The sequence below is a fragment of the Cinclus cinclus genome, chromosome 5 (genome assembly GCF_963662255.1).
Source record: "Cinclus cinclus chromosome 5, bCinCin1.1, whole genome shotgun sequence".
Lineage (NCBI taxonomy): Eukaryota > Metazoa > Chordata > Aves > Passeriformes > Cinclidae > Cinclus > Cinclus cinclus.
Window position 1 is genome coordinate 48897710 of NC_085050.1, and position 144179 is coordinate 49041888.

The window sequence follows — 144179 nt, forward strand, 5'->3', positions numbered from 1 at the left end:
ATGGGTTTCGTCAGGGGACAAAAAAGAACAGAAATCAGAGCTTCAGTCAATAGTCTGGTTCTTGATCTAAGGCTGCCTTTTATGTGCCTATTCTGTGGTAATCACCTAGAACTTTAATGTAACATAGACTTTACAAACCTAAAATATAATTTATGTTTTTTTTATCTAGGATGATCCACAGGAATGAAATTGATGGCTGACACCATTATTTTTGATATCCATGAAATACCTTAACTGAAAGAAGTGAAAAGGGAGATTTTGTACCCACTGAGCTGATGGAGCTCTCACTGAGAAATGTGAAATTATGTAAATGTGGACTTTAAGAGCATCAGAGGAACTTTCTTCTATTATGCACACAAAATTATGAACAAAAGGTCACTCAGTGGTTAGCTAAGCTTCACAGCAAACAGCTTACTTAAGAACCACGCATGGGAATAATAAAAACTTGACATAAGTTATCAACAGCTACAGTAGTGATATAAATTTGTGACTTGTAGAACTATGGGTAAGCTGATTTAAACAGAAATAAGCTGCTGTGTTTCCTAGACTCAGATAGGAAATAGCAGCACAACCTGGACAAACCATGCTTGCTCTAAAAAGATTATTTCTTTTTCAGGTCAAACTCAGGCATAAACATAGCACACATTTAATTAAGATATCTGTCTTTCTCCATATTTAGTCAGTTATAACCAGAGCTTTAAATGATGTCTAATTTTCTTTATTTTTAATCACATTTTTCTGATGAGCAACACATACAGTTTCAGACCCATGCATATTGAAATGTTTTTTTATTAACCATTTGTTCACAAGATGAGTTAGAAGGACAGTGAAATTCCACTAATTCTAGTTACAAAATCTAGGAAACTAGAATGACAAAAAAAAAAAAAAAAAATCCCAGCAGTTCAAAGTTCATGAAAAAAAATTATATTCTTCACATAGTTATAGATTCCTAGAGCATAGCTTTGCCTTTTATTAATATTCATTATTAACATAAACCACATAATTGTTCACTGCTCATGTCCATCATTATGCAGTACGAAAATATCAGTGGGTATAGTGGGTATTAATTTCCAGGGAAATTCCTCAAGAAATTTAAAATTAATATTAACATGACATGCGAACTTCACATCTACCCACAGGCATTTGTGATCACTTAGGCTAGTTTCCATTTTGCAAAGAAACTTCCTTTGCACTGCAGTATATCACACTTTTGGTTCAGAGGCTTCACTCCCAGGATAGAGGTCTAGAATCACCACTTTTTTTTTTTTTTTTAAGGATTCAAAGATTGTGTTCTTATAATTGTAGATTTTGTGTGTGTCTAAAGATGCAAACACAGTATCTAGTTAAGTGTTCTGAAATCACTAGTTCTCATTACTTTCAAGCACAGTCTAGTGCTGGTAGCATATTGACCTTTACAAGTGCCTTGAAATCACAGAATTTCACTGTATTTAAATTGCTACTAAAAATGCATTACATTTGCAAGAAATCCCAGACTTCATGCTGAAGAGTAAAAATAACATGATCTCTAACAGAGAGATGTTGCCCTTAAGAGTGCACTGTATAGCACAATACTGGAGCATATTGTGGGATTTATTCATCCAAGTGATTAAGCACAAGTGTATTTGAGCCAAATGTACAATATATAAAAAAACTAGCAAGTCTAATGGTTAGAAAGCTCTAAGCTGTAGCTTCACTAAAAAAGGTAAATTCATCTCTGCTAAACAGATTACTCTGGTAACCCACCCAAAGAGGAAAAGAAATATGCTTATGTTCTTAACCTAACCAACACATTTAAAAATATTTTTAGTAAACATATAGCGGATAAATTTTCCAAATCACATCATACAGTCTTTCTATACTTTCACATAAGATGGTTGGAGCTTTTTTCTTCAAAGTCATGGTCTTTTTGCCACAGCAATAACAACCAGATATACAGCATTATGACATTAGGAAGATGAAAAGACAAAAGGCAAGTTCACTTGCACCGCTGGTTGTCATGTCTTCCAAGTCAGTCTGCAGCATAATATGCATACTAGTAGCACCTTTACCCAATGAGAGTTAAATCTGATGGAGTTTACTGATAATTTTATTCATACCCTAATTCATAAAGTAGATTAAGTATTTAAGTACATAATATAATATTTCATTAATATAACAATGAACTACCTCAATAAAATAAATTAACCAGAGTATTTCTCAGCCCTGTAACTGCACTCATCTGAATAACTCCTTTGCCAGTTAACACACATTTCCAAAAGCTTCCCAACTAGAAAAGCTTAAACACGAGAATAACAGATTTATTGCTCTTATCAAAGCCCCAGCAGGTAGGCAGGATGCAGAAACAGGAATCAGATCAGAAATCTTTAAGCCTTATTGCTACCACTGTAGTCTGTCAATGAGTAGAGTGCCTTTCTTGCTTGCTCTCCTCTGAAGAGTCTCCTGCCTTTCACCAGCACTTTTTAGCATCATACATATCCTATGAGCTCTGCCCCCTAACCTGAAGTAATTTGCAGTTAGCTGACAGACTGCAATCAGCCCCTGTTTTTGGAATGGCTGGATTTTTACCAATACTGTACCTTCCAGTAAGTAAAAACTTGTTTTAAGCTAGTTTCAAGCTAGTTTCCCGCTAGACAATACATTATCGCCAAACATATAAAGTGATTTAACACAGGAAATACCAGCATGCAGAGGCAGCTCCCTTGCACTATCTGCATGCACAACTGTCAGTTTGCTGACAGTTTGTGGAAATGACACTTGAGAGCATTGAGCTGGTTACATTTGCTTTGATTTTTCCAAATTGCAATCATATCTTCAATACAGTGAAACTTTACCCACTGCATACAAATCTGGATTTCCCCTTGGGATTGGATCGACACCTACACTTTAATGAACACTTTCACTAAGCCTAAACTAATTTTTGTTTGGGCAATATGCTTAAAAGTTACAAGACCAAATCCCTGGAAATTCACACCAGCAGCCTGTCTGTAATTCCAGCAGCTGAAGTACTGATTATTCAGTGATCATGCACACAATCCAGAAAAGTTTGCAAATTGGTTTCATTGGCACTGATATACCAATACCCAGGTTCCGGCCATCCTTCTTATAATACACATATACAGTGCTTTATCATAGAGAATTGACCACAGGTTTTTTAATACTGTCATAAGGGACATTAAGAGGTCATTTCTGGACCTTGTTTCAGGCATAGTATAAACCATGCTTTGATCATTCTTGATAGCTACTTGCTTAACTTATTTTCAGTGTTCTTCAATAACAGACCAGAGTCTCCCAACAAGATATTTAAACATTTCAATTATTTTTTTCAGGAGAATGTCACCAAAAACTACTACTAATCCATCTTCCTGAAATTCAAGTCCATTACTACTTCTCCCACTCACCCCAGAGATTGTTATACTGGTTCTAGAGCAGGCTTGCAGATCATTATACCACCACCCCTGGAACTGCCTTCATCAGGTTAAAGATCTCAGTCCAGTCAGCCTGTCTCATCCTCCTAACCTCAAAGATGCTCAGCGCTTTTCTCTGCAACCAGTTCAGACCCAATTACCTTTATGTTGGGACAACTAGCTGGATAGATGAGGGGAGAGCAGTGAATGTTGTCTACCTGAAGTTCCACAAAGGCTTTTCACACTATTTCCCATTATATCTTCATAGGCAAGCTCAAAATCTGTAGGCTGGAAAAAGTAGGCAATGAGGAGGATTGAGAACTGGCTGAATAGCAGGGCTCAGGGTTTTAATCAGCATAACAATCTAGTTGAAGGCCAGTAACTAGTGATGTCCCCCCAAGAGTTGATACTGGATCTGGTATTGCTTAGATTATACATCAACTTGAATGAAGGGATAAGAGTGCCTCCTCTGCAAATCTGCTGGGGATACAAAGCTGAGAGAAGAGGCCAACACCCCAGAGAGCTGCACAGACTTTCAGAAGGATCTCATGCACTGGAGGGATGAGCCGAGTAGAACCCTTTGAAACTCTGCAAAGGCAGGTTCAGGGTCCTGCTCCTGGGAAGGAAGAACCTGGTGCACCAGTACCAGGTGGGGGAAAACCTGCTGGAAAACAGCTCTGCTGAGAAGGCCCTGGAGGACAACAAGCTGCCCATGAGCCAGCACTAACCTTGTGGCCACAAAGGCTGATGGTTTCCTGATGTGCATTAGGAAGAGCCTTGCCAACAGATTAAGAGAGGTGATCCTGTCCCTCTGTTTAACCCTGGTGAAGCCACATCTGGATTGCTTTGTCCAGGTCTGGGGTCCTCAGTACAGAGATACCTGGAGCTCCTAGGGCAAGACCCACAGAGAGCTACAAAGAGGTAAAAGGAACTGGAGCACCTCACTTATGGAGAAAGACTGAGGGATCTTGGGCTGTTCAGCCTCACAAAAAAACAGTTGAGAGGGAGTATCATAAATTTCTGTGTATTTGTGTTGGGGGTTGGTTTTTCCTTTTCTGTCTGTGTAATTTTTCCCATTGTCATGCTAAAATACCTGCTGACTAGACACCTAGCGTTGACTGGAGGGGAGGGGGGGGTGAAGAGGGAAACCCCAGGATATCCAAAAACCCAGAAGAGGAGACAGAAGGCACTGACTCGCCCCACTTTTGTCCACGGAGTTGGAGGAGGACGATGCTGGCCTATGTCCCATCTCTACCATCCCAGCGTCGGGAGCCATCTTCACTGCTGTTGGATCCTGCCCTGCTGCCTTCTCACTGTAACCTGCCACCATCCAGCACTCTGCTGAGCACCAGGACCAACATCGTGAGCGGAGGGGTCTCTCTCCATCTCTCTCTCTGTGGGACAGCTCTGCCATCACCCCCAGCCCTCCTGCAGCTCTGCAGGACCCGCCCGCCCCCAGCACCGGGAACTGCAGCTCAGGGAAAAGGTGCCTGCAGCCAAAAAACACTGGGACTGAGTTACTGTTCTGTTTATTGTTCATTTCATAAGTGTTGTTGGGGTTTTTTTTTTTGTCTTGTTAGATATACTAGTAAAGAACTGTTATTCCTACCCCCATATCTTTGCCTGAGAGCTCCCTGAATTCCAAAATTACAATAATTTGTGAGGAGGGAGGATTACACTCTCCATTTCAAAGGGAGGCGTCTGCCTTTCTTAGCAAATACCTGTCTTTCAAACCAGGACAATTTGGAAAGAAGATGCCAAGATCAGGAAGCCAGGTGGTTCTTTTCCTTGGTGGTGCCAAGCAATAGGACAAAAGGCAATGGGCAGAAACCAGTGCACAGAAAGTTCACTTGAGTACGAGGAATAGCTTTTTTATTGTGAGGGTGACTGAACACTGAACAAATTGCTGAGGGAGGTTGTAGAGTCTCCTTCCCTGGAGATATTGAAAAGCCATCTGGATGCAATCCTAAGCAACATGCTCTAGGGAACCCTGCTTGAGTAGGGAGGTTGGAATAAATGATCTCCAGTGGCTCTTTCTAACCTTCCTGTTCTGTGAAGGCTTTCCTCAAATTATAATATTAAAAATGAGACATAGCGTTTCAGCTGAAAGCTTACAATGGCAAGAGGGGACAAAAACAAATGTTGTCCTTCCTGTTACAGTTCTGTTCAAATCTTTATCAATAAAGTAACACAGCTAAGTCATGATTCTCTTGTGACTTAGCATTGGCTCTTTCTCCACAGAACCTCTGCTTACTCCGTTGCTTTTCATCCATATTATGCAAGCAATTACTACCCCCAAATAATCATTCAACCTGCCTAAATTTCACCCTTTATTTTTCAGATCACTTAATTTCTAATTTACCAAAATCATTTTGAATTCATTTTGAATTCTGATCCCACCCTCAAACAATTGCAGCTCACCCCAATTTGCTTCATTAAAGCCTTTAATAAAACAGCCAAGTTATTAATGAAATCCTCAAACAGAATCAAGCTCCAAATAGACTTGTTTGGTATCCATCACATTACCTTTTGTTTTCAGCACAAATAACTCCTCTGTGCTACAACTGGCCAACAGGTTGAGAGCCTACCTTACAATATTTTCACCTAAACAACACGTCTTAAATTCATTACGAAAGTGTTTCATAAGACTGTTTTAAAAGCTTTTCTGAATCCAGGATACAGAGGAATTTATTGCTTTGCCACTATCCACATATATTTTGCCCTGTTATAGAAGAGGGCTAGATGTAGTTAGATATAATTTGATCTTGATGTATTTCTGGCTGCTCTTCATCCCCTATTCCCTAGATATTTCCAAACTGTACATTAATTTGTTACAGAATTTTGCCAAAGATTAAAAAGTCTAAAAGATGCCCTACCTCTTTCATCAACACCTCACTATTGTGAAAGATAAGTGAGCACTGTCCTTTTCCTCTTTTTTTTACTACCACTCTCCACAAATTCTAGAGGTACTTCTTGAACAACTGAATAAATCACTATGGTCAAGGACAGACTCAAATGACATGGGAAAAATCCAAGGCTTACTTTCATACTCATATGGAAACGCCACCCCTTTTTCAGGGGTATTAACTGCACTGGCTAGCAGTATGCAATTGTCCCATTGAGTAACAATAGACACAAAAGAGTTAAAAAGTCAACCCTCTCCGCATCCATCCTTAGAGGCACAAGACCAACGCTGTGTATTACATCCCAGAATTTTGCTCTCTTGAACTGAAGGCAGAACAATTCCTTTCAACCAGCAAAATGGAGGAAGAAATCCTTCAAGCTTTCAGACCAGATTGATCACTCAAGAGACAGAACTAACTTGGGTAAATGTCCAAACTCGAGGCTGCTTTCTGAATTGATGCTTTTGAGGTTTGCTCATACCAATCATTAGTCACTACCATTTATTAGCTCGCAGATAAACTGGAATACATCCTGGGAAAGAGAGAAAAATATTCTCCCAGGACCTTGGTTATTGATTTTATTTATTAACTAAACTTAAGCTGAGGCAAAATTAATACCATTCTACATGAGCAGCAGAAACTTGGAGGAGACTGTGTGAAAGCCGGCCTCTCCCAAATCTGTACACCTCTGAAGAGGTCAGCTTCTATCCTAGGCCTCACAAACTCAGGACCATAAAGATGAGTGAGCATTAAACACCAGCAGACAGAAGTGAGGCACGAACCAGGTTGTTTGAAGGCATACCAAAGGACTCCACCAGCACAGCCCTCAGAAGTGACCCCTGCCACACTGATTCTTAGACCCTAAGCAAACAGGCATGCACAAAAAGACATTGAATTTCTCATGTCTGACAGATGGGAAGTTTGGAGCTGACTAAACACATGCCCAAACTTATATCCTTAGCCCAGATAGCACTTCATTGACCCCTGGCTGAATGAAATGCCAGAAGAGTATCATCTGAATGTGACCCCTTAATGTAGTCCATGTGTGAAAACCTTAAGAAACAGTTCTCTTTCCAGTGGAGGCCAGGAAACAAATGAAAAACGTTCACTGAAGTCAAGGAATTTACATTGGCATAAATCTGACACACAGAAAAATTAGGGATCCAAACTCTATCCTCCAAACTGAGGCCAAAAGGATCCCAGGGAAAGATCTTCTACAGTAGTTTCCATATCCATAGCCACGCTATTCTGCTCAGAAACATAAAGTAGCTAGTGCCATATTCTGTAACACTAAAGAATACAAAATATTGTCCTGAAATAAGAAAGATTCCTTTGAACAATTTCTTCTTTTTAATGTAGCCAAGTTAATTAAGTTTACCGAAAAGGCCTAGGGGCATGAAGTACTGATATTGTATTGAAATTCAATAGGAAACTGGCACTAAATCTTATTTCAAAAATCCTAGCATCAACTAATTATTTGTAAAGAGTGGCTCTTCAGAAACATTTACTTCTCTAAATAGATATTCCAAATATCTGTAATCCTTGCCTAAACAAATTTGTATTTCCTTCAGCACAAACATATTTTTACACCAATATTTATAGATTGCACCACTGTGATTCATTAACAAATAAAGCCCTTTTTCTATACATACAAATGACTTAAAGAATATTAAAATAAATGTTACCTTCCTTGTTGGTTATGGAAGGGCATATTTTTATTGACATCTTTATTTTGCAAAAATGCTCCAAGAGATGTATTTGGCAAATAATATTGCTCTTGCAGATCTCACTGCTTCAGAAACATGACTTCTCTGAGGAAACATTAGATCTTGTAACAGAAATATCTTTAAATCTTTTAGATAGCCAGTCCACAGGGAAAGGTTTAAGAAAGGATCAAAGCTTGTCCTTTCAGCTTGAATTATTCCATTACAGCTGAATGTGACATAATTACAAAGATGTTGGATGTGGAATCTCATCAGGATTATCTGACACTCATCTTTGTTGAAAAAGTCTCCCCAGCTGTTGCTCTGATAGCACAAATGTGACAGGAGTGCAGAACACAAAAGTAGTTGCAAGTGACTGCTGCTTTGGGGCTGGTTTAGGCTCCATGCATCACACTGTGACTTTTCAGCCACCTCAGATATTGAGGCTGTTTAGAACTGCCTTGCAGGTGAGAGGGAATACCAAGTATGTTATTGAATTTTTAAATAAGAACATTTGTTTGAAGCAGCCTACAGACCAATATGGGCTCTATGCTCTGTAGCTGACAGATGCAAGGAATTAATCTTCTTTCTTATGCAAGGTCAACATAACTCAGTGAGTAGCAGCTCACTGCTCATTCCTTCCCCCCCCCCTCCCCCCTTTAAAAAGCTTTCTATATTGTCTAAGCTTGTTTTCACTGAGATCAAAACACAGCACTGCTTACAACATGTAAGATAAAGCACATTCTTTTTACAGTCTACATTTCTTTCTGCATTTGATGCATTCTAAACCAGTATATATAACCTCAAATAGGAAGGAGCACATTTCCTATAGTGCTACTATATTTGTATGTATGTATATTTTTTTTTTTATTCTGTGGAAGGAGCTCAGTTGTAAACTATAACTTCAAATCTTGAATAATTACCCATTCCAGAGGATTTGGTAGCTGTAAAAATACTTTTCTTTCCTTCCTTGTCATGGATTACATTTCCTTCATACATTATTAATGAAGTTAAACTACTAGTAACATGCCAAATGTGCTGCATAGGAGATTTGTGCCTAATCCAGCACAAAACAGGCCCAGTCACATAATGATAGAAAAAAAAGAACAAATGTCAACAGTTTCACACTGGGACTAGATTAAGAGGACCATACTTACTGATTCCTTACACAGGGATTATCTCACTTTTAGTGCTATGAGAAGACAAACCACACTTCTCCTATATTATTAGCACAAAACTGCACCTCAGAAAGAAAGGGTCCCCAAACTGGCTTGGGGAATTTCTCTTGACAGAGAAATTGTCATTTATTCAACATCACAAACTCTTTTGGATAACAGATGTAAAAACAAGATGTTAATAGTAATATATATATGAAATGTCCTCCTTCTGCTTTAGATCTAAGCCCAACTTTCAATGGAATTTGTGCGTAAACCTTAATATCACTTAAAATTAGACTCCAACTGAATCCCAGTTAAATTGAAAAGCTGGTTTCTGTGGTCTTTACCTTCTTACCATGGAAAACTTTCTTTGGCTTAGGATCCAGATGTCAACAGCTAACATGTATTAGCCTGGTAAGTAAAGTGCTCACTGAAGGCAACAAAACTATACCAAACTCTTAAGCATTTACAGGAACAGGCATTTGGCACAACATTGTCTGACAAATAAGCAGTAATAAAGTCAAAACAGAACTAGAATTTGTAGGGTTTAATCTCCTATCTAAAAGGTATATTCACCAAACTGCTTAGGGCCCGGGCAAATGTTTACTGAAATAACATAGGTATGGTTTTGCAAGTTGAAGAATATTGCTCTAAGATGCTTACTGCTGTATCAGGAACACTGAAGCCATGACATAGACTACAGAGCCAGTGAAAAATTGCTTGGTCATTTCTGATTTGTTAAAAATGTTCAAGGAGTAGCTGCCCCAGCAGACTGGGCAAGATCAGGTGTCATCAGTCTACACCACTCTTCACTTTATGCTGGATCGGGTATCGTCTGTGCTACTGCAGCTGGCAGCAACAGGGCTTGGGCTGGTAGCAACAGCACAGCTTGTGCTGCGCCTGGCTCAACACAGCACAACTGAGCACACACACTGATCCAGCCCTAATTAGTATTAGCAGAGATCTGGCAGGAAGGACTGTTAAATCACACACTAAATCTGCAGCTTCAAGTTGCTCTTTTGCAGGTAAACAGGCATTAAAGAGTTCTGTCTTCCAGCTTTAGCCCAACCCAGCCAGAGCTACCTGTCTCTGGAAGTTACCTTTGTCATACATGTTGTGTGTGTTTTACAATTCCAGGCACTTCAGAAACCTAGACAGGAAGTTACAAATGGCTCCGTAACAGCACAAGGGCAAGTTATTCCAAACAAAGTCATGCTTTAAGCCAGTTTCAACAGCACTTGTGGATAGATATCCTGTAATTGACCTACCATCCAGTCTGTTTGGGGTCCCACGAAATGCGCTGGAATATACAGAGCAAATAAAAGAAAATGAGAATTTATTCCACACATTGTATATTCATTCTGAGCACCCTTTCCCACAAACAGGGGGAAATCAAAAAAGCAAAAAGAAACTAGAAGGTAATCTTGTGTAAGCTCCAAAACATTAGTAAGTCCAAATAATTATATAGTCACTAGCATATGAAAACTCATTTGCTCATTAAAAGCCTGGGCTTATACTCTCTTACTGAGACCATGAATCACTGCAGTCATGAGAACTCATTCCCTTAGTTTCTTAGGGCTTTCCCCTAAAACCCATGAAGAAAACAGAATATTGTGTCCACCATACAATCGTCCTGCATTTCTTCTGCACACAACACAACTCCCATGTCAGAAACAGAGTGGGAAATGTTAAAGGCAGAAGAGGAAGAAAATAACCAAAGTATGTTCAGGAGAGACGACTGGGATGTATCAATCTCTTTTTTTATAAAGAAATAATCCACTGACTGCTAGAAAGTGCCGCAGACACTATCTCTATGGAGCCCCTCCACTCCATGCTAGGCTTAACATTTGTTCCTCTCATAGCTCTCCAGACCATGTAACTCCGTGGAGCTGCTCTGGTGGAGCTTTCTGCAAATACCCCGTGAAATGCAGTTTCTCACTGCAGAAGGGGGCCCTTGAGGAAAATGCTAGTCAGCATCAAATTCTTTCCACAGTCTATGGACATTTATTAATTCAGCCCTTTTTCTCCCTAGTCCAAGGCCTTGGGTTTTCCTAAGCTCTGTTTGGATCCCACAGACAGCAAAAAAAATGATGTTTCTGAAGAGACTGAATATGAGGACTAGGGAATATCCTAGCAAAAAGGTTTCTGTCTTTGTAAATCTCATTGAGCTACATGTGTGTTCTAAATAGGACATTGAGAAATAAAATTTAAGTTCAAGTTAATATAACTTTTCTGGCACACTTTCAGTTACTAAAATATTAATTTTTGACCCCATGAAATGTGTCAAGTATGAACTGTTGGGCTTCAAAGCAATATAATAACACCACGAATTGCATGTTCAGCTTCAGTAAATACTAATTCATAATTACAGCCTACGCTTTATCCAGTTTCAAAGTAGTTACCAAGTCAGAAGACAGTCATTACATTTCATTCGGTGAGAATAGTGCATTCCAAATGAGGTGTCTTTAAAGACAAGAAACAAGACAACTTGCACTGACAACATTTATTCTTTGTACTTTGCAAAGCTCTCCTGATTCATCATCTATTCATCTGCTGCAGCCATGTTACTGCCCTACATCTGTTTGCATCTTAAATCACAGCCCTACTGCAAACTCTCACCAGTGATGTGCCCTTGGTAAAGTACAAGTACCATTCCAAAACAGTCTACTGGAAGGAGATCCAGGAACTACTGAAACCTTAGAGTATAAAAATTCCACAATTCTGTTTTCTGTCTTAATTGCTATTTCCCTAACTCTGGTTATTTCTTTTAATCTGTTACATTTAATATTTTGTTTATTTGTTTAAGGCACTTCAGATCAGAAAGGTCCAAGAGCAGTGCCTTTTTTAATGCAGAGGGACAGTTTCTAGTATTACTCCATTCTGGAGGGGAACAACTGAAGTTCAGAATACTAGCCTTATTCATACCTTTTTTTTGAATCCTGTCTTTCTCCCCCATATACTTAGGCCTGTCCCAAGCATCATGCAAAAATCTTGTAAGCAAACACCTGTCAGTCATCAGGAGCATGTCAATCACAAGCTGCAGCAAAGGAAGAAATTTATGAGTAAAACAGTTTTTATCTGCCAATAAGGAAAAAACTTAGATGAATCTTTGCTGGAATAGGACGAGGTTGACAACAGATGTACTGAACAACATCATCTAAGCTTTGGAGGCTGGTAGAATCTCACTGTCATTCAGTTTTTAGGCCTTTAATCATTATTTTTGGCACATGTAGAGAGGTTTTTGGTAATTCAAACACTAAAATATACATATACGTATGTACCTAGTGATATGCAAAGATATTTCCCCAAGAAGAACAATAGAGAGCCCACGATCCTAAACCAGAGTACTTAATATTATCAGCACATAAGGGGTTTCTGAAGATACAGCCTGTACTTTTATGTCACAGAGTTACAATGCCTTGGCCCAACAGCTTTCCTGAAGAATTATCTCACTGTGCTTGAACTTGTCTTAAGTTACTCCAGAAGAGAGAAAACTGTCTCATTTTAACCAGTTCAGTCCATACCCCTGAGATACAAACAACAACAAACAACAGATACAAACAACAGAAGCAATCTCCACATTTTTCCCAAACACAACAAGCAAGACCACATGTGCCAGTAGACCAAAACAGGGAATATTTTTTTCCTTGAAAGACTGCTAACAGTTCCATGATAGAGAGGAAAAAGCCCCACGAGTCTCACAGAATAGATTTCATAATGCTCCAGGTAATATTTCCATATCAAAAAAAGCCAGAAAGCTTGCAAAATTGGAGCCCTGCAACAAAAGAACATCTACTTGTTGAGTTATGGTTTATGCTATACACAGTAAAATAAATGAAGCCAATTAATGTTTTACAAGTGTGATGTTAGTATTCTGTAAAGGATATTTCTCCATTAGCAAACCCTGATGCTTAAAATGGATTCAGTGGGACTAATATATTGGTCCAGTACGTGTTAATCAATAATATAAATGAATAACCAATGAAAAACTGCCACTAGTATGCCAAAGGGGAAATCATCCAAGAATGAAATTGGTGCAATAATACAAGTGCATTGCATCCTTCAACAAATACTTGTAAAGCATACTGGATAGAGACTGATTCCCAGTACAAAACTATATGCTCCTTTAGATTACCTCAAAATACTTAGTTTTAAAAGTAAGTTTTTATAGGATAGATTTTTTTTTCTAATTGTAAGCATTGATATGTTCAATTCAAAGATGCACATATGCTGCATTTGTGCACTGGATATTTTGTTTAAATTTTGTATTTTTTTTTCCACACACACACACATTTAATTATTCTTGCAGACAGCTTTTTGCCAGTGCTCTGAACCCTAGAGGAAAGTCCCTGGAGATTTACATGAAAAAAGCTGGCATTCCCTCTTATTTGCCTATTGAACACACGCACAGTGACAGATTGTTTGGATGGGCAAAGCCTGTCCTGTTTTAACATCTGAAACATCTGTCCAAGATCCTCAGACAGTCTGCATGCATGTACAAAGCTCTGACTTTGCTCAGGTTTATAATACTAGTTTTACAGTACTTACAGCTCTGCCCACAGCTCCTGCAAAGAGCTGAACTTGCCGATTTTTGCTACTAAAAATTCCCTCTCAGGTGCAAACTACTAATCTCCCAAATTCATTTGGCTTTCATTTGTTTGAGACTTTTGGCAAAAACTCACAGAACACCTGGTATAAATTTTTATATTTAAAATTAAACCAGACACAAAATGTATATATGAAATTCTTGAAGTTATTGGAATTACTTCCTTTGATGACAGAGGAATTAAATCTTTCATTTCCCAACAGGGAAAATGAACTAACAACTTCTAGGATAATTTTTGTCCTTTGTATAAAACCTTTTCCCACCAACACCAATCAACCGCTGTTTCTTCTGGTCAGTTCCATCTCCACAACCTCTCATCCAGCAATACTAAAAAAAGTGGCTACCATAAAGCTGGCAGCAGGAATTTTGACTCAATATTGGCAATACTGATGCTGAATATTTAGATTATTATCAAAAGACAGGTCAAAAATGCCTAAGATGTCTAGAAAAAATTTACATCTTTCAAGGGATGTGTATATCAATATTTGAAACTTTTATCTTTGATGAAGCCTCAATGGCTACTTTTTGCCAACACTGGGACAATAAAATCCACATTTAGTAAATTTGATCTTTTAAAACTTTACACAGCTGAGATGCAGCTTGTGAGAAAGGGGACTGGTGGTACACAAAGCCCCAAAGGCAGCCTCAAGTTCAAGGCTGCTAACCTTCTCATGAGGGACTAATACCCTTCAAAGCAGCACTGTAGTTTTGCAAGTACTGATAGGCAGTGCTATCTCAGCACCACAATACCGTATCACCACTCAACTCAACCAGTGTTCAAACCTCAGATGATCTTTTCAGAGAAGTTGTGCCTTTACTGTTCATTCAGCAACTAGCATGACCCCTCTACACAGGGGATCTGAAGGCTCCTCTACCTTATAGTAACACACTTCTTTTTAAATCTTATATTCCGTTGGATCAAATAGGTGTGATAGATCACCTAAAAATCAGGAAGCAAATAATAAAAGACAAAACAATAGAAACCAATTAACACCTTATGCATCTGAACTAGGTATACCAAGGAGTTGATAGAAAGGCCTTCCACTCTAATTCTCTTTTATATTATTTCCCACTCATCCTCAACACATGAAATTAGATGGCAAAATCCCCACTGGAGAGAGTTTCTCTAAGATGTCTTTTAATTGTGCCTCCTCAGAGGAAAAACAGTTGAAGCATCAGCAGTTCTGTATCACCTTCACATTTTCTCTCCTTTATCCCTGGGCTAGTCCCATGCACAGTAGTTCACACCTAGCTTCATATGGACTCAGAGTCCACTTCTGGCAGCCAGGAGTTCCCAGCACATTGAAATGTTACAGCCTACTCACTTCTACTCAGGAAAGGTGCTTACACTGAACAGGAAAGCAGAAGCCTTTTCAGGCAGCAGAAGTGGCATCCTGGTGACCTTCTGTCAACAGAGGAGTCTTTCAGCCTTGAGTTAAGCCAACATTACAGCTACTTCACACTACCAGGTAACTGAGCTGAAGACCTGCCTGCCTATCTTGTGTGAAGTCTGGGGGGGGGGGGGGGGGGCGAAGAAAAGAAAAAAAGGAAAAAACAAAGGAACAATAACTATAAATAGGAGGCCTTTGACAGGCATCACAAACAGAGTATGTTTTGTCAGTAACGCCATGTAAATCTCGCAATAGATATGATATGTTGACAGATGTAATAATGTGCAACAGGAGCACAAGTGTGTCTAGCCCTCCCACAGGTATCCAGCAAGCTTTTCATACTCAGATCTGCAGTGACTGGACACACGTGGCAGGTGCAGGAGGTTTTAAGATTGCTCCCACATCCCTACTGCTCACAGTGGTTTGCTGGCTTTTATTCAGGCATTTAGCAGACTCTGTGAGCCCTTCTAGGCTTGGAATTGATAGCTGCCAGACTGCATACAAGAAGATGCTCATTAGAATTGATACTAAGAGAACATGACAACTCCATGGTTTATAAATTCTGTTCTTTCCCCATCTCTGGATTTAGGAACAAAATTTAAAGTATTAAAAAAAAATAAAATTGGTTATTACGGCTTCAAAATAAAACATACTGTAACACACTCACAGGAGACTTGAAATGTTGAATAAAATTCTCCACGTCAGTAAGAGACATTAAAGCATTATAGAGGCTGAAAAAGTGTATTATATTTGATACTACCTTCCAATTCAACTCAAGGTTTAGGATGATTTTTTTCAAAAACAGCACTACAGAGAACTGCCCCCATTCCCATCAAAGGTGATTGTTATAGCTCCCATGTCAACAGCTATTTTATTAAAAATTGACTTGTGACAAAGTATGCAATAAAGAGTCTCAGTACATTAAACAACAAAAAACAGTTAGAATATCCTAATCTATATACACCTGCAAGACTCATACTTATCAATCTGCTACTAAACTTGCAGATGATATCCAAATAAACACACTATTTCTAGCCAGCTGTTTTAATTTTTAATAAAATCCCTCTACATTCAAGAAATTTCAACCTATTCTTAAACAAATAGGCATTGGTTACTTTCTTCAGATATTAGATTCAGATTTAATGTTAATTTTGGAGGTAAAAAATAATATTTCAGTTGAACTGACATTCTTAGCTACTCACATGGCATTATGAAACAGAGCCCAGTAGTGGTGGCTTTTCAATATCCATTATACCAATATTCTGCAAAATTCCTGTTCCTTCTAGTAGAAAACATGCATAGTCTCATTTCAGCTTTTTAGCAAATCATTGACTCCAATTCAAGTTATTTTGCTCAACCACATACTGTATCTCAAAAAACTGCAGTAGTAAATTGAATTAGTGTCAATTCTGGCCTTCCATAAAAATTCAAAGACTTCAGTGGCTTAGGCCTATTCAGAAATATTTTCAGATGTTTTTAAAAAATATATCATAATGTCATGGTTTGCAGAATGATTTCCTGCACTTATGTAGAAATACCTAAATAAGTGATAAGAAATTATCAGTTTGTATCCTTCAGAAAATTAAACAATTCACAGTTAGAATAAAGCAGTCTTCCCAGCACCTCCAGGACAGCTGGTCTGTAGTACCCCATTATTCACCATTTGAACCTACAACAGATAAATAACAGACCATGAATTCAAACACCTGAACAATCCAACCTCTACCTTTCTTGGGACCCCCTTATAAATATGATTCACATTCTGGATTTTTAGCAGAGTAAGTTAGACATAATGTTACCACCACCAGCACCATGCTTCCATTTTTACAAATTAACATGACTTCATTTATGTTAATTGATAAATGAAGCCCATCCGTTATTTGAGAAACACTTCATGCTTTCTATACTTGAATCTATGTGCATCTCTGGATAGATATTTTTCTGAAATGACCAACCACACATACTTTCTTCAAAAAGCACTCGCATATCTAACTGCAGTCTTGCTGTCAGGTTTCTCCAAACAATTCCACCCCTCAAAAAAAAAAAAAAAAAAAAAAAAAAACCCACAGGGGAAAACAGGTGTGAAATCACTCATCAGCTAAATAGTCAACAAAGATTATTTACATCTGAAACCTATTAAACTGGTAAATAAAGGATAAGGAAATCCAAGATTTAAGCAGACAAAAATCTCCTAAAATGTGCGTGTAAGAGATAACTAAATATAAAAATGTTAGCCTTTAAAAAAATGGACTTTTTTGAATGAACTTGATACAATAAATATTACAAGGTCAATAATATTTTTATTGTTAAAAAGGGAGAAAAAATTAACAAGAGACTTTTTTTAGATGCAGGGGTTTTATATTCAGAATATACACCACCTATTAAGAGTCATCAATTTCCTCCCTCCTTTCTACTCACATACTTACCTCCCACAGACAGGTAGGTAACACCTTCAGCCACTGCTTATTTGTTTTGCTGGGAGAAGTAGCAATATAACCAACTCTCCTTAAAATTTCTCCCTAATCTGGTAAGTGATTATCCACCAACAAGAATGATGGCAATGTCCATCTCTTCAGTGGATTATATTATCACTACAATAATTTACACTGCTAAATTTATGTGTGGTTCAACTCTACTTCACTTAAATATTCAACTAATGAGAGTTTTCCCCTTGATATTCCTTGCTGTAACAGCAGCCTTTCCAGATCACAGGAAATCTCTGCAACCACTATTTGACTCTACAGTAGCCTTAATGATTAAGGGTTTTAAACCACCAATATCATCCCAACTTCCCAGCTAAAGAGAAGTGAAAATAAAACGAAATTTGGACATGAATTGATCCCTCATATCTCCCCCCCTGCAAAGTCCCCCACAGCACACACACATTGAACTTAACTTTGCACAGAAAAATAAGGTTCATAAAATGACACTTGTTAATTAAGTCGGTAGTAAGAGCATCTGTCAGAAAATAGATACAGAACATCCCACCACAGCCAGAAACATTTGTGCCTATATTTAGTGCAATGTCTGTGTCACACTCTGTGGTGGTACAACCACAGCCACCCTGCCTTGGTCACACTGTAATTCTCTGAGCTACTTAAGACACTGATTTCGTGACACTCCTTGAGGATGCAGTCCAATGAGATTATTTAGCTGATTCAGTCACATTACTGAGTTAATGCTCAGAGATCTGTGGCAAGTAACATGCTCTCCATTCTATATTATTTACAGCAACAAAGGGGAAGCATTTCAACATCTTTTCTGCAAAAAATATTGTCCACATTATAGAGAAAACAGATTATCCCTCAGAAACAGGACATCTAGCAACTGCTTGAAGTCAAATTTGAAAAGAAAAAAAACTTTTGCTGCTCTATATGACAGAATTTCAGTCACTACAAGACATCCAAGCAACATAGAACTGACCCCTAAAAGCCAACATGACACTCTGAAAATGATGCATTGCTGTTTCTTATGTCAAGGGAGTGCACATCAGCAGCTGGCTGATGCAGGAATTGGACACACATCCTTTTGTTGGAATACAACCTCCCTACAGGCCTTGCCTTCATTCCAGCCTGTCAGGAGAATTTCTTCCACTGCACCCAAACATATTGCAAGTGTTTCGCCTGTTTGATGAAACAGCAACACTTGTTTCCTCACAGAGTGCAAGATGCAGACCCAGGGAATCTTCTTTGTACATCAAGCATTCATATGTGAAAATGTAATTTAAGGCAACTACTTAAATAACACGCAAAGCTGCAAGACTCTCTGTTAATAAACGTGGTTCATAAAAAGCTGACCTAACCTTATAGGACATTTTCTACTTCAAATTATGTAGAATCAAGATTCCATGTAGAATTTTTTTCATAAATTTAGTTTGATATGTTTAAAATACATAGTTTATGACAGCTCTATTATGTGAATGAAAAAAGCACTTAAAAGTGTTGTTGAATATTGGAATGTAAATCTCAGAGCTCCTTATCTTATGAAGTAAGTCTTTTTGTGTGCATAAAACACAGTTCAAGTATTTCCTAGAAAATGGATGACAAATCCAGGTGTAATCTTCAGACAAAGTTATTTCAGATGCCTAATGCCTGTAAAATTATAGCTGTGCCTGGTCCTAAATTTGATGTCCTTTCAATAGATCCATTATAAAAACAGTTTTCAGGGTCTTATAATTCAATAACAAAAATTTTATTCAGGATACATCTTGGAAGAATGTTTGGACCAGAATATACAAGCAAGTGCCCACATATAGAGGAGAGTGCATTTTCCCCTGGCCATAGGGTCCAGACTCTCTCCCTAAAAAGATGGTATTTCCATTTGCAAAGTTCATATCATTCACATACATGGGACCAGTTTCAAGAGGATAGGAAACAATCTGTATTTCTACCTACCTGCCCTGTAAATCTGCACTGGGCAACTGATGAACAAAAGCCCTTGCTTCCTGCAGTAAAGTGAAAGGCATGTAGAAACCCAAACAGTATTTTAACATGCTTAAAAGAGTAAAAATTAAAATGCGCTCTTAAACCTAAAAAAAAAAAAAAAAAAAAAACCCAAAGCCTGTTTCTAAGAGACATTTTCCTGATATGTAATACTACTTTAAAGTTAAAATAAGAACCACTCAGCTACTGTACTAAATTCCCCAAATTACTATTTTTTTAAATTTGATCTAGAAAAAAAATAAGAGGACAGGCCACCCTGTTGAGGCCTTCCTGCTGGGCTTGGGCAAAGGAATAACGTAAATTGAGAAGACGGATCTGATCCTAAAAACTCTTTTCAACAACATGAGACTCTGGCAAGAGCAAAGGGAGAGGCTGGCTGGTTATTTTAGCCAATGCACATGTGCCTGCAGCTCACAGCTGCTGAATTAGGCAGTGGGAGCAAAAAGACACATGGGCAGGCATCTTTAAGCAGAAAAAGATACAAGCAGCCACGTTTGGACTCATATTTCAAATGCACCAGTGTCCAGCACCTCTCCAATCCAGCATCATAGCAACAGGCACCACATTGCTTTCATTGTGCCCAGCCACAAATTAAACAACAGATAAGTGTTTACCCACTCCACAGTATGGCACCCTAAGAGACTGCCAACTAGATTAGGATTAGGGTTTCACTGGCTCTGAAAGTCTAGGAGGAAGAGAAACAGCTGTGGTTGAGAAGAGCATGGGTATCCAAAACCAGTCATCCTCATTGCTGCTCTATTGTATGTTTTAAGCACAGTGAAAAGCCACCTTCCAGAGATTAGACCCGTGGCATAGCAGAGAGTAGGCTAATCTTTCCCACACTCCACCATTCAGGATTTACAACATAACTGAAGAGATAAAATGCATGCAGGCGTGACCAAAAAATCCACAAAGAAAAGAAATAGCAGGGATAATTATAATAACCCACATGTAATCTGACTATAGGAACAACTCAAGTAACAACCAAATCATATAAAAATCTGCAGGAGACCAGGAGGAGAAGGAAGGGCTCAGCTCAACTATTTGGTGTTGTCCAACATGCCAGTTTCAAGTGCCCTTTACAGACATCCATCTTTCCTTTTACAATGCCCCATTTCTGTTGTTTTTGTGGTTCTGAAGAGGAGCAGGGCATCTGCCAAGAAGATTCCTGCTCATTGCTGTGTGCCAAATACAAGTCATAAACACAATTATCTTTTTCCACTGTTTCTGAAGCTGTAATCTAAACAGCAAGAGTTCCCCCAACTATAATGCACCTCAACCCTCACCTCAAAAACAACCATATATGACATGAGTTCTCTGTCCTCCTGTCTCTGCCAGGAGGCTTCCATGACCTCAGATGTACTTGGGACATTGCCGGGTGGCTCGTCTCCTACCCTTTTATTTGTAGCTAGCAAAGGTATTTTAATAGAATGTACAGACTCTTTACTATTCACAGATGGCATTTAGAACCCTGCCTTGATGAGCTGTGTATCAACAGCTAGGCACTGACTCACCAAAGAGCTCCTAGCTTTTTCAGAAATCAGCATGTTGTCACAGAAGGAAAAAAAAAAATAAGAATCTCCAATTGAAATGGCAATTCTAAATTTTGCTGTTCAGAACTAGAGGCAAATCCAAGCCAAAACAGTGACTGAACTGCCTACAGTCAAGTCAAGTAATGACACAGCCCCAGATTTTGCTATATTAAGTTGTTTGGCTGGGTTTTGAGGGCTTTGTTTGGGGTTCTTTTGGGAGTTGGGGTGTGTGTTAATTTTTAGTAATATAATCAAAATTCCTCTTTTACAATTGAGAACCATTTAAAACCTAGTTGGCAGTCAAGATTCCTTTCATTTCAGTAGATAGCTGTCCAGGTTCTGCTTTCTCTCTTCCTCTCCCAAGTCCTTTTCATCATCACATTATTATGCTGTATCAATTAACATAAATAATGCCACAGCAACTAAGTCTCCAGTAATTTATCATACATCTCACTAATGAGAAAATTAAGATAAGCTGACATATTTTGCTAAGAACAAATTTAAGATATCATCTCAGTTGTTTTATACACTTAAATGTATGTTTTACATGAAAAAGTCTATCCCAGTGCTGTACAAGTGTACTGCACCAGACCCATATGCCTACAGGACCTGTAGGCATTGTGTACTGCATCTAATCAAGCATGAATAAAGGCTTCTGTGCCTGAAAGTATGTTTTATCTTCCCCATCCCAACTCAGACATCTGACTGGCAGGAAAGGCACATTTATTATATATTGCATATAATCAATTCTAATGAGCAGCTTATTGCTTCTTCCTACTTTTCTTTAACAGCTGCATTTTTGGGGTGTGAAGTTCCTTCTTTAATTGAAAAATGCTTCTCTGTTGCAAAAACAACAGTCTATAGATCTCTACATTTCTTGAAGTATCCTCTGCACCTTCCCCATTAACTGATCACGATCAATCAGTACGCAATTTACAATTTTTTTAAAAGACAAGCATGGATACTTCACTTCTACACTGTAGCATCTGAATAAAGCACGGGGACATACTGAATCTGTGGAGTCTTATATTCCATGAATCTTCAGAAATGTAAGTAAAGTCATGACAGACCATGCTCAAAGACCACACAACCTGAACATGGATTTATCCTGTGTGTGATTAAATACAGCAGAACTTATAAAAGCAGCAACCTGAAATTACAAGGAAATGAGATCAAAGAAAACATGGAAGTACAGAAAAGTATTAGTAAGTCACAAAGAGCAAGGGGTTCAAATAGAATAAGCACCAGCAACTAACCACAGAAATATAGTACCCTGAGAGGAATCCTTGCATCACCTTCATGTTAAAAACCAAGCCTGAACACAAACACACACCCCCCCCACCAAAGATAGCCTAGGAAGAGCTCTATAAAAACAAACTATTCAGGTTCACTCCACTTTGAGCAGCAAAACAAGTGGTGTTATTCTGAAATTTCATGTTGTATTTGAAAATAAAAAAAAATATTTTCTTCTGGGTAAAGGACTGTGAACCATTTGTTTTCAAGTTTCAAATTATGAACATCTGCAGAAAGAAATAGCCTTAAAAATTACTATGGACAAAGATGCTCAGGACAGAAAACATGATAGCCTCACTGATCAAGAAGAGCCTTAAGATGTTCTGTGACAGGAAGCACAGAAGTCCAAATATCAAGATTATCCAAAGCTCACAATTCCATGCAAATTCCAGCAAAGTTTGAGTATTCTTGAAACTTTCATCTTTATCCAAAAGCAACAGTTTAGTAGAAGGTGTTTTTGATATAGTCAGTATATATTCCCCTAACATGTTAAGATACATATACACAGATGTACAGAACACCAAAAATGAAACTATTTTGGGCTAAATACAGAGGTAACAAGAGCTTAAAATCTGTAGTTAGGCCAAATTCTGTTTTTATTTGTAGTATATTCTATGAGAAAAAAATCAAAATTCAAACCCAGAAACATTTTTCAAGTAAGATTACAATTTTTTTAAAAAAATATTCCCAGTGTTCTTGGCTGCAGAATTTCTCCTGGCCAGAAGACAGATAAAAAACAAATCAGAAAAGTCAATTATAAATATGCCTGCTATGATAACAGATTGAGGGGACTGCAGTCTTTTATTGGGAATTACCTAGAGTAGCATGCATCCTCATTTTGCTTTTCACTTGAGTACCTCCACTTGCTTGTGCTGCAAACCCTTTTTTTTCATTCAGCAATCTTAACACATTTTAAGCAGATGTATTGTCAAATGTATTATATGTCAATCTGTTTATCATTAAAATGAAAAATCAATATGTCCAATTCAAGCGTAAACAGGAGTTGAATGTTCAAGCTGTCATTGAAGATGACATATAATTATTGAATATGATTTGTACTTGGCAAATTATCCTTTCCTGAAAAGGACAACAGACAGTAGCAAGGAGCTTTTCACAGCAAGTCAGTATAGTACCATTTATGGCCAGGGAATTAATTTTATGAATGCAGAAAGATACCTATGCAGCCAAAAGAAGAAATGAGAAAACAATCACTGTTAAATTTAATCATTATGTATGTTTAGTGGATGAGAGAACATGTAGCTTTATGTTACTGGGCTGAGTCCAGACTTTTATTCAAAACAGGAATACTGAAAATAATAACTTTAAAAAGTCCTATGAGGTTTCAGTTCCGGACCATTAATTTTTCAGTCAAATCAAACTATCATTTAATTGAATCCTGATGCTAAAACTTGGATTCTACATGAAAAATTTGAAACTAAAGCACATAGAATGATTTGTTATGTTGAGCTATTCAGTCCAACATGTCTAGAAATAAAAAGATGAACTCAAAATAGCATTAGTCTACTTTCTGTGATGACATAGAACTAATAAAAAAAGGAAACTAAACTTTGTCCTAGCCAAGAAACTAAGTCCTTAACTACCATTACTTTCTAGCAGATGCTTAATTAAAAAAAAAAGGAAATTGTAAAATGACAGAAGATACTCATCAGGAATACAATATCCATTGGTATGTTACTTGGGACACCCCCCTCAAAAAGAAAAAAAATTCAACATTTCACAGGCAACTAGCAATTTTAGGAATCCTCTTTGAGCCTGTACAAAAAGCTTACATTTTAGGAGTAGTAGAACAATTTCTAAACTATTTCTAAAGGAAAACTATCTCTAAAACAATGTTCAATCAAATATTTAAACACTACAGAGAAGGAGAAAGGGGCCACTTCACTGTCATACTTTTTAATTTGATACGAAGAGAGAATTTCAATTCAGAAAAGGAAAGAAGAGTTCTTCCTCTGGTATTGAATTGCAATTTAAAGAAACATTCAAATCTGGCCTTTCCAGGATACTTAAATTAACATTTTTGTTCCTTCTTGACTCTCATAATTCTTAATCTCTTCCACTACTGAGTCACTAGTTAGCACCAGCTGCATAACGAAAGAAAAAAGGCACTCCACGTCATTCAGCTAACCAGCTGTGAACTTTTTCAGACAGACAAGAACATGCTGAAAGTATATGGCAGCCTTCAGCTGGGGAACTGAAAGTATCCTGAATCTGCTAAACAGTTGACAGCTTCTATTTGCACGTGAACCGAAGCATCTCAGTCTTAAAATAGCCTTAGTACACCAGAAACCATCTAGGATTTCAAACAACATTGAAGTCAGTATGCTGCCAGGTCATGAACATTAACAGAAATCCAAAATCCCATGTATTCCTCCTAATAGCAATCCTATGGACAAGGACAAAAGGTAAGTGTATGTCAGGGAGGAGGGGTGAAGAGGGAGGCGGGGGGAAAAAAACACTTTAAATCACTTGTGTTCTTGACTAGTTACAGGGTTCACAGCTGAAGACTACCAAAAAATATAGTATTTCTATTTTGCAGATAGGAGAAAACATTAGACTATTATTTCAATACTTTCCCATGTAAGGATCAGCTAGGTCAAACTAAAAGTAGTATTGTTATCATAATGAGATGATCAGGAAGAGTAAGTTCCATAACCCTTTCACTCCACAATGTCTTTATTTCATTGACACCGACAAGAATGCCAAGCATTTAGCACATCTACAGATTGTACCAGATATATCAGAAGTTAAACACCTAAGCACTAATTTTGACATGAATTTTGACATTTCAAAATCTACTTTTACTACATTTTTCTCCCTCACCTCAGGTTGGAAATTTTACGAAACTGAAGGGTACGTTCTAACATCTTGCAAGTACATTTAACAAACCCTCAAAGATGCAGCAGCCTCCTGATACTCAACTGACATTCCAGCATAGACACAAAAAAAAGTATTGTCCATCAGTGTGTGTTGAATTAGTACAGCCAGTTTCTTCCATTCAGCAAAAGCACACAAACATGCTTTAATCTCAAAAAAAACATTTTTACATAATTGAAACAAAATCTTTTGTATAATGTAACAGTTCAATGATACAGAAATCCAAGGTTTGCTAATAATCTTTTAAATACTAACTTGCTAATATTAAGTTCCCTAATACATTAAAATTCAGCTTTACTTTTTCAAAAAATAGTGTCTCTCATGTTACTGCTAAAACTGGGACAGTCTAACCTTTAATAAGGGAACAGTGAAGAATTTGATGTATTTAAGATAGTAATAAAATAAGAAAGATAAAGCTAACTTTTTCTGTTACTTGCTTATAAAACTAGGGCACAATTCTCTTGTGTACACATTTACACATATTCAATATATTAACACTATTAAGTCAGAAATGTAGCAAGCTGAACACACTCAGTACAGTATCAAAGAAGCTGATAACAAAGCTGGGAAGGAGGAGGAAAGAAAAGGAGACTTAATTTGCCTTCCTTTCATAGGAGGAAAAAAACCCCACAAGACCAACAAGTTGTACCAATGAGCAGACATCCAAACACTTCCAGTTGCCACATTCCCCTTGAAATCTTATGCCAGATAAAGAGATAAGGAAAGGATAGCCCAAACCAGGAAACACAGTTTCTCAGATATACAGAGAAATTGCCAAATCTAGGACCATAGGAAAGTGTGAGACTATATAAAAAACCAGAAGTTTTATGCTTAGATGAAGTATTTGCTAGTAAGTCCACAGGCTTTTATCAACCACATCAACCACAGTTAAAATCCTCTTGACCGTAGGTCAGCCTAGTCCACTCCTTAAGCATGTGTGCACTTCTTAACTCCCATTCTGTTATATTAGCCAGTCAGAAAACAGTCAGCATTCCACCAGCAAGGATAAGCTGGTTCCCTCCAGTTTGTACAATACAGTTTCTAGAAGACATAAACTAACTTGACCCCCCAAACAATGAAGCTACCCAAGATACAGAGAATTTAGGCTAAAACATCAGCTCTCTGGATTTAAGTTATTCACAGCGTACCTTCTCAGCTTGAGCTACTTAGCTTTAAAGACTTTTTCTGGATATGAACCCAAACCTCAGTTCTGCTCATTATCAGGAATTATTTAGAAGTCTGAGTAACTAAACGTTACCTCAGTGTAAGAGAAAAATTTCTAGCAAACATCAAATCCGCCAAAAGACCCAGGAGTATCAAATTATTCTGGTAAATATATATACACACCTACACTAACCTTCAGGATAGGAAAGGGAAAGGCAAGTGGTGTGGAAGGAAAGTGGATGGAATTGCTGACACCAACTCTCCCTCCACAATTAATCCTTGGGATGGAGTAAAAATTCTCTAAATCTTCAGCCTCCCAAGACAAAGAGGCCTTCAACCTCAGCAAAAATAGTCCTCACAGACCTGGTATTTAAAGTGCTGACACCTGTTAGCAGTTATGGAAATGGTGCTGTTGATTGCTACTCTATGCTTTCCTTGCACTGCCAGTCCTAAGACCAATATTTTTGGTTGCCTGTAACAATGCTAAATTTTAACTGGGAAGGCAGCAGTTTTCTATGTGGAGGCATCATTCTAGGAAAAAAGTCAGCCTTTAATAAGCCTGTAGCCTATAAAAGAATAGAAAGACAAAATTTTTTTCTCTCCTAAAAATTTAGATGTTAAAACAAAGTCTTTCAGTAATATGTAGCATATGGGGCAAGGTAAGGCTCTGCATTAGAGTGAGTTTTCTGAATTGCTAGGAAAATATATAAGGCTGAATTCTAATCCTTGTATAAATTGTGTGTAAACATTTCCAGAATGGAAACATGGAGTAAATGTGAGGACCAAAAATCTGGAAAGCTGATGTAGGAGAGGGAGACCAGAGAAACAAGCAAAACGTCTCACAAAACTGGGTCCTCTGGCAAAATGATGGAAGATCACGATCAACTCTGTAGTTCATCCTTCCAAGTACAATAAAAAGCACCCTTCAGGAATGCTTGAATTATGTGAAGACGCCTTCATTTTGATCATATTCTTTTTTATCATATCACCTGCTAATAGAGGATTACTTATTGCTTGTTCCACAGCTCAGCAGGCGTGACAAACAGCCCAAAAAGTGAAACGTGGTGTGTTTCATCGTGCTTCTGCAGGTTAGGAAAACCCACTGACAGGTTTTCTAAAGAAACAGGCTGTCATTTGACACCGTCTGAGTAGCCGCAGCCTCCACCGCGTGTGAACTGGCACTGACTGGTCCTTCCAGGTACCAGGAAGGGACGGGGCTTGGCAGGCAGTGAGGCTGCTGCCCAGCATGCCCATTTCTGTGCCCGTTGTGAGACTTCAGCCTGCCCAGGCAGTACAAGAGCCCTTACCTGCTTGTTCACAGCAAAACTTCTGCCATAGCAGCAGCTGCAACTCCTGCTTAAGTATCTGGAAATCTTTTTCTCTCGCCCCCCTGTCTGAGAAGTGCCAAGAAGAAGCCCAGCTGTTCAGCACTTCTCTGCTGATCTCTTTGGAAAAGCTTAGAGAAGCAACAAGTGGGCTGCTTTCCTTTTCTTCGGAGAAGAGGAGCCTTCGTAACTGGGAGGGGAAAAAAAAGAAAAGAAAATGAGCTTGCCTTTTCACTGGTCCCTTGCCCTGTGTGAACTCAAAAATCTGAAAATCTTCACGCTCACTGTATTTTGAGCCTTTCTCTGCCATCTTGCAGCTCTCAGAGCTACAGAGGAATTGTCTCTGCCTATCATTCACAGGGCTACGTATGAGACAAAGCCCATATTTCAGGCTTCTCATCTTTTTGCAGAGGAGTGCAGTCTGCTCCTGAGCACACTCAAAAGAGATCTTATCGTGCCTTTTAAAAAGATTTTTCTCCCAAACCAAGCAAAGGGGGTGTGGTCAATGTCATCTATATTCTTGCCATGTTTTATAGCTCAAACATCAGATCGTTCATGCTGTAATGCAGTTTATAAAGTGTATTTGGAGGGAATGAAAACAAAGAAAAAAATTTGGTGGGTTTGTTTTTTTACTGCTTGCAGATCAAAAGGCTTACATGCCATGCTTTCACCACAAAGCAAATGTTTGTGCTAAGTAAACTCCCAACAATTGAGATTATAATGAAAGCACTAACAGCAATTTTTGTTGACCTACAGCTCACTTATAATCACAGGTATATTCAGTAGCTTTTAAAATCTGAGAAGACAGAAATAACTTCCAGGCTGCTCTTATAATGCAGTGTTTTCTGAGCCTCCCTGCTTTAATTTGGGCTTTTCTTTCATGGGAAGGTAATTGCCACAAAGTTTTCATGGCCCCTTGTGTTCCCAGTGCTCTAAGGCAAAAAGAAAAATCAATTAAAGACAAATAGGCTGTGTGAAAATGTTTGAAATGTTTCCCTGTCCAGAAATCAGGAGGGAAAACAATAACCAAAATGTGCTGTAGCTACTCAGTAGTAGGCAGAGACAGATAAATCAGCTGCAGAAAGATCTCCTTCAGTCTCCACCAGTCTGCTACCAATTTAAAAGATCTCTTTCTTTTCTCCCTAAAGTTTACATGGGGAATACATTATTTTAAATAGTATGGTGCTAAACAGAGAAAGGCAGCACGACTCTTATCCCCAGAAACAGTGGCATGAGTAAACCCTGCCTAGGATGATAAAAGCTTGCAAAGTAAGGCCCTTAGAGAGCAGACGGGGAAAAAAAACCCTGAAATAAGCAGGTGTGTAAAGAGTTCAGTCCTGAGATCAATGGCTGTAAATATCACAAGCAACTCCACAAACATGTGCTCCATGAGGGTTCATGGAGCATCTCTAGTTAGAGTCAAAGGTGAAGGGATGACCCAGCTGAATGGAGAACTGGTTTATGTGGCATGCTTTCCTCGGGAGATTATCAACACCACAAGCACCTGGGAAGAAGACTGCCTGTCGCTGCACCAAGCTGTCTCTGTGTTCAGTGGGGTGGTTCAATACTGCCAGAACCAGCAGACTCCTGGTAAACAAGATTGCTGAAAGCAGAAAAATGTGGGGGAGAAACCTGCCAGCAAGCTCTTCTCTTCTGCTTTCTTGTCTGCTGGAGTGATTTGAATACACTCATTCCCAAAATCAAAATTTTCCCCAAAATTAATACTAAGAGCATTTTCCCTTTTCTTATCAAGTTTGGCCTCAAAGTGAGTGTTTCTTCTACCTGTGGAATAATAAGACACTCCTACAGTGTACCTATAAACTTATTTTTTACCTTAGATGTTGGGCTTTGTGGGGTTTTTTTAACCCGGCAATATTTCCAACTCTATTCTTTATTTTATTATGCTCACATTCTCCTTCCAAACACTTTTTGGTAAGCTGTCCAAACGTGCCTAAAAATATGGCTTCTCATGATTGCCACAATGTCATCAAGAGGCTTTTTACCTAACCTGGCACATCAAGCTAAACATAAATTTGAATAACAGATCACCTCATAAATTCCATCAGAACAAACATTTTTCTGAAATTTTCAATATCTTTATCATTTCAATATCTTCTCTGATGGAAGAGGTCAGCATAGCTCCACATAAAATCTGGGAAAAGGAAAATAAAAACAAAGTAGGGAAGCAGCCCTCATCTGGTGAAGAAAACTTAGCACTGCGTCTCCAAGTGAAATACTTTTTAAATGTAGTGTCTAATAAGGAGCCAGCACTTGGACACAGTGTATTACAGTGAGTAAGAGAGCTTGGCCACACTCCCAGATAGAGAGCAACCCACCGGGTGCTGCCACCTTTGCCCTTCCTCAAGCGATTTTCCCAAATGCCACTTAATACTTTAACCTTGCTAAAGCACGGGGACTCACCAAAGCCTGGGCCCCAGCCTGACCAGCCATTCTGACCACCCAGAAGCCTCCCTGGGTTGGAGGGAGTGCTGCTGAGGGGCTGGCACAGGGGCAGCAAGTCCTTCCCGGCGGGTCGGGGGCGTCAGGCCTGGATCCTCCACTCACAACAACAGGGCTTCCCAGGCTGTCCCAATTAAACAGCTGGGCTGCTGCTAAGCTCTCTTGCTTTCAGCCAGCTCCTCAGGCACTGAAGCCTGTCTTGACTCTGGCCACATCCCATCACCTCATGCCATAGAGGAAGGCAGTGACTGGTATCCCTTCCAACACAAGAGTGAGGCCTCCCTATGCTGGGTGGGATTTTGACATCCTTATCCTCACCACACTGCCAGCAGGGATGGGGGGTTGTGATCCCCTGCATTCCTGGGTGAGTTTGTATATGTGCTAGCCATGGGTGGGGAGGCACAGCAGTGGCAGCCCAGGGCCTGTCACAGCCAGTTCCAGCCATCTCCAAAGGCCAGGTAGTGCAGCAACCCTGACACCTACCAAAACCTGTATATCCCAAAAACTCACATCAGAACTTCAAAGCACACACAACACCCCTTCCCAGATATTCTTACCCAAAAAAACCCCATCATTCAGGACAGAAGATGCACTCCGAGGCTTTCCATGGTAAGGGGGGTTGAGAGGGACAATTGCAGTGGGGGACTGAGGGTGTGGGAGACCCACACCAGGGCAGGGACAGCCCAGAGAAGGCAGAAAGGAGACAAAAAGGTTTGCTGTAAGGAATGATGTGAGATCAGACACAGACAGTATTTTCAGTGCACATCTACCTTTTCAGCCATGTGTAGCTCAACAAAGATAGCAGGACCCAGGAATGGATCGATTGCACATCATCACACTGAATGATCATGAAATCATGTGTGAGAGGAAAGAAAAGTCCAAGTAATGCACATTTACTTCATCTGCTTCAATAATCTTCATCACAACTGTGTTGTGCCCAGAGGAGGAAAGAGTACTGTTCTGTAACAAAACCACAATAATACAGATAATTTAGGGTCATTCTGGCATCCTTTCTCCCCCTTCTCCTTCAGAAATACTCAAAGGCTACAGCCAGAGATCACACATTTCAAGTGGAGCATTTTGCAGTTTGAGAGATGGACTGGCAGCAACAAAGGCAAGTGAGACACAGGAGAAGCAGTCACTTGATGAACATTGACAGAAGCTCCCTGAAGAGGGTGAGCACAAACACCGCCAGTGCTCTTGGCATGAGGAATGGGTCCCTCTGTGCTATGACAGACAGGAGGTGTGACACCTTGTCTGCTTTCCAGATGAAAGTGGCAGGGAGACCATGACACTCCAACACTAGCAGCGCAGTTGTAGTGTAGTACCTGTTTTTTGAAAAATGTGACATCCTCTTCAGCCTACACCTGCAGCACTTACCAGAAGGTCTAATTTTACCAAGTATGGATGAAAATAAATTAAGTAACTACACAGAGATCCTGGGTTTCCATAAGCTTTGGAAAAGGTTTTCAAAGCAACATAGAGAGAGTCATGTCAAAAAAAAATCCAAGTGGCACCTCTTCTAGGGTTTGTGTACTAAACTCCCAAATCTTTCAAATTTGAGTCCAGCTGCTGTAAGATAGCAAAGGGTGGTTTCATTCATTCCCTTTGCTACAACATGACACTGCTGAGAAGGAAGTTAAATGGCAGTATTGCAAAGTGTCAGGCATGTAGGGAGAAGACAGATGTGTTAAGTACACTGTACTGGATGCAGGATGTGAGCAAGCTATGAACTGAATATTTCTGTCACAAACTACTGAAGCCATACAATAGGGCTTGAAAATGAATGCTAGACTGTCTAATTTCTACTGATGGGTGGTGCCATCCTATGAGCCAGAATTTTGAGGAGCTGAGGCTCAACAGAGAGTATGAGACTCAAGTATAATTATATAGTCCTGTTTGCCATATCCAAGCAGGTGACCCACTGGAAATGGGAAAGGGGGGGCAGACACAGCAAACAAGAACGTCATCAGATTTACTTGATGGGCAGATGTGATCTGGTTGGGACTGGCATTTGCTTGAAAAGGACAATGCCCCTTCAAAGCTAACAGGAGTACAAAATGCTAAACAGCAGTCTGCTGGGCTTTCACAGCCTGTGTCCGGCCACTGCTGTGAGGTGGGCAGAATTAGACACCAAGAAAGCGGCTAATCCCAGCCCTCAGCTTTTTGGTACTTCTGATACTAAAATAAAGAACAGCCACAGGGACAGAGGGGCGGGGGGAGGGGGGGGCGGGGAGAAAATGATGTATATAAAAGATGTGTTTTGCTTTATCCTACAGAAACAGCGGCCAGAGTAGAAAGAAGGAATGTGCATGTGTGTGTACACCATGTGGGACAAAGGCAGTGTATTTCTTTCAACCAAAAGCATGCTGTCATCTGTCAGCATTGTACACCAATTTACAAGCAACACCAAACACTATTTGCCTCACAGTACCTTCAACAATATGTTTTTCGTGTTGATTTCCTCATCTGAATTTTCTTTTTTGCTCCCCTGCTCAGAGTGTATACATCCAGTTTTGATGACACTGTAACAGCTGGCTGCAGCCAAGTCTCAGGCTTGCATGTCTGGCCAAGTGTAACACACGCATATGCGGACACACACACAGATACACACACACACCCCTTGTCTTGACCTCTCTCCCCTTCTTCTCTGAGATCTGCTGCATTTGAAGTGTTTTCTTTAGCAACTTCCTTCCCAGGCTCGCCTCCCTGGCCCAGGGAGGGCTGCTCCCCAGACCTGCTTTGGGTCTGGGCAAAAGAAAGGGGGCTTCGGGGGTGCGCGCAGCTTTGGTAGCCGGAGGAAGCGAGGTTTCACTCCGCTGGCACCTCCACAGCGCCCCGCAGCTGCTCCGCGCCCGCGGGCTCCCTGGATCGCTGCGCCGGTGGACCGGGAGTTCGGGCCTGCGGGAAGCAGAGGCTGATGCGGGAGGGGATGGGGTCATCTGGGTGCAGGACTTTTGCGACAGCGGTGGCAGCAGGAGACACGAAACGTTTCTGAGGGGTAAAAAAAGTTCGGATAACTAAACTCCGGTGCTGTCAAATATCCCAACCCCCGCCCCGCCACCCGCCGCTCTTCTCCGCCCCCCCCCCCTTCCCCCCCTTTTTTTTCTTTTTTTTTTTCTTTTTTTTCTTTTTTATTATTTTTAAGGCAGTTGATGTGGTAATTAAGAATTTGGTGAGAGCGCGGTCAGGTCACCTCGTTTCTCAGATCAGAGCCCCATCAGAAATTCTTTCAAGTGTCCTTCTGCGTCGCCAAAGATGACAACAGCAAATCAATAAGTGCTTGAAATGAAAGGGGTTGCTGGCTAGCCCCCGAGGCTACAGATTTTCGCACCGCTGGTCTTTTTTTTTTTCTTTCTTTCTTTTTTTATTTTTTTCCCCCTGAACTTCTCCCATTCCATTGCACTGCCTTTCCTAGGAAGACCTATCCCTAGTTTCATGACGAAGGTAAGTGCCGTGCTAGCATCTTTTTGGCGGGACGGGCCTCGCCGTCTCTGATTGTTCTTCCCTGCTTACAGCAGACTGTCGCTGCTGGGAAGATGCGAGCCGGGAGCGGCTCCGGCTGGGAGCATCCGCGCCCGCCCGAGAAGCGGCGACCGCAGGCTCGGAGCACAGAGGCAGATTTTGAGCTTCTTCTTCTTTTTACTTCATAATTTAAAAAATAAATAAATAAAATAGAAAGAGATAAAGAAAGAGAGAGAGGAAAAAAATATATTTTAAAAGAAGAAATTATAGAAGAGGGGTAAGGGATCAAAGCAAAGGAAAATAAATATGGGAAACACTGCTTATATTACCCTGTGTTAACAGAGGTTGCTTCATTCCGGTTCACACCGTCATCCCTAACTCTAATGTGCCCCGATTTAACAATCTTCCTAACGAACGGCATCCTCGGGACGTATTAATTAGGCAATTCATTAGTAAGTCAATACAGGCATTTATATTTTCTTTCAGATCAAGTGGTTAAGCGCTAATTTCGAAATGATTATAAAACACTGGAATTCGCGAGGCGTAATAATTTTAATTTATATGCAAATCAATGGGTCCATTTGAAATGCTTAATTTTTTAACAATTACTGTATTGTAGCATCGGAACGAACAGTTTGAATGAGCAATTTGAAACCAGATCTGGACAGGAAGAAAATATTCGAGCAGTTCAACAAATCAATAATGTTTGAGTGTGTTAAACATGGCCAGCTATAGGTATTTACATACTCGTTTGCTGACAGATAAGAAGCTCAGAGAGGTGGGAGGAGAGGTTGGGGGGAGACGGGAGGATTTGCTTGCGAGGGCTGAGATCATAATCCGGGAATGAAGAAAGTAAATGCTCGTGAATTGCCCCATCGCGCACTTCGGAGGATAACTCCCTTTTTCGCCGGTTCCCCAGCACTGGCCGCCTCCGCCAGACGATGAGGGTTGCCCGAAACACGGCTGGGCGCTGCGCTCAGTCACCGTTACATACGCTTTGGGGTTTTTTATATTGGTTAGTTGGTTTGGGTTTTTTGGGGTTTTTTGTTGTTGTTGTTTTTTGGGATGGAGGCCTTTTTTTGTTTCCCCCCCCCCCAACCCCCCCTTTCCTTTCTTCCTTCCTGGGTAGCGGAGAAGATGATCGGGCTCTTCTTTGCCTCACCCGGCAATATGTGGCCCGGGATCACCCAGGATCACCCAGGAAAAGCCCCACGGCACCCGCCGCAGTCGGGAGCACGGCTGGTGCGCCAGGTGTCTGCAAACGGAGACTCACGATAGGTTTTAAAAAAACAGCTTTTCCATCTGTTGGAGCGATAAATAACTCCGACCCTCTTCCCAAGCGGTTCGGAAAGCCGGCTTGCCTGCCGGGAGCCGGGACGGAGGGCTCTCCGTGTGTCTCTTCGCACCCCAGCCGGGCCGGGGCAGCTGGAAGCCCCCACGCCGCTGCCGCCTCACCCCGCCTAGGAATGGCTACGGAGCCTTCTCGGGGGTTCTAAAGCTCTTGTCACTGCGCTGGGGAAAGGGAGGAGATAGACTATAAATACAGCCGTCGCGCCCTTTGCTCGCCCTGAAATCTAGTATAACATTTATTGCTTTGACAGAAGGGGAAAAAAAATTGAAATCCTCGTATTAAGTCGGCTCCATAGTTTCCAGACACCCTGGAACCCCTTTTCCACGGCAGCATGTCTAATGTATTCCCTGGTGATTCTAAGCATTAATTAGTTGTTTAATAGGAGTATGACTAAAAATGTAAAAGAAGGATTAGGAGCGTGAAACGTATGTCCAGCTCCTTCCACACACTCGAGGAGGGAATGAAAATCATCCAGTATCTTATGTTTCTCCAGAAGCCATTTGCATTTCCCACCAGCTGCTCTCTTTAGCCTCTCCGGGGCGGACGAAGACTGCTGCCACCCGGAGCGGAGGCGGTCGATGAACGGCGAGCGGTCCCGCTCCGCGGCCGCGCTGCCAAGGCGGGCGTTCCAGCCTTCCCTGCCCAACACACGACGGGGCTGGAGGTGAGGAGAAGATGCACACCGGGGCAAGCAGTTTGCTTCTCCCGGGTAAACAAAAGTGAGGGGTGGGGGCTGGGAGTCCCTCTCTCTCCCACTCTTCGGATGCGCGGAGAAACCGGATTTCACCTGGCTGAGCGCTCCCAGGGGTAGAAACGCAGGTAGCCAGGGACGCAATTAACTAATCTATTTCTCCCTAGATTTTCCCACACTACTTCATTTCTTTCGAGAGAAAGTCACCCCCTCCGCTTGGCCCGGCGACCGCTGCGGCGTCGCAATCAAAGGGCTTTTCTGAGCACGCCGTGGAGCGGTAATGCTGCCGGCTGCGGCTGAGCTGACTTAACGACCCAGGGAAAACTTGGCCTCTTCCAAGAGTCCTCTTTTCCCTCCAGCAATAACTGCCTAGCCCCCTGCCCACGGTTATCAACAACTAAAATTCACTCCAGGCTGAAAAAACTTTAAAAATAGACACAAAGAGATCAGGTGTAGCCTCCGAGTTATTAAAGCGCCTATTTTATTTTCGCGTGTTTCCTCTATAAACAAAGCCGCAGAAATGCTGCGAGAAAAAGCGATCGCTTTAGTTTGATCTGAATAGAAAAATCCGACTTCGATATTTTCTTAAACACGGAAAACGCCGCAGAATCGAAAATATTTTTTTCCCTGGAGGCGGCTCGGTGTCCTTTAGGGAAAAGGGAGAGAGAGCAGCGTTTTCTCGCTATCGTGCATAAATGATGCAGGGCGAGTAACAGAGAGGAGCAGTAGGATTTCGGCTATCCCGGCGCAGCGCTACCGATACAGGCACGAACAAGAACACCCGGCATTAAAAAAAAATAAAGAAAAAGAAAAAGAAAAGAAAAAAAAAACCCAACAAAGATATATTGAAGAAGTAAGAAAAAAAATCGGGGGAAAAAAAGAAAAAGTAAGTGGGTTAAAACAGGAAACCGAGACCTCTCCCAACAGATTGCCGATCCCTCTTCACACCTGGTGCAAGGACAGCCACCGGCCCGGCCCGGGAAACTTCAGTCGCAGTTCCTTGCGCCCCCCTCCCCAGCCGGGCGGAGCAGGGCGCGCCCTGCGCGGGCGCGGAGAGGCCACGGCCGTCCTCGCTCACCTCGGTTTTCCTCTGGCTACCTAGCCCGCCGCCGCGCCGCCTCCGCCGACTTTTGTCCTTCCTCTTGCCCCCTGCCCCCTCCGCGGACGGGGGCTGCCGCGGCCGCTGCTGCGCCCGTGCCCGCGGAGAACCGCGGAGCCACCCGCCCCGGCCCGGCCCCGGCCCCGCAGCGGCGAGGAGCGCTCGGAGGAGCCTGTGTGACGTCAGGAGCCGGGGAGGCGGGCGGGGCGGGGCGGGGGCGCGGGAGGGCCGGGGAAGGAGGGAGCCGGCGGTGGCTCCGTGGCCCCGTAGCCAGCGCAGGAGCCCGGTGCGGCCCCGCCGCCCCCGCCAGCCACAGGCACCAGCAGCGAGAGCAGCGGGGCGAGCAGCGCAACCGGCCCCGGTGAGTGCGGGAGGCTCGAGGGGTATCGGCGGGACGGGCGCGGGGCTGACAAGCCGGCAGGTCCAAGTTCTGCGCGCGCAGGGACGGGCAGCGGGACTGCGGGCCGGCTGGGCAGTGTCCTGTGGGCTCGGATTGCTGATGTCCTCACGGGCGGCTGCGCCCCGTCCCCCACGGCTGTCAGCGACGGAAACAGCCCTGCCCCCGTGCCGTTTGCCCGCCGTGCTGGTCCCACTTCCCCGGCGGGGCGGGCGCCGAGGAACCGGCCGCGGAGGCAGAGCCTTCCTGCCGCGGAGACGCGGACCTGGGAGGGGGGCGGCAGCGGTGCCGGCACGGGCTCGGGCCGCCCAAAAACGGTGCGGGCGGGTCTGCTGAGCCGGCTGCGGGGTCTGCGGCTGGGACCCACCAGCACCGCCAGCGAGAGAACGGCGGGCCACGGCTGCCCCGCAGGCACCGCGGACGGGTAGGCCCCGCACGGAACCCCCTTTCGTTTGAGAGCCCCTGGCGGAAAGCCTCTCGCCCAAATCACGGAGCGTAGCATTTCGGGCGGTGAGATCCTCGCTAGGCGACTCCAGTTTTTCGGGGATGGTTGACTTTTTTTTTTTTTTTTTTTTTTTTTTTTTTCCTAAAGAACAGGGATAGATACCTAAAAGGGAAAGGAAAAAAAAAAATCCCGCGCGACTCCGCTTTCCTGTCCGCGCCCTGCAGTTGTTCCGAGCAGGGCCCGGCCGTGGAGAAAGGCAAGGTGGCGCGGCTGGTGCGTTTGCTGGGGCTGTGGGCGCGCGGAGGTGCGGAGGTATTTAAATCTGAGTACTCAGAGAAAGGGAAGTGGAAAAGCAAGTGGAGTTGCTTTCGTTTGAGTCGCCGCGCCGGAGACAATAGGAAAACGCTCCCCTTGGCCCCGTGCTCCGATGTGCCTTGCAACAAAAATTAAGAGAATACGGAGAGGAGAAAGGGAAGGAGCAATACGAGCGAGGAAGGAATAGTCACAATCCGCCCGAGAAAGGCGCCTTTCTCCGAAGAGACCGGCCTCTCAGTAGAGAGGAAAAACTTCCCCTCGGTGCGTATGCGTGGGGGGAGCCGTGCGTCTCCACTCGTGAGATAAATCACCCATAAAGGCAGACCGAGGGGGAGGGAATTTGTCATGCAGGACTAATCTTGACGGAGACCGATCCCAAAATAAGGACTATCTACGAAGAATTAAAGTTCTCTTAATTGCCTTCCCGGTTAATTTAGGCACTGTTCGTGTGCTAGGCCTGGCTACTGGAGGGATCAGAGTTCCTCCCTGCCGTCGTTCATCTGGGAATATAAATCGCCATGTCACGACCACGACGTGACCACAAGAAATCCCGATAACCACACCTTCCCGTCCCCTTTCCTTGTTTGCTTTTTTTTTTAATTATTTTTTTAAATTTTATTTTATTTTCCACACATTCCTCTCCTTTTTTCCACGGCCTTATCCTGCCTGCCCAGCGGAGGGTGGCAGGGCCGGGGCCTCGGGGCCCTTTTCGGTGGGTGCTGCGTCCGGCGCTGCTCATCCCAGACATGCCACGGCTCCAGGCTGCCGGATTTCTAAGCACCAGCTAATAATGTGCCCGGGTCCAGACATTAAAAAAGAAGCGAAGAAGAAGAAGAAAGATTACCGAAATGATGGTGACATGCAAATTTCCCCCGAAATTATCATAAGTAAACATTTGAAGCCTGGACTAATAAAATCCCATCTGTGTTACTTCATATCGAGTTAGTAGAGAGCTGTGATAATGAATTTTGTAATATATCACGAACAGACATCTCAATCAGGCACTAATCCTGTGATTTTACTGCCCGACCTCTCAGATAGAGACGCGGCGGTGGCGGCCGGAGAGCGCGGAGACGCAGTCGCGCAACTTCCGCCGCGGTGGGGAAGCGACTGCTGGTCCCCACTGCCCTACGGTACCCCTGCCATCTGGGCCGGCCTGTCCCGCGACTGAGCACAGCGACGAGGTTAGGGGACTCTCCTACACGTCCCCAAATAATAATAGAAATGCAGTCAGGCCGGAGGGTTCGACAGGCTAGGAAACAGCCACGGGTGTTTGCGCCTGTCCTGTGGTGTGACTTAGGTGGGACACGAGGCTGAGGCAAGGAGAGGGGACACTGCGCGTATGACTGGAGAAAGGTGCGGGATCCAGCCCGCGTCGTTGCGACGTAGCTCCAGGGGTGGCTGCGTTTCGGGTTCTTGCACGTATTTTTCAAACCCAAAATAATTGTTTTAAAACTCCGATGCCTTCATCTTTTGCAGATAACGGGTAATGGAGTCCAACTGCCGCAAACTTGTCTCCGCCTGTGTTCAGCTAGGTAAGAGACACTACCGCCCGCCGGGCCGGAGGCACAGCGGTCCCGCTGCTGTGCAGAGCGGTGCGCGGGGGTGCAGCCAGGCGGGCCGGCCCCGGGGAAGCGGCGCCACTTCCGCGAAGGGCTGCGCAGCGTCGGGCGGTGACCACCTACCACCCACCCTGTTACCTCTCCTCTTCCCCCCCGCCGGCCCCGTGTCCCCGTCCTCAGGCGTGCAGCCCGGCGCCGTCCAGTCTTTATTCCGAAGGCGGACATCTTCGGAAATAAAGGGGGAGATGAGCGAGGGGCTCAGCGGTCCCTCCGCGCCACTCCGCGGGTGCGCGGCAGCGGCGGCCGCGCCGGGTCGGGTCGGGTCGGGTCGGGTCGGGCCTGCCTGCGCGGCACCAGGGCGCCCTCTGCTGCCCGCCGGCGGAGCGCTGAGCGCCGCTTGCGCCGGGAGGTGCGCGGCCGCGGGAGGGGGAAGCGAAAGGGGAAAGGGGGTGAGCGCATCCCCACGGCCGCGGCCGCGCGCCAGCTCCCGCCACCATCGCGTGTCCCCAAAAAAAGCATCGCTGACAGCGAGCCGTTTAGACACACGCAGCGTCGCTCTCGTATTTATTTTTATTTTCTATTTTTTGACACCGCCCCCTCGCCCGTAAACGAGCCTCCAGCCCTCTCCTGCCCCCAGAGGTAGGCACCCCCACAGCGCCCCGGCTGCAGGACAGCGAGCTCCTGTCTTTCTTCCCCTGCCCTTTTCAGGGGGTCTGACAGGTGAGCCCGGGGGGTGATAAACAGCAATGCAAATATATTACAAAGAAGAAAACAAGCACTCTGTATTTCGAGAGACTGTTTAATCCAAGACAAACGTAATTTTGTTTAAATAAAATACATTAACCTGAATTAATAATACAGGAAACTAGAGTGAATTAATAATGCACGTATTCCTGGTCTCGTGGTTAAACACTTCCTTCTAAGAATACTGTATTAACCCTGTTTGGCCAAACAGCTCGCTATTTCTCAAATAAGACCCAATGATTTTAGGGAGAGGCCACGTCCCCTTCTCGAGTCCACCCGCCCCCAGGGACTTTAAACAGGATTTGCTAGTTGCACATCAAAACCCCTAGAAGAAGAAACGCTTAGGCTAAAGGAAGGTTAGCGAGCAAAATCCCGGGTAATTCCAAACGCCGAAGTATTACAAACCGATAATTTTTAATCCCGGAAACATACACGATATTAAATTGTGCACAAATAGGCTTTACCAGAGTCTGGCACTTTTTCTCTCGGCCAGTAATAAGTGTTAAATAATATGGAAAGGAAGGGTGACATTGCTTTATATATGGTTTGCAAATAAGAAAGGCCTTTTTAGCCTCCCCTGCCTTTTCTTCCCGATGAACAGGTGGTCTTAATCAAATCCCTTAGCACGATCTAATGGGAAAGTGGGGACCTTTCTGATATAATAAATTTATGAGACCTTCCAAGCCAGCTTTATTCGACTAAGTATTTATAAAAGTAATATCCACATATGCTCCCTGACACGGTAACTTTAACTTCCTCTGCCGAGAAACAAATGGTTATTTTCTTAACCATCAATTATGAACCTGGATTATTGTAGTACACGCAAAATTTCCTGCCTTGTTACCGTACCAGCCGGTCTGTTTTTTACTCGCCGGGCTGCAAGGGAAATTGCTATCTAAACACCTTTAATTCCATTAATTAAAACGTACTTCCGAGTCCAAGAAGCAACGCGGTGTTACCTGACCATTAAAACGTTCCCATTTACGGGGAAGGGAAGCGCGACGACCTCGGATACAGATATATCCCTGCAGATAAGGCAATATATCCCTGCAGAAGTGGGGATGAGCCCTGTGTGCTGCCTCAGTCCCTGCCTCTGTGAGATGGATAACAGCAAGCAAGCAAGTCCCGAGACGCCCTGAGCTGCTCGGGCGACTTGCTTTAAATCGTAGAAATCACGGGTGTTTTCTCGTGGTATCGGAGGGGTTTGTGGAGTCTTGGCTTTGATTTGCTTAAAACCGCGCGGTACTCGTTGATTTTTGTCTTACCTGACCGTAAGGGCGTCATGTTTTTGAGATTTAGCTTGCAAAATGTCTGATCCTTGGGGCCGGCTGGGGGGAAGGGAGGCAGGGAAGGAAGCAGGGGTGATTGGGGATCCCCCTCTGTCACATTTCAGATTTGGAAATTGCGAGGGTGGTGAAGTGATTTCGCGAGATCGGCACCGTCGGTGGCCACGAGGAGAATTTTCGCTAACTAGAACCACTGGCAGTAATAGCAAAACATGCGACTGTTTTGCCAAATCGATGTTTCCGCAAAAGGAAAGGAGGAAACGAAATTCAGTAGGAGACCCTCCAAAACGACACGGCATACCGTGTTCCCGTGGGGAATGGGGCGCCGAGGGGGAGGGTTATTCCTGAAGAAACGAGTCCGTGGCCGTGCCGAGGAAAGGAAAATGGGAAAATATGAAAAAATTATTGCAGCCTAGTGTGTCAAACGCAGGCCGGGGTGTGTCAGGTTTCTTCAGAAAGACGGGAAAATTGCTGCTGGGTGAGCAGTCCCACAAAATTAAGAAAACTTCAGCACATGCTTCGGCAGACCAACGGCACTTGGAAATGGTTGTCAGTGGTGGGTTTGTTTGAATAATTTTTATGCAGGGCGAAAGGATGCTTAAGTTATTTGTGTGTACGCGTATATATATATATAATCTATACAATTTGTTAAGTTTGTGAATTCTACTTAAGGAATCTTTCCCTGTAATCGATAATCTAGGTATTGCTGAAACAGCAGCTTCCAGCATAAAATGTTGAAATTACATTCCGTTTTATATCACCATCCAGCATTCCAAATTGATTGTTTCAACTCTATCGCCAAAAAAGAAAAAAAAAAAAAACAACTCTTCTGAATATTCGTAACTGAACATTCTTTTCAAAAACAAAAAGTAAAAAACCTAACGCTGATTCAGCTTTCCATTCAGACCGGCTGAAGACACTGCAGTGTGCAAAGCAAAGGTCGCTGGTGCCTTTTTTGAGCCCCGGGACGAGGTGGGCGCGCAGCCTCTGCCCATGCGGGAGGGAGCGAGCGCGGGGGGGCCGAGGCGGAGCCGGAGCCGGAGCGTCGCTGCCGCCTCTGGGCCGCCAGGCAGAGCCGAGCGGCACCCTCTCCTCCACGTAGCGTGGCCAAATTTTTCCCCGGAATTGTGACCTGAGTCGTGGAGCCGGGATGTTCCCCTATCCAGGGGGCAAGGGCTCCGCTGGTGCGCCCCATCCCGCACCCCCCGCCAAGCGTAAATTAGAAGTTATTTATTGCGCTTCGCTTATAGAATTTTCCCCCTCCGCGGTAGCCGTCTGAGAATAATATATGCAGCAGTTGTTAGCCTCACTCCAGGGAAAACTAAATGTATAACGAAAGCTTATTCGTGAGTAGGAATATACTAACGGAACAATCTGATGCCTTCTTAATCCTATGTAAAAAGCTCTGTAGTCTTCCTAATATTGACTGAATGGGTAATTAATGGCTCTTCATCGAGGAGAATAGCCGGTAATCCGAGATAGGCGAAAGACAACAAGCCAAAGGTAAAAGACAACAGGACTAGTTGGAGGCTCTACATAAGAACCAATTTATCCATTTAGGGGAGTATTACGCCTAGAAACAAAGATCTCGTGAGGAGATAAAGGAAAAGTGGGAAAATAAATACCCGCAGTAGGTCTGGCCACCCTCCGGTGTCCCCAGCAGAACCGCTCAGCTCCCTGCCCTGCTCTAGGCCTTCCCGTCTCCCACACCGGACAGGCACTGGGCATCCCGGGTGACCTCAAAATACAGCGTGGACAAACAAACAAACAAACAAAAAAAAACCAAAAAGAGAGACATACGCACAAGAAAATAAAAGAAGGGAAAAAAAACAACCGAACGAACCGGGAAAAAGACACACCAAAACTCCTATGAAATTAAAAAGGTGAAGTGGAGCGGGGACCATCCCCGATTCCCCATTTTTCGCAGGCAACGGATGTCCCCAGTCCACCGAGGTGCATCCCCGATGGGTCCTGCAGCTCAGGGCAAAAAGGGAATAGAGCAATTCCCAAAATAGTTTTGGGGTTTTCTTTGATGATGACAGCCACAGGCAGAGGCGCGGACAGTCGGTACACGAGTGAGATGGCGGGGACGGGGACGGCTTCATGGCCAGGACCCGAACCCGAGAGCCGGTGGGACCTTCCACCAGGAAAAAAAAATTAAAACACTTGACATTTTAATTGAAACCTTTGCCGCTAATATATTACCTGGGTGACTACAATTAGGTTGTTTTTCGGTTGTCTGACAGCTTTTAAAATATTATTTCACTTGGGAAATAAAAGATTCATCTCAGATTATAGGTGGGTATTTTTGGATTTACGTGATTTATGGTCACCATGACAACTAATGCTGTGTGGTAGCTCCCCTTCTGCCCGGGGTGGGGGAGTTTTAATCAAAGGCACATAAGGAAATGCCGACAGCCTCTCCCTTTGGGCTGCCGGGGCCCGGGCCAGTGTTGTGCGCTCCTTTTCGGTGCGCGGGTACGGCTGGAAGGTCTGTCCGGCCTGTGCCTGGGGGACGCGGGGCTGGAGCCAGGGAAGATGTGAGGGCGGTGCGGTGGCCGGGCCCTGCTCCTCCTCTCCCCCTTCCCGGGAGGAGCGCGTCGAGAACGGCCTGTCCCCGTGAAATGTCCCCAGACAGCGAGGATGCGGCCGGTGGGCACCGGCGAACACCGGCGCTCGCCCTACAAGGGCATAAAGCGCCTAACAAGCACTCTGCGCCCCGCTCGCGGGAGGGATTTCTCGTTTCGTGTCGCAGCGGAAGAAGCCAGCATTGCCTCAAAATGACTGAAAATAAATGAATGTAAAGAAAAAAAAAAAAAGAAAAAAAAAAAGAGATGACGGGTGTCATCCAAGACAGGGATGCCCTGCCACGTCTGAAAAAAAATAAACGGAGGAAGAAGATACCTCTGTATCGTCACCTCTGGCTCCCCCTCCTCAGGGCATTTCACACTTGTTTTCTCCTCGAGGTGGGGCAGGAGAGGGGCAGCGCCCCCTCCCAAGGGCCCCTCGCTGAGAGGCCGAGGGCGCGCCCGCTTGGCCGAGGCTGGGGCAGCCCCCTGCCCGCGGTCTTGGCACGGCCCCGCCGTGGGTAAGAGCCGGGGGCGGTTCTCGGTGCGGGACCACAGAGGTAGCGAGAGGTTAAGAAGAAACTGGGATATGACTAGTAAACAAATTGTGCAGAATGGAGCTGGATTCATATTGACTTAGTTATAGGTCATCTGCTGCCGGTGCAAAGGGAGGAAATATTTACTTTACACATATACTTTATGATCTTGGGGGAATTAGAGGAAATTCAATAAGAAAACGGCTAGAATAATTTTAAACCCCCTATTTAAAAGACTTAAGCAAATTAGAGTCTTATCAGATTAAAATCCACTACAAATGTAAGAGCATTGTCTCCATCGAAACGCTGTGGGGTCTGAGGAAAGAGATTATTTGCCAAATCTCGGGGATAAAAACACGTCATTTAAACACCAGATAATGAGCAGAATGTAAATTAATTTAACCTTCTTTACTAACAGGCTGCGAAAGTAATATGTATAATTTAGTGATAACTAAGATTGCGATGGATAATACGTACCTCGAACGAGAGTCAGCGACTAAGGAAGACCCTTGAGGGAGGTAGGGGTGAGGTGTGGTGGACGGGATGGGAACGGGACACAGAAGAGTTTGGGCGCTGGGATACGGATGTGTAAGGCCACATCATGGGGAAGCTTTCGGTAACTTTTCAATACCAGTGACCAACCAGATAAATTGAAGGTAGGGACGGAAACCTGTATTTCCTGGGTTCATTCGGAATCCCCATCCCTAAGACGGCCAAAACTCCCCTGAGAAAGTGTTGGCTCTGCGGTCTAGGGCTCGGGGACAGATTCCTCTGCCCCAGGAGGACCTGACCAGCATGAGAGGGCAACCTGCCCTGCCTTATACGCGCGTGAAAAAGCCTCGCACCTCTTTCTTGCAAGACCCTGGTCCACAGCAGCCTCATTCCAGCGCTATGAGCAGTCCCATGAGTAGGAACTGCGGGACAGTGTAGCCCGTCCCTGTCCTGCCGCTGCCCGGGCAAGGGGTCAAATCCCCAAACCTCGGAGAAGAGTTTGAAAGTCCTGTGTACCGGCGCCTGGCCAGGTGTGGGACTTGGCCAAACGCTGTGAACGGCTTGCGTGGGCGCAGATTCATGGGCTGCTCCGGGCCCGCCGGGGGCGCGGGATGGTCCCTGCGGGTCCACACTGATAGGGAGGAATAGTCCCGTGGATTACTGTGCGAGTAAGTTGTAAAACCCGTGTGGAAAAGACTCCTTGGGGCTAGCTTTTGGGAACCCTGTTGCAAGGAAGGGGCGGGAGTGGCAGAACCAAGGAAAGGATTTTCCCCCGTGTACTCTGCCTTCGGTGCGGGCAGAAGAAGAGCAGAAAGCCGGCGAGCGCGGGGACTAGAAGAGCTCGGGTGCCTCCGAGGGCGGTGTGAAGCTTTCCGTAGCTGTGTCGCAGAGGGGAGGTTGTTGTCGTTTGTGTTTAATTGTCGTTGTCAGCAGAAGAAGGTCCGCCGTCTAACCGGCCGCGCGTCCGTCCTGCTTATTTTCCACCCCCTCCATGAGCGGGGAATCGTTCTTTCTTCCACCCTACTGCAACGGTCTAGCAATGGCGAGCTCCCCGCTCTTCACCCCAGAGGATGCGGGAGCGCGGCGAGCCGGTCCGACGGGGTGCCCTGTGAGCCGGCGACGGAGGCCGGGCTCTCCAGGCGCGGGTACCCCCCACGGGGCACACCGGGCGGAGGTTTTTTGGAGGGGCGGGAGTGCCTATCACCGGGAGAGCGCGGGGGGCGGCGTGGGGCGCGCGGGGCAGCGCGGGCGGGGCAGGGCGGAGCGGGGCGCAGGCGGGGCGGGGCGGACGGTGAAAGGGCGGGGCGGGGGCGGGGCGGGGCGGAGTGGGTGACGTGAGGCGCGGGGAAGGCCGCCGCCGGTTTAAGATGTCAGGCCAAGAGGGAAGCGGCTGAGCTGATGCGGTGCGGGGCCGGCCGCGGCGCGGGTCCATGCGCGGGCAGCGGAGAGGAGCACCCCGCGGAGCGCCGCCGCGCCTCGCCGCCCCCGCCCCGCGGAGCCCCGCGGCGGGCCGGGGGCCGCCGGCCGGGGAGCTGCCGTATCGCCGTGACGGCTCTTACAGGACCGGACTCGCCTGCTCTCTTGTCGCTGCCGCCGCGCCCCTCCGGGCGGCGGGGGCTTCGAGGCTCACCGTACCGCCCGGGCTCTAGTCGAACGTCGTCCGCCCCGGCGCGGTTCTCCGGCCGGCAGCCCCGACCCCCGGAGTCGCGGAGCTGCTCCGCGTCCGCGGAGAGGACGCTGCGCAGACCCTCCTACACGTACCGACACCTACAGACACACGCACACCTTCTCCTATCGACTCCCCAGGCGCGCACGTAGACTTTGGCGTCCTTTTGCCGATGAACTGCATGAAGGACCCGTTAAGCCTGGAGCGCCTGGGAGCCGGGAATAAGCTGTGCTCCTCCTCACCTTCTTCCTCCTCCTCCTCTTCATCATCCTGCCATCACCACCAGCCCGCGCTGGCCATGGCGACGGCGCTGGCGCCGGGGCAGGCGCGCTCCTCCTTGGAGTCTGCCAAGCACCGGCTGGAGGTGCACACCATCTCCGACACCTCCAGCCCCGAGGCCGCAGGTAAGAGGGGGTGAGAGGCAGGGACCCCAGCCTGACGGGCGCCCCGCCGCCCTGTCCTGCTCCGGCCCAGCTGGCAGCCCCCCGGACCGCAATGCACCGCCGCCCCTCTTCCCAGGAGCGTCCCGCACCCGAGCCGAGATGCGTTTCGTGGTTTTTCGCATGCGGTCTCTGTGTGTCGGCGTACAGGAAGATAATGCCGTATGCAAGGATAGGCGAGTAGCATGTATACTGGTGGGCGAGTTACATGAATACAGATCGGCAAATAACGTGGGGAGTTAATGGGCGAGTAATATCGCTACAGACGGACAAATAAGGGTATACACGGACAAACAATGTTGTTACAGGCGGGCGAATAACACGGGTGTGTAGTAAAGCAAATAAAACTAATTACATGTATGCAGACGGGAGAATAATATGGATGCACATAGGCAGAAAGCTTGCATACGGAGAGGCAGCTCAGTCCCGCTGCCCCGGCGGTGGCTGCTCCACCGGGAGGAGCCGCCCGTGGGTGCCCGCGGGGCGCGGAGGAGCGGCGGCGGCGCGAGGCCGGCGTGGGTTAATCATTACAGTGTTGAGTCGCGTTCGGGCCAGTCTGCGGGATCTAGCAGCTCTGGGGACACGCTTTTCCCCAGCCGCTGGAGAGGAAGCTGAGGAGGCTTAGGCGCCCTCGTTTTCCGCCTTGTTTTCTTTTCTTTCCCCCACTTACAGAGAAGGACAAGAGCCAACAGAGTAAGAATGAGGATGCGGGGCCCGAGGACCCCTCCAAGAAGAAGAGGCAGCGGCGGCAGCGGACTCACTTCACTAGCCAACAGTTGCAGGAGCTGGAGGCCACCTTCCAGCGGAATCGCTACCCGGACATGTCCACACGGGAGGAGATCGCCGTCTGGACCAACCTCACCGAGGCCAGGGTTAGGGTAAGTCCTGACACGGCACCCCGGCTTGGAGCAGCGGGGGTCAGGGTGGGTTGGGAAAGAGGACTGAAATATTTGCAGCTGCTTTCGATTTCGGCTCGTATGTAAACTTCAGAGCCTTTGCACAAAAGCAGGGCAGAGCAGGACACTTCTGTCGAAGCGAGATAGATTGGGATCTGTCTCTGCGTCTCTGAAATATGGTTTACTGCACGTTTCGCCTTCACCGTGCAATGCGTCCCTCTCCTTTTGATCGAAATGCTAATGAAAACGTTAGCCAAGAAAGCAACTTGGAACAGGCTGCAACCTGCGCTGTCTCTAATGAGAAAAAGATGTAAAATACACAAGAGCTTTTGCTTCACTCCGAGGCACTCCCAATGTGCCCTTCCTTACATTTTCTATTTCTTTGGGTTTCACAATTCGACGAACGTCTCTCTCCACCCTCTACCCCCCTCTGAGATTTATGGGACCATCGCGGCCGGATCCTGCTCGCCTGCCAACGCCTCGCTGGGGGAAAAAAAAAAAAAAAAAAGAAAAACAGCAAAACCCAATGCACGCACAAAAAAAAAATAGGCCTGTAAAGGGACCGAACCTACAGATTTTCGGAAATCCCACATAAATCATCTCCTCGAGGTGGTTTGAGGAAAGCGAGACAGTGAGAACGGGGGGTGGCAGCGAGCGGGGTCGGCTCTCAGGTCCGGGCCGGCGGTGTTGGCGCAAGGCTGGGACAGCCACGCGGAGGGAGCGGGGCCCGGCCGAGAGCCGGAGGACTCCCGGAGCACCGAGCGCTGTCGGTCGCGGTGCGGTTTTCGTGGAAGTTGTATCGGTCCGCAGGGTGCCTCCAGACGGACCCGTCCCCGTGGTGCCCGGGCGGCCCCCGCCCGGCTCGACCAGGGTGGGGGTTTCCACAAACACCCCGGGGAGGTTTCAATACACATAGTAAGGCAGCTGCTGGCGGCTGCCCCACGGGTCAGACACCCAGATGTGGATTGGGAAAGGGCACGTTTTTCCCATTGTCTGCGCGGGGAGGGTCCCTTAGAAATCCTTTAGGACGTAGTTAAATAGTGGTCTTCTTCTTCTTCTTCTTCTCCTTCTTTTCTCTACCCCCCCCCCCCCCCCTCCCCTTCCTAAGAGCAGTCGAACAAGTTTGTTTAGAAAATGATTTTCGGTTCTGGAAGCTTTCACGCTAGAGGAACTTGTAGCTTTTACAAACTGAATCAAGGATTTATTAGTCGCTGGATTCCCCCTCCTTTCCTGTACCATCGTCTTAAATATTCCTCGGGTTTCTGGGGGTTTTACTCTCGCTTTTTCACTTTTTTATTTTTCCTAGATGGCTTCAGTGCAGAAAAAGCCAAGAGAAAACAGAGGGGAGGGAAACAAAGAGAAATGAAGGGGTGGGGGGGTTGCAGGAGAGAAGGGAGAGAATAAGAAGGAAGCGTTGGCCTCTGTGGTGCGAATTAGAGCATCACAAATTATGTGGAGGTATTGGGGGAGGGAGTGGGGGGTGGGGGTGGTGGTGAGGGTGGAATGATGCAGCCGCGAATCTACCTTGTTAAATGCGGGCGGCCCCGAGGATGCTCGGCTGTCCCGGCAGCGCAGCTCTGCCTCGGCCCAGTGCAGGGCTCCATAGATGAGGAGGTGAACCTATACATGGGAATCTATTCTCATATATATATATTCGTAGAAATTTTTATATATAACTTCTATACAGACAGGCTTGGCTGTTGCCCTGAGAACCTGCAAAAGGATGCAGTAGTGGTGGTTCCTGACTAACTTGCATCTCCCTCCCTCCCTCCCTCTTCCCCCATTTCCAAAGGTTTGGTTCAAGAACCGCAGAGCCAAATGGAGAAAGAGAGAAAGAAACCAGCAAGCCGAGCTTTGCAAAAACGGCTTCGGTCCGCAGTTCAACGGCCTCATGCAGCCCTACGATGACATGTACCCTGGCTACTCATACAACAACTGGGCAGCCAAGGGCCTGACCTCCGCTTCCCTCTCCACCAAAAGCTTTCCTTTTTTCAATTCCATGAATGTCAACCCTCTGTCTTCTCAGAGCATGTTCTCCCCTCCAAACTCCATATCCTCCATGAGTATGTCTTCAAGCATGGTACCTTCTGCAGTCACCGGGGTGCCCGGCTCCAGCCTCAACAGCCTGAATAACTTGAACAACTTGAGCAATCCCTCCCTGAATTCTGCAGTGCCAACGCCAGCCTGTCCTTATGCTCCTCCAACACCTCCGTATGTTTATAGGGACACATGTAACTCGAGCTTGGCGAGTCTGAGACTTAAAGCCAAGCAGCACTCCAGTTTTGGCTATGCCAGTGTGCAGAACCCCGCTTCCAACCTGAGTGCTTGCCAGTATGCGGTGGACAGACCCGTGTGAAACATCCAAGTAGGAAACTGTGTGAGAATCCCTCCCCATTTCCCTCAGAGACTGAGAATTTCACTAGAAAGTAATGGGCACTAGAGAGAAAGAGAAAGGAGGAAAAATCAGAGGCAGAGAGAGAAAACGAGAGAGAGGAGGAAAAAAAAAGAGGAAACCACTGAAATAAGATAGTTCCTTTGTTTTCAAAGGACCTCCTACAAATTCTGAAATCTTTGTTTCACTAAGAGTATTTCAACAGTTATGAGGACATATATATATATATATGGACAAATGTTCGACTGGATATGATATTACATTTTAATGTTACTATAAGCTTGTTATTTTTTAAGTTTAGCATTGTTAACATAAAAACGATTGAAAGGATGTATATATATCGAAATGTCAAATTAATTTTATAAAAGCAGTTGTTAGTAATATCACAACAGTGTTTTTAAAAGGTTAGGCTTTAAAATAAAGCATGTTACACAAAAGAGATTAGGACTTTTTCGCTTGCGAGCAAGGGAATGTATATACTAAATGCGACACTGTATGTTTCTAACATATAATTATTAAAAAAATTGTGTGAATATCAGTTTTAGAATAGTACCTCTGGTGGATGCAATGATGTTTCTGATATTGCAATGTAAAACATGCCCTGTGTATAACATTTCGTACAATATTATTGTTTTACTTTTCAGCAAACATGAAAAAAATGTGTTTTATTTCATGGGAGTAAAATATACAGCATACAATTTTGTCTGGATTTTTTTTTTTTTTATTTACTGAGCCAAGCTGCACAGCAGCAACAAGTCTGCAGTGATTGACTGATAGTTGACACTGGATCTCGTTCTCTGGCAACTCGGGGTAGTACTTTTGCAATGCAAATAAATGCTGGCACTTTTTTTTTCTGCATTAAAAAAAATATCCCTCGCGCTAACATTGCATACTAGAGAAGCATAGGACTTATACTCCTTGTATCCTTTTATTTCCCCGCACAGCCCTGAGAAAATGGATTATTTGACATGGCTGGACTCGAGAATTATCAGCCGCAAAGTTGCTGTATCTCGAGCATAAATTTGTCCTGCTGTTAGGGAAGCTTTTATTAAATAAAAGTGGGGGGGGGGGGGGGGGGGGGGGAAGGAAGGGGAAATTTTAAAAATCCAGCTTGCAACTAAACTGTTCCTGTTCAAAATAAACTGTCCCCTTTGCCTCTCCCTGGGCTCACTTTCTCTCCCTTTAGCAGGGAGATCCTTCATTTAACGTTACGTTTCTATTTCCAAATCCGTCTTTCAGACATGAAGAGAAACAAAAAGCAGCCCAAATAACCGCAAACCCGTGAAGCGCGGGGGGTGAGAGGTTAGCCCGAGTTTCCTGCGACTTCGTGCTGCAACACGTCGTTGAAGGGAAAGGTCGTGCTCTCGTGTGTTTTGTTTTAAATAATATTGACCCATTCATTCTCAACCTGCTTGTTCGTGAAATTATACAGGATTATAACTTTGCCATCGCCAGACAATTGAAACAAATCAAGATGAATTGCTGCTCGGCCCTCCCATCGGCTCACACCCCGGGCGGGCGAGGAGGGGCTGCCGAGAGGGTGGGCAGCCGCAGGATCCGGTGGGAATATGGAGACACGAGGAAATTCCGCAGGCGCGTAAACTGGCGAGGGGCGCAGGGAACGGCCGGGAGGAAACTCTGCGCGGTGAGAGCGAGCTTAATCCTGGAGCGGTTTTTGCGCGCTCGCTGTGCTCCTTCGTGAGGTTGGGAGGAGCGGCCGAGGTAGCCCGGGGGTGGGCGGACACGGCGGAGGGGGTTCCTTCCCCCCCAGCGGTTAGCCGGGAAGAGGAGCAGAGAAGAGACGGAGAGGGAAGAGGTCAGCGCCCTGCGCGTTCCCACGAGGAAAATGCCTCCCCCACACGAAATCAGGGCACTCTCTCGTGGGTCCGTTTGCAGCGCGGGCAGACCTCAGCCTCCACTTTTTCCTCGCTAATTTTTTATTTTCTTTTAACTACCCTTATTTTTATTTTCTTTCCCCTTCTTCTCTTCCTCATCACATTTTTATTAGATTTTTTTCTGTCTCTCTTATTTTGTTGTGAGGTTGGGGTTTTTAAAATTATTTTAATATTTTACGCATCTTTCTGTTTTCTTTTCCTCTGTGTGTTCTTGCCAGGGGGTCGGTGGAGAGGAAGAACCTCGGTGCTTGGGACGGGGGAGAGGCGGGAGGCCCCCTCTTGCTTGTGCGGCCTCGCTGCCTCCTCGACCCAACTCCCCTACTCCCCTCGGTTTTTCGGCACCGTGTCAACAACTCACCCGGGTGAGTGCCAGGGACTAACAAAAGTGTCCCCTTCCTCTTCCTTCTTATTTTCCTCTTCCTCACTGGGCTGAGGGTGAAATGTCTGAGGGTGACGGCTGCGAAGGGCTGGCAGCCTGGGAGCCCCCCTCGGGGATCAGGGGAGCCGGAGAAACGAGAGAGCTTTTCTGCCCAAACCCTCTCGGCGGGACGGGCTTGGAAGTCAGCGAGCAGATCGCTGCGGGTGTCGGCATGGTATTTTACACGCTTTTTTCGGCTCTCGTTTCTTCTCGGTGGCTTTAGTTATTTATAGTCCTCTCTTATAAATATAAATATATATATATACATATATACATATAAAATGTCGGTATATATGTATGTAGAATCTGTGTGTGAGTGAAGAAATATTAAATATTTAATACATAGTATCCGTATATACATTTAGAAGAATAATATATACCGATTCCAGCCCCCCCAGAAAAGAAAGGATTGGATCAGAGTTTTTCACTCTACTGTGTAATGGCTCAAACGATGAAAAATCAACGTGACCGCTCAGAGAGGACATAAATCACTCCGAGAGTAATCTGAATTTTTTTCTCCCCCTAGCTGAAGCCTTGAGGGTCATCATTTTTCTGCGCCACTTGACCAAAGATATAATGTTTTGATTAGGTCGTAAATCAAAATCTTGGGTCGTGGTTGGGTTTTTCTTTTCTTTCATTTTTTTTTTCCGGGGGCTCTCCTTCTCCTTATCGGCGGTGGCAGTGTGAACCTGGAACAATGGAGGCCTCAGAGAGGGGGAGAAAAAGCCACAACGAAATGGGGAATTTGCAAAATATCTATTTGCAGAAGGGGGGGCGGGGGGGGAGGGGGGGAGAGTGGCTAAACAAGAGACTCAGCCCCTCGCACAACCCTCGCCCCTCGGAAAGGCCAATTCAGACCTCTTGCTGCGCAGTCCCCCGCGCCGGGCGTGCGAGCGGGCAGCGCCGTCTGCCTCCTAATCCACATCCCAATCCACATCCCAATCCACAGTCCCGTTGGCCCTCGCAGTCCCCACCACCCCCCGATCGGAGCTGTGGCCGCGGCCGCGGAGCGCGCCCCTTCCAGCCAGGGCTGGGGGGTCCCCGGGCTCTCTCTCCCCGCGCTGGCGCTCCGGGACCGTGTCCTGGCCCGGTTTCTTTCTTTTGTTTTCGGATGGTGTCTTCCCGCACTTTGAACCCGGCGGCGTGCGCGAGTCCCTGGCCCGTCGGATCGGAGTGCCTCGCCTCGCAAAGGTCAAAGTGACGCGCAGATATGGATATATCTCCTTTTGGTTATTGTCTGTGCTTCCCGTTGCGCTCTCCTTGCTTTGTTTTTCCTAAGTGCGCATTCATCCATGTGTACTTTCCCAAACCAGCGATATACCGATCTTTACGTAACTGTACAGTAGTTTCTACCTATAAAATAAAAAGAACTCTTTTTTTAATTTTTTTTTTTTTTTTACCCTTAGACGTTCATTAGCATTTTCGGAGGGAAATAATTTCCTTGAGAAAACAGTTGACATCTGAGCCCAGGGAAGAGTTTGTTGTTGGGGGCTTTTTCTTCAATAAAGCCGCGTTTCAAGGGGATTTTTTTTGCTTTCAATAATGCTCCTTTGTGGAGCGGGGCCGACGGTGTTTGCAGGTTTGCAGCCTGCCTTCCCCCGCCGCCGTGGACGGGGTTGCGGGGCGTGTGCGAGTGGTGCGGGGGGGTCTCATACCAGCGTAAGACAAGGAGGGAGGACAGTGCTCACGGCACTGGCGCTAACACGCTTTTTCGGGACATATAATTTACCTTGCTAAATGTCTGCTTTGGTACGCGTATTACACATGTAGGTCTGGATATTAGGCACCCGATAGAGCGTAACAGTCAATAATCCAGAAACTTGGGAGGATTTACACCTTTGGAGCTCCATACAATGCCGGACCAATTGATTGCTAAAATCCGGAGTTTTCAAAATGCGAACCCCTTTCGGAATTAATTTCTCCGGTCTCCTGCATTTACAAAGAGAGGAGAAATAAAATAAACTCTAACGAGCAAATTTTAAGCAGCAAGGGGATGTTTTTTGTTGTTTGAGGTGTCGGTTTTTGTTTGTTTGTTTTAATTTGGGTGTGTTTTGTTTTGTTGGGTATTTTAATGGGGAAAAAAATAGATATTCGAGGCCGTTTTTCTAGACCTCGGCTTCACTTGTGTCAGGCAGATCCGCGGGACTGGAGCGGGCAGAGCGGAACCAGTGCTCCTCGCCCCTGCGCAGGGAGCCAGCCCTCTGGCGGTGCTCGACGAACGTCCCTCTGGTTTGATCCGTGATGTCGGGGACGAGAGCGGCTTGTTTGGTCGCTTTCTCCCTTGCGGCTGTGACCACCCACCGCCCGCCCCGAAGCGCAGAGGGCAGCGCGAGTCGCTCCTGCCGCCGCGGAGCCAGGAGGGGCACGGCAAACGCTGCCGCAGCCACAGAGGGATCCGAGCCGAGCCTGCCTTCTCGGAGGGCGGGCTGTGACTGCGCGGGGGGCCGCCGGCCCGACCCCGGTCCCGCGACCTCTCCCGGCCGCCACCGGCCCGTGCCCGGCAGCTCTGGCGATGCAGCCCGGCCGCGGCAGCGTGCGAGAGGGGCCTTACGGTCTGCAGCCCCAGGGGAGGGGGGCAGCGTGACCGAGGTGGGGACAGGTTCCCTCCCGCGGCACCGCTTCGGCAAGAGCCTGGGCCGGACCCCACGCGGGGAGGGGACGGCTGGGCAGGCCCTGCGCGGCCGCGGCTCTAAAATGGTACATCTCTGGGAGTTTTGGGCGAGAGGCTCAATTTGCGGGGTTGGAGCGTCCCGTCGGGAGCGGGGTATGGACACAGCTGATGGCGAGCCCAAAACCAGGAGAAAAGAAAAAAAAGGAAGAAAATTAAAACAAACAAACACCCCCCCCCCCCCCCCCCCCCCCCCCAAGCTACCCAGTAGCCCACCCGGGAGCAGGAGGCTGCGAGTGCCTCGCTCCGGCAGTGACGAAGACCTTGAGCGCCCTTTGGAGTCAGCCCCTTGGCCGGACAGCGCGGCACGGCGCTGAGCAAGAAGCCGTGTGAGCCCTGTGTGTGTTTGCGTGTGCGTGTGCAAGCACGCAAAGAGTGTGCAAGAGTGTGGGAGAGACCCGGCCGCGGCCCAGCATGGCTCTCCACCAAGCCGGGATGCAGCGGGGAAGCGTCTCAGGTTCTCTCCCGCGCACACATGCACACAACATACACGTGTAATACACACACGCGCATCTATTGCACACACGTGCACATTTTACACAGATACACACAGACACACATATGCACACGCACACGGTGCTGTACGGGCTGTGCTCTCTGGCCGCCGCTCGCAGATGAGAGGGATGCTCCAGAGGATTTGGCAGGGTTTGGCCATGCACAGACCGCCACGGTGAAACACACGCCTGATCGCAATGGCGGGGCGTGATCGCCTTTCAGTCTCTCCTGCCGCTTGACCTTTTTTGAGGTTTCTCCCCGCAAATCCAGGCTGAGGGGCCGTGGCGGGGCCAGGCGCGGAGCGAGGCCGGTGGCCGCATCCCCTTCCCCGGCCGCGGGCTTGCGCCCACCGCTAAGACCGTCCCGCGTTGAACATTAACCGGCTGGAGCGGCCCCGCAGTGTAACAGGCTATGTATAAAAATGAATCATCTCCCAGGTTGTAGTAAAACGTCCTGTAAAGTCCACCTATAAATCCTGGTATGCACTTAGTGCTCTCGGCTTCACGTCTTACCGTTGCTACGCAGTATTTGCCATTCCCTCGTCTCCCCCTTTTCTCTTCCCCTAAATCTCGCTGGCTGTCTGCAGTCCTAACCCTGGGTCCGCATGCCCTGGGATGCAGTCTCACCTCTCCGTGAGGAGAGCGAAGCCGCACAGGGGACCACCGAGGGTCGCAACCGTCGGGACGCTGGGGCCGCCTCGCTCCCTCCAAACTATGGCGAGGAGAAAAAGAAACGACAAAGGCCCGGCCCTTAACCCCCCAGGGCAGCAGGAGCTCCCACCCCCCCCCCCCCCCGGGCCAGCCTAGGTGGGGCGGCTCGCAGCTGTCCCTGCTGCTCCCGCCCTTCGAGGGGTCTGCGTCTCTGTGCCTGTGATAAGAAGAGCAACTCATACATTGCAGCAAGGCTCTATAAAATTCAACAAGGTTCCCCCCTGCAAATTCGTAGTGTATTTTTCTCGGGATTAAAGGGAAAAGAGAAAGAATATCTAATCTGATTGGAGCGCAGTACTGCATAGCCTCGGTGGGCAGATGTGGGCAAGGATCAATGGGTGTGAAGCCCTCAACGCACCCTACAGTTGAAATCTGAAACTGAGATTTATGCAATTGGAAAGGAACCCGAGGAACAAGCCCCCTGGCCTGTTGGGTGTGTATGTGTAGAAGTGGCAGCACTCGGGAAAACACGAGGATGGAGCTGAGCTCATCACTTGATATGTATATTCAGTGTGGTGGTAGTCCTGCTGCCTCATGGGGACAACTTCCATGCTGAAAGTTATTCACATGCCTGAGTAATTTGCTGGATTATGGCCACATGTAAAACAATAAATATAAGTGACTACTTTTGTACAAGTAAGAGGTCCAGAGGTCTCACAAGTAATTTTCCAGCAGATCCCGACCTCATAGTTTTAAGATAAAAGTGAAGAGAACTCTTTTGTTTCATACAATTAAAAAAAAAAAAAAAAACAACAACCCCACCAATTTAAGTCACTGGGACAATAAAAGCATAAAGGAGTACAAAGCCTTTCTTTTATGTAAAACCCTGATGGGCACTTTTTAAGGCTGCATTACCTGGAGAGGAGCAGGAATCTACAAGCCTGTACCAACGCAGTTTTCAACCTTTCAAGCCACAGACTCTTGCATCTGCTTTGGTGGATGCAGAACTAAGGAATGAAGGAATTTCTTGCCAGGCTGGGGGATGACATGTCAGTATGAGTAGGTCCCAGACCGTTTGGCGCTCCTTTGAAGCCATCAGAATCTGAGCTGGCAGCGCTCAGTGCAAGGGAAGCTCCCAAGCAAGCAGAAAATCTCCCTATGAGGTTTGGGGTGGTTGAATTCCCATGATTTCTCCAGGGACGGTCATGCGTGCTTCCCACTCCTCAGCTGGGATGGGAAGAGCAGTGGAGATGGAGCTGGCTTTTCTGCCCTCTTTCTTCTATATGCAGAGCCAAAGTATCTGGCATTTCTCAAATTTATTTTTTTTTCATGCAAAGCAAAGTAGAGTTTGAATAAAATAATAGTATCCAGCTTTTGGCAATACTTCCTATAAATTCATGGCTTTGGCCTGGACTCTCTCATGGCCAGACTGTAAATTTTCACGTTCCAGCTCCCTGTGACAAATCTCTAGCCCCAGTCATTGTTATTTCCTTCAGCTTTCACATCCTTCTGGCAAAAACCTCCAACTCTGGCATTCTTTTCCCAAAACAGAAATTCCTACCACAAGACCCATCACCCTGAGAACATTTTTTAATAAACATGTTTGGAAAATGAAAATAAGATACATAAAATATATGAATGCGAGAAACATCAAATGAAAGCTTGGAAGCGGTTTCAAGTAGTATTACAAATAGGAAATAGCTTTCCAGAGATAAAAATACTCCACGTGTTTTGTTAACACCAACAGGCAGTTGGGCTTTATTCTCATGGTTTATTTGGATGTTAAGGGACACCTTTGTCCTACTTGATGTACTTGTAACTGCTGGTGGAGCCAGGAGGTCAAAGACTTTAGCTTGTAATCAGTGGGTGACTGGCAACATCCCTGACAAATAATGTCTGCGTGACACGATCAGAGCTACAGCCATTCTCACATGTCAACAGCTATAGCTCAGTAAGCAAAGGACTTGGGAAGGGATGTTTCATAGCACAGGCCATTTTTTTAGTCCTGGACCATGCACCTGAGATGCTGCTTAAAACCTCACCACCTGATGCAGAACAGAAGCATTGGCTCCTACTGACAGGGGTAGTTTGGTTTTATTTTGGTTTGGGTTTTCTTTTTCCCAACAAAAAGGGATATTAATTACCTCAAGGAGTGGTCTCATTTCTCATTAAGTGACAGTTGTAGGTTCTCAGGAATTTAGGCAGTGTTCCCTTTGAATTATCTAGGGCACAGGACATGTTGCATTTTTCTGTCTTCTGAACAACTGGAGTACAGCTCTAACAATTCTTTCCAGGACAATGGAGTACTTAATTCTTGTGATGGCCAGGCACTGCTATTTGAGACCACTCAAATTCCCTCTGGTAGAGCTGGCAATTCTGGGGACATAAATAACACAGCTTGGGGACCCAAGCAAGCATTATTTACATGGAAATACTACAGGCCTACACCAGTCAGTGTAGCATTTTCCTCCTTGTGCTGGAAGGAGCAGAACCCGCGACGTGCTAGTTGATCCAAGGGGTCACGTATGCGTATGCATAAATCCCATTGGCTTCCCATGGCATTTGAACAGGATGGGAATGACTTGACTCATACTGTATGACAGAAGGAATGGCGCATGTGCCCACAGAACATGCTGAATCAGGACAAGGCTCCAAGGCTGGAGAGGAAGGAGTGGGAGCAGGTTCCCTATTTATGGCCTTAGACAGGCTCATTTCATCTTGCATGGCTGGGCAAGGAAATTAACTGGAGATTCTACAGCACCTAGAATAAAAAAAATTCCCAACCAGAAAATACTTAATCTCTGGCCAGACAAATCAATCAGCTGTTTGGAACCAGGGTATGCCTCATGTTTAGGGAAATAAATTAATTAAAAATGGAGAAAACCCTCTAAAGGAACTCTGTGAAGGCTTTTCGTGGTGGAAGGAAGAGACTGTGCTGCCCATGCTGACCCTGTGTGGAGGTTGCGGGCATGAGCAGACACCATGCAGATGTATGTTAGAAACACGGTGCATTAGAACTCACAGAGCAGTTCCCTTACTTCTCTCTTCTGCCTGGAGGAATGAAGCCAAAGAATAAGTAAGAAGATGAAACAGCTTGAAAAGAAGATAACATAACTTATTTCTGGTTCCTGCGAGATGTCCTGTGCAGTGACTATTACAAGAAGAAACATCAATTGAATACAATGCCACTGAAATTGATGTGCTGTCATTAAGAAAAATCCATATGCTCTCTAGATCAGCTCAGGGATGGTATGTTACAAGAATGATAATTCTGAATCTAATTCTTTGGTGATGTAATCCAAGCAATTTTGTTTTACTGATTTCTTTTAATGGCACATTTTCATTTTCTTAAAAGAAATCTAATTGAAATAAGCCCACAGAGAGAAAATGGGATAGCTAAATTGGTAACTTTGATTCTATAAAGGTAATGAAGACGCTCATAATTTATTCTTTGCTATTCTTCATGGCCTCTGACAAATTCCACTGCAAAATTTAGTTTACGTGTATATACCAGTAGAACGTGTGGAGTGTTGTGGGCAGAATGCCCATCCTGATTACACCAGAGGATTAGGAATGTCAAGCTGTTACAAAGGAAAAAGTAGAGCCTAGAACAGGCCTCAAGAAATAATGCTTCAGTCCTGTCCGGCCATTTTTTTCCAGCTGCAGGGTGTTTGAGAAGGTATCTGCTTGAGGATTTGTTCTCAGTACACTGAGGTCTCCCAGAGGTAAAAAGAGAAGACTCCCACTGTCCATTAGGAGATATGTGATCTGAGGCTAGAAATATGGACTTCAGCCAAATGTGTGAAAAGTATAAAATCGCAAAAAGGAGTTCTTGTTATCTTGGCAAGAAATCCAAGACGGTATCCGACACTCATCTACACATAATGCTACAGCCCCACACTCTTGAACTCCTAAAGGTGTGACATTAGATATGCAACCCTGGCTCCATGGCCTCTGTGATTAAACCTCTGCCATGCAATCTGGCGTAGTAACTGGTGTTGGACACACAGTACCCCAAGGGGCTCTTGATATTTTAGACTGTAGCCAAGAGTCTGTGACAGTTGCTGTTGACTGGAGGCATAGTAATAACCCCTCTTTCAGCTGCTTCACACTCTCCCATATTGCCCTGTGAAGTGTTTATGGATGGGATGTCTCCTTCTTCTGGAAGTGAACTCTTCTCACCAACTCCCTCTGTGAGCAAACAGTAAAATCCCAATGGAGCTGGTGACCGAGTTAGGTTTGAGGCCCCAGCACCAAGAGGGTGAGACAATTGCTGGATATTATGGGAGTGCAGAATGACCCTATCTTTTGACTTTAGCAAAGCCAAAAACTGCCCATGGCAATGGTATTACTGGCCCATCCTAAAATTTGGCGGGTTCTGAAGCTGAGCCTAGCTAACTAGGTTACAAATATGTTGTACATATGCTGAACTCAGTGAAATGCAGGACAACAGCACTAGTTCATGTTTCAGGCACATGAACAAGGTCAAGCCACTAAGATGGTGTTTAAATTGAAGGATCTGGGATGCTTCAAGACCCTCAGATCCAAGTGCATATCCTGGTCATCTAGACTGGTGTAATGCTTTAAGCAGTTAAAACATGTTGAATAAGCTTATGCATTCAACTACAGGAAGGAAACGAGGCATACAAGCAAGCTTGGAGGGAATTACAGTGTATTCTCATCAGGTCCTTGGTGTGTGCCAAAGGAGATGGGCACCTGGAAGGTCATGTGTAGTTCTGCAGATGTTCATGCAGACATTCTTTTTCAGCTGCCCTTTGAGCAACAACTGCCTAACTAGAGCAACAATTGTTTTCCATATGGTGTAAAGATAAAAGTGCACTGGTGTGTGTGAAATGCTCAGTTAACTTGGTAAGGAATAGCATTTCAGCATATGGAAAAGAAATTAATTCCCTGATTTCTATCTAGAAATGGGTGCTTCCTATTCATAATGCACGCTTTATTTTTTTGTGGGTTTTTTTGGCAATTATTTTTACTTTTAGTTGCTGTTGATGTTATTATTTTTTTAAATGCATGAGATTAGTGTTCCAACTGCATAGCTTTTATTCTGGTGAAAAACATAACCTTCATAAAATTATCGGGAGACAAAGTGGCTTGTCTGCCTATAAACTGGAAATTGTCTACCTTCACTAAGGAACCACAAAAGGTTTCAATCAAAAAGACAGGCATAGCTACAGGATAAACTGACTTAGAATGAAGCAGCCACCTCACTGCAATATAATTAAGGAAAGACTGTAATAGGCTGGGACAGATTTATAATAATTAGTACAACTAGCTCATTATCTGAGACAAGGCATCTACAGCATATAGCATGTCTCTGTGAAATTGTAGACAAGTGTGAGCTGATTACATTGCATGTAAGTAGTGAGGTGAAGCAGCACATTTGGTTCAAATGCATGTAAACAGTGTACCTAATAGTTTAGGTACTATGCTATGACTGATGCATACCTCTCTGCTTTGTCAAATTAAGTTGACCAAGTCAGACCTTTTAATTTGGTCTTCCCAAGGAAAAGCACAAAGCATTTTAGGGGCTCATATCCAGAGAAAGTGCCAAAGTGGTAGAGATGCCAACTTTTCATTTTCCCAGTGGGTGGTCTGCTGCAAAATTCCCAAAAGGCAAAGGATCTAGAGCTAGACAGGGCCTCCCTTAAGCTGAAGTATTTAAGAGATTTTTAATGTGTAATTTAAGATGTTTGCTGAGAAACAGAGACTCTGATTTAACTATTTGCAGCTTAAGATTTTTCTATTAGAAAACCTTACGGAACCATCAGCACATTCCATATTTGACTGACCACAAAATCACAATTTTTTCCCTCAAATCTGTTGCCCCACAGCAGTGGTCTTTGTTCGTCTCCTTTCCCAATAGGCTTGTGCTTATTTGGAAATCATCAGAGAAGACACTCAATTGCTGTTATTCACACTAAGCAATATGAGCCTCTAAAAATACTGCTACTATACTCTTTTGGGGCAATTTACAAAACAAGGATGTAATCTGGAAGTCTGGGCAGACTGACATCCCTGCTTAATATTTAACACAATTCCCTCAAACATCCAAAAGTTTCACTCCTTTCTGTGCAGAGCCCTTTCTCTAACAGCCTGGAAGATCAAACTGAAAAGAAGGCAAGGAGCAGTCAGCATTCTTGCACATATAAACTTCCGAGTCATCCTAAGGGTGTTGGAACTGCATTGCAATAGGCAACTACATGTAATTGTCTCCCTTATTTAAGTATTATATTTTTTGTAGGAAATATATAACTTTTGTTTGACAGTGCAACAGGGTGGTCCTCTTTAAGTAGCCAAAAGGACCTGGAGCCAGTTTTCCCTCCTGCTCACCCCAGTAAGCTCTTTTTAAGGAAGTAGATGTGTGAAGGAACTGCAGACAAGATAGAGACTAGAGCCAGATGTTACTCTGAGAGCTGCCTCCTGACTAGGATACTAATCCAGCTGTTTACTGACTCAGGGATTCCAGGCAGAAAGCTCTAGGATTTGCTCTGTGTGTGCAAGAGAAAGGCACAGGCTTCAGTCCCCTATGCTTTCTCTCCCCAGCCTGCAGATGGAGGGGGAAAGTGTCTGCTTTGCTGGGAAAAGGATGCTGTGAGGATGATGAGCGTGTGCCATACAAGCCTTTTGGGAGAAAAACTCAGCTTCCCAAATTGTGCAGATGAGTTATGCAGGCACATTTCTCCTCAGACCTGTGTTAAAAAATCCTGTTCTCTGAAGTAAACTGCTGCTTTAGATAGTCTAAGCGTTTATCTAATTTATGGGAAGAATGCCAAGGAAACTGCTCTACTGTGGATGTGCTGCAAGCTGACAACTTGCACCTAGCTTGTAAAATATATGTTAGATATTTCTGGACAAATTTACAAACAACTCCTAGTTAGGATAATAAACTGCTTCACTAAAGTCAACATAGGCTGTAGCACATATTATATCACCACCAAAAACTACCTTCCCTCCAAAAATTATGTTTCAGCCCCAGAAACCCTCTCTACTCCAAATAGGGTTTAATGTCATTGATTCTGGAGGAAGACAGAGATTCCCTGCACTACTGGTCTATAGGTCAAAGACCTAACAAACAGTCTAGTGCGATGTGACTCCACAGGCTGTACAGATTGCTTGCTTGGAGATGTCTAGGGATAATAAGCCATGAAAAAATGAAGAAAAGTCAATTTAGGTTTTTTTTATTTTATACTTTTTTCAGTGTTCAGGAACAGGTGTCACACATGTAAATTAAGATATGCGAGACTCTTGCTTACAAATTCTGGAGAGGTGCACTGTAGCCCAGGACTCTGAAGCAGGCCCCTGCACTTGGTATCTGTTCTTATTCACAGTGTGTTTCATTATAAAACATCGACAGTGACAATTATCCGCACTGGAAAACTAGGGCAGGCTGTGGCTTTTTACTGCTGAGCAGTCATGTCATTCAACTGCCTCTAAATTACCTCCTCAGGCACAGAGTTCTTGGTGGGTTGTGAACCACCTTGGTTATTTGTCCTCCTCTGCTCCACACCGTGGGCAGGTTAAAGGGACAGAGCTTTGCAGATTCTGGTCTGTGTGGCTCAGTATGGCTGTTTTGCCTGTGACCCCTGGAGCTGGCCATCACTGGAGGTACCCAGCCCCTGGGACAATAGACATTGCCAACCCAGGGCTGTCAGCATGGGTGGCTGAGGTCCAGCACTGCAGACAGAGCCTTGGCAGCTCTGCAAGATCACTTTCACTCACAGTCAGGATTAGGAGCACCTCTCATCCTCTTTGATAAAACCCAGCATGGGAGCGGATTTGACCTGCTCCTAAGCCAAATGCAGCTCAGCAGCCACAGCTTGGCCAGCTCTGCTGCACATTGCTACACCCCACTTTTGAGGCTTGTCTCTAAAAACTTTGACTGCAAAGTGGCAGTGTTAGTTGCTTCAGCTTCTAAATATGAAGAGCAGCAGAAGTGAAGTAGTGGAGTAAGAAGGATCACTGTTTCTCCAACTTTACTAACATCCCCTCTGGAAAAATAGCTTATTAGTATTTTATACCAGTGCTTTTAATGATAGTTACTTGTTGGCTTTGCAATACAATAATCCCAAGGAAGACGGGTTCACATTCAGCTAAGCACTGCTAGCTAGCACAAGGTGAGAAATTCCCTGCTCAGAAAGGCTGCCATTTAAATAGATAAGGCAAATTGTAGGAGGAGAAACAGAGCTAGAGGAAAGTGAAAAGACTTGCTCAAGGTCACATGGCAGATCAGTGGCAGATCAACAGAACAGTCTGGTTGTCTGAAGTGCCAGTCTAGTGCCTTGGGAAATCTTTAGAAAAAGGTCTCTAATAGCTGTAGCTATCCTCATGCCTATAGTGCCCCTCTGCAGGTAATATAACTCAAATTCTGACATCCCAGAATTAAGAATTCCATACTTCATCCACTTAGAGCATGATCCCCTAATGTGGCTAATTTGAAAGTTAAATGGTTTGTTACATCAGTCATTTATTTGTGAAAATTAAATTTTGTGAAGTGAAGGTGTACTGAAGTATATTTTTGTTTCTGTATAGGTGAACTGAAGTCTATTTTTTTCTGTGCTGAGAGGAACATGCTGGTGACCATAATCTTGGCTAAAATATAGGATAAGGAACTCTTTGTCCTTCTTCCCCCCCCCCCATGTGCTATTTTGAGTTGGCATGTGTTTACAGAGATAACATTTGATGTCATAGTTGCCACATTTGACAGAGAAAAGCCTGAGAGAACCATTAACTATAGGACAAGTCAGCAATCTAAGGTATCTTTGTCCTTTGCTAAATGATTAGCTCAAAGCAATGCTCCATCTGAAGTTTCCAGCCCAAGAAAATCCCACAAACAAACATTCTAATAGCTATTATAAAATAAAGAATCCTTTATATGTAACAGAATTTTACAACTGTGCAAAATCAACTCATCTTTATTGCCCACTAGAAAAAAAAATACTTATTTGTATTCATTTCTAAATGCATTACAGCAATGTTAACTAAAGATTTGAAAGCATCAGTGAAAGAGAGAATAGAAACTAAAGACAAATAGGAGTCAGGATGCCAGATGTCTCTTTCTGTTCTACCACTTGGTTGCTTTGTAACCCTGGGTATGTTGCTTAAGCTCACCACCTCAGAGCATCTATATGCAAAAGGCAACAATGATATCTCATTCACAGAAAGATTCTACTTCTTTAGAAGTAGACCTTACAGACCCTTGACCCTTCCAGGGATCTGCTTGTGAAGATTCTGGGAGAAGTTTTTTCCCCAATGAGCAATGAACAGGACCATGTTCAGTAGAGTAGATATTGCACCAAAAAGAAGTCCTGCATGGAAACTGCATTCCTAGGATACTGCTGGATGTAGCTGCTTTGAAGACCCTTGAGGGGGAGGATGTTGCTGGTCCATCATGAAGACCCAGACCGGACTTTATTCTCTTAGATACTTTCAAGCCATCAGAGCAGACACTGATATTTTTTCTTGCAACTCAGTTGGTTTCTTGCAGCCATAGCAAGAGAAAGATGGGAATAGGATAGGGACAGCTTAATTTGCCAGTGTAGGGGAGAGGAAGACAACATACAGGAGGTTCTTTGGATAATGGGATCTCAGCAGCTGGGGGAAGGTCCCATTATGAAGTATATTTAAATTCACTACTAATGCTTTAAGAAAAGTGTGATAATTTTTAACACAATATTTGTGAAATATGTTCCTTGAAGAAGTGCTTTAGCAAAAGGTGTGACACAGATGCCTGTGTTAGTAATTGCTGTCATTGGGAAATAAGGCACTACATTGCGTCCATTAGAATATAAAGTTGCCTCGTGTAAATGACTATTTTAGGCACTTAAAATTTTTCCATATTTTCCTTCATATGAAAAACATCCATGATGGTTGTCTATCCTTGGTTGCTGATTTATGTATCTTTTGGTTAAAGATTCAACACAAATGGCTCAACCAGTGTTTCCAGGGATAATGAAATTTATCTGTGATGTGGCTCATTTTCCAAAGAGAGAAAAACACTCTCATCCTGCTGCAAAGCAATGGCTTGTATATGCTTAGGAGCAGGGATGTTAATTTGCTGAAAAGGTTATGCTGATGTGAGGAACATGCCCTTTCCTAAATATTATCAGCCAAATTTCTGAAATTCTAGTTTGGATGTAGTCTAGAAAGACTTTGTAGAGCTGGGCAGCTAAATTATCTCAAGCTTACACGTGCACAGCTTGCATCAAACTGTGGCTGCTGCAGGAAACATGCACCAATGTGTTACAAACCCAAGCTGCTGCAGTATGCCCCAGCTGGCTCCCTGCACTGAGGGCTGCTACTTGCTTCACTTCTTGGAACCACCCAGGCGTCTGTCAAACAGACCCCCAGGCTGTCTTTCTGAACCCCAGCTATCCAGCCCAGGCTCCACTGGGCTGGGCAGGCTTTTCCTTGGCCAGCTTGGAAGATCTTAAGGAGAGTTTGTGGTCAAGTGACAGCTGGAATCAGCACTTTTTTAAAAGCAGAGCTTGACAAAAGAATTAATTTATCCAGGCCAGGCTGGAATTTAGGAAGGACTGAACACTTTCTCTGTAGAGATGGTGGGGAACTAAACAATGTTTTAATCAGAACACTCACAGCCCGAGACCATGACAGCCCCATGACAGCACAGACAAGGGCACTGTGGCATTAGGAAGAACTAATGTGATGGGCCATACCCACTCTGCAGTTTGTAGTTGTGAGTAGTGGGCAATCAGCATGGATAAGGAAGGCAACTATAGTGATTTTGGTTAGAGGAAATTTTCCATCACCATGGTGAAGAACATGCTGGGGGAAGAGCTCAGCCTGAGTGTGCCCTGCTGCCTGTAACACCTCTGCCACAGACATACAAAACCAGGCTGCTGTTTCCACCCAGGAAGGGCTTAGGGCTGAGGTGGCAGCAGCTGTGGCTGGAGAAGAAGCAGGACTGTCACTATGAGTTGGTCTGGGAATGACATTATTCCATCCCCAGGATTTTGCACACCCCATTTTCTCTTCCCTCTGAAAGAGGGCCACCTCTGTCTTTCTCTACTTATCCCAGGAGAAGAAAATGTTTTTTTCTGAGAAGCCTCAAGCTGTACGTTTACTCATGGGTGGGAATAGGGGGGCAAAAAGCAGTAGTGGTGTACAGCCTTCAGCTCAAAGAAGGTGCAAACATGTTTTAGGACTGAACAACTCTTTAGACCCATATTGTGCACATACATGTCCCAGAGATGTCCCTAGCCCATTCCACATCAGGACCTTGCTGTGTAATACATCCCATCCTTGGTATGGAGCTGCAATAGGCCCTGGGATGGAGACCTGAGGCACACAGTGACTCTGTCAGGAGTCAGCATTGGCTGTTAGTAGCTTATATCTCTATACTTGAACAGTGTTATACCTATGCATAGAGGTTACAACTCATTGTTATGACGGCTAGAGAAGGGAGATGTGGGGAGCTGGAGTTTGAGTACATTTATAATCAATGCCCCTCAGATACTCATACAGAAGAGGAGGCTATCAAAAGTGGTGGCCCTAAGATAACACCAAACTACACAACTTCAAAATCCTTCTTCAAACCCTATTTTGTCCAGTGGATATAATTACTAGACATGCTACTAGTGAACAATGTCAGTGGAATTTGTACCATGTAATGGTGAGTACCTGAAGAACACAATATAACCTCTCTGGTATCCCAGTTTTGTGGACAATTCTTGACTTTGCTCTCTCTGTGTTTACTTCACCATGATAAAACCAAAGACAATACTCTTCTTTCTTAGTCTTGCCTGGGAAAATTTTATTTGCCCTCTAAGCTCAGGAAAATAGAGAAAAGAACAAAAGAAAAAGAACAAAAATCAAAATAAGCAAACAGGATAAGATTGGATTTTTCCTTAAAAATTTTGAACATTTTAAAACCCAAACATTTTTCACAAAAAAAAACCCAAAAAAACCCAAACCAAACAAACAAATAAAAAACAAAACAAAACAAAAAAACCCAACCAAACAACAACAAGAAAAAAAAAACACCAAAAAAAACACCAAAAAACCCTCACATCTGTTATTTATAAATTTTCAATTTAATGTGATTTTTTTCCACTGGCTCCCAGTCAGATGACAAAAACACAAATTAGACACAAGAATTACATGTTGTACCAGTAAGTGCTAGAGTCCCTGAAAGAATATAACAGTGATTACATTTTTTCTAAAGATTTGGCAAGGGAGGTATGATTGGAAGAGGGATAGAAGGAACAGAGGTAGCTTGAGAACAAAGAGAAGGGTGATTAATAGAATACAACTCTCTTTATCTTCCCTGTTTCAAGATACCAAAAATATTCAGGTGAGTAACTAAAATGGCAAGTACGCGTTACATCCCTGATGAGAGCCTCAGTCAAATGAAACAAACTTCCAGATAAATCCATTTTCTTCTTCAGATTAATATATTCAAAAAGGCACAAGCTTGTCAGCTTGGGCACTAGACTTATTTTTAAACATTTATCTAGTCAGCATGCCAAGCTCCTTGATATGCTCAGAAGCAAAATTCTTAAGCCCAGTGCTTTATAGCTGCAGAACGGCACAGTTGCCTTTCTTGGGAAACACATTATTTCAGCTGCGTCCGCACACAGGAGCTGTGTCTCTTGCACCACTCGGGCATAAGAGCACAAACACAGCCATTCCTGTTTGCCCCATATTGTGACTGCCATTATACCAACATAAAGACCCCATACCGATGTTGTTATTCTTCATCAGGGAAAGGAATGAATTGCAAGCACCTTCCTGCCACTGTAAGTGCATTGATACCAGGAGCTGTAGATGAAGTTAAAAGACCCCCCTCGTGCTTCCCCCTCACCAGGTCTCTCACACAACTGACTCAGTTACACTTGTACAAAATCTAGCTATAGAGCAGGTTTTCATGGACCAGGAGACTTTACTCTTTTTTAATCCACTTAGACTAACAGCAGTGTACTGCTAATTCACATGGCAAAGGGCAAAGGGCTTTTTGCAAAGAACAACTTCTCCTTGTAGCAAAAACAGATGAATCCACTTTCCTCCAAAGAATTGATTACTGGATGCCTTTGTGGATTTTGTACAGCAATCTGCTCATGTGAACTAGGTGTAGTTTGGTGGATGCAGAGGCTTAATCCCCCTTCCTCCAACCAAATATGGGAAAGGAAGACATTTGTTCTTGAGGATTGCAAAAAAAAAAAAAAAGCAACATCTTTATTCATTTATTCTTTTACACATAACATGTTTGGCTTTACATGTAATACCAAACATTTAAAAATAATATCAATACAGAGCCCTCTGAAGTTTTCCTAAAATGTCTGTAATGCTAAGGATCTCCATCTCCATTAATCTGGCAAAACATTTTAATAGGAAACAAATAAAATAATAAATTTGTTAAGAGCTAACTTGGTCCTGTTAACCCTACTGCAAGTCCAAAGGAGCCTTGGTCCATAAAGAAGTTTCTTATGAAATGGACAACTAAATATTATGGATTTATTAAATATTAAAGAACTATGTACACTTTAGTGTACTTTACATACATACTTGTTTAGATTAGGTTTTAAGCCACTCAGGATTTTCAATAGAAATCAAGCATTCCAGAATCCAGCCTACTGTTGCTGCCTCAGTTGAGCTAAGCTGCTAAAGGAATTTTTAGATATTACATGGTCTCCTATGTACTACTTACCATTCAATTACATCAATACTATCTGATCCAATGCAATAAAAACAGGTGCTGTGATAATTGTAAGAAAACAAAACAAACCAAAAAACCACCAAAACCAACAACAACAAAAAAGTATATATATTTGTATACATACAAACACATTGGCAGGTGCCACCAGAAATGACTAAGTATTCAGAATTTTTTTTCTGGAAATTTTCTGAAGGAGTGGGAGATCCCTCAATTAAATTAAGATCCGTTCAATTAAATGAATACACAAATACTTTGAAATTTCTAACACTAGTTAGACCTATAAAAGCTCACTGATATTCACATAGTTAAGGCTAGATTTGTGCTTCCGTGCTTTGCTGAAAGAACCAAGCAGATTTTTGCCTGCTGTCTTAGCAAAGGAGTTACATCAATGTTAACAAAAAGACTTTCTGTATGAACTGGTTATTAGTCACATTCTGTCAGTCTGTCAGATTTTGGTTCCTCCTTGCCTGACAGCACATCTACTAAATCTCTATTCACCTCTAGACTAAAGCAAGTAGAATAAGCCAGGACCGGACGTTTTTATATAAAGCACTACCAGAAAATTTCAGTCTGCAACGTAAACCCCAACCTTGTGGATTAGTAGAGATAAACTATAGAAAGTTATTTTCTTCCACTATTCAATTATGTTTGAAGATAGCCTTACATCTGCACTCACTTGCACTTAACATACTTTCTAATTTTTCCACTGAAAATTGAGATTTGATTTTTTCAACAGTTATATGTCAGCAACAGTTATATGTCAGCAGCAGTTAAAGTGAGGCTTTTCTTGCAGGTCATGATAGAGATGAAAATTGCACAGCCCTCCTTTTCCTCTTCCCTTCCTTGGGGTCAGCTTCTTATCCTGTGATAAACGGCACCTAGATCCGGGTGGATCCTTCTGCATTGCCAGCATGGCTTCCTTAAGCATACCATTGTGCTCTCTGTACCAGCACGTGGCCAGAGCCTGGGGGAGCATGGAGCACATGCCTCCATCCAGCCTCCCGAAATGCAGCGAGGGTGTGAGCATAAGCCGTCTTTGGTGTGTGTGTCTCAGATCTGGAAAATAACAAGTGATTTTTGTTTCAATAAGGCACCATCTCCAACTAACTGTGATGCTTGTAATTTCTGCCCATAACAATAATTTCGGTCTAATACATCTGGGAGGCGGCAGTGATGTTATTTCACTTACTAACACACAACTTTTCAGCTCTCATCCTGCAAATTGTATCACACTGTTGGTACTCTGTATAAAGAAGACTCCTCTTTAATGGACCAGATGGCAAGTTTAGGGTTTTTAAAGGCTGTATCCAAAACTCACCAGAGCAAACAGACTCGGTAATCTTGCAAACAGAGACTGCTGAGCACATGAAACAAAGACCCAGCTTCTGCTCACATAGATGCACAAGCTGATCATTTGGGCTTTGTGAGGAGGGATTAAATCCCAGCGGCTGTGCCTTGCCAGTGGGACAGCCATGCTGCATGTTACTGCACCTCAGGGAGGTTGCTCTGGCTTCCTGCTAGATCCCCCTTCCTCCCTCCAGACTGGGCAGGGGGCAAAGCAGAGGGATCACATTCCCACATCTCACCCCAACACAGAGTCAAGACGTAGCTGAGCCAGACAGCAGGACCCAGGAGCTAAGAAGTACTCAGGGTTAGACTGCATAAACACAGTCAGTATTAAGTCTGTATTATTTGCTTTCACTGCAGTGCCTTGGGTCTCTGAGATCCTTACTGTGCCAGGCACTGTATGAGTCCAGAACAAACTTGCCCCAGTATAGAATTTGAATAAGGACAGTATTGAACTGTAGCAGATTTAGAACTTAGCCTTTAAAGATATCATTAAAAGTGTTTTAAACCTCTGTTTTTTTGGAACGACACCATTCCCCACCCCTTTAGAGAGGAGATCTTGTCAGGCACTAAATAAATGTTTACAGAAAGGTGTTTAGGACTCTACATTAAATAATAGTTTTAGATGGGAATGTCGACAGAACCTGAGTGCTAGCAATGCTTCTCAGAACCTCGATGCATCTGGGAATTTATTTCCTTTCATAGCCCATGATAAAAAAGGGAATAGCTTATCCATGTTTTAAAATCTCACATCAAGGGCCAACCAAAATGATCTGTAATTCCTGAAAACAGGAATTTCTACTGGAGACAGGAACAGAACCTCTACTGTAGATTTTTCAGCAGGAAAAACATTATAAAAATCATCTCCATATGTCACACAAAATCCTTTTTCTGTTTACAACTCATTGTTTCAGAAGCTGGGATTTTAAACTATCACTGTCTTTCCATTTCTCTATTCCCCTTGTTTGTCTTTGTATATTAAAATGTGTATTTGCTGGAGAAAAGTCTTCTTAATTTTGACCCACTGGTGGCCCAGCTAAGCGCTGAGCTAATATTGACTAATATTTCAAAATAAATTGCTCCCTCTAGTGAGATCACAGCAGTACTGATGTCTAGCAGATGTGCCTGAAAACTGCTTGTATGTTTCTCTGTACCATTCGATTAAGCATCTGGGTCATTATGGACTTGATTCTGTGCTTCTTACACAAAACTCCAGATGATTTCAAGATGAGACTTGCCTGAGCAAGGAATGCATGATAAAGCCTTCTGCATTTAAGATAATATTGTTTACAAAGGCTTATGCCTCCTACACCATTAAAATCTTCCCTTAAACAATACACCAATTAAATGCTAAAACCTTCGCTGTGAATAAGTTTCATACAAACATTACTGTTATCACCATCTCCTTAATTTCTTTCAGCTCCAAGTTGCTTGGAAAAAAAAAAAAAACCCATCCAATTTAGGGTAGACTTCACTCCAAACATGATCTGATTGCCTCAATTTGGTCCCCGGCATCCAGCAGCTTGCAAAAAAGAAACATTAATACGGCATATTTTGTGGCAGCTTCAAAAGTTTCCAGAGGGGAAAAAAAAAAGATATTTAAAGGAAATAGCATTAGCATTCTTTTTATACCTTTTTAGCCTGTTGGCATGACAATATCAGAAATAAAGCATTTCATAAGGAAAAGGTTGCCCTTTCTAATTTTGATAAATACTCAGGAAACATTTGGGAATCAATCCCAAAGAGGCCAGGGCCAGGGTGCTGGGATGCTTCCCTGCTAATGTGTGGGAGACATCCAGCAGCAGCACTATCCTGAAGCTGACTGTGCAGTGGCCATGAGTGCTGCAGACACCAGCTATCTCCGGGAGCATCCACATGGTCTGAGGAGGGCTCTGCCGAGGTGCTGTCCTCTCCCAGGACACGCGGACAGCAGCTCCCAGAGCAAATCCATGTTCACAGGGAAGTAAAACCAGAAACTGGTGTCTTGTTCAGAGCCATCCTGCTCTCTGCTCCCTTCTGCCTGCTGCCAGGACAGGGCCTGCTGTGGCAGAGGCCTGGATTCCGTGCTGCCCGAGCAGCTTTGGGGGCTCTGGGCAGATGGTGCCCACCGGCACGGCCGACTCAATGCTGAGAGCAGCAGCACTGTGAAAGCTTGCTGGCTGCTGCAGAGTGATTTCATTAGCGGCACAGCCTGATTTCATTAGCGGGTGATTGGATTAGCGTCTGATGAGTGGCTGTGAGGAGAGCAGCCGCCCACCCACCCCTGCCCTCCCGGCTGTACCGGTGGGGTGGGACCTGCCTAAGGTGTGGGTGCTGCCCAGCCTTGTGCAGGGAATGTGTGCTGCAGATCACACAGGATGCTAGCAGGGTCTTTCCTTCTCCCTCCTGTGGTCCTGCTTGCTATGTGAAGACACAGATGCTTGGTAGGTTCCTAGACTCCTAAGAGAGATCTGTCTCCCTCACGATGGTGACCTTAGGAGATCCAGAGATGGGAGATGAAGCCAGAGCCACCCCAGGTGCTAGAGGGGTGCAGCTGCCAGGGATGCCAGGCCACAGAACCCCGCTCTCTTGTGGCCCAGGGCCCAGTATCAGAGCCTCTCCTGCACTCTCAGGAGAGGCTTTACACTTCAAAACAGTGAACCAGCAGCTCAACTGGTGTGAGATGGGAGTCTGGAAGAGGCCTTAGCCCCCTCAGGCTGCATAAGAGCAAGGCCACCCCACCATGGGAAGTAGGTGTGAGGGGAGGCAGCAGACATGCCTCAATACTGGGACCTGGTCTTCCAACCCTCGTGTCCACCAGGATGAGCACTGCCCAACCACTGGCTGTAAGGTTTTTTTTTTCCATAGCCCGTGGGAAGGCAGCCATGAGAGGGAGCCCATCCCTCTGGCAGGTCCTCCTTCTAGTCTGCCTAGCTGAAGGAGAGGGGCTGTGCTGCTTGTGCCAGATGCTGCCCTGTGGTGCTGAGGGGACGGGTGCCTGATGCCTTGCTGCTGTCCTGCCTGGGACAACATTCCTGAACTCTCCCTGGCTCTCCAGCCTCCCTTTGTAATGCTGCAAAAATGTTGCTGAAATGCTGAAGCTACAGCCTGTGAACTGTATCATGACTGTGACATGATAAATCATGACTGTGACCCTGGGTTCATTTTCTATAAGCAAAGCTTGACTGTCCGGAGCAATTCTTCAGCAATTCTCAGGGCAGAACCATGTCTGCAGGAGAGCAGCTGCCACAGGGAGATGAGTCCTCCTTCTGTAAATGAAGAAATGACTTAAAGGCAGGTGTTCAAGCTTCTTAAACAAATATTTCCTAACTTCTTTTCAGTGAGGAATAAAAGAGCATATGACTCCCCAAAGCAATGGATTAAAAAACAAACATAAGCCTGTTTTGGAAATGCTAAGGGCATTGTTGTGGGCTACTGGCAGAACTGTGATGCCTGGCTTTGACATTCCCAGCCACACCTCGGGCAGCCAGAGCTTGTTTGGGTCCTGCCATGACCCCTCAGCATTTTGCTGAGCATGAGAACCCCACACAATCACAGGTGCTTGTTTCCATGGTCCCACAAAGCACAGGTGTGTGTGAGTGTTTGTGTGTGTATGTCCCAAAAGAAAGACAAGTTTGCAAGAAGATCGAATATCTTCTTAATGTCTCAGTGGCTAACAGAAAAAAAGATAAAAAATACCTAGCTCAGAATGATGTTAGGGACATTTATGATTGTTGCAAATTACACGTGTGGTTTTGCTAGGAAGCTTTTTAAGTTGCAAACAATGGCTTAAAGTAAAATAGCCATCATGTCAGAATATGTATACATATTCTTCTGTATACAGATGTGTATGCAAACTCCTTGTGACTGTCTTGTGTTATGAATGTTTGGCCTTTTGATTCATCAAGGCAGTGCCCACTCATTTTTGAAACATGACTTGCATTTTCAGCAGTTTCTAGTGTTGAGTGGTGCTCCTCAGAGGTTGGTATTGGGACCAGCGCTGTTTACACCTTCGTCGGCAACATGGACAGTGGGATTGAGTGCACTCTCAGGCAGTTTACCAATTACACTAAACTGTATGTGGTCAACATATTGGAGGGAAGGGATGCCATGTGGTGGGACCTTGACAGGCTTGAGAGGTCGTCTTGTGTTAATATCATGAAGTTCAGCAAGGACAAATGCCAAAGTCCTGCACCTGGGTCAGGGCAATCCCAAGCACAAACACAGGCTAAACAGAAAATGGATTGGGAGCAGCCCTGAGGAGAAGGACTTAGGGATGCTGGTGGATGAGAAGCTAAACATGACCAAGGAATGTGTGTTTGCAGCCCAGAAAGCCAAACTGTCCAGGGCTGCATCTAAAGCAGTGTGGCCAGCAGGGTGAGGGAGGGGATTCTTCACTTCTACTCTGCTCTCATGAGACCTTACTAGGAACACCAGGAATGCTGTGTTCAGCTCTGGAGTCCCCTGTATAAGAAGGGTGTGGACCTGTTGGACCAAAGCTGGTGTAGGGTCACAAAGATGTTAGAGGACAGGAACATCTCTCTTGTAAAGACAGATTGAAAGAGCTGGGGTTGCTCAACCTGCAGAAGAGAAGGCTCTGGGGAGATCTTATAGCAGCCTTCCACTAGGGAGACTCTAGGGGGAGCCTACAAGAGAGATGTAGAGGAACATTATACAAGGGCATGTAGGGATAGGACAAGGGGGAATGGCTTTAAGAAGAAGAGTAGATTTGAATTGGATGTTAGGAAGAAATTCTTTATTGTAAGGGTGGTGAGGCACAGGCTACGCAGAGAAGCTGTGAGTGTCACATCCATGCAAGTGTTCAAGAGCCTTTGAGCAGCCTGGTCTAGTAGAAGGTGTCTCTGCCTGCAGCAAGGGGGTTGAACTAGATGATCTTTAAGGCCCCTTCCAACCTAGGCTATTTTATGATTAAAATGGTTAAATGTAACCTTAAAAAGTGACATAGAAACTTATTATATGGGTTGTTTGTTATAATTTTATACCTATAAATTTTAACCTTTATGATTACCATTTATTCTAGGTTAAATCGTTTTATGCAATGTTACTTAGAAGCCCCTGTGTGCCTAGTGACTGGTCTCTAAGACCAGATTGGGGCTGTTTTGTTTATTTTTTGAAGATATGTTATAAATAGTTAAGGAAGTGTTTTCTGCACTCTGTGTTAAAGCCAGTATAATTAAATGTAATGGCTACCAACTGTCACTAGAGGCTGCTCTTAATACACCGTGAAGAAATAAAAATGCAGAAAAAATTCACTACGCAACCTCTATCTCCCATAAGCTTGTTTTTTTCCCTTTCTTTAAGATGAAGAAAGGAAGTTTATCGCCATGATGCATCTTCATGATTATCCTACTTATTTCCATTGCTAAAGATTTGTTTAACCATAGAATCAGTCTTGCTATTAGAATCCAATGCAAGAACAAACCATATTTCCCAGACCACCAATTGGTTTTCTAGTAAGCACAGCAAATAGATCAACATTTTTGTATTGAATTTTAATAAATATTTGAGCAATAACTCCTGAAATTATAGTTGGAAATTTATGTTTTGCTTTAACACATGTTTTTGGGATAATACATTTCCCATAGTAGAAACTTAATGATACTTCATAAATGTGTTTTCGGATGCTTGCTTATTTTCCCTGTCCCTAATCTTCCCCATCTGACTAGTCTTGGACAGATTGCATTGATCTCCTGTGCAAGGAGTCCTGACTAAAGAATTAAAATACCTTCAATATTTTGCAAAGAACTCTTAAATATTTTCTGCAGAACAGGTAGCTCCTAAGCCAAGAGTGTTTAAATAAAAAAACCACAAGCTGTGTGTGTCACTAGGACATGGCTGTCAACTTGCTTTGGTAACTTAACTGCCTCTCTGTTTCCCTGTTCTGCACACTGTTTCCATGTTAACCTTGGCTGCCCAGAATGCACCCCAAAATGTCTTTTTCTTTAGTAAATCCACCCATCCATTAGGGAGGAATGGGCAGTTTTGGCCAAATGAGTTGTTCTCCATTCATTCAAAATGCAAAGATGGCCAAACCTTTCTTGCTCTGCTCAGTTTTCTCCTAGCTGGGCATCTGCAGCCATGAGTAGGGGATGTGAGAAGGGCTCTGTCCAGGATGCAGCACAGAAGGTGCTGTATTGGTGTGTTAGTGTAGCACCTTGCTTGCATGAATACCATCCTTTGGCTTAGCTCTGATTTTCTGACTGGACCACACTAGTGCCATCTAAGATGTGCCCTTTGGTATTGTAGCTGATTTCCCCTGCCTAAAATCTGATTTCAGCCATGGCTGACCTTGCCCTTGGCTGTGGCATTTCAATGTTAATTATGTGTTATTGTCTCTCCTGATGGCTGTTCTTTTTTGTAATACTTGGTGACTGACTCCATATTCATGAAAACCAGCCCCAGCTTGCATCAGCCCTTTTCAAATTGCTCAACTGTGTGCTTCTGTTTTGTGGCTAAGGTGATACCTGAGGGGGTAGTTTGCTCTGGTTCACCTCCTAGTTTGCACTGGTTGTCTTTCATGCCTGGAGCTTGTCTTTACTCTGTTGCAGTTGGGCCAGGGAGATGAACAACTTGTTTGTGATGCCAACGGTCATGTTATTTTGGGGCATTTAGGGGAGGAGCACATTTTTATTTGTTTTTCTCCTGAACTAGGGACAAGGGGCGTGTGTCTATGCAGCTTGAAGGAAGCTTTGTTTTCTGATGAAGAAATGGAAAGCTGAAGTCTTGTCTCACCTGACAGAGAAATACTCCCTTGCACAGGACTGAACCTTTTGGTTTGGAGTCCTTGAGATGGTAGGGTAAAATAAGGGCTGCATTTACAAGAACACTGGAGCAGAGGAATGCCTCTTACATCCAGTACTTTGAGATCTTGTGCAGGAAGTGCAAGACTTCATGAATTATTGTTTCTGCAGGAGAGAATTTTAAACCACATGTCTGCCCTTTCAGGCTATTACTCAAATCACTGTACTATGGAACTGTGCTCCTCTACATTTCTAATTACTTAGGGCCTACTGATACAGATCTGAGCTTATTAGCAGCCTCTGTTGAAGGTATCCATCTTTAGTTAAAGTAATGATAAAAACATTCTGTAATAAAATACTAATAAAAATGTCTGGCAATCCTGTGTTCTCAGGTGATCATGTGAAGCAACAAACTAGGAAGTTACTTATTTTGATTCTGCCTATTATTTAAGTACCATGGGAAAATTTGAAAGACCAGGCCCAGTAGAGTCATGTGGAAGAGTTCATGTGCATTTCTCTGGAGGAGGCAGAACCCAGCCTTGATCTGTTTGCTTTCTTTGCAAGTGCTCCAGCTCAAGAAAAAAGCGGGGATGATGACTTTTCATCAGAGTTTATGTAATTTCAGGTCCGTACTGTTTTCTCCAGCTGAATTTGCTTAAGGAACCTGGGTGGGCCATTATTTCAGTTTGCTGAAAGTGGCTATTTGCTAAAATAAATGAATCCAATCCATTTTTGGCTGCCCACCAGACACCTGGAAAATCTTCCTCGTAGGCTGCCACAGTAACACCTTTGGCTTATGAGAACTTGACCTACAGCTTAACACCTCTTTTGGCATGAGATTCCTCAACTTTTGCTCTAGTAGCTATGTTAGCAGCCCTCCAGAGTGCATCCTGCAGTTTTTTGGTTTCAGGATCCCTCTGAGAAAAAATTAAAAACAGCCCTAAGTTGCAGAGCTGCTACAGATATAAGTTCTGTAGCTTGTGAGTTTGCAGTTCCTGGTTGGACAGGCTTCCTTGCTGACTTGTAGTGTAGAAATGTATTTGACAGTAGGCAAAACAGAATGGGAGCTCTGGAACAGCAGAACCTCATCACCCATGTCTGGCCTTGCACTCCTGGGAAGAAATTGTATCAGTGACCAGTCCCTTGTTCACTGCAAGCAATTAAAGAAAATATTGGGAAGGATATTTAGAAGTCATCTGGCCATCTCATCCATCTCCAAAGGAAAATAAACCTTGATGGTTTAAGCTGCGTGAAGGTTGTGTGGTGGATATAACATTTATAACTGCAACGCTTATTTCAAATTAACTTTTGTTTTTTGCTAAAATAATCACCATGTACTTCCAGCCTTCCTTTTGAAGAGTTAGGCTCCAGTACTCTCTCATGGCTGGGGATCTTCCTTTCCCTGGCTACCTGTTTCTTGAGACCATCCATGCATATTATTTCAGCATCATTAAGCCATCAGAAAGCAGATACCAGCTTGGTAGCAGTCTCTGGATATCAATTTGTGAAGAAGAGAGGGTTGATATGGAAAGGTTTTCTGCAAGTGACCGATTACTGAAACAATTAGTGAGTGCTAGTTTTAGATTTTAGGTGTTGTAACAACTGCAACAGACATTACTGCAGCAACAGAAGTTGTGTCATTTTCTTTCACACTATATTGTGGTCTTATTTTTCAGGATTTTATTTGCTCTTCCCTCATGACTTTTTAGACTGTACACTGGGAAGCCAGAAATTCAGACTTACCTGAACCATATATATTTCAAATGCTTTATTAATATATTTGTAGGGTTGTTTTTTTTTTTTTTCTTTTCCCCAAAGCACATCTTGGAAAAATTCAGGTATCCGGGCAGCCTTGTGAACCACTGCAGTTCCTGTGAGCTAGAGAATATTTCCTTAGTCTCATATACCTATATCTTTCTATACCAGTTTTCCACATACGGGCATACATTCAACTGGTGTGGAAGTGAAGTTGAAATACCTCCAGGATAACTGACTTCTAAGGGAATACTGGATTCCATGTAAACACTTGAGAAAGCAAACTCAATCTTGTTTGACTAATTTTTGTAACTTGATACATATAACAGAAGACAAAATTTTAATCTGGCAGTGTGGTATTGTTGTTGGTAGCAACAGGATAAGTTTCTATCCTTCAGACCCTGTTTATCTAGGCATTCCTGTGCCCAGCACTGGGTTTTTCCCCCTCTCACCTTGAGTCCCAAAAACTTCTGGCAGATGCCATCACACAAAATGCCAAGAATTGCTACTGGTTATCGTGGGAAGACTGGAGGGATACTTCCCAGTCATGTTCTATTTCAACAGACATACCATATGTTTAAGGTGGGGATCTTTTTTTTATGTCTGCGTACTCACAGTGATCTTAACTGCTGATTTAGAAACTGGCTCAGTCAGGGAGATGTAGACGCCTTGGTGTTCCCATTGGTGCTATTCATTTTTTTGCTCTGTGCAGTAATACAACGTCTTCATTTGTTTCTTTACCTGAATTATCAAGATAAAGCATTTTCATGCTCCTATTAGGCTTACAGCCTCCTGGGGCTGATGGGCTCAGGCTCTATAGGAAGCACAGCTGTAGCTGATATGAGATGGATTTGCTCAGCTTGTGTAAGGCAACACTGCAAAAGTTGTAAGTGGCCCCTCTTTAACTCCACCACATTGCACTTCGATTACTCAAGACATTTCTCTACCTCACTGCCTGCAATAGCTTTTGGTGTGGTAAAATAGGAACAGCAGATTCTCAAAAAGCTGTGTGGATCTAAGGGGCCAGCTACTTCTGCACTCCCTCACTCAGCTTTATCAGTAGAAATTCCTTCCTTGCTGATCGAATGACCGAGGGAAAATTATCTCTTTTTAAAACAGTTCACATTTCTTTGGAATCAAATTGTCATTCTTAACCTTATCACAGACCATTTATAAATGCACCAGTTTCTGACTGAAAGATTTAGTGTGTACCAGATTTGTTATCCGTCTCGGACAAACAGTCTGAAAGAGGCTCATGACATGCAGTACATTCTCCATGAGCCATTTAAAGGTACCAGGAGGACTGCATAATCTAGAGAACACTATTTAAAATTGATAGAACCTTTACCCTATCATAAAAACAGCTGCCTTCTGGGGCTATTGGTCTTTCTTCCATGTTCCTCTACCCACTTAAGATCAGTGTAGAAATCCAGCTAACCTTTCTGTAACATCAAAAGTATCCAAGCACTAGTCAGAACTCATTCTGATTCAGTGCGGCTCAGGCACAAAAGCTGCAATTGGTTGCAACTTCCTGAACAGAATGAGAATCAAATTACAGGTGGCAATTTCTTGGTTCACTCTTTAAATCTCTTTCTCTCCCCCATTCACCCAGGACCATGAGCTCAGTAGTTGTTTAGGCTTGTCCTTGGCTTCTCTTTCTCTCTGTGCTTCTGTGATATGTTTCTCTTCTCTCTCTCTGGCCTTTCTTATTCTTTCTACTACAGTGATACACAATGCTGCCAAGTATGTGTCTTGTCTGAAACAGTGGTATTGTCTGTGTGATTTGGATGAATGTTGCTTTCGCTGTAGCTTTCCATCATCGTAGAAATCTTCATTACTTTCTATGTTTTCCTTGATGAAAGCCTACTACTATAGCTGACGAAGCTGGCCAGCCTGGTCCCACTTGGTTGTAGTAGGGGCTATATATAACAAGGGATAAAATATCTTAAAGTAACTTGTAATCTTGTTTTTTCTTGTGGAAATTAACCATTTCCATAATAGTCATTCATCTCTTTCTACAGCAACTTGTGGCAGAAATGTATGAATAATAAAATCAGGTTTTTTTGCCAAAATTTCATTAAATTGTTTCTGAAAGGGAGAACGACTGAGTTGTGTGCTTGGCTATTTTCCTATTGGTTTTGCAATGTTGCACATCATGGCCAGCTGAAATTAAAAATCTTCAATCAAAACATACTGTACACAGAAAAAAAATTCAGAGATGGTTGTACTGTTGATAGTCAAAATGATACGAAGTGCTGATGACATTACTGTGTGATGCTATCAAACCTGTTTTTGACCTTGAAACTAAAAGAGATTTTGTTTGGCTTCCACTCCTTCGGTTTGTCAAAAGTGTGAAATAGTGAAGGTGAGTTGTCATATGTTGTACTGAGCTAGCAGCTGCCCAAGGACAATCTGCTCCCTGTCTTCTGCTAGTAGTTTTGGATATGGGCAGCTGCTTCACTTTCACTGTTCTTTGTGTATGAATCTGAACAACAAGAAAAACCAGAAGGAATTGCCTGGCCCTTTGCCACCTCCTCACCTTGAAGAGTAACTGGTGTCTCTAGCAAGTTGTAGCCACTGTTAGTCAAAATTCTGCCATGTTTTGTTTGCAGGAGGCAAATGACTGAGATTTTCCTTTGACAGGTCTTGTGTTTTAACCGCAGCTGGCATCTCAGCATCACACAACCACTCACTTCTCGGTGGGATGGGGGAGAGAATTGAGCATGTAAAACCAAGAAAACTCATAGGTTGAGATAAAGGTAGTTTAATAATTAAAGCAAAAGCTGTGGATGCAAGTAAAGCAAAACAAGGAATTCCTTCACCACTTCCCATGACCTAGCAAGTGTTCAGCCATCCCTATGAAAGCAGAACTCCATCACACATAATGGTTACTTGGCAATACAAACGCCACCACTCTGAATGTCCCTCCCTTCATTCTTCTCTCCTCCATCTCTGTATGCTGAGCATGATGCACTATGGTGTGGAATATCCCATGGGTGAGATGGGATCGGCTGTCTCAGCTCTGTCCCCTCCCAGTTTATGCACACCCAGTCTCCTTGTTGGTAGGGTGGTGCGAGAAGCAGAAAACGCCCTGACACTGTAAGCACAGCTCAGCAGCTCAGCTGTAATGAAAACATCCCTGTTTTATCAATACTGTTTCCAGTACAAATGGAAAACATAGCCCACACCACCTACTGTGAAGAAAATTAACTCTATCCCAGCCAAAACTGGCACAACACAGCACCTACTGACTTTGTCACTGAATTTCTTTGGACTTGTCACAGCAATTTGGGTGTCTAGAGAGAGGCCCAAAAACAGTACCAGCCTTGAATGAAGTGTGGAAGTGGGGTAAAGTGTTTCCATCTGGGACTATATAAATTGTTCTGGAGTCCTCTGCACTGCACCAAGGCCCAGAGGCAAGCACATAGCTTGTACTGAAGTTTCCTTACAGTCATCTCCTCTTCCCTTTGAATAGCATCACAGGATGAAGGTAAGAGAAGTGCTTTTCTGTGCTTCTGTCCTCTGATCCAACTGCAGAGCTTCCTGACAGCTGTGCATGAAATCTCCCAGGGCTACCTACTATGAGGTGCTCTGTGGTCCTGCTCCCAGGACATCTGGACAGACACTGGCTCTAGCTGGTTATGGTCTCTGCTCAGGAGACCAGGAAGAAAGCAAGGAGGTGCTCACATTTGCTGCTTGTCCAGTGTTAGGATACAGCACATGGGAGTCTGGGAACTCCAAAGCCCCCCAGCTTCCAGCCTGGGAGAGACAGGCAGAGTAGCCCTCATGCTTTCTCCAGTATCACAAGGGCAGAGGGACTTGGAGGAGACTGAGAATTCTTTCTTTACTGTCAGTATTCCTGCAATAGACTCAGTTGCAGCAGTGGCAATCATCTGTTCCCTCTGGGTGCATTTTCCATTTTTTCTGTGTTTTCTCAGAGGCATTAATAGATTTCTCCCTCCTCAGAAGTCACTGAAGCTATCATGTACAGGTGAGCTATGAAACAGCTGTTTTTCTATAACCCAGGAATTTTCATCACTTCGTTAGAAAGAGACTGAGATTTCATGTAGATTTTTAAATTTTATTTTCTATAAGAAATGAAACAGTAAGCAAAGCATGTTTTGTTTGCAGTATTGGCTGCCACAAGTTATCTTTTTTTTTTTTTAAGATTTAGAAATAAGACAGAAGTGACCAAGACAACCCCTAGCCTAAGCCACAGAAACCCAACTAATAACATTGAAAAAGAATTTGATAATATTGATCCCTTATGCACTGGTAGTTAAACTTCAAAAATTAATTGAGAGGAAAGCTTAACTGGCCTTTCTGTAGTATCAGAAAGTAAACCTAAATCCCAGTCAAAGAATTCTTATAGCTATAAATATAGGAGATGATTTTCAGAAAATGTCAAAACTAATATTATAATTCCCTTTCCTTCAGGAGAAAGCTCCTATGAAGTGCACTTAGAAAGGAATCCCTGAGTGTACTAGATATACTTCTGTGTGAAACAAGAAGTAGCTTTGCAGAGTGGTGTGCGTAAGGAGTGAGACCAGAGTGATCAGCAAGGACTTCAGTTCTGCCATCACTTCTGCTTTAAGTGACTTTAAACCTTTGTCCTGTTTGTTCAGGCAAATTCAGCTCTCAACATATAAAGCGATTCCTGCTAAGCAGCTACACAAACATTGCTCTGGCAGTGGTCTCCTGAGTGTTTGTAGAAAAAAATATTAGGTCTTAGTCCTCTAAGGTACCTAGCTGAGAAATCCACATTAAACATCTTTGAAGATCTGAGTGCCTGATGTTTTTCACAAAGTAAGACTCTGAGGCCTTACTTGTGCATCCAGCCATGTTTGTATTTCCTCCTTGTTTTCTTTTAGCCATTCAATGTTGCTCTTCACCTGCTCCAATGACTGACTTCTGGGCATTTCTCCTGCCCCAGCATTAGGATATTTTTCAAAGAAATTTTCCATCTGGAAAAGAGAAAAAGAAATTATTGAAGTAAATAATGCTGCTATTGGGCAAGCAGCTTTTTACAAAGACACGGAGGTAATTCTGACTGGGAGAGATCCATAAGCTCATGCTAGTAGCACTAGAATAGTTTTACAGTTAGCTCCTGCTGTTTTAAGCATTTAGAGGACAAAAAAATTAAGTTACCTGCCCAAAGATTGTTAAATACATTGACCAAAACCCAAGAGAATTGATGTCACCATACCTGCCAAAGCTGGAGCTCAGTATTGAAGGTTTGGGAAATAGTTACTATTCGACCAAGGGTTCTGTCATTTATAGTGAATCTAGAAAAAACAATTTAATAAATGATGTTTGATGCAAGACCATAATTATCTGAAGCTTAAACTTCTACCTGTGTTACAATAAAGAAGATACACCCAAATTTCAGCATTTTTGAAATAGTTGACAAATGACACCCCTACATAATACCTGAGCTGTTCTTATATACGTTTACTAATGGAGTGATCTCTTAGGATGGATTTTTTTTTTTTTTTAAGTAATTACTCATTGTTTCAGGCTGGAAGTAAGGAATATTGTTACTCAGCCATACAAAAACTGTCCAGTCCACAGCTCTAGGCTTGCAGGTGTGCTTTCCTTCTGTGTCCTCACCGAGCACTTAGAAAGGAGATGGAAGGAGAGAGAAGCCACTTAAATAGTAGGTAGAAGAGCTAAAACGTTTGCTATTACTTCCACTTCTCATCTGTATGTCTGCTGCTTGCTGTTACCATTAGAATAAAATTTTAAAAGAAAACCAATTTTATACTCTGTTTTCTTGATATGAAATCAGTCATAAGAATGGTGACTTGATTCACTAATTTCCATGCAGTAACCAGATTTCTGTGGCCTTGGTAAAACTTTGTCTCTTTGATCACCATTTGCTGGTAGTGATCATTTAGGGAAAGAATGGTTTTCAAGTTAGCAACAAAGTACTTTTTCAACAGCAAATGGATATAATTGTATTGAATAAGCTTTCAGTTTTCATTTTGCAAAGGCCAGTGATTATAGCTGTACAATGGAAACTCAGAAAAATATGGCATGTAACAACATTTACAGGTGGATGTAATTTGTTAGAATACCTGTCAACTAAGTACTCCCAGTTCAGTCGTATCCAGTCCCACGCCATAGTTTTCCCATAGGTGTTATATGAGATGTATCTCAGGACTGTGAACACATCTTGGCTTTTGATGAGGCTGGTGTTGTAAATGTATTTCAGATATCTAAGGGAAATGCCATAGGAATCGATGAGAGCCAATTCCAAACAGGAATATTTTTTTTTCCTACACATTTTAAAGGTAAAGTACACAGGTCTAAAACATAACTGTGTGTAAAGAGATAATTTTATTTTAAAAAAATCTTACTTAGGAATCTCTTTAGCAAAGTAGGCAGAGTTTATGTCCTGACTTGAAATTAGCCAAACCCCATTATTATTCCTATATTTTAATGCAGTAGAGAAAACACGACTGATCAGTTAGTAATTCAGCCTGTTCAGCCAAGCACCAAAAAAAGTAGTTGTCCAGACTTTAAAGATCTTACAGGGACCATTAATAATTGCACAGGTGGCTTGCTCACATTACCATGTGTGCTGTTTGTTTGCAAACTTCTATCCATACAAAATTAAAATTCATTAGAATTTTGCATGACTGCAAGTGCTGCAGTTATACTACCAGTTATGGCACAGATGGTTTTGACTGACGGGGTGAAGCACACATGTTTTCAGGGAGATGAGTAGCATGATCATGGATTCGCAGCAGCAGCTGCAGAAGACCTTTTCAAGCTGTTGTGTGCTGGGATTAAGGATTGTCTTCTTTTTCCCTATATGTAATGAACAATTTTGTTCAATCTGTTTGCTCTTCCCTCCTTGCTTGTTATTTTAGTAAATTAAGAGACAAGCTTTCCATGCTTTAGGAGAGATTTTTTTTTTATTTTCTGCAAATATAGGCTGATCTAGCTAATTAATTGCTGTCTTAATAATTTCAGCTATTAGCTATTTAATGGCTTTAGATTATGGCATTTGTGGTCACAAGAATTTAGGAATGCAGGTGTTTCCTACCATTATTTCAATTACTCTAATCCTTATATTTACTCTTCCTGAGTCTCCTATACTTCCTTGTTTCTCCTCCTTTAAACTTGGAAACCTTTCAAGCAGAAGCTGCTCCATGTTATGATATTTAGATACAATATGGTGGTGAATGGCCCTGGTGTAACTGTTTGCTGGAACGAGTGCTACATGATACAACATGCAAAGTTATCAGATAAGCCTAAAGTAGCTGGTGTGCCTATGCACAGGGCAACATACATGGTGAGATACTTGCCCAGTCTGACAGTCTGCTGGACCAGTCTGGGGCAGCATCCAGACTCCTTATCATTGCCACGGAAGCATGAATTCCAATATTTTTGGTTCTAGCTTGAGCACTTCAGCACAGCACCTCATGGACGATTGCAAGTTCATGTGGATGCCTTCATAGGACTGTTAATAACAATTGCTCAAGGCTGTTTGCGCAATTTTAGCTGGTTAGAAGGTAGACATCAAGGCTAAGCAAACTGGAGCCAATGGAGGGTGACTGACAACACCCAAAAGCAACTCTTTCCATAGATTTTAAGCCACTTTCCTGGTCTGGGATAAGCAGTGCTCTGTAGATCCGGCCTCTCTTCACTGATTAAAGAGGCAATGGATGAAAACTAATGGACGGAAAATAATTTACTCCTGATGCTTAAATATTAAGCAACTAAAATTGCACAGCGTGAATACACTGTTGGAAGAGCTGAAGGCTGTTGATTGTGAGCAGCAACTACTATGTCTTCAATATCTTTCCACTAAAAGAGCAAGGCTTTTTTTCCTGCTGTAGTAAAAATCTCAGAGGGGCATGTTAGATAACTGGTCTTGAAAACGTGTTGCACTCCTCATGCTGCAATCTGACCAAAATGCACAGAAGAGAGGAAGAGGGGAATGAGCAAACAGCAACCAGTTGCTTCTGTAGGAAAAGAGAAATCTGTGTTTGTTTAAATCACCTGTCCAAAAGGGTGATGTTCCTCACTGATGCCAAGCCATATAGCAGCTTTTCTTTTTCTTGGGCTAATGAAGTTTCTTGGTACTTCTTGAACATGTAATTCCATGATGTCTCATTGCCTGAGTTCTGCATCCCATAGCGATATACTATAAGTCGTAGATTTGCAGCAATACTAAAATAAAGAAACAGTACTTAAATATTCTTTCCCCTTTCCTACTTGAGATCAGTGACCCAGTCACATGTTATGTTCTTCACAAACCACAAAAGATGTGAGCACTCACGTTTCTCCTTGTAACCATCTATTGAAGAGTTGAGAAGCATTGCTCAAAGATTCTGGGTCATTCATACTGCAGGCAAAGTCCAGAAGAGATGCACGAAGAAGCCTTGGAAAGACAGAGAGAGAGGGAGAGAGATGTTTTCCTACTGCTAACTATTCTTTGAATGCATCAATAACATGAGAATGAAAAAATAAAACTTTTCCCACCTCTGTAAATGGTGTCCAGAATCCTCCCAGCTCAGTTGATCCACAGTTGGTTTTGCCAGATTGCGAAAATATCTCTGAGGTAGAAAAAGGGCATTGGTTACATGTGTAGATTTCTTTAAATAATGATATATTTATTTTCATAGTTTATTCTCCTTCATTTTTTCTCAGAACTAGCATCTCTTGAATGAAAAGTAACATGAACAAGCACACACACAGTCTGTTCAGATTCCCCACATCATGCCAATTCTGAATACTTGCAATACTGATGTCCTGACAGGACAAAGCCAACCTCCTTCTCTCCAACCTCGTCTGTACTCCCAGACGAAGGCTAGGGTACAGCAAGGACACACTGCCACAACTGATTTCCAGAGATGAAAGTTCAGGACATGCTTACTTTAGTGAATATTAAATCATGTTCAGTGTTTTAGGTCAACTAACAAACCTACTCAATGCCACATAGAGATATAGCCATCCTTTGTGCTGAGGACAGGTGTCTGAGATTTTGCTGCCCTATACAGACTTCTTTATTGAATGCAGGACAGCCTTGACTAATAAATATCTGCAACATGCCTTATGGTGACAGATAAGAAGAATAATTAGGCATAATTTCTTTTCTCCAAGTGCATGATCCTGAATGCAGAATACAAGCAATTTAGATAACACTACTAAGCAGTGTTTGGAGGGCTTTTTTTAAAGAGAACAGCAATGAAAAGTAAATGCTAATAGTTCAGCAACACTGAAAATCACTTGAACTTGAGTATTATTCTTGCTAGAGATTCTGAATTATTAGATTCAGTAGTCCCAAGATGGATTGGCTTTTATTTTGCTTCATCACCTGAAACAGGGGATAGATATTTTTATCATCTTCAAGCATGTTTGCAAGGTAAGTTACAGCTGATATAGTTCTATGCCATGGTAAATACTCTGTTTCATTTCTTAGGTATTTTGTGAGTTCCAGGGGAACAGAGTAATTCACAAGTCCAGGCCTGTGGAAGGAGAAAACTTCTGTTATTTTAATGTATTTGAAGCACTTACTTCTTCAAAGATATTAGATTTATTATTTACTTTAGAAAGCCTGAAATTGTAAAGTTTGTGAGGGAGAGAGTAGCCTCGAATGTAACTTGGAAGGTGTTTTCCAAAGAGACAACCAAGGATCACTATTGATCAATGCCTAATTGTAGGAGTTGTGCTGTTGTGAGAAGACTGCTAGCATTGTGCAGTGTGCCTAGAAGTGGGCCGCCCTTAACTGACTACATCAGTATCACAAAAAATAAAGGAATTTCTGGTTGGAGACATCCTGAAAGGCTGAGGAGACTTAGAGGCTGTTACAGATCACCTAAATTTTATCTGTGTCAGGATGGCGGCACACAAGAGCTAGAAGTTTCCAATCAAGTTTCTAAACAAACTACTAGCTGAGGCAGTAGCTACTCAATGCCTTGCTATGCATTGTAGGCATGCCTCTTCTGGATACCTAACTTCTTCTGAAGTGCTTCTATTCTTGTTAATTATATGGAGAAAATACCCCTTTCTAAGACCTGTGTGATTAAAGCCTGTTTTTTCTTGCCATGGTACTGAAAGGGAGCATTTCTCTTGATTGCATTCATAATACAAGTTGACAATGCTTACTTAAATGCACTCCGTTTGGAGCACAAGATAAAGCAACAGAGAATTAAAGCTTGTACCAAAGTCAGAAAATTTGTTTCAACCAACTGGCATGCGTGAATTCTAATTATTAGGCAACAGAAAGTGAAAAACTTGTGTTGAAATCTCTGCAGAGAATTAGTTTACCTTGCTAAAGAAAAAGCATCATCCAAAATCCCTGCGCGATCAGCAGTTGAAAAATTCTGTATGAAAAGAGGAAAAGAGGGATCAAGAATATACAGATTATTTGCAGAAAAACCCCAGCCTCTACAGACCTCTTGTAAGAGAACCACCAGACATGTTAGACATTACAGCACTCACTGTGTGGTCTTGGAGCAGAAGACTGCTTAATCTGGCCCAGTTTTGACTATCATAATTCACCCGAAAGAATCCAATGTGGTCTGGATTAACGTGCAGAAAAGTATCAGGAGAAGCTGCTATTGTAATTCCTACAAAACAAACACTGATCAGTTAGTGCACCTTATATGATGTAGAACTCACAGGAGATTCCCTGACTCCAAAGGTATTATTTGGCTTTAATGGAGATCAAAATAAGTTACAACCCTTAATTTCATTTCTTTCTTTATTTATTTCTAAATTGCTCTGAGTAAATATGAGTTATTTCAGATTTTGATGAATGCCAGCACTTCTCTTAGAACAATGAATTGTGATAATGACTTGGGCTAGCTAGTTCATTAAATTTGAAATGGAGATCATTGTGAGCAGGGTGAGGATGGTGACATTTAGTGTAATTGTAAGAAGTAAAGAATTGCAAAGAAGTAGTTCTTTCAGATATATATTTTTAAACGTTTTTCATCCTCATGTGCACTATTAAAGTTCTTGTATTTTTTCCTGCATTAGTTTCATTTTTCAGTTCGTTTCAAGTAACTAACTTTTCTTTCCTGTATTCTTCAATTCCATTTTTGTAGCTATTGATAAAGGATTTACAAAATAGGCTGAGACTTCATGCAAGCACTCATGGTTAAGGATTTTCCTGTTTAAAGTGAATACTTGAAAAAATGCTCCTTTCTCAGAAGCTTGGCCTGGTCCAGTTGGTGATGCTACTTAGGAAAATTTTTCAATTTCCCATTGAAAACAGTCATCTTCAATATGTGGTTTGAGAGTGGCTGTAGTAAAAGTAAAGTTTGGATGATACATACAAAGTATTTCTAAAGAGAGTTTCCCCTACAGTTGCTGTTTGCCCTGCAAAACAGAAATTTTGTGAATGTAGAAATAAGCACCTAATCAAGACTTTGCAGGCTTTATGTAGTTAGTAGCCCCTTGCAGCCCTCAAATCATGTGGAAATCAGAGAAAGAAAATGTCTTTGTGTCAACTGCTGACTTGTATCATGGCGTAAGATATTTTTTGTTTGCTTTTGCATGGATACTAAAGGCAGCCAGGTAAAAAAAAAACCCAGAATACAAGACAAATTGCATTTAAAATAAGTAATAAACAAGCACAAGAAACGATGAGCTGTTTGTAATATTTCTGAAATTCAATGGGACATAATTTAGAATCTGAAAAATGCCGGTAATTTTCCCCCACATTTTTGTCCACTGGAGGTGTAGAACAAGAAATTCAGACTGCATAATAGAACAATGATTTAAAAAAAAAGTGGAAATTTTCTCAGTTCTGAAATCAGTATTGTTATAGTTTGGGGCACAAGCATTAGAAAAGGTGATTAATGATCTGTAGTTCTTTTTCTTTAATTGAACTCAAATTACCAGTTTATCATGCCACAGTAGTATTCATCATCCTCCTACTTCTCTTTTCTTGGACTTGACAATGGCCATTTCTAAGCCAAATTGATTTTAGTAATTATACTTAAGAGTATTCATAGATGTTTCCTTGAATAGGGCTGTATTTAAACCGATGCTTAAATGCTATACTAAAACTGAGCCTAAATTGACATAATGTTTGTACAGTGAAAATAGTAATCTTATCACTGAAATTACTAGTAACTACAGTACAACCATGCTGTGTGCTAGCTCCGAGATCTGAAAACTGGAAAGAATGAAAGTTCATTCTGTGCTCTGTTTTTTTGTAAATGATATTGAAAAGTTTTATCCACTCATTATCTTAAAAAGAGAAGATGTTTACCTGTAGAATCTGATGCATTGTAGAAAGTATAACCTGATGAATCACCAAACCTCCATTTGACTGGTATATTCCATTTATAACTGAAATTATTTAATGAGAAAGGAAATCAAATTACATTTGAAGCCAAATGATAAAAAACCCCTCCAACATGTCTTTGTTTGTTTGTTTATTTTAATGCTTACATATTTTTAATGAAGCCAACTTGTGCTTATGAACATATACATTTACTAAATAATATGTAAGGCAATATTCTAGCAGGATACAAAGCAATTAACTTAGTAGAAGAAGATTATATGTTAAAAATTGGTGTCAGTGTTAATGTTGATGTGTCTAGAGCTTTGTGCAGACACTAGTTAACCTTTGCAATGCTGACTTGAAATAAATGGTTAAGTGTAACAAAAAGTTTTTTACAGACTGAAAAAATGAAAGAGTTTAAGCAACCACTGTGATACAGTTAATAGGACCTCTTGCCTTTTCCAGCCCATGTTTCTTCTCCAAGACAACACTAACTCCTTCATTATAAAATACTGGATGGCAAATGTGACCTTACTGCTTGTTCCTCAGTTCCTTGTATACCTTTAGTGGGTAGGTGCAGATTCCTCAGTCCAGGGCATGCCCAGCACAAAAACAAGAAATTTGGGCAGGAATGGAGCCACGGCACAGCCTGACCGAGACTGTGACCAAGACTGTGTCCCCTTCAGGGATGTGAGACAGCAGAGCATGCTGTAAGTGTAATGTCAGCCACCTGCATAGGGATGCTAAAATTATTAAGCCCTTTTGAGCAGTCAGCTGCTGTATAATAATATTCTGTATTAGTATATTATAGTTCATCCCAGGGAGATTTCCACTTGGTGACAAATTCTATGGGAAAATATATGTCATCTTTATAATCCTGGGTTAAGTAAATGGTCACTAACTTCCAGAAAGTAAAAAAATTAAGGTTATGGTATCTCCTCCTACCTCCAGGAAAAAAGATTTAATGTTTTGTATTTCCTAAACAAAGTATCTTAACAGATTTATACACTTCTAGTTTTACTAGTTCTTTTTTGGAGCTTACTGCATTGGAATTCAGAGAGATATTGTGTTTCCCAAGAGAAAACTCTTGTAGGTTTTTGGGTTTTTGTTTGTTTAGTTGTGTTTTTTTTGGTTTTTTTTGTTTGTCTGGTTTCTTCTTTTTGTTCATTTGGGTTTTTATGTTTTGGTTTGTTGTTTTTTTTTTTTTTAAACTTGGTTTTGTAAATGCACTTAATGAGGTACATTATACTTAGTTTCTATCTGGTTTGAATCAACATTTGCAGTAGGAACTTACCCAAGATTAGAAGGAGGATGAGAAGCATTTGCATTAGGATCCAAAAGAAAACGTTTCTGTGTGAATACTGAATTATCTCCCATCTCCAAAACAGGGTAACCCATCTGCCTAGTCCATGTGTCCATTACTTCCTTCACAGGTTTATTACTTGCCTATGAATGATGGAAGAAGGTTGCAGTGAAAATGAAAATTCAGTCCTAAGAGGAAGGAAAGTATCTCTGGTATTAAGAAAGAGAAGATCAGAAAGGGACAGAGGAAAGAGCACGTTCAGAACAAAAAAAAAATCCTCCATTAAATCCTTTTTATGGTGCCTGTCATTGAAGAAGTAAATTATTTGGAAACTTGAACACCCACAGAAGAAATGACAAATGTGTAGGCAGGAGACTGGCCAGTAACATGGACAAGAAATACTGAGAAATCTTTGAGGCCCCTTACATGCTCTAAGATCTCTCCATTTTTTTTCTGACAGAAAAACTGAACAGGACAGAAAGGACACGGGGATTTTTGAAGCCAGAAGCCTCCTTGCAGTGTGTCCTATTTTTAGTGTGAAGGACGAACAAGTATAAACTACCAGCAGCTGCACCAGTGTAAAATTCGATTCATTCTGTGAACCCTGAACATCCGTCCTAGGAACTGGAGCTGGAGAAACATGTCACTTCCTTCCCAGGATACCACCTGTGACGAAAGTGAGCTAGGGTCACTTGTAGTGTTTCCTTCTTCAGATGAGGTGGATGATGTGAAGATGCAAAGCACTAGAAAGTAGAAAGTTCTGCTGAGTAGGAAGAAGTCTGGGACTAAGGAGAAGACTGGAACTAGAAAAGAGACACAAAAAACACAATTTAGGCTGTGTGTGTGTCCACAGGGTTGGAAAAAATGAAAATAATATCAGGGTAGAACCTGGCAGTGTGCAAGTGTAATGGGGGGTAATGAGATAGATGGAAAAAAATAGTCCATTCTCAAGGAACAGGAAAGATCAGAAAATGGTGGCACAGATGATCACCCAGCTGGGACTCAGAAGCTAGAGAGGGAGATAAGCACAAAAATTACTTGCGAATTGATACTATTGAGAGCTTTCAAGCACCTGAATCTGTATAGAGAAAAGAGACAGTATGGGGTGTATGTGTGTGGTGGATGAGAGGTATTTTCACACATGAAATGAGTTTGAGTTGCAGGGGGAAAGTTTCAGTAACAGGTTGTTTGTTAGCAAGGCCTCCTTTCTTGTTTCTTATTCCATTCCCACAGCCTTATGAATAAATAAATAAATAAATAAATAAATAAATAAATAAATAAACTGGGAGGCTGCCTAGATTGTGATCTCTCATTGACAGAAGAGCTACAGAATAATAAAAGCTTGAGAAACTGAAATCAATGGGTGAGATATTAAACATTTATTAGCAAGGGTTTGAGTGCATGCAAAATATACCTCTTCCAGAGCTTCCCAAAATTGTTGTGTCTTGGCATTCTGGAAATTATGTTTCTTCAAATACGCCTAGAGGGAGATAGAAGAATGTGAAAACACTACCAAGTGTTTCTTCTTTGCCTATGAAAACAATAAACATATTCAGTTGTACAGGGATACAGAGACTACCTCTCAGTTGCACAGAGTATCCACACATGGATGGTAGTACTGCGAGTGGGAGATTAAATGCATTAGTATTCAGCTGTATGTAATGTAATTCCTTTGCTGTCCAATGCATCCACCAACATCAAAAGTCAGCATTTTCCAGAATGACTTGTTACTAAGAAACAAATTTATATTTGAAGAGTTCTTTGTGTTTTGTTTAAATGGACACCACTATACCTTGTTGCAAATTTCTGACTAATGAAAGAGGCTGTTTAGCAGGAGGAAGAGATTTCATGAGATTTCACTAGCTGTGGACTCAGAGTGGAAGTAGGAAAGTCTAGTCACCTCTAATTTTTGATCAAAACGATTGTTACAAGGAGTAATGGTGTTCAGTGAAGAGTTTGCAACACCTAAACCTTATTCCCGTCCTGTGTCTTCCCTGGCTGCTTGGCGGGTGTTTTCCTACCCTGTCACCTGCTCCTGGTGATGTTCAGTCAGTAGATGGTGCTGTTTGCTTCGCTGTTGGCCGCAGCTGCCTACGTTAGTGCTCTTGAAGGCTCTGAGCAGAGGGGAAGGATTGGGCTCTTGGGGACAAGGTGGCTGTATTTTCCTATCTTGGGCAACTCCTTGATTCTGATTCTGATTCTGATTCTGATATGAAAGGGGAAATACAGGAAAATACAACTATCTTGTAGTGGCCCATAAATGTGCTCTTCATGAGAGAGGGAAGTAAGAACAAATATGGTAAGCCTGCACTGTGACTCTTGTTACTAATGTTCAGAATAAAGGACAGACAACCTTTCTCCTTCTCTGCCGGCTCCTTTCTCCCACTTTTATCATTCCATAATTTCGTAGAACCACGTTTTTCCTCCACAAGAAAGGACTATGAACTGTGCAATATATCCCTTTTCTTCTCCCTATTACCTTGACTTTCTAGGGATGGGTGTCCCTACATAGCAGCCTTGTGTGGGTTGGAGGATCCTGGCCTTAGGAAGCTGCAGACACACTTTACAGTGGGATGAGTGGATCCCAGTTGGCAACAGGATAACAATGGGATAGATGAGGTTTTTCGATTAAAAGCTGTCAGGAATTTAGGTCCTCACTGTCTGGCTATCAAGTCTTTATGCAGTTCACATTCCTGCTTCTGTGGCATCATGGAACTTCTTCCCCTCCATGTTTTCCACTCAATACTGAAATGCACTAAGTACTTTTGCTACCAGTGCCAGGATCTCTGATATTCACTTTTTGGATAATGGCTTTGCTACTGTCACATGAAGATGGGCTGTATTTCTGATGGGCTTTGGTGCCACCTTTACCTGACAGCCTTTCTGGAAGAGCTCCGGTGTAATCCAGTCTTGAATCATTCTGAGGATTGATGCACCCTGAGGACAAAGGGAAAGGGGAGAAGGTCAATCCACACTGGTCTAACACTGATTTCTATTAATCTAAAAGGCAACTCAAGGGAATGAGTATTTTATAAGGCAAAGATAGAAATCATCCATCAGATGAAGGAAGTGTTGTTTTAATTTCTTTTGTGGGATAGCATGCCTACCTGGTGGAGTGTAAATCTGGATGTGAAACTCAGTCTTTAGTTGTGATCAGACACTTTTGTCTATATTCAGCTCTTGCACCCCGCTGCTGTAGGTTACTGTCCTGCCACTCTACCAGTTTGTGTGAGCAGGGCTCCCTGTTTCATGTTGAACAGGATAGGGTGAGGGCACCTGAGGACCCTGTCAGGGGAACAGCCTGAGAGAGGAAGTGACTTCAGATGAATGCACAACAGGAGGGGAACTCTTAGAATGCTGCAAGTCTGGGGCCTTACAGGATGGGTATGCTATCTCAAGATAAGGAATGAGATTTGCTGAAGACTAGTGTAAGAGCTCTGGCCTCTGAAGCAGGGTAGAATTGGGATCAGAACAGTTACTAACTTAGGTGTCACAGAAAAAAACAAAGAAAGGAGAGCAAACTCAATCTAAGATGCAAAATACAATTTTAGGATTAGCATGTTTCATTTTCTGAGGTAAATCAAGAGGCAGTTGAGAGCCTAATGCTATGAATGGTTTAAAAATCCAGCTGTCCCATGAAAACAAGAATATTCTCTGGATTCTCAGTAAATCCTGTTTCCTCTATTTAATTGTGAGAATAATGACTAGATGAGTGATGGCAGAGGGACTCTTTGAACAGGTATGTCTCAAACTGCTTTCCAGGCTATTGTTGAGGAGTCAAAGCGGTCAGCAGATTATTCTTTTCTGATACAGAAATCGTATGTGTTTGCCATGGGATAGGTTCAAAACCAATTCAGTAACATTTAGAATGCATATCCATTAGTGGTAATCATAAGGCTGCTTAATGATTAATGGTGATCATAAGGCCACAAGTATGCACTAGGGAACCTCAGTTCCTCAGCTTTGTCTCTCAGCCCCTTCTTATCTGATATCACCTCTCATAAACTATCCCCTCCCATTTATATTAAAAGCCAAAGTAGAAATACACACTTACACATGCATTTGGTAACAGTGGAGACTGTTGATTTATATTGTAATGTGTAGTTTGTCACTTGCACCTTCTACTATTATTTTTCAGTCTCTTCCCCCCCTCTTGTCATTCCTCTGTAGTCCATGAGAAAAAAAGTCATCCTAACAAAAATCACTGATTCTAAGAATGCCAGTATTTTAATAACTTTTTTTTTTTTACAAATATTTGTGTAGGCTCAGGAAAGTGCCCTTAATTTGACTAGCTGATGTTTTCTGATGGGTGCATAGGGGGGAGTCTTTTATCAACACACACATAATTTCATAGTACTTGCTAAGTACGTGATAAGATTTGTTTGTAGCAGAAATGTGGAAGATGAATCCTAAACTTCTGTAGTTGGGAAGTTCCAGAAATATGGGGGTCCAGGAGCAAATTTCTTATTTAAGACAAAAAAACATCATTATTACTTTAATAAAACCTTACAAAATAAGAGAGAGGATTAAACTGGGAAAGAAATAAGATGATATTTATTAAAAGCAGATTATAACAATTATGTACATTAATTTTTTGCTCACCAGCTCTACTCTATTAGCACTTTCCTAGGCATATAATGCCCTAGCAAGCACATAGTACTTAGAGGATCTGGTACAGAATATGCTGCAATGACACCATTCCCTTAGGCAATTCATTAGGGTCTTAGGATTGGATAAGATCTCTGGTTGTTCTAGTAAGACTAACAGAGAGCATTCCAAATTAGGCTTTATTTGTTTAGTGATGAATATTATCATGAGAAGATTGTTTTTAAAAGAAAAATGCAAAAGAGAAGCCAAAATAAAGCAAAAAAGAAACAAGTTAATTTTGTCATACATTTATATATAAATACCAACAATAATTTGAGCTAAATCTAAGCAAAGACTTTCTCTTTCAAGCCACATTATAGTCCAAGCCAAATTATATCCCAAGCAAACTGTTCCCAAACAATGCACCAGTCCTCAAGTGTTTTTGCTTAAAAAAAATGAGTTCATGTAGCAATTATCTAGGCACAAAGAGAGGAATAAAAGCTAAGATTTTTTTTTCCTCCATTGTTTTTACAGACCCTGCAAAAGTATTCTCTTGCTTAACTAGCCACTAAAATACATTTTGATCCGGAGTATTTGATTTAGCTCAGTATATTTCATGACTTTTGTTTGTTTGATTCAAAACCAGTGTTACACAACGCAGGTTTTTACATGGTTTATGATTTGACTGTGAGGCATTTATGATGCAATAAATACTGGTTGCATTGTTGGATAGAGTATTTAACAATTGAAAACAGAAAACTGATGGAAATGGATGGATCAAGTCTAGCCAATAAAAATAATATCTACAGTTCAGACTGTAGCACAGCTAAAGCTAAAGTCAATGCAATACATACTTTATGTTTAGCTGATAATGGGAACTTGGAGGGAAAGCAACAAGCAATACTTAATAATGGTAGATTTTGCCTGTTCAGTGGAAGTATGTTATGGCATCAGATAGGGAACACTGACAGAGTCATACAAGCAGCTGCCAATAAAAATATGGTTTATCAGGTTCAGAAGCAGCATGGAAGATGGCTAGTTGAGAAGAGTGACAGGGATGTTTTCTCCTGTGCTTCTTTGGGCTTGTCTCGTAATGCATTGCAGAAGACAACTGGAGGGAACAGTGCTGTTGGGGCCCTTGAGTCAAGAGACTCCCTGGTTAGACTTGGGGAGACACTTGCTGTGTTCCATGTCTAAGGCTTGTCTAAGGACAGAATGGCTACATCCAATATGGAGGGAGATGAGCTGGCCTCAGTCCGCTAGGCTGGGTCTTCAAAGTGATGATCCTCATCATGGCTGCTGGTGTCACTCACACTCTGGACCTCACAGCACTTTCCCACAAGTGCTGAGCTGAGGGCTGCCGCCCCATATGGCAAGTGCTGCCATGGGCTCCCAAAGGCCTCTGTGTGCCCTGATCACAACAGGGGTTGGATGACTCCAGCATTCCAGTGTCTCTGCTCAGGCAGAGCCAAGGTATTCTAGCTAGATCCTTAGGGAGTCTTTATAGGCACAGGTCCTCACTGCCACTGACTGGAATGGGATGAGCAAAAATCTTGTCAAATACTTAATGGAGAGTGCTACCACCTCCTGGGCTACAGACTGCTGTACTCCAATGAACTCCTGAGCTCCACAGCTTCTAGTGAAATGTGGAGCTAACTTATCTCCCAGTGTAGACCAAAGCCAGTAGAGATGTCTAACCCAACCCATCTTTGCTAAGGTTTTTTGGGTGGCTGGGATACTGTGAGCAACTTGAAATAAAAAGTCACTTTCCAGTTTTCACTGCTTGGTTCCCTGCCTTGCTTCCTCAAAAAATAAGTTATACTAGCCTGCAAGTGTGATGGAGAAATGACAGAAAGGATGCCTGGACATCTGCCCTTGCCTCCTCTGCTCTTGTGTTAGATTATGAGACTTGATGTACCTGGGCTGCATCAGCATGAGGTGATGGGATGGGAATGTGATGAGTACCTGGTTTAGTTTAATTTTAAACCCAACACTCCAGTGGCAGAGGCTGGTAACACTGTATTTTGCCTGCATCACTGCATGTTGTGAGCACGCCTGCATGGTGTGTAGTGGCTGACAAGGCTCTGGCTGCACTGCTCCTCTCACAGCTGCTTTTAACTGCAGCATCACTGACAGCTGTTTGGAATGTCCCAGAACAAAGATCTGCACAGACACAGCTCAAGTGAATTAGGAGTCCTGATTATGAGCACCCCTGACTTTTATCTCCTCTCCAAAGTTGGCACTTCCATGCACCCAGAGTCACAACAGTCCTACCTTACTGTAGGATATCCCATCAAACACAGAGGTGATTTCAGCTGGAGATGACACATCGACTACAATTGGATGAGAAGACAGCAAGGAGTCATCCTTCAGTACAGGAAGCACATCCTCAATTAAAACCTGTTCAAGCTGAGAAAGAGAAGACATTAGGATAGAAACAGAGGCAGGAGTATATGCCTACTTCACAAATAAGTAGCTTGAACTTCAAGTTCTCTAGGCCATTTGAAAAAGAAAAAAGTTTCATGCTTTCTAAAGAAGAACTTGTAAACTCTTGCTTTACGTCTGAGAGGGGAGGAGATATAATTTGTCCTTAACTAATATAAATTACCTTTTCCAGATCCTGTTTTCCTGTGTGTATCATAACACAGACACACTCATCCCACCCTCCCTCACCCCCAGCAGGCAAAAAGAGTAGCTTGTGTTACCAGTTTCAGAAGTGTGACAGTATTTACAAAGCATTATGATCTCCTCTTGCAAAAGAGGAGCTGAGCAGGATGGGAGGGAGGGAAGAAGGAGGCAGGGTTCCCCATTCCAAGGTTTATAATGTTTTTTAAAAATCTATTTGAATTTTTCAGAAAATGTTAAGTAGCCAACAGTCACAATCCCCTTATTTCCTAATCAATATTGACCAAAAAATTCAATTTAGCTTTCCCCTCTAATGTTCACTAGGATAATATTGAAATGTCTTAGATCTTAGATGAACATAGTATCTAGATGAAAAAAGGTCTTTTGAATGTAAAACTCAGTAATTAGAATTTTTCTTACATAGTTAGGACCACAAATCTACTTTTGAGTGTAAAAGTTACCCAGGGAATGATTTTGTTCTCAGCCTCTCCACAGGGAGAGAGGGAGGGAAAGCAGCAAGTAGGCACTACCTGCTTCTAAAGTCACTAGGCTCAGGAGATAGTAATTGCAACAGGTTCAACCTATGCAAAACCTATTCTGTTCCCTTCCATTGGCATATGTTGTGTATGTCTAAGCATCTCATTATACCTGGACAACTGGGGAAAATATGCATGTGTTATCACATCTATTTGCGAGGGGAGGAAGGAAGGAGCAAGAAAACTCCCTATATTCACAGAGTATAATGCATATTTAAAGCAAACTTCTTTGCAACGCCCTTAAGGCATCTGGAGTTGGCACAGTTAGCATATCTGCTACCCACTGTCACTACCTATTTATGCACTGCACAGAATAGAGATTGTCTGAGTTGGAACATTTGAAATGACATAGTGCTGGCAGAAGCTGAATGAGTGGCCAGGATTTTCCTTGATAACAGCCCAAGCTCTGGAGACAAGCCCTGTTTCCCAACCCTTACCAGACCAGATAACAATCCTAAGTGCCATGAAGAGAGTACAGCCCAACTAAATAAATACAGGAGACTCTCCGTCTTTCAGAGTTAGACCTTTAAGCATCCCTGCAAAACTGATAGGCCTCTGTCAAGAACCCACCTAGGTGTTATTTGCCATAATAACTAAGCACTTCATTCACTTGTTAAAAAATAATTACACTTTTCTGCAGACTAGGACTTTATAAAGTTTACTTTGACTAGTTTCAGAACATAACATAGGTAGGTGAAAAACTTAAACCAACTTTTTTTTTATGTTGCACGACACTATGTTAGTTTTCTATAAATATACTTTAAGTCTTCATCAGCCTTGTCTAAATTTTACTCCCTTCCAAAATGTTCCTCCCAGCCCCACCAAGCCTCCACAAGGCAGAAATAATTACCATTTTCCAATCTGGTTCTGATGCATTTGCTCCCAGGAACTCAAAATAACTGGCAAATCCTTCATTTAACCACAAGTCATCCCACCAGTCCATGGTTACAATATTTCCAAACCACTACGATTATAAACATAAAGATGTAGGTTTAGATAAATAGTACATGCACATTTCAGTATCTCACATCTGCATATAGAACATTCACTTGCTTACTTTTTTCCTGCTGCCACATGCAAATCATCATAATTCTGGGATGTCAATAGTAATGAAAGCTTTGCCTGTTTTAAAACATCACTTCTATTATAAAATTGCATATTACCCAGGAGATTGCTAATGATTCATGTGCCACTGAAAATATTTATAGTTTCTTCCTCTTGATTTGATGATTTCTGTTTTTAAGGATGTTTTCAGACAGCCTCCACAGTGTACAACTGTCCCTGTTTGCCTGCCCAAAAGAGACATCTGCACACATAAATCAGGTTCTCTAAGTCATTTTAGACAGATTTTCATAAACTGACTGACAGTCTGGGCCCAAGCATCTAACTTCCTGAGAAAAAATTCCAAGGCAGTAGTCACAGTATTTTAAAGCTCTAATGGGGATCTGTTTTAATAGATGATATTTTGCAATCAGATTTTGAGCACATGTAGAAGATCCTGAAACAAATTTAATAACAGTATTTTTAAGATTAAAATATTGTGACTATATATTTGAAACACTGAAAAAGTGACTCATGTCCTAAAAGGTACCTGATGAACGAGCTCATGGGCTATCACAGCAGCTACTCTCTGTTTGTTGGATGTGGCTGACTCCTCAGGATCATACAGCAGGTTCGTTTCTCTGTATGTGATCAGCCCCCAGTTCTCCATAGCACCTGTCCCGAAATCTGGAATAGCTATTTTATCTGCATTAAAAGAAAGAGACAGTGATTACCACTGTATCCTTTAAATCAATTCGTTTGTCCTCTCTCTGTGTGTTTACAGCCTGTTTTGCTTACCATTTGTGATTCTGGCTTACTATGGTGGACTGCAGGCTATGATCTGTGTTCAAGAACAAAAATGGCCTAAAGCAGCTGATAGCAAGTGCTGTGGCTCTGCTGAGATTAACAGAGGTAGGATCAGTTGCACTTACTGAGGATCTGTCCTGGAAGATGATGCTATGCCATCTCCTGGGAACGTATATATCATACATTACTTAATTTTGGCTCCAGAAATTAATACTATTGTCTGGGGATGTGCTGTAGGCAGCAAACCTCCCGAAACTATTTGTAGAATAATGAGGCATGACATTGTTTGTCACACCGTTGTTTTAAAAATATTTATTGACATGTTAACTGAAGTAAATCCCCCATGCAGTGAACAACATCTGCTTCTATGCCTGGCAATTTGTGGGGGTCACTCATTTATGGCCAGTAATCAATACAGGCTTAAATAAGAATTGCAGACTCAATTGAACTGGCATTTTCTTCTGCAAATAATGGCCCAGGCTTTCTGTGTGAATTAGTGAAAAAGTACAGATGGATTTAAAACTGAACAGAATGAAAACACCTCACCCCACTCCAACAGAAGACAGGAATTACTTATTTTAAATTAAACTTGATTATAGAATCAAAGATGATAGCTTGGCAAAGGCTTCAGTGACAGACAAAATGAGGATACAAGGAGAAAGGTAATGCCAGAAGCCATAAATCAAGGGGAAATACAATATTTAAATAAACTATTATGCAGAAACATATCTGATTAATCAGGTTTGACCTGGATAACTTCTAATAATGAGGGAACACTATGGCAAGGTTAGCGATCCAACAAAGAGACATTCTGGGATAAACAGTATAGAATATACAAAAGTATCTATCTTGTGACACTGCTGACCTGAAGATACCAGTACATCGTGTCACACAGACAGGCCTTTATCCAGAAGGCAAAGTCATCAGGCTTTCATGACAGTGAAAGTTTGAATATAAAGCACAGGTGAGATTTAGTACTTAATATTACTGGAGACCAGTGTGTGAAAGAACAAAATGTACTGGTTTCCCTAATTCAGTTGTCATTGAAATGCAAACATATTTATGGTAAACTCAGGTGCTGTTTTGAAAGGAGGAGGTAAAAGTCTTTTGTTAAAGTAATATAGGTTAGCCTGACAGGTACAGGTACGAATAGCCAACAAAAGGTTTGCACAGCGTTATTAATTGTCTTCAAAGTATGGGGGATCTTTCCCCCCCTATATTGTCTCAACTTGTTTGCAGCTAGTATTTCTCCATCTTTTTCAACCTCTTTGGAGGTCTTAGGAGGGAGAATTTCCAAAACTCTGACTGCATTCCCAGTGTGATTATTGTGCATGTTAAACTGCATGAATCAGATTCAGAGTTCAGATATTCCAAGCTAAAGGATGCCCAAATGCACAACCTTCTCTTTTTTTTTGTAGCCACAGGCAAAATTTGAGAGTGTGCCCGCTCTTATTTAGTCCCAGATCTTTATTTAGCCCAGCAATAGAAACTACAAATTATATGCTGGACCACATTCATCTTTCTAAGAAGTCTATACACATTCACTTTGCACTAAGATTAATAAATAATATTACATACTCTCTGGCAGTTTACATCTTATCTCAATGCAGACTTTTGTCCAGAAGTTTATATGGAAGTGTTATATATTTTTCTGAAACTTCTGGCTGTTTTAACTCATGATGATCCTTTGCTGATGACACCAATGCTTGCCTTGATTTTCCACAATACGCTTTAAAATTAGCATGCCAGGACCAGTTCTTCAGCAAACTGAATAGTAGGAACTGGTAACTAAACAGTAACTGAGACCAACTCATCCATCATGACATATAGAAACATCTTGAACTACACTGGTACAGTTTTAAAACATCCTGACATAATATCAGCAGTTAGCAACCAAATGATTTCAAGCTGTTTTCCACCAAAGAACAGAGATCTGTAGGAGCAACATAACCATGACACTGAATTAACAAAATCAAAAATATAAATGTTAATAATCACCCAGTTTTGGAAGAGAGTAGCTCAAATTAAAGTACTGTTCAAAGAAGTCGAATACGATTTTTGTTACATTTGCTGCATATTCTGCAGTGTGTATTTGCTGTGGCTGGGCGTAAACTCTCAGCTGTAAAATACAGAGAGACAATTAGAAAAGTTTTCAGTTAAAAGGAATCAGGTGTCAAACATTGAAAAGGCATTTAGCATACATATCAATAACAGTTCAGGTTTTGTCTGAGACTGGCCTAAACGCCGAATTCTGTTCCCTATCACATTTATTCAACAAAGTTTTTCAAGTGTTGTACATAAGAGAGACCAAGTCAACATGTGCATACTTTAAACTGTTTGTCTGAATTGTAAAACTGATGAGACCCACGTCCACAGTGGCCAAGCCTGGAGCAGGCACTGGTTGTATGTTATCCCCTACTTCTTCATGGCCTGGTTTTCTCAAGGAGGAAATCTGAGCAGGAGCACTCAAAGGGGATCCACTTGTTCTGAGCAGTTCACTGATCCTGACTGACCCCATCAGATCAATCTTCAGGAGCACATCTGCATTGAAATGTGTCAGAAGCCCATAGCACCTTATTTTATGCAACTTCTTCATATCTTTCCTACATACTATCATCATAGTTTCCTATTTTTCCTATGTTTGAAGATCTCAAAGCCACTGAAGACAGTGCATTTACTAGATCTGTGACCCTTTCCATATATGCTGGCCCATGCAGGTTGAGTGGCTGTTTGACCAGGACCCTGGGCTGGTCAGAGCTCAGTCACACCTGAGCTTTGGTGCCTTCTGGGCTGCTGTGCCCCAGGAAATCACAGCCAAAAATCAGTTTTCTTTTTTATGACCAGGCAAGTCAAGGAAAACTGGTACATATGCTAGCCCTATTTGCTAGCCCTATATTTCTGTGCTCCTCCTGTGTATATGAATGCAAAAAGATTATGTGTTGAATGTTGACCTTTCTATCCCTGAAGCCTGATGCCTGGGATGGCTTTGGCTAGTGCTGTCAAGCAGTAGGAAACAAGCTGTGGAGGACTAGAATCTTTATGGCTCTCATGCCCATGATGAGGCTGTAACTTGAAAAAACCTTTTGAGAAACTATCTTCATATTGTGAAGGCAAAGTTTGAGTTCAGAATTCATGGAGCCTTTTGGCAATCTTTCCCTCAATCTCTTTGTCTCAAAGCCTGCTGTAGTTGTATGTAGGCTGTTCTCTTTCCCACCCCTGAAAATCTCCAGTGTGGATAAGAGACTTCTCTATGGAGTGGAGTTTCTGGTTTTAGGAAAGCCAATCTATCTCATTTTGCCAGCCCCATGACTCTTATGAATGGGATACATTCATCTGACTACACTGGTGTGGCTTAGTTTACTCCTTCAGTGCTGTCTTACAGCCAGGAGTTTAGGGCCCAAGCTGAGCAAAGGAACTGGTTTATTCCAGGAACCCTTTTGGAGCCTGACAACACATTGGTTTCAATACCATAAATTATACTTCCTCTAATGAGAGGGGAGGATGGGAAAGTGATCAGAAATAAAGCTGGAGCAACAAAAAAAGAATTAAACAAAAAAACAAACCACAAAAACAAAAGACCAGAAAACCCCCCACAAACAAACAAAAACAAACAAACAAAAACAACAACAAAAAAAATAAAATCAAAGAAAGCTGATGAAATTCAATCAGGAGTCCATTCCATCCATTCCAGGATTTCCCCCAGGGTCAGTTTGCAATTACAACCTGCAATTTCCACTTCTGTAAGCTCTACCCAATTTAGCAGTTTTCAGTCCCCTAGGTGATCCCTATTAATGGTTTTCAAAATCTTCAGCCTGCACTAGAACTGACTTTGGGTTTCATTTGTATAATCTCCTCTGTGATTTTCTGAACCAGACATTTTCCAAACCAGACAACCAAAAATGCTCAGGAGCATTGTTTCCAGCTGTAGGCACATTTCCCACCACTGATTTCATGAATATTTTCATTAGGGTTTTCAGAGTGAATGGCAGAGTTTTTAAATAATTTACTATGTCATGTGAGCTGTATGCTCTAGCTGTTGTTTATGAAAGTAATTTATGGATCAAATGGATTCAACTTGCTGTTGAATGGGGGATTTATTGTTAGAAATGTACACAGCAAACTATGGAATGCTCTTTTCAGTAGTTGGTGAATTTAAATACCTCATTGTTCAGCTGGTCTTCAAAGTTCTTAGACAGGAAGACAGGAAGCCTTGGAAAGGTTAGAAGAATAACTTTCTATATATATGATTAAAACCCCTAAAGATAGTCTGTTTTCCCTGGGGAAAAGATTTTTTTTAGTGATGGATCTTACACTTTTTTTTATATTGGTAAAACTATGTCCATGTTAAGAGAAAGGAAAGTTATGATTTTAACCTTACTTAAACTCCAAGTTTTCTAGTGCAGGCAAGTCCTCAGACATGGTTTAGTGAGCAGCATTAATAAAATATGTAGTAACATAGGCCTGAATTAGAAGATGTTTCTTCAGGCAACCTCTGTACTGACATGAATACCCCTACTTCTACACACACACACACTTTAATTACTGTGTTTCAGTGAACACTCCCTTCTATTTAGAAAAGCTACAACCAGTCAGGAAGATAGCGGGCTGTACTGTTTTGCTTGCGGAAAAAAACAAATAATGACCTCTGGGCCATACTCTAGAGCATGGCATAGACAAGTAGTGAATGTTTAACTCTTGAATGTAGAAAACAGTGTTGCACATTTCAGTACATTTTTTCTCTACTGCACTATGTTCTGCACAAAAATCTAGACAAATTCTGATTTTTAAAGGAACTGAACTCTAAAGAATATTTATTGAGACCAAGTAGTCAATGTCCTGTCCCTGATAATGAGTGGATCAGCCATACTGAAGAGAAATTGGTTAACAAAATTGTGTGACTGGCTGGCCTAAAAATGTACTCCTGTGAATTACTTAGCCAAACAGCAGAGAACTAAGAACATTACATCTGTATCTCAAACCAATCAGGCTCCATTTGCTTTTATTAGTGTAACTTAGCTTTAGTTATTTGTCCAGTAATAATATAAGCATACAGCATGACACTAGCGAGGGCACAGAGGAAGGCCTCAGCACAGTGCTGTGACAGGAAGTCTTTGCTAAGAATCAGAACTTTAGAGATTTCTACAAGACAGATTTTAACATCAGCAAACAGCCTTCAGTAGGGAAGGATCTGATGAGTTTTTTCAGTTAAAGAAACTAAGGAAGAGCAACGGAAAGTAGCTTGGCTAGGGTTTTATTCTAGATTCCCTGTCCATTTGGGACGTTGTCTCCAGAAAACGAGGAAAGCACTGCCAGCTCATATGAACGATAAACCTTGTGTTACATAACGCAAAAGGAAGGGGAAGAAGCAAGGGCATACAGCCTTACTCCTCCTGAAGGAGTAAACTAATCTGATCACTCTCTGTATCAGATGAAATAAAGATCTAAACCAATACAAAATTAACAGCAGGTTGAGTATGCCAAACTAGGTTTAGGCTAAATGAGGAGTTTCTGTTGAGGGGCATGTTGTATTTTGGATTTCAGTTTGTGATTCAATGTAATGTCTTGTGATCTCTTTATGCCTGATCAGCTACACCTTCAGGAGATTTGAATCTGAGCAAGAAGTGGATTGGCCTGCCTGCTGAATCTAAATGAAGGAGCTTTTTCAATTTAATAGATGCAGATTCAAACCTATTCACTTCATTAGGGGTCTACCAAATATCAACCTGTTTAGGTGGACAGACACTATCACTCCTATAATTATTTTTACTGAACTTACACTGGGCAGTTGCCTGTTGCCACTGTTGTAAAATAAAGTAAGCCACTACATAATGGCATATAGCACTGTAGGCCTGTATCTCAATGGCTGTGACAACATCAAATGCAATTCACACTTTTTAATCCACAGAAAACTATAAAGTATTTGTATTCATGGCCTGTGACTCTCCTGTACCCCTTAACTTGCACATTCCTTCAGTTACAAGGCATTGAGCCAGGGATGAGTTTGCAAAAAGAGTGTTCCTTCCTCACCTATGTTCTCATATGGCAGGTACTAATTGGGATCTCACAAAGATGGGAGACAGGGAGGGACTGCAAAATAGTGTATGTAGTCAAGGTCACAGGGTCACTGTGAACATCTAATCTGATAAAATAGACTGCATAAAATAAGCTATAGGAAAAGGAAAAATATGTCCCTGTTTGTATAAAAAGAGATTTCAAAGAAAAAAATGCAAATCAAGGCACATCTGTCATCTGAACCACATTCAGGCTGCAGAAGGACTTACAGGTTTTCCACTTGCGGATATTCTCTCTACCCAGGCAAATTGGTGCACTGCAAAGCATACCAAGTAAGTGCTCATGGGGACTGACTTCTCAAAAGTTGTTCGATTCCAGCCATCACCGAGCTGTACAGTTTGCTGCAGAAATGCAAAAATAATGAAATTCATTTTTGAAATTGCAAACACATGCATAAGAATAGAATATTTGCATGAAGGCTGCAACTGCATAAGAGCAACAAATCACCTCTCCAGGTCCACCTCTTCTGGCATTTTATTGCTGAAGGCATGAGAACAGACAAGTTGTTTTTCTTCTGAAATACATTAAATGGTACTTTGCTTTATTGGCACTAAATAGGCTTACCTTGCTCTCATTTTTATCAGGGATTTGAAATCATTCACATGAACAGAAATTTTGTCAACAGGAGTTTTCTGGTGTATGCTGTGTTTTGTTCTTGCAACAGTTACCTAAAATAACATCACTTTGGACAGAGCAAAGAAGAGACTGAATTCTTCCCTCTCTTAAACATATGCATCGTGTACTTGAGTTATGATCCAGGGATGCTACCTGAGATATAGACCAGTCTAATGAATCTATCCTGAACTAATTCAAATGCAAATGAGCACTGCTAATTGGTGGGTTGCCTAAATATACATAAAATTTAGTGCTGATCATAGTTTTTATTTTGCTAAACAATTAAAAAAAATCCTGGTTCTCCCATATGTTTTTTCCTCTAAGTTTGTTGACAACACTAAATAGGAAGGGGTAGATGCGGATCTCTTCTTTCCTATGACCAGTAACAGGACTCAAGGAAACAGCATGATGTTGAGTCAGGGGAGGTTTAGGTTTGATTTTAGGAAAATTTTTTAGGATTTTAGGATTTTCAGCAAGAGGGTGAAAACTGGAACAGGCTCCCCAGGAAAGTAGTCACAATGCCAAACAGGACAAAGTTCCAGAAGCATTTGGACAATGCTCTCAGGGACATGGTGTGACTCTTGGGGTGTCCTGCACAGGGCCAGGAGTTAGACTTGATGATCTTGAGAGGTCCCTTACAACTCACCTTAGTTCTAAGATTCCACTCTAAACATGTATGTCTTCTATTCCTTTTCTGCTATAGTCTGAAAATTGTTGTGCTTCTGACTGGATGACTAACTTAAATAGAACAAAAGCCAAAAGCATATAAAAGACATTAGCCTTCTAGAGATAGTGTTTTATGAGATTTCTTTGTTATAAACACAATATAAGTAAAGCCCAGACAGTTAATGTTACAGGTAATATGATTCCATGAGCAAAAACACCAGATATATTCATAACTCCTTTTTGAAAAGGTATTCACAATCGGATTTTCCATTATTTCACCCAATTTGACTCTATTTTGATATCTTCTGTTATTTCAACAAAGTCAGGACTTGAGTGGAAAAATTTTGAAGAAACTCAACTCCAGTGAAAAATGCAAATGAAATGCAGAAGATTCTGATTTTGCTGAACTTGATTTTGCCATGCTGATTTATAAAGCTCCACACCACCCAAACTACTACAGGACATGTATCATACAACATGCCTTGCATTTACAAACTCTTCCATTTCCATTTGTGGAAAAGATCTTTCCCAAAGTTTTTTCACTACTAAGACCAGAGCTACTGACCTTGACCAGATGAAAAAGTGGCCTGCTATAATCCCTTAGTCAAGCCTCAATATGAATTCAGCATAACCAACATTTTCTTATCTGTACTTATTTTTTTAGCTAATCAATTAAGAAGCAGTAGTTAGCACTTTGCAAGCTTATTGTAGGTCCATAATAGAGGCAAGGTCCACATTTCAAGGTGTACAGTAAATCTCAAAATGCAATAAATCTTGATAATATACTGTGTTATCCCCTTACTTCCTTGCTCGTATTCTCACTTATCTGAGGTCTGTGAGGAAAGGTACAGCAATCTCCTTTCATGGGTTGTCCATCAAAGTGCCTGGTTGTCTTCTAGGTATCATAGAAATATTTTTAATAACAATGGGTCAGAGCTTTAAATGTGCAAAGGGTATGGATGCATCTGTATCAGCCTGGTAATAGATATCTCAGCTTCATTGCTAGGAGAATAAGTTTGGGGGGCTCTAATAAAAGTAGACCTTTGTTTTCTGGGTGGGGGAGTATTTGAAAAAATGTAAATGCCAACAGCCTGAAGGATGGAAGATCTTTTTAAATTTATTATTTATTTATGTATTTATTTTTTTTTTCTTTTTAAAACTTGGCAATTTATCTCCCACTTTAGAACTTATTAGTAGAAATTGTGCAATAGACTATACATTCAGTTGAACTGCTCAGCAGAAACTCTCTCATGTGAAAGTCATTCAGTCTTCTTCGAGAAGGCCCAGAGGTAGATAACTGATGCCATTGAATTTCACACAAAATTTGGAATTTGACACAGTAGATCTAGAAATGGATTATTTAGGAAATTATAGATATAGTGGAATGACAATGTCCACATTCATGAGCTGACAGATGGGGTTTCAGATCCTCCATTATCAAAAAGAATAATCCTAGTCTTTCTGGCTGGCAGGATTCTTTGCCATTAAATTGTGATCAGCAGATCCTTGTTCTGGACCATTATGCAGTTTTAGTGATTATCTTAGACTTTCCATTTGGGAAGCAGCTGTCTTTCAGAGTACTCATTCTCTGAGCCTACCAAGTTTGACTGAAGAACCTGCCAGTATCTATTTACAGTTAGCAGGGGATGTTCACCTAGAATATCTGAACAGAAGGTCAGCTGGCTAACAACAGAAGAGATGTTTCATTTTTGCTTTGGATTTGACTCTGTGCTGCCCTGTTGTGTACTGGTAGACCTCTCCAAATCTGAGCCAGCCAACCAGTTCCAACCATGGAATGTTTATTAACTGTGAGTTTTACAGTGCCTGAGTAGAGTCTGTGAACATGTAAAACCTGGCAACCCACATTACCTTTCAGCAGCTTTACAGAACCGTTCTTAGGCAGCAGTTGGGAAATACAAACCTGTACTGGCATGTTTGAAAGTGCTTGGTACACATCTTGATGGATGATAGATATGTTGTATGTTGCCTTTTTGTTTGGCTCATCAAAGCAGGGAAATGATTTCCGTGCATCTGTTGGCTCATGATCAGTAGCTGCAATGCTCCTGAAACAAACAACACATTGGCAAGACTTCATTATATGGCTTTGAAATCTTGTCTATAATTTTGAAGCATTTTTTTAATGATTTCACAAACTAAATTCAACTACAAATATTTGTGCATATTTATCCATTCATAAAAGCAGGTGACATCAGAAATGCACGAGCTGGCATTGCATAGTCAATCTGTCATCAACATTCTTTAGGTTTCAGAGCAAAAGCTAAGGCAATTGCTTATCATCAAATATTTTTAGGAGCCAGGCAATAAGACAGCATAACCTCTCATGCACAGTTAAAACTTTGCTTACCCTCCTGCTGAGCTTTTCCATTGATTTATGCACCTAAAATAAAGAACTGATGATATCACCTTAAAGGAAAAAGTCACTGAAATAGTTGTTTACCCACTACAGCATATCTTGGTATTAGAGTCTTGAACATCTCCTGAAGAGGCACCTTGAAATTGTGTAAATGCCAATAAATCTCATCCTGCTTGTGTGTTTCTTTCTCTTAATTTACCACATACACTTTTCTGCTCAGGCTCTTATGCTCCCCTGACTCCATTAGTGAAACTGCTGGCAAAAGCATGGAAAATTCAGGTGAATATCCTAGTATATATAACTGATGCTACACAAGCTGTTTTGGGGGAGTCAGAAAGTAATCTCAGTTATGCACAACCAGCTGGAGGAGCTAGACAATAGGGGTCATGTAAAAACGTAAGGTGAAGGTTGTGAGCATTCATATTGTGCTTGCTTCTCTCAGTGACATTAGGCTCCCCCCATTAATGACCCACACAGTGGCAGAACACATTCTCCAGTGATTGACAGTGAAAGGGATCACAGATGCTCCTTCAATTAATCTGGAATGTTGAGCATTTTCTGACAGCACTTCTACAGCTGCTCCAACTATATTAAAGTAGTTTTTCTTTCCAAAAAGTAATTAAAAGTGTACATCATAAATTACAGATCTGCAGCAATCCTAGAAGCTCACTTGACAACCAATTTTTCAATGTTTCTGTTGCCCTTGGCATTTCCCTGTGACGGTTAAATACTAAACTGGTCATTAGGAACTTGTAGCAGCAAGGGTCATTTACAAGCCTGACACGGGCAGTATATCTGGGTTCTCTCCATTCATGTTCCGTGGAATAGTAACTCAAAGGTTCATGGGCAGAAAGCATAACGACATTCACCTTAACATAATTTCAGACTCAATAGAGTTTCTTTTGCTTGGTGCATTCTTTGTTGTCACTCTCTGTTTTTCATAGGATTTGAAAGCCGTTTCACAATTAAGTTAACTCCAAGCCTCCAGGGCAATGCTCCACAGCTATTGGTTAAAAATTTGGCTATATATTTTGACACATTTATGTCTTGTTCCTACAGACTGATAACATTGTGATATAGCTGTTGATTTATAAGGTGATAATCCATCTATCCTCATATGTTTGTGGAGACAGACAGACTTTAGAGGTGAAAAACCTCAGCACTACCCTTCCTATAGTCCAGATTATGAGAACTCCAGACTATGGCATGCAAGTGGCAATAGAAACATGAGATGTTGTAATTCACTCTCAAACAGCATAATGTAGCTTTTAGATAAGATTTTCTTCACTGCTTGGTGGCTTCTGTGCTTGAAGTTGATGTCCAGACCTTTAAATATGAACTAGAGTTGACAGTTGGAAACCTCATAGTAGTAAGAAGTGAAGATCTGGCTGAGACTGCATCCAGCTGTTCTCAAAATAAAACAGTGATACATTTAGAACCATGATGAATTTTCCTTTTTTTCCCCTCCCCTGAAGTACAAGGCGTTAGTGTCAAAACCTTCCTCCCTCAACTAATTAAAGCATTTTTCTCCTAGTCTTTCTTAAACTTCTGACTTGTTGCTTCTTCTGAGAAAACTTTCACCTTGAGGAAGAAAATCAGCAGTGTTACTTTTGTACACAGAAGAAAATTTTTCCCTTTTCTATTCAATAAAATCCTAAATAAATCCCTGTTAGCCATGCCCTAGCCTCTTGTTCTCTTACAGACAACAGAGAGAATTCCTAAAAAAGGGAAGCCATACTTTGTCACTGATAGTAGGGCAAAATCAAAGTCAACTGCTGTGACATGTTTATATTATTTTTAACATTAATGAAAAAAAACAAGAGGGCTTTAGCACATTCCTTGAGAGAAACTAATGACTTGAGTAACCCAGTACACCAGCCAAGGACTCTTCTTTTGCTCCTTTCCATAAGATCTGAAAACAATAGAAGTGTAATGTAGTTATGCTCACTGCATCATTCAAAGTAGGAACTGTTATTCTTTTTTCATCAATGGGGAAATGCAATGTGCAGAGAAATAATTTTACCAAAGGACTTAATTGCTTATGGCTAGGTTTGGGAACCCAAAGAAGAACCTAGGCAGGTCTGTGATCAAAATCTACATTCTCAAAGTTTCTGCTTCCCTGTTCCCTACCTGCATGTGCACATCAATTTAAATAGCTATGACTCCCAGGTATCTTACAATCTTCTTCAGGGTATGTTCAAAAGCACTTTTTCCTGGTGGGGATTGTGTGATCTGTCTGAACAGGATCCCCAAATGAGGCATTCTTCTCCCTAAGCCTCTCAAGGATCCCAGACTTAGAGACATGTTCAGCACATCTCTACCTGTTTTGCACAAAGTGGGCTGGAAGATTTGAATCTAAGCAACAGCAGAGCCTGGATACGTGCCCAGTTTGTAAACAGAAGGCCTTATAGCAATGCTTTGGTAATGCTTTACCTTCACAGATAAACATCTGGGGAGCAGCTCAGCTCTAGGACCTGATTTTCAGTGTTAAGTTTCTCAAAAGGCCCTGCTGCTTCTAACACTGCACAGAAGGGATAATAGAGTAGATTAATTACATGTTGGATCTCCGTTTCACCTCAGCCCCCTTCTCTTTACAATCCACTATTAACAGACTTGTTTGATCATTGCTGTTACATAATCTGATTTATATTTACTTGCAACATGACAAGAACAGAAATATATCGGTTGAAATTTTCCAAGGGTGGTGTCTACCTCAGGCAAAGGCAAAATAAAAATGTGAATTCCAGTCAGCATCATTTTTAAGTAGAAAGCTGGGGGAAATTAATTTTTTAATAAGTAATAAAATCCTTCCCTCACTGTCCTTCCTCACCCCATCCTATCCCCTACCCTCTGCTGTATAGCAGCAACTTGGCTGCTGGTTGCTTTGCTTTCAAAGCTACGCTTACTGCTGTCGTGTACCTCACCTCTGCCACCTCCACAAACAATCTTCCCAAACTCAACCACATGAAAAATATTTCAGAATTTGTCATTCACTCATTCTTATTAAAGCCCTGCTCAAGCCTAAAAACCTCACACCCTCAAGCTTCTTTCTGCATTGAGGGTTTTCAGACAGCTGGCTAGGATCATCTTTGCAATTGTAGTTTCCAGCATCCAATTCAAGAAATGGGAACAGTCAAAGTGAGGTCATATTTTATACTTTATTTAGCTTTAAAGTTCTCCTTTCTTCCTGGTATCAGATGCTTGGCCCTTGTCTACCTATACTGTCTGGATTTGAGGGACAGGCACTCACCTCTCCTGATCTGCAGCTCAGAAGACCTGGGTTCTGCTCCTGCTGTTCTGGGTTTGTGACAGACCTGGGGCTATAAATTTAATATCTAGATATCCTTCACCAATGAAAAGGAAGTAACACACCTCAACTTAGAAGGATGCTAGGATGTTGCTCTTTAAAACTGCTGTGGAGGTGTCAGATGCTCAAAATATGAAACCAAAGCTGCTCAAAGTATAAAGCCAAAGTGCCTTTTAAGTCAGAGCAATGCTGTGGTCATAGATGGAGGAAAACAAGAGGAAAAGAGCTGCCTGGTGTTCCAGCTGTTCCCTGCATGACTTCTCCACAGAAAAAATCAATACTTGCTCTAACCTCTACCTCTTGGATCCACTGCTGCTGGTGCTTGTCACTGCAGCTACTCCTGTCAGTGGTTGAATAGAGTTGGTGAGACTCTCACTCATTGCATCGTTTTCCCAGGAAGACAAAGAAATGCCATGAAAATGTATCAATGTTTGTCTCCATGTTCCTGCTACAGGGCCTTGTAGAAGTCTAGCTGAGTTTATCTTCCTGCTGTAAAGGCTGGAAAGAGTCATTTCAGAAATGTAAATATCAAAGTATGAGTGAGCGTCCTCTCCATATATTAACTGTGAAGAGAAGCCTTTGAGCAGTGGGCAATGCTTCCACCTTGAAGTGGTGCAAACCTGGCAAGTGGAATGGGTTAGCTGAACTAGTAGAGGCTTTGCAATCTTTCAATGACTGCTGATACTTTAATAAGGAAGAGATAAAGCACAAAAAAAGAGTAAAAGATGACCCTAATTGTTTAGATTGTCCTACATATAATTTAAACCAGCTGCAAGAGAGACAGGGAAGTTCTGATTTGAGTGTTCCTCAGGCTTACAAGATCGAGGAGGTACGCTATCAGGAAAACTTTCAGATGAAAATTTTACACCAAAACTGTTACCTTGGGGATAATAGGAGAGAGTAGTGATAGTTGTATGCTATTTATTGTATATATAGTTGAGTGCTATATACTATAGAGATAAAAACAGGCCTTGATCCCTCCAGCTCTTTGAGGGAGCCATTCAGTTCAAAGGTAAGCTCAGACCAGTAGAGTTTGAAAAGGTGTTTTAGAATAATAATAACAAACCCCTCTCTCTCCAGCCCACATTCGGAAGCCAAAGGGTTTGAATACATCTTCCTTAGGGGAATGAGAAAGCTAAAGAACAGCCCAGAAATGTCAGCAAATTGGTGAGAGAAAAGACTGAAAAGCTAAGCAGGAATAGAGCAGGCCTAAGCAAGTAAAAATAGAGTAGAAAGTTTAATAAATAAAACTGCTTTACTTGATCTGTCCATCCTCAGTATAGGTGGTCCTATAAAACCCAACCAGTGAACCATTCAGCCAGCCTTGAAACTTCAGGGTGAGAATGTAGGGATCACTTTGATCAGTGACAGAGAGCTCTGCTGCTGCCTTCATCACAATGTATTCTTGTGGCTTGTACTCAAAGCAGTCATTCAGAGCAATCTGCTGTCCTGAAGATTTCTGGAGTGTGGGCATTTCTGTAACCTTGGTCTCTCGCAGGTGAAGCCACAGGGAGCTGGTTGGTTTTCCCAAAGCAATAGATATGCTGACTGTCCCACTGTAAGTGTCTTTCTCCATTTCAGGCTTGATTTCCAGATCGTAGTGGACAGGCTTGACATAAGTGGGCAGCCTAAAATCTTTCCAGTCTCCAGTCTCATCATTCCTGGAGGGACAGGGACCCAAATCCACTGGGGGAGGAGGCTCTTCTGTTGCTGGTTGCTCTGTTGCCTTTGGAGGTTTAGGTCTGCTCAGTCCCACACCAAGCCCCACAGCAAGTCCTACAACAACCACGACTCCACAGATGATAGCCACATGCTTTGTCTTCATGCAGTACCTCTTGGACTTATCCTCAAAATCCATGCCCTCCATCTCTGCTCCTAGGTCTGTTCTCAGAGCAAAACATTAACCACAAAAAAGCTTATTAGTCACTTCAGCACGTGCATTCAGTACACTCAGCAGTCTTGGTTTGTATTTTAATTGTGTAGCTATAGCTGTTCTCTGCCTGTCTCCCGCACCTCTCTTTCCATGAGACACTCAATTAATTAAAGACAGCATGCATTCGGAGGAAATGTGAATATCAAAAGAAGTGCAGCTGGGCTGGGAGACAGAGGGAACTGACACTGAACATTGTTTCTGCCGTGCTCCCCTTATAAGCAGCGCAACCCCACCCCCCAGCCCCTCCTGTTCTGGCCTGAGTTAAATATAAAACAGTGCTATGTTAATCAGCAGTCAGGAGATGATCAGATGCCAAAGCTCTGTCAGCAGCTTTCAGAAGGAGTTTGCAAACCCTCAGACTTCACCAGTACCTCTTCCTTTCTCTCTCTGCTGTGTCTTGTTTAGGTTTTTGAGGTTTGGGTTGGTTTTTTCTCTTCTTCTTCTTACTAACAAAGATTTCCTTGAATTTCCACCCTATAGTTTGTGAAATGACATCTCAAAACTTGCAAAAATCACATATATCTTTCAGCTGTTTCCCCTCTTTTCTGGGCTCATTTACCTTTGCCGAGTAACTCAAGGCAGTCACAGACAGATGAATGCACAGTGGAACAATAAATATCCATCACTGCTTCAAACTTCAAAAGTTGTCTAATTCCTCTCCCCCTCACAGGGCCAGTTTTCCAGGAGTTTGACCATAACCATGCATGCAAGCAGGTAGCCTGGGATAACACTGCTTTGCTGGTCAGCACAGTAACAGTGCTGCCTGTGAACCCTTGCTGTGAGGGACATTTCTAGGTATGATTTATGCACTGAAGATTTGATTTACTATTTATGGCTTGTCGTCACAATGTGGCACTTAATTGAAGCAAATTAATTGAATAGAGCGTGATTATGCTTGAGGGAACTTATTGCAAGTAAGGCCTTATTAAGCCTGCAAGCAAGATGTTGTTAATGTAGTAGGAAACTGAGCACAGTCGTAGTCTTGACCTTGTTTGAAACCGGACTAAAGGAAAATAGATTATGATTGAAATGTCAGTCCCTGAATCTCTTAACCCTATTTCTTCACTTACGTAGTCATCTTCAGCAGATTTTTTAATCAGGCACATCAGTTTGGCTTTATGCCTCCTGATTTAGTTTATTAGGAGAAAGATGATTATGACATTTTACATCAGTTGCAACTCTCTGACTATTAGTCTTGCCCTTCCCTTCCCTTCCCTTCCCTTCCCTTCCCTTCCCTTCCCTTCCCTTCCCTTCCCTTCCCTTCCCTTCCCTTCCCTTCCCTTCCCTTCCCTTCCCTTCCCTTCCCTTCCCTTCCCTTCCCTTCCCTTCCCTTCCCTTCCCTTCCCTTCCCTTCCCTTCCCTTCCCTTCCCTTCCCTTCCCTTCCCTTCCCTTCCCTTCCCTTCCCTTCCCTTCCCTTCCCTTCCCTTCCCTTCTTTTTTTTTTTTTTTCAGATGGATGAAGTTTCACCTGAATGGATTGACTTAGGTTTTAGAATCAGTTAACACACACTTCAAGTGAGATGCACTAAACTGGGGAATTTCACCAAATCTGTTTAGAAATTGATCTCTTCATAAGCCACATTTCTAAATACTGTCAGTCACCACAGGGAAAAATGGCTTTTTTTTTTTAATCATCACATTAACTCTTACTCATGTATTTTCAAAAGTGAGAGACTGATGCAAAAAAAAAATGAAGCAGAAAGATAAAAATCTGTTTCACATTATGCCTATTTTTATTGTTTCCCATTTCTCTGCTATGATCAAAACTAGATATGACATGGGAAACCAGCGCCCTTTAATGGATTGTGTAAGAATTCACTTCTAGCATCAGGGCCAGCACTGAAGATCATAGTCTTAGCATTTAAAACCATTTCATCTTTTCTTTTGTTCTGATTGGGTAGGACAAGGAAAAAGAGTTACAACAGATTTTAAAGAAGACATCTTTACCACAGCAGGCCATAAGTGATGAGATAGTAAATTTGTCTTGATGTCAGACACGGCTTTTACATCATTCCCATTTTTATTTTCCTAAGCCACAAGCCTTTCTGTTACATTTTTAACCTGAAGATGAAAAATGCTGTTTGAACTTACAGACCACAGAGCAAGTTATTTACCATAGTTTTGAAGACAGTCAAAGATTTCCTCACTGATAAAAACTACTTCTTTCAGGAAAAGCTAGAAAATGAATGTGGGTGAGCTAGTCCTAAACAGCAAATATATATGTATCTCATCCTAAGCCTTGAACACAATACTGGTAGTAAAGTCCATTACAAGCTGTCAGTCAAGAGCAGTAGCGTAGTTATACACAAGTTCTAGCGTTGATCTTCTCATTGTAATAACTGAGATTCCAACCTAGCTGCAGCCAAAACTAGATATATTTCTGGTGTGGGTAGCTATGAGCAGGTTTACACCTTCCACATCCAAAACATGCTTTGTTATGGACACTCCTGCAGTCAGCCAGCAGTGCTAACAAGCCTCCCTGTTGCCAGTGACCCAATAAACATGTCCAAGGATAAACAGGGCCCAAACTGTTAATTCCTCTATACAGGAGCAATGCAGGAGGACAGAGCTCCCAAAAGCAATGCTAGCATTCCCCCTGTTTGGCCATCTCCAGGCAGAAAGGGGCAGGGTATGGGATCTACCTCCCCAGAAAGGAGAACACCATGGCCTTCACGGACAAGGTATAGATACTTCATTTACCCTCTCCCCACCTGCATAAGATGATGGATCTTGAAAGTCAAAGAAAGCTCCCCCCAGGCTGCTCCAGCACAAACTACAAGCAGACTGCAGGCAAGTGTTGGCCAAGGCTGGATCGCTTAGGTTGCTTTAGATTAACTTCTAGAAATGAGATTTAAACAGTCTTTGCAGTTACCTGGGCAGTGCTAACACCTGTTACTAAAAAAAAAAAAAAAAAAATTTAGTTTCTTATATCCAATCAATATCACTTCAAACTATGATTTAGTTCCCAGTTAGCACCAGAATTACCACAACTACCTTAACCCTGCCCTTTTGGATACCTAAAATGCAGGGGATAGGTATGAAATCACCCTGCTCTGCCATGTCATTACTGATGTGACCATGTAGATTCTTGTAGGAACAATACCCAGATAACTTTTCAGACAACTATCAGGAATGTAATGAATGCTAATTTTTATCCACAAGTTATCATCCATTCATTTCCAATGCAATTTCCAATTTTAAGTATGGAAAGTGGAATAAAATTTCTGCAAGTGACAGCCAGGATCGATACTAGGAAAGGCCTGCTCCAGGCCTGCAGGGAGATCTCACATACTCCCAGGATATCCTTAATTGAAGCTGACAATGAAAAAAGAGCTGCCCTGGAAAGCATCAAAGACATGAAAATAAATTAAATCTATTAAAAAAAAATAAAAAGGAAAAAACTCCATTGCAACTCACAACAAATGAAACTCCTCTGAGCCAAGTCATCCTTGGAATAACATGAAATGCTTACTGGGCCAGTGCCAAGGAGCTCTTTGTCTCCCTGTGTCCAGGGACTTTAAAGCAGCATGAGGGCAGCAGTCTAAGGATCTTTGATTCTCTTCTGCTCTCTGAACTGTCCTTCCTGTAAGATTTTGGAATAATAAATTGATCCTTTCTGCCTCCATCAGGAGGAATTTGTCTTTCTTTATGCTAAAATAACACTCCTTCAATTTTTCATTGCAAAATAAGAAGATATGAAGCAATCTGCTGTGGTGACTGCTTTCTGGCACAGCTGCACTTGTAGATTTCTCCCCAGTGGCCCCCTACCAAAAAATCTTTAGGTCATTAATTTGAGAAATATGAAACTGGTTAGACTGTTGTTCTACCAGGTCAGAAACAAACATTGTCAGAATTTATTCCCTTGTCCAGTGTTTTCCTGTGTCTGTAATGACTGATTTTGTCTCTATCTTTTGGCTTTGAATCCTCTAGCAATCATTAATCCCCTAGAGTTCACAAGTCTTAGCAGTTACTGGCTTGCGGTGGTACTTGTTCCATTCACAATCCTTTCTGTGACAGTTTTTAACTACAGAACAAGTTCCTTCGTGTTACTGTTGTTTTGAAGTGCAAATGTTTTGAACTGACTTGAGAAAGTCAGGATTTGTATAGCCATGATTGTTTTCCCATTCAGATCTTTAAAATCTGTTCTCAGTTTGTGGGATACTGTGGGATACACTGGGATGCAGTGCCTTGGAGGACTGCACTATTTCCTGCTGCAGACTGACAAGTTCTGTCTGTAATGCACCAGCTGAAGTGCAGTGCAGCCCCACAATTTATTCTGGATTCTGCTGTATTCCCCCAGCAGGTCAGTGCCAGATGTATTTATCACTAGGGTTGAGGCTGAGGGGAGTTACCTCAAAGCGTGTTCTCAACGATGTACTGTGAGTCAGCGTTAGCAGAGGCTTTGTTTCCTTCCTCTCTTTTTTTCATGTTTCAAATTCCTCGATGTAGATTCTGTGAATGTCATCTCTTATATTATTCATGTAAATAAAGCAAGTCAAACTGCATTTATTTGGTTTGCTCTATCATGTCACATTCATGATAAGGTATAATATCATGTATCTTACCAAATGAACACTTACCATAAAATCATAGAATGGCTTGAGTTAGAAGGGACCTTAAGAATTAGTCCCAGCCCTCTTGCCATGACCAGGGACATTTTCCACTAAATCAGGTTGCTCAAAGCCCCATCCAACCTGGCCTTGAACATATCTAGGAATGGGGCATGTCTCACCCATCTCACAGTGAAGAATTTCTAATATCTAATCTGAGCCTACCCTACCAGTTTAAAGCCACTACCTCTTATCATATCCCTACATGTCCTACATGCCCTTGTAAGAAGTTCCTCTGCAACTTAATAATGATGATATTGTTTGATGTGATATCTTATAATATTCCATTATATAATGTCATCTTCCATTGCAATGCTACCAAGATGAGATTCCTTGTGTTCTTCCATTCTACCTTTAATACAAAACCAGAATAGTCTGGGTCCTGTGGATACAGTTCCAACTTTCCAATTCTACCATGTTTTTTTTATTTTTACATTTTTGTGCCCTTTTGGACATTAACATGGCTGCAATTTATGGCTATGCACTCTTCACCTTTCAATGTCTTTAAAAACATGCCGGAGGAGAATTCTACTGTACCAACAAAATATGATTAAACTTATATGGACAATTTTTCCAAATCACTCAACATGTATCTTGTTTAACAAATTCCTAAACAAACATGAGAAACAAGCTATTATGGTGTAAATTCCAGGATACACTGGCCTACCAGCAGACCCATGGGAAAATGAAATACAGTATTTTAGAAATACTGTGTGAAATTCCTTTATGAACTTTTAGAGGCATTTTATTCTCTAGAATGAAAATCTTGCTTTCCACTCTCTTCACTTTGCTTTGTGAGTGAGGGTGATGTCTTACAAGACCTCTTCTCTCTACTTGCAAATTAAGAAACTACTTTTAATCTACCTGATATGAGCTGGAATTTCCTGAGGTGCCACCTCTGCCCTCAAGCACGTCTGTGTTGTTCAGTATGCACTTGTATTGATCCTTTTCAATGTCTAGAAAGCTGAGCACAAGAAGGAAAGCATTGTGATGGAGAAGACGTGTAAAATTTCCTTCCTACTTTGACTGGCCCCAACCTAAAACTGTTAACCTTCAGGGCAAGCTTGTTTGCCCTTGCCTTCTCCTTTGAAAGTCAGGGGAAGTTCAGAGGCTGAAGGAGTGAAAATGTATCACCAGTCAGCCCAGTAGTGGTGTCTGCTCATCATGGAACAGTCAGTACTAAATCCAAGTATGATACTGGCTTCCCTGAGCAGGTAATGGAGATTACTGTGGAAAACAGTATTTTCCGTTGAATGCATGTTTTCACTTACAGTAAATTGTTTCTCATCTTACTAGAAAAGATACACTGGAAATAAAAGAAATCATCAAACTAACTGGCAAGGCAGAATGGAAGAATCAATCATCCCTTTAATCACTGAAAGAGATTAAAAGACTGAATCTTGCACTCTTATAACTGTATGCTCTGGGTACAATTCCATAACAGTCATTAGCAAACTATTTGAGAATCTGAAAAAGAGCAATAATATTTAATAACAGTATAAAAATAATGTGTAGTTTAGGTTAAGACAGCTTGACTATGCCATCATATAATAGCAAGGAAACTCATAAGACTTTCAAAGGTAGTGAATTTGGCACAAATTAGAAGGAAACCTTCCATGTTATTCTCACATATATCTCATTAATGGTAGCATTCATAGTGAAGGGCCATAGATGCTGTTATGAAGTGTCTTATGCTAGCCACTGAGAAGGAGAGAAGCAGACTGAGAAGATTTCTGATCTCTTCAGCTGTATAAATTCATGTGATCCTTTGCTGCTGAAGCTGCATCAGAAGTTAGTCCAAGTTGCCGATAAATAATTGCTTTCATGATTTTCCAGTGCTAGGAAAGTCTCTTAAATGAAACCAAGTTAGTGAAAAGGATACAACAAGGATTCTAATTTTCCCTTGGTTGGAGATGTAATCTGAGGGCAATTGTCTGACACCATGTATTTAGGTTACTTCCAAGGCTGTTATCTATTTCATTTTCTTGGTCAGGTGATGAAGCTGGTGAGAAAGAAGACAATTGCAGTTGCATGAACTGCTTAATTTACTATTATATTTTAAAAAACCTCTCTTCCCCCCTTTGCAAACAGGATTGTGATTGTATTAAGGCATTTTACAATGAATAAAGAGATTGGAGGATGAAAGAAAGTCAACAATGATAGATATGGCTCTCTTCCCTTCCCCCCTTCCAGCTGAATCGTTTTGAATGCAAAATGGAAATAGAACAAGCTATATATTTGGGACTTTCACCACATTTGCTTTATCTGTTTTGCCCTGCATACAATATATTTCCCTCTCTTGGACTAGCTCTGTTTTCATCAGTCCTTACCTCCCCACACCCACCAGCAACAGGTGCTCCAGTGGTTGGGTAGAGCAGGAGAGAGACAGAGATCAGTGGACTGATTCCCAGGAAAGTTCCTAAATTGCTCCTCACACACCCTTTCACAAACAGGTGTGTATGTGACAGGTAGCAAGGTGTATGCACGGGGAGTACCAGATAGCACATTTACCTGAAAGAGGTGTCACATTTAGGAAGAGGGCTCTAAAATGAACAATATTTATTTGACGTTATTTGGGAGTCACGTCCTTCACTGCAGGCCGAGCAGGCAGCAATACTGGGCTGACTAGTATTTCATTTTCATTTTTTTGCCTCTGAACTTGCCCCTGCTTTTAAAAGAAAAAGCAGTCCTTCAGAGCAAGAATCAGCCAAATGCTTTCATACAAGAAAGAATATTATTCTTTTCTGTTTTAGCAAACCCAAGCTGATCTGGAAGTACATTTTTTGGCCAACAGTAAGTCCTCATATTTAAACTAATTTTTATTATGACCAGCAGCATTCAAAATAATAGGTGTTCCTACACAAAGATAAGGACATCTTTACTCTTCAAGTATATAACAGATTTTTTTGAGCTTGTGTGCAGTAGAAAAGGTTGCCAAGGACATAAATGAACAGACCATCAAATATTAGCACTTGGTAAAAATCGCACTGAAGAAAAAGTGGCACAAGCAAAATCAAAGAAACACAGGGATTTGAGATCTTACAGATGATGAGTATTTAATCTTCTTTCTAAAACCAAATAAAGAGTTGCATCCTTTATATCCAAAACCAAATGAAGCAAAGGAGGCTTATCATTGGGGAAATAACCCATTAGTGTCTTGAGCTATCTGGATTCTATTTGAGGTTTTAACCTCTTGTCCAAGACCTTCACCACTGATAATCAGATGCCAAATGAGATTGGATCATATGCACCAATTCACTTTTAATTTTGTAAGATTGCTGCCTCTGCTGTCCATGGTGAAGTTTAAATGCTGGTGTTTTAAAAGATAAACTACAGGATTTACAGCCAGGTATTTCTTGCAGTGCCTTCTTTCTTACTTTAATTAATTTTTTTATTTTCCTTTTCCTCAAATGCCAAAGACAGACTTTAACAGGAACCTACCTTTACTGTAGAGAATTTCCTGCCAAGATCTTCTGGCAACACAAGTCACAAAAAAATACCAAGAAACAGAAATGCTGCATTAAAATAATAGAAAATATGGATATATGTCCATGATTTATACCCATGACATATATGAATAAAAACACCAACTTTTCAGCCTCTGTTCTAATGTCTTTTACAAACACATAGCACAGTTTGTATATGCTGTTTCTGGTTCTTCCTGAAGTCAGTAATACCATTTCTATTCACTGCAGGGAAACCAAGAAGTAGAGCAGAGAACTGCAGGCCTCCATTTATTACTAGATCTAAGGGCAACATTTAGACATGGAATGTTTGATGCTTCTTCCTCACAGAACTTTTTTTCCTATTTATGTACATATATTCAAGAGCAACCTAATAATTTTAGATAGCGCAGAGGCTTGGTCCTTGCCCAGAGATTGTATCTGCTGGTTTTAGACACAAGAGAAGAGTAGGGCACTTTAAATGGGAAGGGGGAGTATGAAATGAAGTGTAAGGACACTTATATCAGCATAGCCATGTGGGCAGGTAGGTATGTGCTATTCATTGTGATTATTTGTAATTCAATATATGTAATGTGGCTTACACGTAATTAATTTTACTTGACAGGCTCTCATTTAGTTGGCTTCCTCCTCATAATGACACGACTCCAAATAAAGTTCTTTTAAATTAAATAATTCCATTAAAATGTCTTCTCAGCCAAGAAGAGCACTTCTTGGACTCTCAGACAAAGCAATCACCAACTGAATTATCAGAACTCATATCTATGTGGTCAACAACATTTTTCAATATCGAGGAATTGGTCTAAAGATTAAAAAGTCAAAGGACAAACTGTTCAGCACAGTTTTACAATGATCATATCTTATTTTTCCAAGATTAGAAGGTTGTTTCTGAAGCATATAATTAGGATAAATTAAATAAAGCAAAGTGCAATCTATTGAAATCCTTCTCACACCTTTATGTTCAATGTGACTTTTGGAATGGAAATAAGTTTTTTGATGAAGTTACACCACTACAGTGTCAATAGAAACCTATCTCAGAGACAAAACTGTAATAATTTTCTTAAATTTATATAAAAATTTATACATTAAGTTGACTATAAGGGCATCTCTGTACAAGATCTGAGTCCATCTACTCCAGCTGGAGGGTCAGCTGTTTTGTTTCTAAAGCTATGCCACCCTCTTCCTTTCATGTATTTTATTCTGTAATATCTGTTACTGACAAAGATGTTCAAATCTTCACATGTGGACCATAGGAGAGAAAAATGGGAAAAGAAACTAAAGCTGATTAACAACTTATGGAGTGGCTCAAAATTGTCTTTGTACTGTCTTTGTAACAATGTTGTTAATGTAAAAGAAGAGTGAAGTCTATTTCCATCCCCTAGTCCTTCCTTCTTAATTTTCCATTTGTCCATTGTCTCAGTGGAGGATAGGTATCTGAACTGCTGATATTCTGAGGATATTCCACCTAGATTGCAAATGAATGCTTCTGACTATGTGGAACATTTTAATAGTCCTGTTTTATCTATACCAGGTAAAAACCTATCAATGTTCTAGACAGAGAAATAGAAAGGCCTTTTTCTGCTTTGCCAAAATAGAGCTTGGTTTTCTTATCTTCCTCTCAGAGGCAGCTGCACATTTAGTACAGCAGAGAAAGCAGAGTTCAGAGCCTTGCCTTCAGGCAGACTCACTGGAGTTTAACATGCTGCACAAGCTGTTCCCTATTGTCCTGTGGCACTATTCAGGCACACTCTCATCTGAGACTCCCAGATTCACATGAACCATTTTAACAAGCAGCCCTGTTTTTCAAGTGCTTCCTAGTGAACTCAAATATCCAATTCAGCACTGAATCTCCAGAAAAAAAAATTAAATTATGACCCCACCCAACAAAGAAAAAACCAACCCCCCCAAAAAAAAAATTCAGTACATGCTTCTCAGGGTTGTCCTGAAAGCTTGTATGAGCTTCACACTCCTGGAATCCTATGAAACACAGTGTTGTGCCCTTGACTAGATCTAGGCTTGCAGCCTCATTTTAACAGAAATATTCTGGTTATTCTTCTCTGATCATTTGGACTACTGCCATTGCCACATTTAGCTAGGTGTCTGCATTCACCTTGTGCCAGCCCTTTCCTGCAGTATAGTAAGACTCAAGACTTTTTGTCTCCTGAGATATACTGAAAAAGTCCTGAAGAAAAGGGGAGTTGTTATGTTGCTTCAGGTCTGTTGCTTCAGGTCATGCACATGACCAGGGGTGGTGTCCAAGCAAATTCTCTCTGTGTCCATGTGCCTTTTATCTAATGACTGTAAATGCAGGGCTCCATCATTCCTCTAGAAAATAAAATTTAGCACTAATCCCACAGCCTCACCCAGGGTAGAGCACCCAGTGTAGCTGGGATTTTAGCAACTCTTCCAAGAAGTGCTGATCCCACATTCAGTCCTATATCTCAGGTTGAGTGGGATACTGTCTGTTCCAGTAAGGGATGCTATCAGGTCATACTCTTTGCTAATTAAATCCTTGGGAACTAGCTTAATTCAGACAGACCTTTGTTTCTACTGTCTCTGATTTGTTCGTGCAACACTAATTATAATGTCTTCTCAAAGCATCTGCATTCCTCTTTTGTGGTCAGTGAAACCCCTCATGCATCTGTGCCTTTTATTAGGGGAAAATGTATAAAATTCATCCCGTCAGGTATTTTCCAGCACAGGTTCACAGCTTTAGTAGTGTCAGAAATCATTGTAGCAAGGAAAAAAATGTGCTTTTATTCAGCAAATCACTAAAGCAGCCTTCTGCCTGGGAACAGCATGAACTAGTATCTTAAATACAGTTCTAAATCCCTTGATCTGCTGGGATTTACAGAGAAAGAGGTGAAGCCAGGCAATGACCAGGGAGCAGAGGAAATGGCCTCAACTGCTCTGAATAAAAGCACTGGGAAGGGAGTGGTCAAAGGAGGTGATCACTAAAGGAACTTGCTTTCTAAGGTGAGGCCTGATCACTAAGATTTCTATATATACACTGTAGGATGGATATATGTAAAAATATTTTCCTGATAGAACAATTAATGAAGAAATTTGGTTGGTTTTGGTTGGTCTATTTTTGGCACCTGTGTGACTCAATGACAGACGTACAACATTTCTGATTCAATTTCCTCTTTCATCTGCAACCTCTCATGTCCATCTCCCATCAATGTAAGAGCAGCCAGGACCTGTGTTTATGCTTGTCCCCGGAGCTGTGTGATTATTTCTGCACCTTATATAATTGAATTCCAAAAGTTGTGAGTTAAGTAATCCAGAAGTGTTGGAAATGTGTCTCTGAGGGATTTTTATATCAGATTATGCTTTAGCTTCCTGTTCCAGAATGTGGAAACTCATGCTGCTTTCATGAGCTGCCTATTTTGTAAAGGTACTTTTGCTATTCTCATGAGGACAAGCTTCCATTGTCTTACTCTGTGGCAGCTTCATTGCTCATTTATAAATAGGAACAGATGTTTCACTTTCATTCCAATGAAGAACAGGTGTGGATAATAAAATTATTTCCTCCTGATTTAGTAAAATTTTTCTTTCTCCATACTAGCTTCACTGTGAAGATAATCTGCTCCACTGTTGGCCAGTCATTCAGACTGGAGTGGAAAAGCCAGGCTGTGCTCCCTCCCATCCATGCTGGCCTAAGGACAACTGGATTTAACTCTCCTGTTCTCTTCTCCTGCCCAGAAGTACAGAACAAATGAGTTTGCAGCTGTATGAAGGTGGCAGTGAGGGAACCCTAATCATTGGTTACTCAAATAGTGTCAAGGTGCTGTCCTGTTTTAGACTTGGGCTGATAGATTTGCAGTATTTTGAGTAAAGGTAGCCAGAGCTGCTGGCTGTAAGTGCAGCCCATTGCTTGAACGGAAACTGTGTATTCATTTTCAAGGGAATTTCTGTACTGTACTACTGCAATTAGTCTTCCAGTCGAACAGGTTAATAGTTTACTCAGCATTCAGCAGTACATTTTGAAATGTTAGAAATGGTTCTATCATATTATATCTGGTTGGACTTTATTCTTTCATCAGGAGTGGCTTTAATGGTTGTCAAATTACACAGAAAGAGCATTAGTGTTCTCACATATGGAAAAGGGAGCTGGTATAAAAAATAGACTGATATCAATGTTTATTACCACAGATTTTGAAATGTGACCTTCAGCTAAATAACCTCAAAGTTGTAGGAACAAGGCCCCAAGTTTCAAATGCTGTTTTGTTTGGGAGATTGCCCATCATGCGGCTGATAACTTCTGTACTTTAGGTACATCCTTCAGTGTTTGTTTTTTTTTTTTTTTTTCTTTAAAAAAAACCAAAACACAACAGGCTAAAATGACAGGCTCTTAATGAACCTATGTGACCTCTCCTGTAACTTGTGTTCTCATATGAACAGCAGAATGATAAAGTTTCCCTGCCATGCCATTCTGAACTTAGGTGTTTAATGGTGCTAATACTTAAGTTACACTCAGTCATTCTGGTTCCCAAATGTACTTTTGTATTAATTGATCTATGGCTCTTCTTTTTACCTAGCTGTTTTTAGAGCGAGACTCCAACATTTCATTACTACTTGAGCTGTGCCACTGCTTGTGCCTGATATCTCTAAGTTACTTCTCAGTAATGAAAAAGGATGCTACTCTCTATCAAAAACCTGACGTACACAGGGATCATTTACAAGACTATTTATAGGCACCCAAAGTTTAGCTCTTCAGATCCTCAGTACTTACTCTGGTGTGTATGTAGCATAGGACTGAGGTTCCAGTTTACACTTTGCTGACTCTGGTCACTGTTCTCACTGCAGTGAAACTTTCTCATTTACTTTCTTCTGTCATCTGAAGCTGTTTTCCTCAATTCTATTATGCCATGACTGCCTTTGTTCAATCTCTGAGTCCTGGTCAACAATATACCTGTACAGACAGTACTTAATGTCAAAGTCTTAATTTTGTCTTATTCTGTGTGTTTTCTGGTGGACAGTATTAATGCTTCTCACATGAGCTTTCAGCAGGGAGCACTTGCAGAAGCAAGTTATTTAGTGGAGATGCTTAGAAGCATTTGTTCATGCCCAGGGCTGAAGTATTTTCTTTAGTGGTGGTTTCTGACTGGTGGGCAGTACAATGATTAAACTCTCATTTGTTGGGGAGCTGTCGTACAAGTTGTACAGCTTGCCCTGACATGAAATGCTGGGTTCCAAGCAGCAAAGCATGCTGTTCCTCTGGGTTAGCAAATCAGAAGTAAGTAGATTGATTTTCTACTGGGAGAAGAAGGATGTCAAATCAAGAAAGACTCATGTTCAAACTGACCAGCTAATAGGATACTGAATGACAGTATAGCCTGAGCAATGAGCAGAAGGAAAGAGTGCCATGAACAACGAAGATATGCATTTTATATAAGTGACATGTCTTGCACTGCTTTAAAGAAATAATGAAATTACTTGACTTGCCATTTTTTTTTTGAAAGTCATGCTAATGGTGGTTAGAACAGTGGCATTTTTTTCATATTCTTGAAGTTTCAGTGCAAAAAGAATCAGTTTGCCATAAGTTTATTCACAGTCATTACAAAAACATTCACAATTCAGGAGACCTGAATACTGTAACCTCTTAACAAAAATTAAATCCAGTGCTCCCATAAGATACTCTCCTGTTATTACTATGCCTGGGTATAAGACAGATATTACAAGGCTTCAGTTTCCATGACCAGAAAGTTACTGGGTTACTATTTAACCTCATCCCAATATCCTTCACTGGATAACTCTGTCAAAAATAAGGGTCTAAGACCCTTAACATTAACGTTATAAACCAATGTCTCAACATCCTTGAGCCATTGTAAAATTGGCGCAGTGATGTGACATTTCAATTACTATGTCTTTCCATAATATGTATGTGGCATCTTTTCCATACATTCCATAGTATGTACATGATGAGATATTACACCATTACTGGCATATTACAGCTCAGAATATGAAAACTGGTGCTGAGATTAAGTACTTTTATACAAGGTACTTAAAAACAAGCAAGACAATGAAAGCTCGAAATTCTTAAGTAGTGTCAACTGAAGACAAAGCAATAAAATGTTATATTTCACACTAAAAGAGAGCATAGTCATGGAGTTCGACTACATGTTATATTTTCCTGGAAACATTTCTTCATTCTGGAAGCATCTTAGATTTAAGATTGAAATCTTGGTCCCTACTCCATCTCTAATGGAAGGTTTGCAAAACTTTGCATGGTGTCAGAATAGATATTTAGCAGTCTTCAGGATTAGCAGCTTTTCCTCAAACCCTAATTATTTCCTTTGCTACAGTTTTGGACTTCAGAGTAGGCTGGTTTTGATGTCAAGGAAGAAGGTGTCATTCCTCAAAGGGAAAGTCTAAGACATCCTGGTTAAAGGACCAGAAACTTAGAATTCCTTGAGAAAAGTCCCCACCCTTAAAAAGGAGCACCAGGATATCACCTGGGTGCTAACACTGGTGATGCAGGGCTAGGTCTAGCTGGGCAGTCAGTCCAGAGTTTGAGAGTCCTTGTCCAGGCACAGGCTATGACAGAGCTTGAAGAAAGGAAAAAGGAAAACGCCCAACCTGACCCTAAATAGGGCCCCAACAGGTAGGGATGTGGATGGGGATCTGAGGTGAGGCTGGTCAGGGCCTTAAAGGCCACTCAAGGCCTGACACAAAGGTGGAAAAAGGGCTTTCATTTCTTGCAGAGTATTGAAATGGTTAGTGTTGTGTACTAGTGTGGCATGGCAAAGCAGGTGAGATTCAACATTTCTACACTACTAAGAGGTCTTGAATGAGGACTGTATTTGAGAAGCAATAAAAAGACAAGCTTTGCCAAAATGCTGATTACTGTGATCAGCAGTAATAACTTCAAAACAAGGAAGGTAAAAGTGAAGTTGCAAATAGAAATGTGCTTAGCAAGAGATTCCCTTAAGAAACTCAAAATACCTCAAAGCACCTGCCAAGATCTAAATTACAGATGAGACATGCACCAAAGATAAGAAAAAGCAAGGATAGTAAAAGACATAGTATGCAAATTACTTAGACAACTGTTTGAAAAATATATGATAGTTATAGCATGGTTATTGCATATATGGAACAGCATAGCAAGAGGATTCCACTCCTTACTGATACCATGACTTAGCAACCAGCACTCCCATTTTACTGATAATTTGTGGTGGGTTGGACACAGATGCATAAGGACACTAAAGCCAGTTCTGAATAATGTGGAGTCACCTACCTAATATGCTGTATTATTTAATCATTGCTGTATATTATTATTTTATTTTTAGCTGAATTCATTAAAACATCAATATGTTTCAAATTAACTACTTGATTGTGGAATAACAATGCAGCCCGGAGAGATGTGTCAGAGTGAGAATAAGAATTCAGGATTCCTTCTTTGTAGCCTTGTGATCTTTGTAGGTTTAGAAATTGCCATGAAACATGCTTTGTCTTTGATTCTGTAGGAAAATACAAAGAGTTGGATACAGCAGCTGAGCAACTGACTTTCCCAACTTTGGTACCCAACTCTGCTTTTCCTATTATTGAAGCTGAAAGAGTGTGTGAATCCACAGCACAGTTACTGTTGGACTGCTGAAGTGGCTGGATTGGCTCACAGGAACAGCTGCTCATCAGGGAGCCTTGGAAGATGCAAAGATGTTGAAAGCATGTGGAAGACATAGCTACTGCAGAGCTTCTGTGAGCATACCACACAACTAGAGACATCTGTTCTGGGGAGGAAAACACTTTTTAATTTCTAGGGTATGTTAATACCTCAGGGCCACAGGAAGAGAAGCTGCACAGGTGCAGTAGAACCTGTTGAATTCTATGTATTGGAGCCATCTTTGGGGGAACTATACTGCACACACTGTATTAGCAACAGGACCTGCAGAGGAAGGAATTGCTCAGCTCTTGGTATGTGCAGGAAAAAAGGACTACATGGATCATTTCTTTCAAAGGAGCTCTCTGGGAACTGTAATTCTAACACCCAAATGCAGTAGCTGAGGGAAGAAGAGGAAAACAGATCCTACATGATCCTAAGGGTACCTATTTGACCTCTGCTGCCTGCCTAAGGGTTGAACTGGGTGCTTCACTGGAAATCTGAGCAACAGAAGATGAGTGCTGAGTTTGTTTGTGGGGCTGAGAAGGAGCTGAGGATTCTCTTTGTTTCTGTACGTCACTATCCAAAGGGGAGGATGATCTCTGAACAGAGGTGAATGCCACAGAGGTACAGGGGCTTTTTGCTTCTTGCCAACAAAACTGAACTACTGATTGTTTAGTATTGCTGTGGAGTAGCACTGAATGTTCTCCTTTGGAAAAGGTAAAACAGGGGCTCCCTCAAGAAATCAGAATAACTCATTGCCCTTGTCTGTATGTTGTGTTCCTCTTGAACACTACCCTCTCTCTTACACTAGACCAACTGAGGGAAATGTTAACCCTGAATCCAAATGGGTAGCAAGAAAATCTTTTGGAGGCAGAGCTTTGAATTTGTACAGTGGTTGCCATACTAAGGCTTATTGTTAGATTCTTTAGACAGCACAATAAATACAGAGATATTTGCAGATGCAGAAGGATATTTTCTGTATGGTGGTAGGTAAGATATATACTCATAGCATCAAGTAATTTTTTCTGTACTGTCTAAGCCAAGATGTATTCTAGGCTGAAACAATGCTGTGATGTTTGATTCAGAGTATGTCCTGTTTCTTAGACATCCTTGTGTTAAAGATCATTATTATCAGTAATACATGTTAGTCTTACATAATTTAAATACGGTTATAAAATCTTTAACTTTAGAAGTGTGGGAAGTTCATCTTAAGAATAGCCTGTGCTATTGTAACACTCTGAAATGAAGAGGGAATGGTGAGATTAGATCAGAAATCAGAGATTTCATCTGTAGTGTAATTTGCTGCTGACATCAACTGCAGGGAGATAATCATTAACAGGATGAAGGCAGTAAAGATTATAAGATTTATATGATATTTTATTGTTCTTTCCCTAGTGTGTCAACCTTTGACCAGCTGGTGAAGACCAATTTAGATAAAGAGGAAAATTGCAGGAAACTTTCTGAGGCAAGGGTCTATTTCTTTGTCAATCCACTCTCTTCTTTCCAACCTCTGATTTTGCAGTCTAAGGGCTTGCACAAGTTTCATTCACATCGCTCATTTTATAGCCACTTTCTCTGTGATCATGTCCTGGTATAGAGGCCAGCCTTTTTATCATCAATTGTGGGTTAATCTAAAAACCTGGAATCCTGATGACAGTGGTATGAAAGGGTCAGAAAAGGTATTACAGGCATATTTTTGCTTTTATTTCCACAGACCTCAGTGAAAATTAATCTGCTTCTCTTCAGAGGGGTTATTAGCACCTCCTAGACTTCCACATCTTTAGTAGGTATTCCAGAGGGACTCATAGTGGGATCTCCCTGAAATAGGCAGCACTGTGACCTTGTTAGGAAAGATCCAGATCCTTTAAACACTGAAGAGGAGCCAACAAGTGATGGTGCATTGTCAAGAAGCTAGTTTTTAAAATTGTCAACATACCAGGAATCCTTCATTCTGCCAAGGGTCCCTTGTCAAAAAGGACTGAGCAGAGTTCTTGTGTATCCTCAGATTTGCTAGTTGAAGACACTGAGTTTCCCAGTAGAGTAGAGGCCGAAGTGGTTAATGCTGTGCCCAGTGCCGGTCTAGACCTGGTGGTCATATAAGATATGAACTTCTAAGAGTGAGTCTAAAGGCCTGCTGTTACAATACCAAACATGTTACAATTCTAATATTGGACTCCGTGAATTTCATCACCCTTTATAGTGAAGCTTTAAATATGGAATTCTCTTGAAGATAGTAATTGCTGCTAATCTGCAGACATAAAAATGAGGTGAGAATTTTTCTGAGAACTCTGAAAGGCCCAGTAAAAGAAAAATACTTTTGTCAGACAAACCGTCCTTCAGATTATGACAGCAAGCATGTCCTAAAGCAACCCTCTATGGCATACAGTGGTCCGGACATAGCGGCATATTCTGGCAGTCTACGTGGCAGTGCATACTTAGCTGTTGGATCTCCTGTGGGTGGACTACACAGCCATACCCCTGGAGGCAGATTAAAAACAATGATTTGTAATAATTATTGTGACCACAAGTATGAAGGATGGCACTGAGCATTCCTTACTGTTCATGCAGAATAGAGCTGCCATAGACATTTGTTGGTCTGTACACTTTGAATATTATATATCTTGTTACAATAACAAATATTCCCACATGAATATTTTAAGAAACTGTTTTCCTTTGGTACTGTATGACATTTGCATAATTACCACTGAAATCTGTGGCAGATTCAAACTGCCAAGCCTATTTACATTGCAAGGTAAAATTATTTACTGATCCATATAAATGTTACATTTGCATCAGTAACAAATGCATACCTCTTCAGTTTGCTAATAAGAAGAATTACACATCTGGTTAAAACTTAGTCAAAGGCAGAACCAGCATCCCATTAATGTATGGGAACATTATTTTTCCCCTTGGAATTTCAGTTGACTCTGAGAACACGTTGTTGAGAAAATTGAGTGGTGCCAGAATTTATATGAAGTATTAAACCCCAGGCTTCCCAGCCGTTGACTTAGAATGGTCACTGTCTTATTTGGCTGGCCAAGTGACAAGTACAGTATTAGTATAGGATTTAAAACTAAAGGAACAAAATAAATGGGACATTGTCGAGTTCTTTAAGGAGCTAAACATTTGGGGCCTCAAAAACAGTGTCTGAGAGAGGAGATGCTGAGTACCTGACTAGATTCAGTACTGGGACACTCAGCTCTCCATTGCAGTTTTTAAACCGGTGACTGATAAACGAGATGCAAACCTTTGTTGCAGAGCAGCTCAGGTCCTGTCAGGTGTATTAGTTGAGCCTCAACAGAGATCAAATGACGTAGCATTGGTGCAAAGCTGGCTTTGAGGGACCATAATCTCAAACCTGGAGGAGCATGGTGAAGCTGTACCCAAAGGGCTCTTCAGAAGTCTGAAAAAGTCCAGATAGATTTGTACGTCTAGGTTGGAGCTGGCCATAACAGCTGTCAGCCAGTTTGGTGCAGACAGATGCAGCCTTTGGCATGTGCTCTTGTGCTAACTGCACAGGAGAAAAAAATCAGAGGACTTGGTTCCCTTGGTCAGTCCAAAGAGAGAAGCAGTGGGGCACTGGCTGCAAATCAGTCCTCTGGTCCTTCTGGATACAGAAGAAAAATGATCCACTCTGTAATTACAAAAAGAAACTGAATTACAAGAATTAGCCTGAAGAGGCAAATGTTCAAATATCAGGGTTCAAGTTGCAACCAACACGGGTCTGTCTTAGAAAAGATTAGTGCTTTGCGATATGTTAGGTTCTCTTTGTCTTTGGAAACTTCCAAATGTACTTGAATTCCAGACTCATCCCTTCAACTAGGAAGGCTACAGGTTTCCTTGTCAGCTGAACTTGACATTACTGTTATCAGGAACTGGTGTGCTAAGCAATGCATCAATGTCTGAGACTTGAAATAAAATCAACACCACATCCTTCTGAACCGATCACCCTGCATAGTCCCAGACTTCATGCTCTGCTGGTTGCCTTTAAATGTTTGTATGATACCTTTAACTGGATAGGTCAAAGATAGTTATCAAAATGTCTTGCTTAATTAATTAAAAAGGTGTGATATAATCAGAAATACTTACTTGGTAATAAACTACCTTCAGAAAACATTCTTGTTTAGGCATTTTATTTTGTACCAACCTCTATGCTAAACTGAGATGTTTGATCATTTCATCTTAACTCTCTTAACATTTAAAATTACACCTTAGGTATTTTCCTTAGTGGTCTTCAAAGTAAAAATTAACTCAAAATGTCCAAGAAGTAGATAACTAAACTGTAGAAATTGTCTCTGTGATAAATACATAGAAAGGTGAAGCTACTTCTTGGCCCCAAACACCTAGTAAGTTCCTTCCTTTTATGACTCCTATTTTTAATAAATGCAGCTACATAATTCTAGCCATTTCAGCCAAGTCCAAGTGAATCATTAGTTCTTTTCTATACAAGAATATATTATATTTGTCTCAAGCAATCCTTTCTGTTACCTGTGTGAAAAATCCTAAAATTTTATTCTTTCTCTCTTAGCTAATACGGCTTTTAAGTGCTTTTGTCACTTGCATACTACACCACCATATTTTTATCTTTAAATCATGCCTATAGAATTACATATAATTCATAAAAATTAGAATCATAGAGTCTGCATTGTAAGGGATCTTAAAAACCATTTAGTTCCAAGCCCTCTGCCATGGGCAGGTATATTTTAATAGAACCAGGTTACTCAGAGTCCCAAGCTCCAGCCTTTTCCTGAAATGGAGGAATCCTGGGTCTAAGTTTTCAGCTTGTTCATGTCCTAGACAAGCATCTTCATCAGCTGGGACAGATCAGTACTTCTATAGATGTCCAAAGGAGGCTATGTGACAGTTGTGACTTGAACATGAATAAAGAAATAACAGTATTTCTGGGAATTCAGCTTATTTTTATAGCAGTGTGTCATAGGCCTTCAGGAAAGGTTTCTGCCAAAACCTGTCTAATAAATAAATTATTTTGTGCAGAGCACATTTACTTCAGATTCTTTATTCAGTAGCAGGTTCTCCCCTAATGATACAAAATTCTGTGAAACTTCAACTCACAATGAACCTCTGGCTTCCCTGGTTTTCAGGGTATTGGGCCACTGAAGCACAATTACAGCATATTTAATGCAGCATGCTAAGCTGCAGATGAAGAATGAATGGCATGAAAGGAAGTGTGAGGATGAGCTCTGCAGAGTGGGCCTTGAGTGTCCATGGAAGTTAACAGTGGACTATTTGTGGGAGTGCACAACTGAGACTATGAACTGAGCAAGTATGAAATGGGACAGGGCACAGTCTTAGATGCCTACAGTACACTTTTCAAAAAGGTGTGGTTACTGGTCTCCAAAATCAGAAGGAAGCCTCCTCTGATTCAGTTGTGCTTTTATTTGTATTAGCAGCCAAAGGATCTGACAGAAGAATTCCAGGTGTTTAGAGCTTTTCTAATTATCCTAACATTTCCTCAATATCCTTTTATTGTAGAGGTCAAAATCCTTGAATTTTTTTTTTCTTAGAAAGGTTTTGTTTCGGTTTATTTCTATTAAAGCCACCAAATATGTAGGTCCTAAACCAGAAGATATAGGAATGAGCTAACTTATAAGATGAAGCAGGTTCTAGAGAATGAAATGGTTCAGTTATGCTCTGAGAAAACAAATTCATGGTCAGGTAACAAAACAAGGCTTGGTTTAATTGACTGTTGGGATTTTCCCACACCCCTTGGTCACCAAAATCAGACACAGTTCTCTGATGCCTGAGATATCTGACAGCATTTGAAGCTCACTAATGGAACTTTGTGATGTGTTTATGTTGCCTGTGTCCCTCTTAACCAGAGAGTTAAATTTAGCACTTCAAGAGAAATTATGAGGATGTGGCTTATCTCTCCTTAACTGTCTGAGTGACAAGTGTCTATACCTCTGAGGAACTGACTGACATGGAAGTAGAAGCGAGGTTAGTTTGAAAACACAGAATTTTAAATTCAAATATCCTTTTTCTCTACTCTTGCAAGACTTTCTGCAGAAAGAAAGAAAGTTATAAATTAGAAAATTTCTATCAAAATTTGTCCTGTAGAATCCTACACAAATATATAAGATATGTATTTTTATAACTGCCATAGAATGCTTGAAACGGAATACTTAATTAAAAGATTGCAAAAATATAAAGATCTGAAAATAGTATGGCTTTGAGCTTAGGTTCTATGATCATTATCTGTCTGTCAATGAGTGAAATGTTTACAATCTACTACTGTACTAAAATAGAGCAATTAATTTTTCCATCAAGGTGTATGTTCCATTAATTTCACAGCATTTTTCTTAATCCCACTTAATTTAGTGAATACCATTATTTAATCTTCCCGTCTCAGGGAAGTTTCTTGTCTATTCATAATACTTCATGGAAATAGTTCAATAAACTGATCTTGCACAAAAACCCAAAAGCAAGAAGGTTCAGTCACCTTTTCAACAAGGTCAAAAAATTCTCTTCCCCACTTGTCTGAGCAGGTCAGCAGCATATGAGCCAGAGAACAAATCCCAGGTTGTCTTCTCTTGCTGAAGTTCTCCATCACCCTAGTGACTGGAAAGTATTTTCATAACCTCTCACTTCCTACTACTTTTACTTTTTATATCAGCCCAAGTTGTGGCTAGGAAGTTATTGTGATGATACCATGCAGACACAATAGGGATGTGCCAGAATACAATATTTAGGGTATAATTCCAGTGCCCTTGACAAATTATTAATTTTAAATGTCAGCAGGATCATACCTCTGCTGTGAGATGAGGGCCACCTCTTATGTATGTGTTGAACTCATCTTTCACTCCCTGCCTTCTGCAAGCTCAACAGAAAGTCTGTGAATCCTCTTCCCTTCAAATATAAATTGAGATGTAAACCCAGTGGCCAACATTTCTGTATTTCATTTTTCAAAACTTGCAGAGCACAGGACCCCTTGAGGGGGGTTGCTGCTCAAGTGCAGACAGCAGCTTTAAAGTGCCACTTGAGGTGGAATTCTGCTGGACCTCAGCTTGGGCAGTGTGTCAAGTGGAACACACTGAACTAGTGTCACCCTGACTGTGCCACCTTCCAGCCCTTCTGCCTGCTTCCAAGGCTCCAGGAAACACGGTGTGCAGGGAATGCAGGTCTACTGACCTCTTTCCCCTTCGAACTGTTGACTCTCCCTTGATTCCTCTGTACATGATGTCTGAAGAATTCCACAGCCTGAACTGCTTTTTTTTTTTTTTTCTCCAGGTGAGGAGTCAAGTCCTTGGCCTTAGTAGCCTCACAGACATATTTTTTTTACAGAAAAGTAGTTAATGGCCACAGAAACCTAAATGATCAAATCTACGTTTCTCCCTCAGTAAAGGGGAAGAACAGGGCACAACCCCTTGCCAGCAGAGCCACCCCACTGTCAGTGCATTGTAGACCTGTTCCAGAGCAGCACGGACTGGCCTCAAGAGCCAGAGAAACCCTGAGGAGTGATTAAGATGGTTTAAAAGTACATGTGCCTTTCCCCAAGCCCAGGACTCACCCTGGTGCAGCCCCAAGCTGGCCACATGCTGTGTCGTTGGTTGTTGCTGACATTCAAGAGAATTTACTCAACATGCTGATGTTTCTTGTATGCTTATGTCTGTGTTGGGACAACCAGGGCATCCTGCTGTGCTGCCAGTCACCTGATCATGCACCTGATTACTCTCAGATATATGCCTGCTGCTAAGAACCTCCTCCTTGGTGACAAAGCTAACTCTGTTCAAGTTTGCTCTCTCTCAAGGAGGTCAAATAGATTATTCCAGAGTGCCTCTACCAAATCTCTCACCGGAACCCTGTATTACAGGGCTATGGATTTGTGTGCTTCTATCCTTGTCTTATGTAGCTGTCACGGACTCTGTTTGACCTGCAAGTGGCAGTATGTGGCTTAAAATGCTTCCTTTTTTCTATGGCTCTTTATCAGCCAGCTCAGTGACTTTCAGAGGGAAGGATAATTGGATAGCTGACGGAATTCCCCGGACTAGGAGATTATTTAAACGCTCTGCTTGTCTGAATGGTGTCACACTGCTTCCTATTATTCCTAATGCTGCTCAAGCATAAGAAAATATTTTGAATTGCTTTCTTTTCTCAAGCTTTTAAAGCTGCTTTTTATGGTAGTCAAAATATTTCTTTCCCTGCTTGTTTTGAAAGCTTTTATTTCCTATGTAAATTTTAGAATGGTGCTGCGTGGCTCATTTCTACATAATGTTTGGGTGTCATCATAAATATACATAGAAAAATAAGTACATTCAGTCAACAATAGAAACTTAACTTGTACACATTATTTCCTTCACAAAGCTGGCGTTAAAATTCTCAGCAGGGATAAATTCTGCTAAGGGTTTCCTAGGTTTTATGCCAATAAAATCCTTCAAGCTTACCAATCAAGAACAGAAAAATAGGCTCCTCTGCTTTCTTTTGAGAGACATCAGCCTGATTTGTTTATTTTTGATTGTCATCCAAACTTGAAAATAACTTGAATGACACCTTGGAAACCTCTGTTGTGCAGATGGAGTAAGAAAGCAGAGTTTATACATATTGGGTTTTTTTCTGCAGTCTGACCCATGAGTCAGCCCTCCTGAGGACTGAATGATAATCGTAAATTATCCTCTTCTCTCTGCATCCTCCCTCTGCTGTATGTCTAAAGGTGCTTCTGCCTCGTCAGCTGCAAGTCTGGTGCTTTTTCACAGCTTTAAAAATTAATCTTAAAAGAGACTATTCTGTTCTGTTTGGCTATAAAGGACACTGACATTTTCATATATAGCCTATCATGCATAAAAATAATCATTGGAACTGCAATGTACAAGTACTTATTGTTCCAAAGTAAAATCAAGAAATGTCACAAGTAAAAAAATATTACTCTGGGAAAAAAGTCCTTGCTTTAAGAAGTAGAGAAAAACAGCTATATCATGGGAAATGCAGAACACAGATAGGGTTTTGTTTATTTGTCAACCGTTTTATGGTACTCATCAGATTCCCTTTAGTACCTCATAAATATGAATTAATTTATGCTCATAACTCTTCTATGAAGCATGAAAATATTCCTTTCTTCAGTTCAGAGAAGGGAAAATGGGCCAAGGAATGATCAAGTGAATAGCCCAACATCATAAGGATCACCTGTAGCAGAGCAGGTGATCTGCAAATGCAAATGCATGTTTCCATAGTACAGGCCACAGTTTTAACCATTGAACAAGCTTTCTCTCAAAGATAATTTTTAGTATCTATCACAGGGAAAAAAATGGCCGCTTTCAGGAAGATAAAAATATGGGGATCTAGACTGAGTATTTTATCTGGAAGTCTCTTGAGATTTAGAAGCATTTAGATGCTAGTAAATTTTCCGATTACGGATTTTAGATTCAGATGTGTTCATTGCAAGATTTAAAAAAATAAATGAAAATAGTCCATAAACATGTGTATGGTGTCACATTGCATAACACACTGTCCAAAAATCTAAGCATTTGCCTTGTGCCACCAGGAGTGATGCAGCCTACAGGTATTTCTCATGTGTGTCTGTGTGTGGCAAAACAGACTTATAGATTAGAAGTCTGTTCAAGAAAAGCTGTTCTTTCACAACAGCATAGTACAAAGCCACTCAATGTGTGCTTGTTTTGCTTGCTCCTACACCTACCTCTGCAAAATGCTGTTACCTGACAGTCTAGGAGGCAGAAAGGAGACTTTTAAAGTATTTTCTTTTTCTGAAATCTCACAAGTCAGTCTCCTGCTTGAAGATGAAGTTGTGCTCAGCACTCGAGCGGAAACACTTTTGGAAGCAAGAGACTCCTTTGGAGGCAAGAGGTCATGTGGATGATTTCTTGCAGCACCAACTGCTCAAATCTTGAAATAATTAAGTAAGAAGCAGTAGATTTAATCGTACTGTGGTTTGTTTTTTTTGCCTCTGACCATCTGTGAACAGAAGTGTTTCTTCCTTCAGTGCTCAAACAAGGGAAGATTTACAAGCAGTAGACCCTACAAGAGAAAAGACAAGGACTTGGGGCCTGATGAGATGCTTATCACTATAGGAGAAGCAGAGGTACTGAAAAAAACACAAGCAGCACCTGTTAGATCATGCTCTCTCCTTCAAAAAA

The 144179-nt window shown here is 42.1% G+C and overlaps 2 protein-coding genes across 3 annotated transcripts; one reads left to right on the forward strand and one right to left on the reverse strand.

Annotated features, from left to right (window-relative positions):
• The first annotated feature begins 39527 nt into the window (after positions 1-39527).
• On the forward strand, positions 39528-50583 carry PITX2 (paired like homeodomain 2). Of its 2 annotated transcripts, XM_062493759.1 has the most exons (4): positions 39528-39573; positions 47032-47295; positions 48004-48209; positions 50020-50583. In XM_062493759.1, the coding sequence occupies exons 1-4, from the start codon at positions 39528-39530 to the stop codon at positions 50581-50583; spliced, it is 1080 nt and encodes a 359-aa protein (XP_062349743.1). The 2 variants fall into 2 exon arrangements, with proteins under 2 accessions (XP_062349743.1, XP_062349744.1); XM_062493760.1 differs by lacking the exon at positions 47032-47295.
• Positions 50584-53846: 3263 nt separating this feature from the next.
• Positions 53847-118330, reverse strand: ENPEP (glutamyl aminopeptidase). Its single transcript, XM_062493651.1, has 24 exons — positions 117723-118330; positions 112704-112845; positions 109711-109842; positions 105428-105548; positions 103173-103327; positions 102432-102545; positions 100695-100829; positions 96705-96770; positions 95248-95313; positions 93825-93976; positions 92516-92595; positions 90736-90863; positions 90562-90617; positions 89609-89759; positions 88774-88847; positions 88571-88672; positions 88291-88461; positions 86358-86498; positions 85487-85565; positions 85107-85244; positions 56722-56806; positions 55817-55936; positions 55044-55708; positions 53847-54206 (listed from the first exon to the last, which is right to left on the reverse strand). The coding sequence occupies exons 1-24, from the start codon at positions 118328-118330 to the stop codon at positions 53847-53849; spliced, it is 4041 nt and encodes a 1346-aa protein (XP_062349635.1).
• Between the last annotated feature and the right edge of the window lie 25849 nt (positions 118331-144179).

Bases quoted from the DNA above. Each gene is read 5' to 3' on its own strand.
- PITX2 (XM_062493759.1), top strand. From the start codon at position 39,528: ATGGAGTCCAACTGCCGCAAACTTGTCTCCGCCTGTGTTCAGCTAG. The intron at 39,574-47,031 runs GTAAGAGACACT...TCGACTCCCCAG, and splicing joins CTCCGCCTGTGTTCAGCTAG to GCGCGCACGTAGACTTTGGC. The intron at 47,296-48,003 runs GTAAGAGGGGGT...CCCCACTTACAG, and splicing joins CTCCAGCCCCGAGGCCGCAG to AGAAGGACAAGAGCCAACAG.
- ENPEP (XM_062493651.1), bottom strand. From the start codon at position 118,330: ATGGAGGGCATGGATTTTGAGGATAAGTCCAAGAGGTACTGCATGAAG. The intron at 93,977-95,247 runs GTATATTTTGCA...CATCATTCATAG, and splicing joins TTTGGGAAGCTCTGGAAGAG to GCAAGTAATAAACCTGTGAA. The intron at 54,207-55,043 runs GTCTAGAAAAAC...ATGCGCACTTAG, and splicing joins CTGACACAAGTGAAGCCGAG to GAAAAACAAAGCAAGGAGAG.